Below are 144,179 nucleotides of genomic sequence, written 5' to 3'. Positions count from 1 at the left end.
ATTAAGTTTAAAATACATCAATAACAGGTTTACTTGTTACAATGAAATAGCTTCTTTACACAGATATTTTTTCATCAGTTTAACTTAATGCAGAATAAGTCTGTTCAGCTTCCATCTGTAAAAAGGTGCTAATCATTCTTTTAACCTGTTTAAAAAAAATAGGTTCTGCTCTTCAGACTTGCTGTCATTTAAACAAGTATGGCTTGCTTGTTTAAAAGCTAATATTAAATAGTTTTTAATCCTTCCATAAGCTTTTTCTTATCTTTAAGGATGATTTAGGAGTAGCCACCCTAAGCAGTATGAACCTCATTACATCATTGTGGAATCAGACTGCAAGTTGACATTGATCTATATGTTTTAATTACATCAGTCTCGCAAATGAAGTATTTGCAATGTGAATGATGTGATATCCATGTCACCAAACCTGAACAAATTTCAACTAGCTACAAGGATCCTGCCCATCCATTTACTGGCTATCGTGCTGAAATAGAACTTGACATCCCATCATAAATATTTGATTTAGAAATCACCCTTTTAACTTCCCTTTTATCTTCCAGACCAAATCAAGCCACCTGAAACAGTGACATCAAAGTTTTCAGTCCAGAATGAATTCTTTCAAGAAACTATGCACAGTAATACATTCTGCAGAATACAAAGTTCAGTTCCTTGAAAATGGACTGCTCTCAAACGACTTTCTTGTGGCACATCTCTCTGCACAGGGGTGGGAGGGGGCAGAACCATTGACACTTTGCACAGTGACTGCAACATACCCACTAGTACCCTTTTTCCAGTACTTGTCTAAGAAGATGGTGTCTTATCACTGTCCTTGAGTTGGAATAAAATGAATAAGGCAGTCTAGCTTTGTAAGATTATAGACTTAATAGTTGAAGCTACTGAGTTTTGTCATTTACCTTTGAGGTAGTAGGTGTGGGGGCCTAAATATTTCAGTGAGATGTGCTCGCACCTTTCAGCATCACTAAATAAATATGAATAATTTGTCTCTCTTTTTTCCCTAGTGGTGCATTACAAGAGAAGCATTATGACTATGAAAGAACCTAGATTTCTTTTTGCTTAAGTGGAGTCTCCCACGGAATATATTAATACACAACAATACAGAAAGAAAGGCATTGAACATAAGCAGCTTTACAAAAGGGAAAGCTGAGTGACACATGGAATTGCCAGCACCTTTCACCTCTGTCAGGGGACTCAGTTTAATTGTCTTCTTGCTACCAAGATAATTATACTGTAAGGACTAATTACATCTGAAATTTCTGTTGTTGTTTTTTTTTTTTTTTTTTAAGGGAAAGTGAGAAGATGATGCAGCCCTTAGGTGCCCAGTGAGCATTTGTTTGTGGAAGAGGCTGCAGAGTGCTGGTCGTAATTTTGTAGGCATTATTCCATTATGAATGAGATTGAAGCCACAAACTAGTGCAACATATTAAGTGAGCAAAAAATGACAGACCTGCAGTAAGTCTGGCCCCTGCTGCAGCAAATGTTCAGCCTGGCAGGACAAAGCAATGAATATTCCAAGTTCTTATTTCTTATTCTTTTAAAAATAAACTGTGCCCATTTTGCTCTTCAGACCATATGGCATGAATCATTTCAGTGAAGCATTCATCACATCATGATTTACACTGACATTAGTTCTTAGAAGTTAAGTGGAGGGGCTTCACTGGGGGCAGCTTCATGTATTACAGCCATTCTTGTCGCTTTCACTTGTTTCACTGAAAGTAATTTCATTAATCTCAGCTCAAAACTGGAGTTATGGGAGTAAAACCCAAGCACAAAGTGTTCCTGCTTTTAAGTTTTCTGGTTGAAATTTAATTTACTCATAAATGTACACAAGCTCATATATGATGTAGTCATAGGTGCCTGATTGCTACTTTGTTTTCATTTTAAGTACAACACAGAAAAGTCTGCTGATAGTTATAGCAGATACATATTTAATTAGAAAATGCTGAATATTTAAATGGCAAAGAAAGTATGTGATCAGGAGTGTGAGTTACCTGAGAGGGATTCCCTGAGGTCAGAAACCTGCTACCAAGTTCTGGCAGCCTGTGTCAGTAACACCATAAGGCTGCAGGGCTGTCCAGGAAAGCCTGTGAACAAAGGCAGCACAGACACTGTGCAGCATCCATAGGGAAACTGAGGATGTAGATTTGCAGCAGCTCCCTCTTTCAGCTCTTAATTCTCTTTTATCACTACCTGGGGTTTTTTTTTGTTTGTTTGTTTGGTTTTTTTTTCCCATGGATTTCCCACAATTAAATGAATTTTCTGTGGGGTTTTTCCCCCTATTCACCCCTGCTGATAGACCAGGGAAAGGAAGAACTTCTGCATATAGTAAGACAAAATTATTTCTCTGCTAGTCATGTACACAGTGTGACCCTAGGAAATCACTTAAAACTCTGTACTTCAGGTGTAACAGCACAGTGTTATCTGAGTAGTAAAGATGGTAGACCAGAATTTAATAAATAGAAGAAATAATAATCATCATCATACTGTCCTTGATTGATAAAATGTAAAGTATCACACTATCTGTCCTAGTTAAAATAAAAGACAGGAAACATGGAATATTATTAAATGATGGGAATAGTTTACTTCTAAAAAAAATCTCTGAATCAAAACATAAAGTGGAAAATGTTGGGTCTTAAATGTAAGGCTGAGACTTTCAGAATATGAGGCATCCATTCCACTGGGGCTTGACTCACAAGTCATACTTCACAATTTATAGCAAAACTGGATTCTTAACATATTGGAATAAAGATTTTTAACAAGCTTCCATCTGTTAAACCAGCGAATTGGCTTGGTCTGATCATGCTTGCTGTTTTAATAAATAATTTTTCAAACCACAGCTTTCAAATTAGTTTGGAGCATTTCAACTCACACTAGCTGTGGCCAGTTGTGAAAGATTGACATTGCCTGTAGCTTTGGAGGAGCCTGCACCACACAGAGGGCCTCCCATCCTGGTGGCTTGGAATAAAGGCATACCAGTGCCATTTAGGAAGGGTGGGCTGAGAAGTGACCTCAGGATAGCCACTTCCTTGACTAATGGTATTGCAAATGAGACATAATTGGTCTCAAACAGGAAGGGAGTGAACCACTAAAGTCCGAAAGCAACTCCCTGTCTGGAAGGTGTGTTTGCCACAGCAAAAAAAAGCTACTCTGTTTGCATGGGAAAATGAACTGAGGGCATATTTGCCTTTTTGCTGGGTTTTTCTTTTTCAACAGCACAAATGAAAATGTCAACAAAGAAGTGTGCATGGAATTAAATTCTTGCTTTTCTCTCTCTACCACAAGACATTTAGGGTGTATCTATATTTTTCAATCATTTTATATATTAGTATTAAAGATTAAAGCAAAGCGTCAGTAAAGTTAAAATGAATGTTTATGGTCCAGAATAAAGCAGTCAAAAAGCCATCAAAAAGAAGTCATAATGGGAGAGGTGGTTAAAAAAAAGTGGGATTAAAAGCATGACTATTAGCAGCTAAAAAGATACACTAGCATGAAAGGCTGAGCATGCTTGTGTTATGCAACATGCTTCTCAAGTCCTGAGTGATAGGAGTATCCCAAACAGGAAGTGATGAAAATTTGGATGCTGACCACCAATCTATAGTGTCAGAGTTTTTCTTACCAGACAACAGAAATATGAATTATGCAGTTCATAGTTTCTTCTCCGTCTTCTCTATTTCTATATCCACGCTCATCAGTTTCTCACTAATGCTTTTGTGGGGTGTTTGATCCAAACTTTTTTTCCTCTCTATCTCAATCTCATCCTTGTCCCAGTTCCCCTTATAAACTTCAAGAGACTGCAAATCACAGGAAATGACAAAGGTTCAGAGAAATGGTGCTTAAATAATCTAATCTATGTGAGGTGGTTAAGGTGACATAGCTGAAATAATAAAAAAATAGTAAATTAAAGGAATGTGAAGCAATTGAGCCCAAAATATTGAAATCTGACAGCACTAGAAGCAAATGAAAAAAGTATGATGTGGCCTTTAACGAATGGAGTCTTCCTCTCATGGAAAAATTCAATACAAACTCATATTTGCACACATCCATACATATACATATGCATATATAAAAGCAGATCCTTAACTTATATTTCAGGCTGGGGGAGGTTTTTGTTCTTAGTCTGTCTTTTTCAAATGATTCACCGAGGTACTGCTTTTGTGAAAACTACTTAGCATAATTCTATTGGATTCTCCTAGGAAAAGAAATAAGGTGTTTTTGGAAAGCTTATTTTCCTTTCCCTTGAACTGTAGGCCTTTTTTTTTTTTTAATAGTAACTCATCCTTTTGGTTTTCTTTCACCCCTTTCACCCCCTCTATTGCTATTCCTTGAGAACTGTGGGTGTCTGATGAAGTGGTGAACATCACATGATGTCACTTAGCAACCTGATGTTCATAAATAGCAACAATCATTTTTCTAATGGCTATTTTCCCCATCAGAAAAAATGTTTAGACCCTTTCCATTCTGACAGTGCTGAATTCTTCATCTGACTTCCAGTATATTTGTTGCTTATGCTTTCCTTTCTGGGGGTCCAATTTCACATGATTATATCATGGCTGATGCTATTAGGATGCTTCTACATTTTTCTGAGCTTCCTGGTTACATGTAATGACAGTAATTGTTAGCACCATTGAAGATCTTTAAGAATAGTCTCCTCTCCATTTTCCTAAATGCCTGCATTGCTTAAGTCTCAGATGCTCTCAACATACTGTTGGTGAGATGAAATCAGAAGGGTCATCCACAAACCATTTTTTAATTTTTAAATGCCTTTGGGGAATGCTCAGGAAGGTCAGAGATTTATCAATTCTTTCAGAAAGAATCTGGTAGGATTTGTGTGTATCCTCTTAATATGAGTATAATCATTTAAAATATTGGTTTTGCTGTGAAGGACTGTCTCTGTTGAATGACAGATTTTTGCAAACAGCTTACCTTTGCAAGAGTATTAAGATGGAAACCAGAAGATAAGATTATAAACTATGGAAAGTAGAATTGTGCAAGCCCCTGAAAAGGATCTTGCAAAATATCATTTAGGAAATACAGTGAAATCATACAGCCACCTAAGCCCAGCTTGTCCTCAAGGAGTTCTCTGAGAGCACAGAAGAAAAACCAGCCCCAAATCCTGTCCGAGCAGCATCAGTTCCCCTCTCCCTAACCATATGGCTGCTCCTCAGAAAGCTGGGGCTCTGTAACTGAGAAGAGGGAGTAACGTGGGTGAAACCAAGAGACTGTCATCGTGTGTGCATGACCGCTTCCACAAATCCTCCAGCTACTCTGTAAATACTCCTTCCCTCTCACTATTTGCATTGGTAATTCATACACCAAGTAAGCAATGACACAGAATGACACAGATAGGGAAAAATATCTGGTTTTCTTGCTCTCTTTATTGCTTTTTTTTACTTGATATAAAAAATAATTATACTACAGAACAGAGAAATAAGGAAGACTGTAGTTCCTTTCTATTTCCCAGACATCTTTGTCATTCATACCTTCTTTCTGTGGATATGCATTTCAGTTCTATAAAACTGGGGGGGGGAACCCTCTGATAGGAACACTTATGATGCCCCAGAGCTCTCTGCTGCTCTCACATAGCTGCCGTATCTCACATCAGCAAACTATTGCTATCTGAGCTACTTCAGGCACAGCGGCTCATGTCTGGAGGGTGACAGCAATGAAATCGCTACAAGCAGTCTGGAAATTCAACTTCACTGTGGTGAAGTCAGAAGAATAAAAACTGCAAAATAAACTGCTTTCTCTTGTTGAGGAAAGTGAGGACAGAGGTACCTAATCAACAGCTCTCAGTCTACTAAAACCTTTAAACTTAGTTTAACAGGAGAGGCAGATAAAGCAATATGTCTAATATATGACTTTCTAGGTTTTCCTCTGGCAAGCAAGCAAAATTAAGACTACTGTAATGAAAGATTAATTAATCCAAGCTGGGATTTGATGTAAATTACACAGACTGAGAAAATTAAAGAAAGATTATGGCCTCTGCAAATGCATTTTTATCCTCTGCCAATACAAGGTGTTTTGTTTTTTTTTTTTAAATTCACATTTTTAGTACAATATATATGATGGGATTATTCACAGAAATCATCAAATTCAGGATGTGCTCACTGGAGACATAGGAAGTCATAGAAAGAAGATTACTTCCCAATATATTTTTATTTGCCTCATAATCCTTTTGTATTTTACAGTGTGAATTAGAGTTGGAAGACATATCTAAATCAAAGACAGGTTGTGGGGTGTAGCAAAACTAAAATCTCAAAACAGTTATGAGCTGAAATGAAGATGATTTAGGAAGGAAGAGTATTTCATGCTCATTGTATGTCAGTAGATGGTGCTCTGTATACTATCTACACACAGAACGTATATGCATAGAATGGTTTTATAGATGGTGATTGTTATGTTGCCTTCCCTTGGTGAAATGGAAAGAACTTCTGGGGGAAAAAACCTATATATCAAATTCAAGCTATTCACAATTCTAGTTACATTTACTTGAAAAGATACGTTTTTCCCCTTATTTTCTAACTCATCTTTGAGTTCAGGTGTGTTCATAGAGGGGCTTGCTTCAGTAGATCTAGCTTCTGCAGCAAAATATCATGTAGCAAGTAAAAACAAACTAGCAAATTTGTTTGCTTCACAGCTTAACTGAATTTCATTGTAAGCCCCATACACAGAGCTATTTGTTGCATTTAAATCCATTTAGGTACTTATCTGGGAATGATATTCCTTAATAGTCTTTTAAAACCCCATTTAACAATAAACTTACTTTCAATACATTTTATGTTAACTCTTGATGCTGACCTTCCCAAATTATAATTCTCCTTATTTGTTCTGAACATTAGGGGACTCCTCTAACACATTAGTATTATTTAGAACTTCTTTTGTAGGAGCTCTTGCTCATCCTTTTTTTATTTTTTTGCAATATAGGCACCTATTCAGACACCAGTAGATTTCCAGTCTTAACCAGAAGATTTCCAGTCATAACTAGAAATAAAAAATAAGTAGTGCTGAGACATGACCAAACTTTAATGTATGCTGTTTCCTATTTCTTTTACTAAATGAAGAGTTCAGCATCTTGCAAGACAGGAAGCTCTCTGTTTGTTACAAATCACAGTACATACAAAGCATGTAATGGCCCAGTTGTGGCAATGAAAAAGTTCCTTTAAGACAATTTGAGTACACCTGTAGGCACCCAGGGATCTTTTCTCCACTCCTTTCTAACACAGGACTAGTGCTCCTTGCTCTCTATTAAAACATAGAGATAGTGAAAAAGTATTTTTAGATGGAAGAAGTTGGTTTAGTTGGTGATTCCACTGAGACACTGCTATGTTTCAAGAAGAAAAATATGGTGGACAGAAGGAAGGAGTCAGGATAACATGCTGGAGCAGTTTCTAGGCCAGTTTTCAGCTCTATCGGTTTTCTTGAAGACAAGTTAATGGAGGGGCCCAAGTCTTCCCCTTGGTTTTGCGTGCTACCAGCTGCAATGCCGTGATGTCAAAACCCAGCCTATCTTTCTTAAAGCATGAAAAATCTTGGATGTGGAAGGGTAAAGCTCATAAATCTGATTGATCTGAGCAAGAGATAGGTTAGTTATCCACTGGGAAATACCAATGGACAGGCAAGGGTCCAAGGGTTGCTGTTGTTCTAATTACCATTCAAATTGTGTTTCTTAATCACTAAGAAAAGAGGGTTGGAGGTTGTATATTCTAACTGACTATTTCTGCATTTTCTATATTGTGAGAGATCCAGATTTGAACTTCTGCTGTGCAGCCTTTGGTCACGCCCCTCAGGTCATGCTCCCACACCTGTCTGCCAAGTCCCCATCAGTCCATCATGTGTTACCCTATCCCGCCCACTCTCCCTGCTCCATGTCCCCAGCCATGGCCCCCATCACATTCTTGTCCCCATCCCACCAGGCTGGAGGCTGAGGCTTTCTCAGGCAAGCCTTCTTCTTGAAGACTGTCAGTTATGAATAAATTTCATTCACTGAGAAGTTTCACTGAGAAGTTTCTAGAATTAAGTCCGCCCCTACTTGGAAATGTGCCTTGGAAATGTGCCTTTTTGACACAGAAAATATGTGTTCTATAGAAAGCACACTGCACTAAAGAAATTTTTCAGAGAGCCTGGTGGATGGAACCAGAGTACCTGGTGGTACTCACTTAGGAGTACTGACACCAGCAGTGCTGGAGTCCAAGCCTGGCACTCTAAGCCCAAGGGGTTACTCAGTCAGGCTGAACTACTGGGACTAATTCACACGCCCTCCTTTCTGGAGAATTTTAGTTAGTAAATCAAGAATCATAGATAACTTATGAGGAACTTCTGTTTTGTGAATCCTGACAGATCCCTGGGGCTGGGCTGCCAAGCAACTTGCTGTTTGATATGATTGCACCTGTATGTCCAGCCAATACATAACCTCACACATGAAATACTAGGCACTGAGTGATTTCAGGTGCTTTTTAGTGTGGAGTAGATAAGGCAACTGAATGTGTCTGTAAGTGCCTACAGAAACACCTGAGGAAAATAGTCCTTACTCTGAATTTAGCTCACAATCCCTATGAGATACAGTTGGCTGTCCATGAAAAGGGAACACCTCTTGGAAGTATTGCAAAGGAAACCACTTGGTAACAGTGAGAAGTGTAGAGGCAGTACAACTCTACAGAAAGGGGGCAGGTTAATGCACTTGACAGAATAAGACACTGCCTTGAAATACAGATTTCAGCTGGAAAAAAATACATTTTCAAACCAAAATGTTAAGTAAGTTTCTTCCTAGATTCTACAACTGTAGTAAACATTCATATAGAGATGACCAATTTGAGAATCAAAAGGAAGATTAACAGCTTTAGTTTTATATGCTAGCAGCCAAATTAATTTCTCACTTTGTGGAATTCATCCAGGCTTCTACTCTCTAACTTTAGTGAGTTATTCCAGATTTAAACCAGTGTAAGCAAGGGCAAGTTAAAAATACTTGTGCCACAATTGGCCCTGAAAATACATTTCTCCATGACAGACATTAAACCGACTGCTGAGGCAGACAGCATGTCTTGCCCATAATAATTTTGTATTTGCTTCTTTTTCTCAGTCCTTAAAATGAGTTCATAACTTCATGACTCTAAGAGTAAATGCATTACATAATGAATACACTTTTTATTCAATATTTGGGGGAAATTAAAGTAAATGTTGTGTGTAATAATACTGCCTGGAAAAAGCAGTGATAATAATTCTGATGAGGGAGTCAATAGGAAGGCATTTAGTTAATCCTGTGGTCTGAGGTAAATGGCAGACAATCATGTAAACCTAATTAACATCATAAAACAAATACAAACAGCATTAGCCCATCCGTTCTTAGCTAATCTCTTATTTTCTTCAGAATACCATTGCATGAAAAGGTTAGGGCTTAGATACTCAAATCTAATTCCATAAATAATTTGTCATGCTTTATCCAAAATTGACCGAATCTACACTCTTGCAAGCAGATCTTACAGAGATGGACCTTTGGTAACAAGCTTTGCCTAATGGCATTTCCTCCCTATTATTCTGGTATCTGAGCATTGCACAGAGAGAGGGGGAATAGTGAGAAAGAGAAAAACCACACAACTGTTGCAATAATTATGTTATAAAATTTCAGTGCACACAGTTAAGTGAAAGACACCTTGCTGAAGTATCAGCATCTGGGAAAAGCTCCTGGGAATGAGTACATTTACTTTGGATTATATTTTTGGTTTGGGAGAAGAATTTATGACATTTTCTTTGGGGTTTTATAAAGCAAATATTCATAATGTATCAGTAAATTTGATTTCTGGTCATTCTGTTGTTTCCTTCTGCTCTTCATTATTCCTGGAGGATTCTATATCATTTTTAGATACTTTCCATGAATATGGCACTGTGGCTAAATATCGTAAGATGTACTTTGGATGTCTCAAAGGCCATTTCTTCATACCTTTATACACAGACTTGAACAGAATATCAGAGGATGGACAATACGAGACTTTAAAAAAAAACAAATCTACATGAATTAACTTAGAATTGAGTAAATGGGAATCTCAGATGAATTTTTGAAAAGTGAGTATTCTTTATTTACCTGAGTTATCTGAGATAAACTAAATTTCAGCTCTCAGATGAGGGTGATTACCAGATTAAAATATCCACCTGAATGATGAACTAGCATATTCTACCAAGGGAAAAGGGTAACACAGTATTTTCTTTTTTCTTTTTTATTTTTGTTTTCTTTTTTTTTTTTTGATTATGTAGTACATATATGTTGCTTAAGAATGAACAGTATTGTTATTTCAATATGTCAGCTGTTAAAGGGTAAAATGCTAAAATCAGGTGCCAGCTCTGAATTCTTGTCCCTGTTCAGTCCTGACCTGGCAGTTGTCCATCCCCAGGAAAAGTCAGTGGGGATTTTCCTGTGTATATTAGGAATGACAGGAAATACACATAGAAGAGAAATTGTCCATCTGCTGCAAATCTCTATTATGTTGTTCTGCTCAATTTTACCTACATATCTTCATCTCCAAAAGGAAGAGGAAAAAGGACTACCGGAATAGAGTAGCTTTTCTACTTTAAACTCAGAATTTGTGCAAAATATTGGGTGCTTTGTCCATGATTCATGAAATTCGATGAGCATTAGCTATAAACAGAACTTTTTGTAATGCGCAGATATCACTTTGATAGACTTTGAAGAATCTTTCTATGCATTTTGTATTGTCATATTTTTTAAACTGTATTGCCCTTTTCCTGTTGCCCTTCTTGTTGTATTTTTTCTAACGACAAAGCAGATTCTAATTAGATTTGTAAAAAAATGTACCCAACTATTAGTCTTTATTGAGAACTAATAGAGTAAAGAACTCACTGTTAAGAAATAAAAAAAAAAAAAAATAAGAGGGATACGTGCATGTAGTAAAGAGGTGTCATGGAATGACAGGAAAAGGGCAGCACCTTTAAATTAAGAAAGGAAAATGATGTAATAATGATTAAACCACAAAACAGAACTCCAACACAGTGAATGAGCAATGAAAATAAGGTAATAAAAAGGAGTACTGAACTAGCTCATGAGACGTGTTATTACAGTGAACATTATGCTAGGACTGTTTATTTTGCTTAGCATTATGGCCACCTTCAAGGTTGCTATGACAAATGTGTGAGCATTTAATGGAAAATGAACCTTTTTTTTTTTTAACTAAAAAGGCATCTACCAGCTCTCTGCCTACTCAATTTCCTAAATTACGTGCCACATAAATTTAACTTCATTGGCACTAAACAAATGTTAATGTTAACCACTTATGGGTTAAAGCAATTTTTGAAATATTCATTGTGTTTCTCTGTTGACATTCCTCATTCCATAAATTGTAATCCATGCAGTTTTACTTTACTTAAAACATAAGGCACAATAACAGCACCTAAATAATAAGTTCTACTAGCTAAAGTTTAAAAATGAATATATACAACTACTACTAGATTTAAGGGATATTAAAGTTGTTTCGTAACTGGCCTTTCAATGACTTTTTTTTTCCCTGGCACTGAAAGAGTCTTATTCATGTGTGACTAAGTGACACTAAAATTTATGCAAGGTCCTTACAGCAGAGGGAGTAAGGGAGGGAAAGCACAACAGGGTTTCTCCATGCAACTTACAAAAACATTATCAATGTGGTTCATTCATTGAGCAATGACAAACTTAGAGGCCTGTTACCAGCTGGAATAGAGGTACTGGACCAAACAAAGAGGGAAAGTGGAATTTGGACAACCACAGTCTGAAAGTGAGCTAAAACCAGAGCACAACAAGGTCATTGGAACCCAATGCACAGGAGGGTCGCACATGTATAGGGCTGTTCTCCAGGTTGTAATCCAATGTCTAAAGATTAAGATTAACTTCTAAAGATTAGGTGTTTGGGATGTTTGGTGGCATAGGAAGCAGCTAAGGGGTTCCCACCTGGCCTGTCAGGATGTGTAAGGGGAGTGGTAGAAAGCTAGATTAGCCTTGCAGCATTTGAAGCTGTGCAGGTAGTGCTTATTAATGTATTTAAATAATGAAAATACTAAATGGTGAGTGGGGTCACAATGGAAGTTCTGAGATAAGAAGCAAAGATGTTGTAAAAAGAAGAATATAAGATCAGGGAGCCAAACTAATCACATTTCAGCATTTCAAAAGACATAGATCAGTTTCCTCTGTTGGGACCTCAAGCTGAAGGTACATTGGCCTCTAACCTGACAACTAATGATATTATGTGTGATAATATTGATGGAAACCTTGTTATACGCTCTTTGTTTCCTGAAACATTTTTTAGGAGTAGCTTTTTAGGCAAGTTTTTTGCTGTTTGCTCCTGGGGGATGATTGGAAGAAAGCTATCATGGTTTCTACATCTTAGCACAAGATTTGCAATTTCATCATAGAGGTGAATGGTGATGAGATGAGGCGTAACTCTGTCACTATCAGATTAACAGAAAGCATCAGGAGGCTTCAAGTCACAGCACAGGAACCTCTAAGATTACAAGTGATACTGATCATGTTCTTGCCTGATGTTTGCTGTTGAAGATTCAGGCTTATAACAGATCTCCTAAAGAGCTGTCCATGACACTGTCAAAAGAACTCTAGAGCAGCAGAAGTGCATATTGATGAGGCACTTCTACAAATGTTCCCAAAGCTGATGCTCTTCTAAAGCCACAGGCAGCCAGGAGCATAAAAACCTAAATTTGCTGCTCAGGGAACAATGTATGTAAGGAAACAAGTGACTGAGAACAAGAGAGAAAAAACCACAAAACAACCCAAAACACTTTTCTAGGATTTATTTGCTGGTGGGAGAGAAGCAAAATCTCCTGGCTGTGGAGATTTTGCTTGAGACACCACAATTTGTTTACCTGGCTATGGAGATTTTGCTTAAGATACCACAATTTGCTTCAACATCAGGCTAGGTATATTTGCCATTCCTTGGGAAATGCTGTGGTTCACTAAGTTCTGCTCAGCTGAAAAGAAACTTTTCATGCCATGCCTCTGCAGAGTGCTGCATGCGATGTTTGTGTTGGTAGAAGAGCTGAAATGACTGTGTTTGAGTTAAACAGATGAGCAGAACTAATGCAGCAGTTGAGCAAGGCTGAATACCAAGCTGCTAAAGTAAACCCCAGCTCAGCTTTCTCATTCTGGTCAGTTTCTGCTTGAAAACATTGAAATGAACTTATACAGATTACGTGTAGCATCAGCCATCAATAACTCCTCTGGAGCTATTTCACCTGAAGAGGACTGTCAATAAACCACTGTAAGACATTATTTACATGTTATCTAGCTGATTGATTAACTGCTGCTTGCTCACTGACATACGTGCTGGATGGACGTAAAAGGCTTCAGCAAGCACAAGTTTTTGGATAAAACCAAGAGTGTACACTCAGCAATTCTTGGCATTCACCACATTGTATATGAGCCCAGTTAAGATTTTAAGCAATTTTATATTCTGAATGCCTGAGATCTATGATCACTGTAAGTTCCTATATTCAAACATATAATTGACCTGGAGGATACTACGAAAAAAAAACACATTAGGGAAAGATCGTTGCTTCAGTCCTGATTTGACATCAGAAATTACTGTCAGCTGTGATTTAAGTCAGTGTCAGTATCAAAAGACAAAGGTAAGTTTTCAGTTATTGTGCTGATCGACATGATGACATGGCAGGCTTTTGAATCACTCTGCTTAACATAGCTAGACTATGCCTACTGACACTAAGCAGCACCTGTTGATATCTACCTCTTTACTAGCTTTCTCCACTTTTTAAGAAATCAAGGTAAGAGTGAACTGACAATCTTTCAAGATCTTTAAAACTGTTGCTGTAGATGTGTTACTGACAAGTTACTTACTGTCCAAAAAAGGAAGAAAAGAACTCACTGAAAATTTGATTATTGTATTGCTACCAGCCACATTTCAGGAGTTGTGTGAAGTCTAGTAAGTGACTATCCAAGCATGTCAGTAGCTGGTGAGAGTACTGCAAGTAGAATTGATCTTCAAAGTCAGAGATATAATTAAGCATTTACCGGACCATGTCATGGAAATAGGGAAGAAAAGACCATTGCAAGGCGACTGCAGCTGATGAGGTGCCATCCATGTAAATATGTAACCTGAAATTCCTCTTGGGCTGCATCACAGATGTCAAAGTTCCACCAAGTCCTGGCAGTGTGTTCACCAAATGCTTTGACAGCCAAGACTTTCATCTCAAGTGATGTTGTGATAGTATGTCAATTGCTGTGTTTTTGCAGACATGAGTCATTAATGATGTCAGCCTTTCCTAAATGACCTTTGCAACACATGGGAGCAGTTCCATTTAAATGTTCTTACGTTCAGTTGCCACACACACAGTTTTAAACTGGGCATGCTTGAAGATCTTTTCTGCAGTACAATTATTCATTACACAAGGTGAGATTTTTTCACCTACCCAAAATTTTTAGAAGGCAAACAATCCCAGAAGAGGTCTACACACATAGCAGGACCTAGTTTGTCCATTTAGAAATCTGTATCACTTTGATGTCTTGCAAAGGACAGTTCTTTAGCCAACAACCTGATAAGGAAGCCTACATTTTTTAAAGGTCATTTGAGGATAAACAACAGTAACACAACCCATCACTGAGTTAGTACATGCATCTGAGTTTGTATCAATCAAGGAGCAAGCCCAGGTGGTGTTCTGTCCAGGTCTACTAAAAGACTACGCTGTATAACCTTATTATTGCCTGCTTTATGAAGGGGAAGGCTTCTATATCTTCCTCAGGAGATTAAAAGCAGATTCCCAAGTGTAAGCCCTTAGGAAAAGAGTAAAAAAATGTCCGAACCAAGGGAGCAAGGACTTCAAATAAGCTTTCCCAGTGCAGGCAGCTTTGCACTCCAGATGTAACTGAAGCCTATCCCCAGGGGTAGGTATGGTTAAAGGTAACTTCTGTCTTATTCTTCAGCAGATATATAGCCAATTAGGAATACCTGCACTGGGCAAAGCACATTGTAAAAGTTAGTTTGGAAGAAACTATGCTATGTCATCTAGAAATGTAGAAATCAACTGGTTGAGCATTTTCTAAATTATTCCAAGTAATAGCAACTGTCCTAATAAACTGTTACAATACAGATCTGCTAATGTTCTCACCCTACTTTTCCCTCTAAATGTAAATGTTTATGTTAAAGAAATTCAGAGGGAATGGAGATAACTGCTGCAGTGAAGGAGTTTCAGTAGATACATCTGGGCCACACATTCAGGGTGTGAAGTCAAAGTGAGTCTTACAGCTCCACTGCCTTACACTCCTAACTCTGATGCCAAAGGTATATTACTGCAAGGTTGAGGAGTGATAGCATGGAAAAGTACAACCAACATAATCACTCCCACCCTCCCTTAGTTTACTTCCCACCTTATGGGAGGAGTAGGGGATTTTTCATTTGATCATGGGGCAAAATCATTCTATTTTCCTTACACTACTGTAAAGCACATTTACCAAGAAATTCACATTCACAGCAGCATTTACCAAGAAATTATATTTACGATTAATAAACATTGGAGGAAAATACTGTCAGTAGTGAGAATTGTCACCACACTCATGAATGTGAGCCTGTTCAGAGGTATAAGGCTGAACAAATGAGGACTGAGGGGAAAGCAAAGATGTGACTGGTCTAAAGGGAAGAGAAACCTTAGGCAATAATTGAGCATTTTTGGAGACACTGGTAGATTAATAGAGAGAAAAGCTACAGTGAGCATGAAGTCAGCAAGGATAGTGCAGTAAGGACTTGAGTCATGATCAGCATGTTATTGAGTAAGTTGATGAGCCAGACTTACCACCTCACTGCGGGCTGGAGGTAAATTAGCAGGAATCCATTGGCAACAAGACACCCAACAAGCAAACGATGCAGTTCAGGTACTTTTGAATTTTCCAGAAACACGAAAAGGGCCAAAGTTTTTAGCATATTTCATTTTTCTAAACTTCATAAAAGAGAAACAGGACAAAGAAATGTGAACTGGCAATTACATAGTTAAAATCTATTCTAGTAACCACTTGAGAAAAATGTCTGACTAAAAACAGGATGAATGTTTGTATGCTTTACTTACTTGTGTGCATTACTTTGATTTTTTTAGTAGTGGCATGAAGTGGAATGACTCAAGTCTTCTCAAGTCCCCACCCATCCTCTGGCTCTGGCTACTAAGAACAGTTTAAATTTTGTAGTAGAAACAGGGTCCCAGATTCACTGACTAGCTGCCAGCTCTGCCTGTACTTACCCACGTCCAGTGTCACCCTGCTGCTGATGCTTCAGCCTGAGCAGATGTGTGTGCCTTCCAAATATACTGTGCACAGGCATTTTTACCTAGCTTGGCTCAGGCCCCAGATTCCAGCCAGGCTTTAGAGATGCTTTTAAGATAGATTAGTAATCTGGAAAAGGTTTGGAGGTCCTGAATTTTTTTTTTTTTTAACTAAACTATCCTGAAGTTAGCAACTCTGTGAAAACATTTTTTGTGCCAAAAGAGCATGTGAAGCAGCTGTTCAGTACTTATGCAAACACCTGTGAATATTTTTAAGCTTACTAACACTTAGCTTTCCCCCTCACCTCAATACCATGCTAATACCTATTACTTATATTGAAAAGCCTTTGTTCATTAAATATATTCATATTTTAATAATTCTGACAGTGAAAAACATTGAGTTATAATGATGACATGACTAAAATGACAATTCTTTGATCGTAACTTGAAATATTCAAGCATTAATGGTAGGATTTGCCTTAAAATTAGAGATCAGATTTAGCAGGCACAAAATCACATCACTTATTCTGAAACTATCTTGCTTCTTCAAAATTCATAATTTTCTTGAAAAACCACAGAATTGCTGATGCAGTAAGTGAATTCTGGAGATCACCTAGTCCAACCTCAAATGCCCAAAGCAGGGTCAGCTTGAGCAGATTAGTCAGGGACCTGCCTCGGTGAACTCTGAATGTCTCAGAGGATGGAGACTCATCACTTCTTTGACCAACCAGCTCCAAATGCACTAAAGCCTTCAGAACTATGACTTTAGAAATATAAGTTTACTAATGTGGCTAACTCAGAGAAATCTGTGCAAGTCTGCCACAAACTAGAGTTAATCAGAAGCCTGGATAGCAGCACTATTTAGAACAGCATTGTTAATTGAAATGTCTGGACTGCAGTCAACCTTCAATACCAGTCTATTCATCTGCACAAATCTCAGATATGCACCATGTACAAAGCGGAGTGTTCTGGACTAAGACTTGGCAGATTTCTGAAACACTCCCTGTTATGGAAGACCCAGGACCTTGACTGTATCAGATTTTACTTATTAATTTAGGTGCACAAAAAGGCTTAAAGGCTCTGGGGAAGTCAGAAACTGCATAGCTGTATTTAGAATGTTTGAAATTTCTTGTGAATGCAGCATCACTTGTCAACACATCCTGAAGAGATTAATTTTGTGAGCAGGACCCAGATGATGCTCCTCTTCCTCTTCTCCCCCTCTCTAATCCTATGATTCCATAGAGGTAATTTAACCTCTGTCCCACAGTGTACCTCTTCGCCTTGCAGGGATCACTATTCTCACTTCTCACGCCTCCACCAATTTCCAGGCTTCCAAGAACTAACAGAAGATCACTAAGCCCAAGGAAGCAGGAAAAATCATTCACCATTCTCATGAGAGAAGTAGCCCTGAAAGAAAAAGAGTTCCTTCGTTTATAAGCAGCATTTTTAACACTTAGCTGTATAGTCAAGGAAAACAAGAACAGTGGTTCCTGCACAGCTGGTGACTCAAGTGTCTCTTGTACTCCTGAAGGCCAACAGTGACAACCTTCCCAAATTAATTTGTTCCAACTTGTTGGTTTCAACATAGTTCCAACAACTGTTAAAATTATTTAATTCTATTACCAATGTGATTGTTAGGCACGAGAGCAAACCAGCCGTTGTTTAGAGCTTCAGTGTTTTAGTTTTTCTGCTCCCCTTGAAAAGAGTCTCCCAATGTTTTGCAGAAGCCAGCCCATTGCCCATCTTATAAACAGTTAAATGCAAATAGGTAAGCTACAAAAGAAAACTTAGGTAAAACCATATCAGACTTGGAAAACAGTTCTTTGGATTGGTCAGTCTGTGGCTGAATGGCCACCTAATGGAGACAACTTCTCAGCATTACTATATTCAAGAGTGATGCAGTATTTCAAACTCTTTTAAGGCTTGCAATACAACTTTTAAATAATGGGCATTTAGCAATCAGCAGCTATCATCATCAGATGCACACACAGACTGCAAAAACTCTATATACTGGCAGAGAAAGCTGAAGACAACTTCAGAACACACTGAAAGAAAAAGGGAACAAGTTATGGAAAAAAGACAGGAAAGATCAAGTCACTGTAACACTTCCCTCACAGGCAATATAAGCAACAACAGAAAAGCACCTAAGAACATTGTCAGGTGCAAAGAGACAGCCAGCTCCAGCAAAGGACACTGATAGCTGCTGACAGCAGCAATATGCTTGCACAATCCCTTTCTACTTCAAAAACAATATTTTCATATTTTCAGTTTGAAAGAAGTAGTTCACTACACCATTTGCTGTTTACACGGGATACAAAATGGCAAGTTACTTACACAGAGAGCTAGGAGGTGTCAGGTGTAAAAAGATCTGCATCGTACAAATGGTAGTACTGAAGGAGAGAGCCCATACAGGAATGGTTTGGCAGGTTGCAATATTGGAGTAAGGAAGATTAGCCCATAAGTCAAAGCCAGTTTTACATGCAACAGTATGTTTAATCATCTTAACAGGCTTTCTTATAGCTACTTTTAGCACTGACCACAGAAACAGATTTGATTGATCAGTACTGGGTCTGCATTTAGATGGGTGTGTTCTCTTTCAAACAGTTATTATTTGGTCAGCTTACTTACCCTGATTCATATTACTCAAAATCAGAATGCAGAAGAGGTTTTAGCTGGTGGTTTAAAAAATAAAATAGCAGCAAATGCCAAACATGAAATAATTGATCCTGTGCATTACCTTGAACTGACACAGATAATTGCATATTGCTAAAAACATTATATTTAATTTGGTGGGTACTGAGATGTGCTTGGAGTCTGCCAAACCACTACTCAGCTGAAATCACAATTAATATGAGAAGCTTATTCTGTCAAAGACGTTATATTCTCAAATATTCCCAAACCCCTCAAGTCAGGGCATGGATATCTAGAGATACAAGTTTCTTGAAGAACTGACTTACCTCTTTGTTCCTTTTTCTTCTAGGTAAAACCAAACATTGTAAGTGATTCACAGTACATACTACTCAAAGCACAAATAAAAGTCAGATCCCATTGTGTGTGTACACACAGTGTTCAATCTCAAAGGTATAAAATGTGGATTATTTTTCATTGTGATTAATTTACTTGTTATGTCTGTTTCCAAACTTTAAAATTACAGCTCAGTGTTCTCAAATTATGGAATTGATGATACAGTCCTACAGATTGAAGTATTTCTGTTCTGGCACAGGACCCCATAGTGATCCATGACAGTAAGCCAAAAGGTTCAGGAAACAGTGATACAAAAGGCCGAGTTTTAATTGCTAAATGACTTTGGATATTTTTGTAAATTCTTTTTAGAAACTGGCCACCAGCTCTGTGAACTCCAGCAACTGTGTTTGACTCAGCTGTAAAGAAAAAAAACAAGGAAAAAATAGAATAAGAAACAAAAAAAACCCACAAAACCCACCACCACCACAACCACCCCCCCCCCCAAAACCAAACCAAGAAGAAAAAAGAGAAAAATAAAGTCAACAAGAAAAATAAAATAACAAGAACCCCTTACCTATCCTTTTTTCTTGTTCAAACCCAGAAGATTGTGCATTAATTATTACATTACATTTGTCTGAGATGTAACACTAGGTTTCTGAATTGTATGAAACCATATTTAATGCTGGGCTGCTTTCTCATATGTGTTTTTCACATAGTTCTATGGTTTTCTCTACTAGCTCCTCACCTTATTTGTCATTCAATTTATTTGTATATTTCATTTCTCTGGTAGAGGTGAATTTTCACATCATCAGTTAAAAGTTCAAGTATCTACACTTAATAGTCCATGTAAAATTTACACCTAGCAATAAAAATTCTTCAAGTTCGCAACTGATCAAATGAACAGGGAGAATTACTTTATCGGCTGTAACCAATAAGAAAGCATTTGTAAAACCTAGAGGCAAATACAAATAAATTTAAAATAATCTATCCTAAACCTTGACCACTGAACTTTCAAATTATGGTCTCACAGATTTCTACTTGTTTATTTTCCTTCATGGACTGATTAGTTTTTCTTCCTTGTCTGGTGTATATCTTATTCTGTAACTTACACAAAACTTAGAATTATATTCAGAGATACACATTTTTCTGGTGGGGTAAATTGGGAACTCAGATATATATGTTTTATGTAAAGGAATCTTGACCTCCCCAGCATGCTGTGCATACAAAGCAAACTGGTATAAGCCCATTTTTCTTTAAAACATTATAGCAACTCTTAAAAATGGTTCCTACAATGAAAGATGCTGGAGTTTGAAGGTAATACCTGTATTTACTTCTTTTTATTCTGTTCTTGAGCTGCAACATTTCATTTCATGTGCACTGTTCTGAGCAATCCCAACACAGAATGGAAAAACATATTTTTTTCAATTCAAGATAGTTTTAATCTGGTAATTACAGGAAAAACATTGAAACAGTTTTTATGGTATTATCTACTTCATCAGCTTATAAGGATATGATGTAACAAACCAGTTACAAACTTAAAAGACATATTTACATTATATACTCAAAGTAACAAGCTATATTCATAGTCTTTACACAAACACCTATGGGATGAGTTAATTAAATTATACATCATTTAGTAGACAGAAATAGCAGTTGAGGTTTAATGGAAACAATATACATGCGAGGCACTTTGAGGTCATTAGGGTGAAAAGCAAATGGCACCAAGCAAAAGAAGGAAAACCATGTACAGCTTATACCACAGCTTTGGACATGAAGGCTGCTTTTTCACCAAATGCTTTGATTTCTTTAACAAACCACAACTTTTGCAATTAAGGGACACTTTCAGAAGAAAAAAAAAAAACCAACAAAATGAAAACCCAACAGCCCCCTCAACCCTTCTTTATATTTGTAAATGCACCAAAGTAAACAAGTTTTATCCACCCAGCTGCTGGACTAATAGTACCATAAGGCATCTTTTAAAAGTTCTTGTTTTTGTTGCCAGCCAGTGATCCTGATCTTCATTTTACTAATATTGAATGTATAGCTGTACTGGATGCACATTGTGCCATAAGCTTGGAAAAGATTTAAAGTCTAATTTAAACTTGGGCATTATTTACGTAAGTGTTCAAGATTATCCTCCAGGTACACACAAACTTATCATTCTGAGGAGAACTCATTCAGAATGGGAATGTTATATTCCAGCATGAACAATTAAGGCATTCTTCAAAATACATTTGCTTCTCTAGAGGAAACTGCATTGGTTAAGACTGTTTGAAACATCCCTTCTATAAGCTCTCGAAGAGTTTTATGACATCATGCTGTTTACTAAACAGTTACCATAATAATTGTAGATTATCATTAGATATTGCTTTAACCATGCACACAGCTGTAGATGTATCCTTCACAGCTACTGAATTTCACGTGTGAGAGCACACACCCATCTGTGCATACTCACAATTTGATCTGTATCTGTATCACAAAAGGCCAAATTCCCTCTGCATGAGCATCAAAACTCCATCACTTTGTTGTGGGAAGAACTTCGAGAGGGGAAATAAATAAAATAATCATAATATTAAAAAAATAATAAAACCCCTTTCTTAGAAGTCCAGTGACACAATCAAAAGAATTTTAATTTCATTCCTGGTTCTCATGCTCCTGTAACAGGCCATCACAACAATTTTAAACCTAACAAAATAGATGGTTAAAGGATTTTTACTTCATTAATAATGAAACTTAAGAGGCATGGTGAGCTAAAGCATTCCAGTCAGATTGCAAATGAGTATTCTGTAAATTCATGGCTAAAGCATCCCCTAATCGTGTACCTTAAGCCGTGCAGGGATAGCCGGTTAACTGCGATGTCATCAAGAGCCGTGCCTGAAGGCCGCCGAGCTTTCCCCCAGTAGATGGTGCCCAAGCGCCGCGCTCCCTTAACTTCCCCACTTTCAAGGGGAAACAATTTTCACGGTGACTGAGGCTTTCAATGAGCGAGGGACTTAATATTCAGTGACGGTTTCCAAAGGCTCAGGTCCCCTCCAAGCAACACAAAGCTCTGCTACTACATGCCTGGCAAACTACAGCTCCGATGTTAAGGGCAAGGATTACGGACTGGGGAAGAAACTTCTCTATTTCCAAATGCTCAAGGAAGTATTTCAGAAGAGATGGAATGAATGTTATGTGCTGCCAAAACCAGAAGATGTATGGATGCAACAAGCTGTTCTGGAATGGGTTTGCTGTATGTATACCTTCCACTGCTCATCTCTTAAATGTAACAGTGGGTAAAATCCCTAGCACCAGAGAAAAAGTACATGTGCATGCTACTAAAACCAATCCTTATGCAACCTCGGATCTTTGCATTTGTTTGGTCTCTCAAACCAGGCAAGCTGGCTGACACTTGCTGCACAACAGGAAAAAGCAAGCATAGGCCCTTTCAGTAACCGTTTTTAGATGATACAAGTCTTTCAAGAGAAAAGCAAAAGGTGAAAACATTTTAGCAGCAAAGTGGTTAAATGCAAGGTGAAAATATTAATGCACACATTTAATAAAAATATTAAAGTATATGTGTCATATAAAATACAGTACAGGACGAGGAGTTTCACCATGTTGTATAGTGCTCAGAGGAAATTGCTAAAACTAATTTCTTTCTGAAGTATATATACAATATGATTATATAGCATTTTCTTATACAGCCAGCAAGTTCTTTTCTTAGGTTGTTCATACCTCTCCACCTTGAATTAGGAAGCTAGCACTTAGAAATATTAATTTCCTCTCATTCACTAGAAAAACATCAGCATTTTTAAATGAGAGTTGTTTTTAAAGTTAACAGTCTATTCTAGGCAACCAAGTCTAGCTGAAAATGTGTGAAGCATGAAAACCAACCAGAGTAGCAGCTTTCAAATACATAAACAGTAAAAACCCAAGACTGCTGCTACCGTGTCATATTCTTGGATTTCAGCCATCCAATCAACTCTTAATACAAAACTAGAAGCTCTTCCATAACTTCTATAGTTATCAAGATATTTGTCATCTTTTTCAATGTGAAATAATACTTTGAGATGATCTATGTACACAAGGTGGTCAAGTCAAGCTGTAATATAAATATAAATGTTTTCTTTTAAAAAGTATTTTACAGACAGATAGTTATATACATTTGCTCATTTTACTTCTGGGCTTCAAAGGAAAATTAAGGGGTCAGATACATGCAGAAAAAAATTACACAAAATATACTGAAGAAATGCATGTAAGTGATAAAAGTAATGCATTTTTAAAATAAAATTATTTGGTTCTGTGTTTAAGAACAAGGATATACTAAAGACAATCTGTCCCACTCCAGCCAAGGTGTCAAACTGGCACCTTTGCTAATGAATTATGACTGTTTTTAGTGTTTTACATGTTTTTAATAGGAAGTAAATGATTCTTATCTCATAACACAGCACAACATGTAATGCTTTTAAAAATTCTCTGTGGGTTGATTGATTAATTCTTACCTGAAAGTTAGACTTACCAAGTACAAAACCATAAGAAATACCATACACAATATACCAGCACTCATACACATACATACACACACTCTCTCACTCTCCAGCCTCCCTCCCCAGCCCTGCCTTCAAATTTCCCCAATTAAGAAGTTCACTCAGTTTTGCCTGGGCTGTAATTTATTTCTCAAGCTAAGTCTTTTGTTGTTCTTTTTGAACAAAACACACAGTACTTTTGTTCTTGCCCATTCAAATTAGAAAAAGTTGTGGTTCAAAATAATGAAAACAATTTCACTTTTGTTATTAATCTTTTGTTTTAATCATAGTACTTGATAAACAGCTGAACAGGATCCTAGTTTAACAGAAGGATAAACAAGAACACTGGTGACAATTTGTTACAACTGCCTTAATGTACCTTTTGCTTAATGAACATTTGAATATGCAAGAAAGTATTTTTGGAGGACACCCCAAAAGAAAACAACTTGCTGGTTGAACAACAGAAACAACGTCCTTTTTGCCATTATGTTGAAATCAAAGTAATTTATATATAAAAATAAATGTTATGTTCTAACAAGAACATTTTAGACAATTACATCTGTGCTTAACAAAAAAAATATTGGTCACTCAAGACTAGAATAATTAATATTTTAAAGGTTTTTAGATTATCAGAATGCATGGATACAACTCAACACAAACTGTAGCTGAAGGGAACCAGGACTGAAAATATCAATTTGTCCATCTGGAATAAAAATGTAACTAAATTAACTATTCAAAATACTACCATGGAATGTGACAGTAGATATGGTCCATACCTACTATATCGCAGGGAAGGAAAGTTTAACAAGTAATAATTCGTACCTTACACATTTAGTTAAATATAAACATTTGTTATTTATACATAAAGTTGCTTCCAAAAAACTATTAATAAGTGATTTAGTTGCACTTAAAATCAGTTTCATTTCTCATTTGCTGAGTATTAACTTTTCTTAATCTTAAATCAACTGTCACTAGTGCACTTTTAGTTAAAATTTCCCCTCAGATAAGTTTTAATCCTTTTAAAAGAGCCCCCTCACCTAAACCATGAATGTACAAAGTGGCAAAAGTTAATCCCTTTTAGTATAATCATAGTTTATATACTCATTTTATAGCCAATAATAAGAACAGGCTTTCCTTCGCAAAATCTCCTTCACAACTCGCAACAGATGCCACGCACTCAAAGGAAATAGTTAGGCGTGGCTAGCACTTGTAAAATGCCAAGGTCTGACAAGTCTTGTTGCTTCCTCCACATCAAGCATCTCTTACGTGAAAGAAGATTCCCTTCAGCTTGCCAAAAAGCTTCCACAAATCCAAGTTAGATGCTTCCTGGAAACAAAGATTTTTCAGCTCTGTTTGGCACAAGACTGATTCATCCCGCAGCTTTATGCTTTCCTCCACAGCACCCACACACCTCACCACAGTGATGGCATGCTCTCAAGGGGAGGTAGCAGCACATACATGGAGCAATGAACGAGAGTGCCACCAGTGCTAACCAACGTAAGCAGAACTTGTCATCACTAGTGTCACACGAGCAAGGATCAGAGAAATCTCCTTCAGAGTCTGACATGCAGTGATACAGCATGCTCTCTGCGCAAAGCATGCAACTAACTTGGTAGATACATCTTTTAATAGGATCTGGCGCATCTTGACATTTTCCTCTGCCATTATCTTCATGATTAAACCTTTCCTGGCAGTATATACAGCGGGAACGCTCACCATCCTCTTTTCTTCTTTTTGAGTTTTTAAATTTTGATGAGGAAGGCTGAGTTTTAAATACCACAGAACTCTTTGAGTCTTTTAGGGAATTCAACTTAGTTCCATCTCCACATGGGTATAAATAGTCAGATTTTTTATTGTCTGATTTAGAAAATGGTATATTTGAGTCCGCATCATCCCTCTCCAGGTCATTCTTCCACATGTCAGGATGCCTGTAGTCTGCATAACGACGTATCAAAATGTCACGAGGGTTTATTCTGACAATTTCATCTTCGTCCTGAAAACTAACGTGTCTGATTGACTTCAGTGGGACCTGAAATGGCAAAGTAAGAGAAGTTTACTATGATGAAGTGCCAAATTTATGTCCATGTACAATGCAAAACTTAGATTAGAAAACTAAAGAACAATACTTTTTTCTTTTGCTGCCTAAGGATAAAAAAATTCAGATTACTTTCTCACTACTAAAATTTACAAACATCCCCACAATAATGAATTTTCTGCAGGGTATTAGGTCTGTGAGCTTCAGTATTCTTTCCTGACTTTTTAGTGTCTCGTAAGACCTTTGAGTATTTTGGTATCTGCATAAAACTTGATGCTACTCTGTGAATTATGCTCAAAATCAGAGTGTTAACATCTTAAAGTGGAAACTAATTCCACAGATTGATTATGCCTTATGTGCTGATTTCATGTGATGATCTGCTGCTTTAGGACTAACTCCCTGCTCTATTCACTATTGTGTTATCCAGGAGAAGCTTTCCTTAAGTCCTGCTCTAAGTTTTCAAAGTCTCTCCAATTCATAACAAGAGTACTGAATACTGGTAACTTATTATCAAGGCTGTGTTCTAGATGAAGATTCGCAGTATGAAGAACAACATTCAGTATGACGATCAATGAATAACAGCATCTTCTGAATGTGTCTCTCCTTAGATAATATACAGTGCTTAAATTGATTAGTTTAGGACTCCATCAGGCAAAGACCCAAGTACTTCTTAAATTCTCAGTTTGTAATGAACTGACCATAATTTAAGACCTTTTACTTCAAAAGGCAAGTAATAAGGAATGTGCTAAACATGTACAAAACCAGCAGAGAAATAAGGTAAGAGTTCTTGTTTATTCTGCCTTACAATGAAAGGGCATGGAAACATGAAAAAGTTGACACAGAACGATGAAAAAATTCAGAGAATCATCCAAACTGAAATACTGCAGGCCTTAGATATGTAAGTATAAGATAGTGGATTGCCACTAAATGTTACTGAAATCACATTAGAAGTGACTTGCAAGAAAAGGTACAAATAATGACAGGATAAAAATTTAGCACACGTGTATAAAAGTAGCTCCTGAAAATAGCAGGCAGTGCAGCAAAAAAGCAAGGGTCTCACTATGTCCCAGTATTTCTACCTTACAGGCAAGCAATTATTTTCCTACACTGTAGGGCTATTATAATCAGAGCCAGATTATGAGTGGGCTTCAAGTCAAATTCTGCCTTTTTCTCTGTCTAGTGCACAGCCTGTAAACCATCTCTCAGAAATGACAAAATACCCCTCCCCTCCCTAACCTATTAGTCTTACAAATTCTTCAGAATCATGAATTACTTGGGAATAATCTTTGGCATCAGTATTGTTGCTTTGAGAGGGTTTATCTTATTAGTACTCAAATTAATGAGAATTAATGTGTCACCATTCCATAGTCAAGTACAACAATTGAACTGCATGTTCTTAATCTGTTGCAGTGTGTGAAACTACTGAAGATGATGTTTTAGGTTAAAACACTTCTATGTCACTTTGCACGCATCTATACTCCTACTGTGCTGAAGTCTGCATGTCCTGATTTTGGGGTAGGAGACAGAGAAGGGAAAAGGGAAGGCAGCTGGAAAAGAGGAAGGAAGAGCTTCTTAAAATATGCTATCTTCTGATTATGTAAGAATATCTGTAGCCTGCTCTAACCATCACTTCCCTGCTCAAAAATCCTTGTGTGATGAGTACAGAACTGTAATTAGAGATGCTTTGCCCTGGGACTTTCAACTGGAGTATGGTAACAAGAACATTTGTTTTTTCTTGGCTCCAAGCCACATAGTTGAACTTCCACAAGGTTTCAAGGATACAGGGAGAAGAGAGGTTATACCCTATTCAGCTAACATTGTTTCTCTTCCCTATGTCCCCAGGCTCCTATGCAAGCAGTTAGGCTTCCCCTTTGCTTATAAAAGCAGATTGCTTCTCAGCCCTATTCTGTTTTCAAACAAGAGGAAGAATCTATTGCTTAGCAAAAATAACTAACTATGGCTAATGGGCTTATTTGAACATTTTACAGCGTAAACTTATTTAAGAAAAAAAGCCACAAAAGTTATTAGAATTCCATATGTTACAGGCATAAAGGATCCTTACCCCACTGTCCAAATAGAATATTATGCATGCACTTAAGACAGTAAATAAAACCCATTATTTGAAAAGAAAAAAACCCTAAAACCTCAATACAAAAATGCACCCTCAAACTCCCATTGCCCAGACAGCTAACAGTCATTAAAGATCACTACAAATACTAACAACTGTAGAATTTGACCTCTCCTTAGCCTTTGAAGGCTTTTTATTAGTTTGAGCAGAACACACCACATACATAGAACTCATTTATTTTTTTCAAGTCTTGAGTCCAACACCTAAAAATGCTTAACTGGCATGTTACAAATAAGACACCACTACATTCTTTAAGGGACTGATATTAAGAAATATTTTTTGCGCAGAACATGCTGAAAAATAAGAAAACTCAAGAAATGCTGGCAAGAACTTACTCATTGGGTATTTTAAATGGAACCTATGTGAATGCATGAAGTACATAAAACTTATGAACAATTCACAACCCAAATCCACATAGGTACAAATAGCAGCAAAATTTAATGAGAATAATGCATTCAGTCCTCTAAATAGTCAAAACTAAAACTCAGTACAAATGTCATCTATGTGAAGCTGAAGCATGAAGCTGAAGGAAGAATGTTAGAGCAAACTGAAATTCCACACATGATTCTGAACATGATTAGCCATCTGGAAATTAGGCAGAAAATTTTTGTTGATGCAACTGAACCCACAAGTATAGCACCTTACTTGAAAGGGTGCACCTTTAAACACGGCACAATCATTTCCTTGGTACAGCAGCCTTTGCTGCTTCTCCTCAAAGAATTACACCTGACTTTACTCATCTTGCAGCTTCTCAGTATGAAGACACCAGCAGCTGCCTACATCATTGCAAAGTACTAAGTTTTACACACTTCCATGTATCAGAAGCTGGAAAGCTGAAGGACTTGAGTATTTTTTTACTAACAGTCAAAATATTACAGGTAAAATCTGAATTGTCATTAATAATTTCTTCAGTTGGAGCATGTACTTCTTGAGCTATTCAACTTATGAGCACACTCTTAAGTAACAGTGTTCAAACTTATTTACACAAAATTGAAATAAACCCAGTAATTACCTCAAGATCTGCAGTGCCACCTGGTCACATGCAAGCAGTTTAGCAGAGCCAGTGCACATATAGAATGTGAAGTTTTGGTGACCTGCCTATATTCTAAATGTGTGTACCACAAGACCACGCAAAAAGCAGAGAGTGTTTGTTGCTTGCAGGTGGTGCTACAATATGAGAAGAATATTTAAAAGAATATCTACTTAAATTTTCATGGAATCCCCAGTAACTTCACTTTTGTTAGAACAGAATTCTAACATTGTCATTTGAAAGAAATTTCTATGTAATTTCTATCAGACAGACACAGACTAATCAGTTTAACACAACCTAAATTATCATTTTCTCAGTAGTCGATTTTATACATGCTTTTAAAACATACAGGCATTTCAAGCTACTGCAGTTTTCTTTAGTGCAAGGAAGACTAACAGGATATACATCACTGGTTACTATAGCCATTAAATTTTAGCATCAATAACCTAATCACCAATCCATTCTATTCTAAAAAATATTTACAATTCTCTTTGCAGGTAAATGGGAAGAGGGAAAAATATGTAAAATGAAAATATGAGGTGACTTATACAAAAAGATAATTGGAGTAGATCAATGATTAAAGATAAAAAATTAATAATTTCAAGCTTCTTAGTCATCCAGACAGCACTGCTTGCTTCCTTTGCCCAATAAAGCAGATTAAGAGTATCTGATATAAGACTTAAGTACATTCCTATTTTTCTCTGCAAAAATAACAACTGAAGGTACTAAAAACCTTTATTGCAAGCAGCAGAATTATTTTTTGGTAAGTCTTCAGAACTACTTGAACTTGCATTCTGCTTTGACATCTGTTATTCAGCATATTCTAAAAGCTTCCCAGGTCTTTGGTTCTAGACGTAAAACCATCAAATTAATTGTAATCCAACATACTAAGATTACTTCTACAGTCTACAAAAACTGTCAGTTTTTTTAGCTTTAAAAAAAAAGAAAGGTATATAGTGCTATATAGCTGTTCCAATGGCTGAATACTTTTCATACATAACTGATGTATATTTTTTCCTTTCTGTACTAAAACTGAGTACTTTAGTTTAAATAGGCATTTAGAAAGCATAAGCAATATTTCAATAAAATATTTAGCAGAAGTGCCCTACTGTACAATGCATCCAAGACATCAACTTTAAAGATACTTTGCAATATTTCTAAGCAAAACAGTATTAATATACATATAACTAATATTGAGCTAATGTCCAATTAACATTTTCTGAAAAAAAAAAGCTGCTTTTTAAGGCTGCAGATACTGAAGTCTGCAATACAAAAACAGACTTCAAAGAAATTAAATATTTGTTCATGTAGTCTGATGCACTGCAATGATAGGTAAATACCTTCACAAAGCTTTATCTCTGCCATAATAATGCTATAATATTTCAGCTGCAAAGTTTATATTTCAAGAAGTATACATTTCAAGAAGTTGAAAGTACATGGACTTGGAATGCAGTGATTTATTGTCAGAAACTACATACTGTGCCATTAATACAGAAAGCAAAGTAAGGACTGCTTCTTTTATTGGTATTCTTACCTGGTTAGGTTGGCTAGGAAAACAGGCTCTCCTGGTGTTGAAATCCTCAAATGTTGAAGGCCTTAAATTTGCACTGTTGTAAGTTTCACTGGTTACTACAGTTTCGTGTTGAAAAAGGTGATCTTTCATTAGTGAACCTGATGTATTTTCTTGAGCAGTCTAGAACACATAAGAACTTCCTTGAAGTGATTTTTGCATTTATATAAAAACACCACCAAACCAAACAAGTTCATACATAAATGTGTTAATATGCCACATAATGTGTTAGAGGTATCTATAAACACCAGTATTCTTAAACACAATTTTTTTAAAGCATTTAGAAGTAGGCAAGTATTTTCTTTATTTTGAGTCAGCCTTGGTAAATACAGAATTTCTCTGCAGACAGTACACAACTTGGGCACTAGAGATACATGCCTTTGAAATACAGTTGCAAAATCAGACTTTTTTAAGGAAATACAGATTAACCTGTCTCTGAGATGATGTTTTCTCTAACTACCCATGAGGCTGCCAGTATTTACAAAAATACAATTGGAGGAAAAAAAATTCTGAGACTATTTAATAAGACAAAAGCTAGTCAGATCTTTTAATAAATTAAAAACAAAATCAGCTGTAAGAAAAAATAATTTTTAACCTATACTGGCCCAATTAAAATATCTAATTGCAGAAAGTGTGCATTAAACATGAATGACTGTCATTTTACAATTAAAGTTGTATCAGGCAATTTGATACAAAAGTGAGACTATGAAGCAATGCATGATGAGATAGCTGCAGGACCTGTGCCATTCAAAAGAAGAAAGAGGAAGTGTGTTTGGGTGGAATACTGGCTTGTAAGATGATCCAGTTTCTGAAATGAATTGAAAAATGAACAGTTCTCATTCTTTAGGCTTGACTAACTGGGACATACTTAGGATACAGCAAAGCATTTTGATACAAATTTCTTTGAGCTGCTAAAAATGTACTGTATGTTTTGTTTGCATTGAGGGATGCTGTAAAGTTAACTGGCTGTCATCATGGATAGCACTGAGAAAATTCTGGCATTATCCATCTTCCAGCAATGAGAATGTTTCAGCTTTATTGTAAGGATTTGTATGCATCAAGAAAACATCTAGAGGAAAATAATATACAACAGAAAAATACTGAGGCAGAGGCAAACCTAAAGTTTTGGCAGGTTAAATATTAACTCAGAATCATTCGTTTTCACTTATCAAAGTACTTAAGGAACTTATGCTAGGATTACATTAGTAACTCACATACATAAAAGCCTAATGTATCAAGTTCTAAGAGATCTAGTTTGAAGTAGCTGGTCTGTAGCTGATTTTGTAGGAGAAAGAAAATCATCACATCACTAAATTTATATATATATTGTTTCAGAAGCACCATGAGGGAAAACATTAAATTTAACAATTAATTCATGATCAGCGTAATTAATACTAGAGAGCATACACCCAAGAAAGACAAAAGCTCACTCAATCAGGATAAAGTTTCCCTGAAAAATTTTGAAGACAGACAAAACACCAAAAAGAAGTACTCTTGGCAGATCCTTGAGCATGACACCACCACAAAGTAATTGACCCTGTTATTGTCAAAATTAAATTTTCTGGTCAAACATTGTTGGGAAATGAGTATAAAAGAAATATTGGAATGACTAAAAACAATTAGACTTCATATATATATACTTATTTTAAGAGCAAAAAGCATCACATATTAGTGGAATAGCAAACATCTTCATAGCAGGAGGTACTTCTGCAGATACATTGCCCAATGACACAACAAGCCACAAAACAGTGGCTCAAACTACAGAAGAGCTGTATTCAAAATGAGGAAGAAATGCCTACAACCATTTTTGGTCTGAGCAATGCTAAAAACGACTACAAGCATCTAAGCTCACAGCTAGAAGCCATTTTACAGAAACCACAGTGATAAGCATCCGCTTTCCCATTCCTCTGGCTATTATAAATTTGAGTGATCTAGGGAGAAGGGACCAAGCTGCAAAAACTTCCACTCCTTCCTTCCCAGGATAAAAACAAATACTACCCACAAGCCAATTTTCATCCCTGGGTGAGATTTGCAGCGGCCTGCTTTATTTCCTGTCCCTGCAGGTGATTCACACCTTTCTTCTTTAAAAATAAACTATCTACACTATAGAGCAAAAAGGACACATGCACATGCTCACATAGGCACACACAAGTACTCCCCTTGGCAGTCAAGGAGGGCTCCAACTAATGAAGGATACAGGCACAGATGACCTCTTACTGTGCTAACTAGCAGTGCCAGATGATGCACAAAACCCAAACCTTAATCTTAAAACAAACCTTGGTGCCCTATACACAGCAATTATCAAAGAATGCTTTTAGAAAATTCCAACACAGATACCACAATTCAAACTAATTGACTTCAAGGACAAATTTCAGGGTGGCAGCAGACAGAGAAAAGCATGTGACCTTTTGTAAGGCAAGAAGAACTCGCCAGACAGCATTTCTGAAAGCACAATGCTCAGCTTACCATCCTATACACTACAGGTAAGAGGACACAGACTAACTTCTGATATTAAAATGAAAAGCATTCATGTCAGTCCTTTAGCCAATAAATATTCACTATGTCAAAATACAGAAATGCCAGATGAACATGCTGAACTCTCTGCTTTTAATTAAACTGCAGTTTTGATACAGTGAAACCATGCTTATCAGTATCCAAAAACCTTTTCCTTGGATAATTTCCTGCTCCAATATGATGTTTTATTACATAAACATCTGAAAACCCACATTTATAATGGAAACACTAACAATCTGAAGTAGGAAGCCCTAGAAACAAAAATGGTATTGTGCTGAAAATGCATTTAAGTAAGAAGCAAACATATAAAGTTTTCCACAAGAACATATACAGAACAAATATACAGAGTATCACACACTAACACAGATGCACACATTCTCCTTTTCTACTGTCCAAAGCAATTACACCGCCCACATTCAATATTCTTTAACCACAGCCTGCAAAGTACAGTACTGGCATAGGTTATTCAGTATCATCTGTAAAGTAACCTACGCCAGTTTTTAATGCACAACGGAAATCTGGTTTGCTCCCAGCTGCTGGTATAATAATTACTGTCCTATGGTTGCTAAGAGATACTCTGAATTTTTTTCCAAGACTACTAAAACATTTCTGTGCACACAAGCAAAAGGATGCTGGGTAAAGCAATAAAATGACTCCAGCTGTAGCTCTCCAGCAGAATTCAAAGCCAGATGACAGCTGTAGAGAAAATGAAAACCAGACTGAGCTTCTCTTGTTCTTCAGATTTTCTCTCCTTACTTCTCCCAGTTTGCCAGAGTTAAGTCTGGGAGAGAATTCAACATTGTTCTGCAAACATTGTTAAAAACGTTCTCCTCTAAGTAAGTTTAATGATTACACGGAAGGATGGATGAGAGACCACATTTCCGCTGCATCCCAGCTCTTGCATTTACTTCCCATGAGGCCTGAAAATCTGCTGTTTGATGCTAACAACACAAGAAACATTTAAATGATTTTCCTTAATTTTTCAATTCTGAATAAATTATACAGGTTTCAAAAACATCTGAATTACTTCCTTCTGCTTTGGCTATTTCTGAGACTGATGGAGCAATATTCTTGGCAAAGAAACTCTATTATTTTCAGGTATGCGTTTCTGACATAGGCTAAAATATTACCTAGATTACTCTGAATATTTCATACAGTTTAAACTAAAATATAAGACATTTGACATGTCTCTTTCTTCAAAGGCTTTCCCACCTGAATATATAGAGAACACTACATATAAAGAGGCTGCTAGGAATACTGGTGAGGGGGAAAAAAATCCTTCTGTTATTTTATACAACTCTAAGAAAAAAAGCTTAATAAACCAAAATGGTTTAGCACAATATATAAATAGATTTATTTGAAATTGATAATATGAATTAGTATTACTTTTACTTCTAAGAACTGGACCTAAGCAATTTATAAACTGCACTAAATATTTCTAATCTTTAGTATTTACCATGTAGTATTGTCTGATCCATAAAACAATAGTGCATCAAGGGTAAATTATTTCACATTTCCTTAAAAGTCATAATGTTATTTTTATAAAATAAAACTTCTGTGAACATTTTGTTAGAGACAAAATAAATTGAGTGGTCATTGAAGGCCCTTATGAAGAGGTCACAAAATAGTGCATTTACAGAGTGGCACATGAACAATTAATGTCTTCCCTGCCTGCACCAAAACCACTTAAAATGCATGTAAGTTTCAGGCCTTTTCCCCTTACTATTAACAAAAAGTCCAGTGTATTTACTTCTGAAAGAACAAGCCAAACTTTTTATATTCTGCTTACAATTTATCAGTCTACAGTTTTCTTCTGCCAGCAGTAAGAAACTCAAAAGTATAAGTGATCCAATTCTTATTACTTCAAACCGTTAAAATTTAGCCTATAAATAACACCAATATGGCTGAATCAACAAAAACTGAAAGAAATTAAAGCTCAACTACTCTGTGTTTCAGTTCACAAAAGCAAGAGTTATGCATTACAGGATCCAAAACCCCACAAAAATAATTTTAAATGCATGAGCTCTAGATTTCCTTTAGACTTACTTCAAGGAAAAAGAATTATATTTTTGGGTTTTTTTTCAGTTAAGCTAGGTGAGTTTTAGATCAATAAGTTTATATTTGGTAGAGGAAAATAACCCGAGCCAATATTTTAACAAACAAGCAAGCTGACTTACACAAGCTATTCCTACATTCAAAATGCAAGGTTTTGTACCAAAACCATCTAAACTTCCTAACAGAACAAATTCCCAATGTATATTTCCATGTAAGCACATATGCTTTTCAAGGTTCCATTTACCAACATTATAGGAAGTCAGATAGCTCTGCCTTAACGCATTTGTGTATTTCTGTTTGAAATGAATCTGGTAACACTAGGGCTTATTTGATGATATGAACAATTTTCATCTAATAAGTTAATTAAAAACTAAAAATAATTGCAATAATTTAACCAACCATGAAAACCCTTAAGTGATCATATTCTTTTAGTACTAGTATTTTAACATTATTTGTAAACAACAGATAGGCTAAAGAAACTATAATGAAGCTATGTCTTCTTAAAATGATACATTTCATCTTCAGCAAAAAGAATGCTTTCTCTGGGAGATTTTATTTACAAAATGTAAATTAAAAAAATAAAAAATTTAGTGAACCAAGGTATAACATAGCAAGCCAATTGCTAGAAGGCACAAGACAAGAGTTCAGTTTTTGGATTTACATTTAAGATATGTACATACAATTATTTTTGCTAACTACTTCTATAAAATGTAATAATACTTATTACAAGGAAGCACTGAGATTTCACACTGAGATGATAACTTTTTATCTTCTTTGGATTATTTTATTTGCTCCCTGTAGCACCAAATATAACCAGCCAGTAAAATAATTTATGAAACACATTTAGTTTTCTTCATCATCTAGTCATCTTCATTTAAAGAAACCAAACAACAAAAACAAGCCACTGTTAATGAAATTTATGTACAAACCAAATACTATACTTATAATTCAAATGTACACTAAATATAGGACTCCTGCTGTGTAAGATTACTAGAACAGTATAGGAAAAACTACTCTTTAATATTCTATCCACACTCAAAAATGCCCTTGCATAGATATACTCCCAAACATACTCAAAAATACTAATGGAGACTTTGGAAAACAGTTTATAAAATAAACAGGTAAACAAAAAAACTACATAGAAGTGGCAAAAAGTGGGGGACAAGTCAACATGACTCTTCAAATACTCAATACATTCTCTTCAAAGAATGATGTCCATATGCATCAAGTTAAAAAGACTCTGGGGTATCCAGTTTCACTTATCAGAGTACCAATCTTGGAAGGGGAAGGAATTAATAATTTGAAAGAGAATGTAGACTATTTGGTATTTCAGTGGTATTCTTGGAGACTAGACCTGCTGCCTGTAACTAAAATTGTGTAGCTTTTCTACACTCACATTCATAAGCCTGCAATTACAGCTTCGTTACTGATACAAAAACCCGGTTTCGATGAAGCATAGCTAAATCAGGGTGGATTCAGTTTTCTCTCCATTTCTTGTTTTTTTCCTTCCTTCTGATAAATGCTAGTATCAGTATCACTTATTTTACTTTGGTGTGCAGAGATATGGTAAGAGATATTGGCTAGCTTTTTTATTTTTAGAAAACAGGACATCTATCCACAGTTAAACAATGTCTATTGTGATGAAGTCATGAAGTATGTTTTCCTGTCTAGAATGTAAAAGATAGTTTGGCCAGCAGTTTGTACCACACAAGATTGTATCTACCTGTAATATATAAATAGTATGTGAGTATTTACATATATAAAATCTGTTTTACAGACATTTAAAAAAATATATATTTATTTTTTAAAACAGAATCTAAAACAAGCCTAAATTTACATATGTAAATAGGTGGTATATTGATATTCACATGTAGAGTAGATGTTGTAAATACACTTTTCTCCACTTTCCCAATAACAAATTTATAACCATAATGAATCTCAGACATTTTCCTCAATTTTGGCATCCTTATACAGAAACGTAATAACTAGGCAGCAAAATCAGAGGTAAGTGATTTGTTCTAATCTCATTAGGCCCACAGAAACTGTTCAATTATTAATCCTTGCAACAAAGCATGTTTAAGCAAGTCTTTTAAGAGCTAATTAAGGACTGCATTAAGTTAGGCATATATTTCCTTCACCCTGTCAAAATCGAATTTCTTTTTTAAATCTGAAATATCTAATATTCATAGCAATTTTACTTTCAAGTGTGTTAAAAAAAAAGCACTGCAAGTGAAGAACAACAGGTGGTTACACAGCCAACACAAAGAAATACATTTCTTCTACCATAAAATGAAAAGATATCAGGACACTTCTGTATTGCCACTGCATTGCAGTATCCTTTCTAAATACTTGACTCTCAGTCTCATATCTTCAAAGTGAGCTGCTAATTTTCTTGATTTTGTTTCTAGAGGTTCTACACTGGATCTATTTACACTGATACAGCATTTATTATTGCATAAGTGACAAGACTCCTTCCCAGAAGAAATCACTTAGCAACACTATCAGTTTTCTGAATAGTCACTAAGACCCCTGAGTCAACTTGTTTCTTTACCATCTTCACATTAATTTAAATTTCTGCACTCTGAAAACTGAATATACGTGTGAATGAAGACACGGCTTTCCCTAAAACCATAAATAAGAAGGGAAAAATGACAAGCATACATAGACGCAAATAGGACTTACTCACTTATAATATAGTTATTTACTCTGCGTGTGTATATGTATCCATAATATTTTTTTATACTGGCTTTTTACTTCTATGATTCTTGGATATTACCAGGCAGTGCTATGCATCAGTGTTACAGTACTTATGGTATATGGTATGGTATACAAGTAAAGCACTGTAACTCTGAAGCACGGTTGGCAAAAATTTTTATCTCTTAAGCCATTATGACCTACAGAAATTGAATAAGGATCAATAAAAACTTGAATCTCAACAAGTGTCTACTTTATCTTCAGTGTGTTTTTAAAAATTGTCTGAACTTCTGTCTTTCTTTGGATTAGATCCTCTCAACCATTGCCTCAGCATCTTTTCAACTCTAACCATTTGATGTTAGAAGAGTTTTATCACTGCAAAGGGAAATCTAAGGAAACAAATAGGATGTACAAGTAAAAAGATTCTTCATCCCTCTTTTTTTCTGTTTCCCAGGAGAATATTTCTTATTTCAATAAGATCAAAGAGGACATATATCTTGAACAGACTGAACTTAAAAATTAAACTCAGGACACTTAATGATCCTATGGATTAAATAATAACTACTTTTTTTAGGATGCGTAATATTATAAGTCTTCTAGATAATTCTTCTGGAACTTATTTCATTAAATTCAGTTTTGCTATTGCTCTTATTTTGCTTACTCTCAGTAATGAGAGCAAAATCTGTTCAGTACATTTGTAAAAGAAAAAATGCACAATTAATTTAAAAATTTACTCACTTGAAAGCAGTCTTCTGCCACTTCAACATCATTTTGGGAGGGTGGATAACCTTTATTTAAAAAAAAAAAAACAGACAAGGTTATTTTCTTTGTATTTACCACTTACTGCTTCCAGTAATCCACATCCTCTCTCAATATCTGATGATGATTATATAAATATTCTTGTTTACTGTTTTAACCTATAGATCACTGCATTTCAAGTTGATTTAGTAAGCATCATTCCTTTCTACACTGCATTTTCTATATTGAGTATTCCTAGCCACACTCCTCTCTCTTCCTTATAAAAGCATTTGCGAAGTGTCATCAGCAGTCAGAAGCAAGAGAGAATATTCCTTTTAATGTAGCATTTTGAAAATTAAAGGCAGACACATTTGGTTGGCATGAACGCACACTGTGTTGTATTTTGCCATAAATCAGCAGAAATTGAAAGTGTGAGACCCTAAGGGAAAAAAATCATTCTCATGTTATCTAAATATTTGTCTTGAAGGGATATGGATCATGCCAACAAAATTCCAAAGCAGTCATTAGAGTATGTCAAAAAGCGTTTCCCTCCAGAAACATGCTCCTCCCTTCATTAGTAGGATAACACACATAAAATCCCTGAAGTTACTTTTTACAAGCCTGAAAGACATGTTCTTTCAATTCAATAGACACGAGTTCTCTTCCCTCCCTGACTCAACCCAGCAATACATTTATCATATTTTCAGCTCAGAATCTAGGCTTGATGATACCAGTTTGCTCACTGGTTTCCATTAATTCAGTGAAGCTCTGGAACCAGTTGGCCATATTGCTATCTGAGTAAATTCTTCCTCTGTTCCTAAAAAAACCTGTCCTCAGAACCACACTGAATGCAGAACCAGTACTAACTCAGCTGTTAGTAAAAAATAAAACTATTAACTGAAAGTATGTGCAGATAAAAAGAGAACTCAATAGGTCAGAAGTCATTCAACTTCCCAGCTTATCCTACAAGAACACAGGAGCTACAAAAAGCTTCTAAGATCCAAGTGAGAGAATATTACAATCCAGCTTCCTCCATTTCTTCATGTCTAAAAGAAAGAGGCAATGCTTTATTATATAGGGATGTTTCAGGAAATTACCTTATTGGTGTTTGTGAAGCAATTTAAGACACTTGAATGAATGGCACTTTAGAAATGCCAGAAGTACTATTTCAAAAACTATTAAAATCCCAATATACTATAGTTTAATCCACATCCTTAAATACTGTCAACGTAAATGTTATGCAAAGTGCTTTGACATCTTTTTTAGCAAACACTCGATATTCATCCACTCCACCACCATTTCACCTGAAATATGTACCTTGAGAAATATCCTCTACTGCTCTCCGAATACCTCTATCAAATGCTCTTGCATCAGCAGGACTCTGAAATGTGAGGCCAAACTTTTTGTCATCAATCTTCCAGTGGTAAAAAGTAGGAGTAACTTTGTTGTAAACAAGGTCTTTCTTTAATGTGCATTCCAAGACCACCTTTCAGAAAGAAAACAGAAGGAAAAGATATCAATGACCAATATATCAAATTTGAGAACAAAAGGTAGTCTTTGTGAACTACCGAAAATATACATCATAGAGGTCTCTTTTTAAACTTCTTGCTACAAGGATGTAATTTTAACTTCATTTCCATTATGGCCAAATTATTCACTATCAGTTGCTGATAAATGGTATGGGTTGAAGAAAATTTGTTTACTGAGTCAACCTTCCTACTCAAAAATCTCATATGCATAAAAGTATCTCATACCTGCAACAAGCAGTACAGACTTGGTAGATGTTCAGCAAATGAAATAGGTCACATCCCCCCAAAAAGCATTATGTGTGCTGGTGTCAAATTTTACTGTATCACTGGGATCTACAAAATCTTTTAGCACTAGAATAACTTCATGCTGCTTTCAGGCAGATTTTCAGATTTCTCTCAGAAAGGCTACTAGACAAGTGAAAGTAATACAAGAGAATTGTTTAAAAAATGAAATTAATAAAACCTAAAATCTTTATGAGCGTACAACTGCCTGCACCTAGATAAAAATACATTTGTGGCTCATGTTCAACTACAAAAAAAACCCAGTAACTGTGAATAATTACCAGAATTATTTGGCTACAAAATCATTAGATTAGGTATACATGTACATTCAGTTCTAAAGCAGAGTCACGGTCTTCACATAGAATCGTAAAATGGTTTGAGTTGAAAGAAACCTCAAGTTTCAGTTCCAACCCCCCTGACATAGGCAGGGACACCTTCCACTAGACAAGGTTGCTCACAGCTCCATCCAAAATGGCCTTCAATGCTTCCAGGAATGGAGCATTCACCACTTTTCTGGGCCACCTGTTCCAGTGCCTTACACCCTCATAATAAAGAATTTTTTCCTAGTATCTAATCTAAATCCACCCTCTTTAAATTTGAAGCCATTCTGCCTTGTCTTGACACTATATTCTCTGTTAAATAATCCCTATCCAGCTTTTTTTGCAGGCTCCCTTCAGGTACTGGAAAGCCTTATCATTTCCCATTTAAATAGCCTGGTTTTAAAAAGGTATTTGCATATTTACTTTACTGGCAAAAATGATTTTAAGCAACATTGTTACACTGAGTGTTTATTGATTAAAAAAAAATCCAATGTGAACAAGAAAGTATGGAGGGAGATGCATTGATCTGCTCTCACAGCAGTATAATAGTATAATAAAGCTCCCAGCAAGACAACATTGTCTCTGTATCGGTATTTGCTGGTGAAGGCCTACACTGACTGAGAGATGAATGAGGAATTTCAAAATTCTATCATTTCATTGATACACTTTTAGAATTTCTTTATTTCTTGTTTTGTGGCATATGTGACAAGTATAAACAATGGAGAAAAACCCTCAAACTTAAAAAAAAATAAATATATATCTATATTTGGGTTATTCTTACATATTCTTTGTGTTCCTCTTCTCCTTTCATTGTCTAATCATTACATAGGCAAATAAGAGTTTTTTCTCTTACTCTTTATTATTTATTTCCCCTACAACCCCCTAGTAATCATTTCCTCTCAACTTTTACTGCCTTTTACCTCTGCCTCTTGAAGGATAATATTCTATCTGCACATATAAATTCTTTCAGCATTAACGTAATTTTTTGTTTCTCTACTCGTATCTCCCTAAATGGTCAACAATATGTAGGTAAAACTGCCTAGAAGAAAACATAAAAAAAGAATCTGTTTGCTGTAGGTCTGTGGGAAAAGCTGTTGCAGGAAGAAAAAACTGATTGTTTTGCAGTTCTAAGGTGCATCAAATAGTTGTTCGTTGTTCCTCTGGATGATTTTAAACTTGCTTACTCTTTCAAAGAGCAGTTAAAAAGGAAGGCTTCTCACATCACTGCCTTTTCTAGGTCAAGAGCTCTTTAGGGGGAACCTCTAATACATTAACACCAACTATTTTCACAGTCTATTTCGTATGCAGTGTCACCCAAAACATCAACAAAAAGTACTGCAAGCCTGATTTTATAGCATCACAATGAATTTTTGGTGCTCAAGGGATTAATCCAGATTTTCATTCTGAAAATTCATACCCAGTAATAATTTTACCACTAGAGATAAAAACTGGATTAAAACTTCACTGAGTAGAAGCTATGGTTTTCAAAGACACACAAACCAAACTAGAAAATCACCAAACCAACTCTCTCCAGCCCAAAAAGCAACACTCACCCCACTTTCAACCCTCACGTATTATATAATAAGCTTTGATTAACAAAACAAGTAAACATCCCATCCAACACTGTAATTGTTTTCAACTTGATTCAAGGAAACAACACCTTTGAGGGGGTGACACAGATTTTTCCCATCTAAACCTATATGAAAACAGACCGCTTAACACAGAAGATATAAGTGAAAGGGCATTGAAAAGGGAAAAATATGTCGCATCAAAATCGTATGTGTTATCAGATACAGGAATTTATACAAGCAAGACTTGATGCCTACCCTACCTGAGAGAAAACTGAAAAGCTATAGATCTCAGTCAGCAGTGGGACACAAATTTATAAACATCAAGCCCTTCAACAGTATTTGTTACATTCAGAAATACAAAAAAATCCAAATCAAATTAAAAAACATACCAACCATCCCGGGAAGCATTTTTCTCTCCCTGAAACACTTCTATGCTTTGCAGCAATAGTAAATTTTTAAATTGTAAAACTTAATTTTGCCAAAGGCTACCTTATGCTCAAGCATGTGAACTATCATCAGGGCTGGGGAGGAAGTATCCTCATACATATATTCTCCAAGGCCTGGAAATGGAAACCAAGCTTTTTCAATGCAGATATATTTCAAAACTCCAATTATTTTTAGTGCAATTTGCTATGGTTCAGAACTCTCCACATCACAGGTGAAGGTCATATACTCTTCCACATGGTTACCCAAAATATGCACTCCCAAACCTTTTTAGGCAGACCTTTCCCAAGATCTCTAGGGATAAGCACAGCAAAGGCCTGAAAAATTGTAAATAAAATGCCTAGAGCTTAACTAAGTTTCATTTCAGAAAACACCCCATGGGTTACTATTCTGAAAGTTTTCTTCATTTGGAGACTTAAATATAAGACTTCCATGCCAATATGAAACATATCTGCATAACGGAAAATGTTGCAGAATCATCAGACTCAAGAGAGAAGAAAATCAGATCCACATGACCAAAATTTAAATTCTCAGAGCATAAATATAGACCCCTATTTATGCTCTATATGTCCTGTTATTTAATGAAAAGCTCCTTTTAATATCTAGATGTCATTAAATGCAACACTAATGAATTCATTGCTACTCAAAAATACTTCTTTGCCTAATGTTTCTTTTCTCATCTCTAAAAACTAAATCTTTAAAGACAATAAAATCTATTTGGCTTATGTAGACAAGATCACTCTCCAGAGTCAGAAATTTTCTACTTCAGCACTTAAAACCCAAATATTCTTAAACAGAAATTAAATGAGGACTGAAGATATGACATCATTATTTAGAGCTTATTTCAGAAAAAAACAAAAAAATTTTGCATTTGATACAAATTTCTGTCTTGGTAACAGACCCAATAATTGAATATTTTGGGATCCTGGATACTATTTTACTGGTTTCTAGCTGTACTTTCAAAGCTTATAAGAGCACATGTAAGATAGACAGCTTCACTGTTTCTCATTCCCAACTCAAATCTACAAACATATAAGCACATAGTTTTTCAATGCCTTTTCTGCTTTACTCCTGGAAACAAGCAGCACGACCTGAGGATATTCATGCTGCAGAGTATACGAACCCAGTGCCACAGTAACCATATGAGCATAATTATTCTATGCATACTTTTGATTCCGTTCAAAAAGATGATGATGTACTGGGCCGTACTACAGCCCATCAGAATCAACCTCCCCTCAAACTTTAAAGACAATTTAAAAAGTAAATATTTGTAAACAGCAGATTTATAGAAGAGAAAGGTGTTTCTATTCAGTTTTAGCTTTGTGTCTCTGCCTTTACACAATTAGTTCTTATTCAAAGGAAAGATTTTAAACTTTGTTACCCCTGATTAATGATCTAAAAGATACTACTAATATTTTTCTCCTTTGATAAAAACTTGCATGGCAAAAGTCTGGAGAAGACAATAAACCAGAGAAGTCTATTAGACTTTTCATTCAAGAAGGTAAAATTCACCAAAGCCTAAAAACCAGTAAGTTTGAACCTAATATGTGCTTAGCTATTGAGATAGAAGAGAGCTACTATAAACACAGAGAACAGCAGACCTGACCAGGTTATGAGGGAGTGCAATTGTTCCAAGCAGACTATCTGGAGCCTGACCTAGGAAGGTGATTATAATAAAGGGGGAAATGTGCAATTATGGGAAAAGTCTTCATGAAATACCCTTACTTTCCAACACAAATCTAAACAACCTGAGCAAACTAGCAGGAAGCATTCTCTCTCAGATTAACTCAATGGAGCCACCACTTTGATTTTCTTCTCAGATAACTAGAATGCTTTTTGTGAATGCCACAAGATGTTTTAAATAGCTGTGCACTGCACAAAAATTTTGGAAGTTCTACATGTACTCTGAAGCTGGTTCATAGAAGGGCTAACAGCAACCTGCCTCTCATGTCTAAAAATAAACAAGACAAGCCCTCTCCAACAAGGATCTTCAATATTTTGATGTTCATTCCAGAGTATTTAATTTATACAGCTGACTTACAGACTGAGATCTGTAGTTATAATTAAATGCCTGCAGAGCCTATAAAATACATGAAAAGATCTGGCACACCGGGATGGACTGCAATGTCGTGTCAGAAGCAGCAACTAAAGCTAATTCCTCTTCAGTGTAACCATTTAAGAGGCATCTGGAAGATACCTCCATCAAATACCTCACCTATGGATTTCAAGCTGGTTTGGAGATAATTTCACCTTTCTACTGACACATTGGTTAAACAGCTATACTGGCATTATGATTCCCATTTATATTAGGTAAAAACTGTAGATCTGAACTCCATTTACTTTCTAACCTAAGATATTTCAAAACCTATGCTTCCCCATGTCACAGAGAAGTGTTCCAAGTTCCACACTCTAGGTTTCCAGGATAAGGGAATTTCTGTGCCTTTTCTGGAAGGTAAGCCAGTTCACAAAAGAGACTTATTGGCCAGAGAAAATCAAGACATAATCTTGATTAGAAAGGTATTTTAGCAACGTGTAATGTGACTTTAGAGAATGTGGGGAAGTTGATTTGTAAAAACTATTTCTCCTTTAATCCATAAAAGTATTTTCAGAAACAGCTGTGTGCACCTTGCAAAAATGTTAGTGAACTGGAAACCATGGTCCATGTGACTTGTAGGTGTTACAGTAGATTATTAATTAAACATTCCTGAAGACACATGCACTCAAAGTCTGAATCTATGTTAGAAAGCTATTTAGGAAGTTTTTTAAAAAAATATTGTAACACTCTTTTCAAATACAATGGCAGAGCAACCAACTAAACAGCATACTACTAACTTCAAAGATTATTCAGGCATTGAGATTTACCAAGGGCATTCTAAAACAAGACTAAAGGGAAGTTGGTGCACAGAAACAGTAGATTCTGCATAACACTTCCACAAAATCTGAAGATAATCAAAATATTTGGTCTCAACCCAATAGCAAATACAGTGGCTTCCACTTTTACTTTACTTTTAAATAAAAAATAAAATATATAATTATGATGAAATATAATAGTCACCTGTCATTTCTATTTGGACTAAAGCCCCAATTGTTTGGCTTCATTAAAGAAAACGTTAAAATTTGAGCTTGAACAGTGAATCCACAGGAATATCCTAAGAACGAATGTAAAACCATTAACCATATTGAAAGCATAATGATCAGAACAGTTTTAGAATCAGTGATGTGATCTCTTCAGATCTCTTTCAGTGCCTGCTATCTTCTGCCCTTCTAAATAAGTGTCATGACCTAATTTTGTCATGACATTTCTTGGTGTAGGACCTTGTTTCTTCTGTGCCAAGTGGGATCTTGTTGTTGCATTCCATACAACTTGGTTGTTAATCCATTACACATTAGCTGTTGCTTATAATTGCATTATCTGAAGTCTGTAGAAATACATGAATACACAGTGACTTTCATTCAGTTATCAATTAATTACTGGTTCTCCAGTGTTCTTCTCCAAACCCTAAATCTATATTTGTTAGTTCCCTGACCTTTATTCAATATACACAGGAGAGATGTTCATCCTAGCTGCACTTCTTCCACCTTTTATCCCACGTTTTTGAGGGGCTGACTTCCAACAGCAACTTCCCATAACTGCAGCAAGGTTACAATCTTGTTAGGTCACATTTTGGGGGCAAGTACAAGGAAGACAGATGGACACAGGATAGGGCACACAAAAAAAAAAACAAAACCAAAACAAACTGTTCAAGACAATAAAGGTTTGGAAAATATATTCATGCTAACATGAGCTTGATTTTAGACAGGAAAAGGAGGAGAAACATTTAAAACCTTCTACCAGAAGTGGAAACAAAACAAGTCTTGTCTACAGGAAATGGGAGAGGGGACAGTGCAAACAGATCAGGACACTGATGACCGGACATTTTTATATGCATGCAGGCAAATCATTAAACCAGTTTTTACTTTGGAGCATTTTATTATTCTTAAGGCAAGCTGTAATATTCCAAGTATTAAGAAAAAATTATCAAGTATCTCTAAATGCAATTAAGCTTCTCAAAAAGAGCCTCAACAAGGCTAAAAAAAGTTCTAAAGGGAACTACTGCAAAGTGAGGAAGGAACTGCAGGTGCACGTAGCTGTGCGGGAACACAGGGTACTCTGCTAATAGCGCTATGCCTCACTGAAACAACTGAGTCAGCAGAATTTCTATTTATATGCTCTCTTCCTACAATAGTCACCGTCAAGGCATAAAACTCAGCAGTCCTGCCTCAGGGGAGAAACTGGTGTGCTTGAGGAAGGGTCAGCAGTACAGTATAAGAAATAATTCTATCTTTTAAGCTTACAGAGAAGTCAATGTTCATTTGCAGAAAATAATAAATTATTGAAAAAAGTCACTAAGACGAAGCTTTTGTGCCTTCTCTACTTCTCTTTGTTTCCACAGTAAAACACAGCCCCATTCAGAAATCTGTTTGCCATACAAGTAACCAAGCAATCCTTAGTAAGCCCATTTTGTCTTCATTAGGTCTGCATGTAGAAATGGCTGCGATCCTGCACCAGTTTTCCTTTTGTGAGGCTGATTTTCATGATGCCTCTTAAGAGACGTTTATTACTGGTATTTTATGTAAGGTAGCTGATAAGTGAATACTGTCTACATACTCATCAAACCAGGTCAATTCTTGGACCTGTCAGCTTCATGCTGTCTTTCAATACAAAGTTGTTCTCATGCACAATGGTTTCTTTTTGTCATATTCCACAGCTAACCAAATCACTACTGAGCAATTCCACCTGGTTTCATGCTTTTATTAAAATTCTCATTTCCAACACTCCTCCTAAATGCAGTATCACTGGTATAGAAACAAGATTTAACTCTAATCTTTCATTGGAAAAAAATTAATAGCAAAAATTTTCCCAAAATGGATGGAGAGTTCCTAAAAAAAAAAAAAAAACCAATGTGCTTGATTCTAAAAAAAGCAGAATCAAAAACAAATAACTGGCTCTTTTGGTACACAAACACTGAGATAGAGAAGTTCAGCACCAGCAATAGACTGAGACTATAAATTTACATTGTAGTCTATAGGCAATAATAAGCAAGCATCAACAACTATGTCCCATATAGTTTTAGTATCATCATTAAATAGATAAAAATTGTTACCGTTTTATCCCTGAGTCGTTCTCCATGGATAAGAAAATCAGCACAGCTATTCTCTTCCTGGGGAATGACTTTGAAGACTGTGACACAGCTTAGTCCACCCCCTCCAAGTGGTAACCATCCACCACTTGAGTCATCCCGGGTCATCACCACAGCTCGCACTCGTGCATAACTATTACTGAAAGAGAAGCAAAAGAAGAAATTAGTTTTCCATAAACATAAACAACCTAAGTCTAGTAAAAAACAAAACAAAATCAACAAACCCACAACCAAGATCACAATAATTAGCACTGTCTTTCCACAAACATCACCTAAAAGAAAACAATTTAAGACCACCCTCTAAAAATGTTCCTTTGTATTTTTGTGCCTTCATTAAGACTTCTCAGAGGTCATGATCTTTTGTAAAGAGGCTTAACCAGAGAACATAGTTGCCAAATCAAAACTAATATTCTTCCAAAAACTTTACACTCAATAATCTAGCTAGAGGGTCAAAAAGAGAATACAAATCAACTCCTGATTTATCTTAGACTAATCATGAAGCCACTCAGCCACCATGAAATTGCACAGAAAAGAGAACAAGAAAACAGAAAGAGGTCAGGCCTTCTGTCACTGAAATCTAAACAAGAACAGGTTTCTAGCCAGACGCTCTGCTTCCTTTCATCCATCCCTCCTCCCCATGCATATAACTCGTTCTTTGCAAGGGTAGGTCAGGACATGCACTGTGGGGTTTGAAAACAGAACCAGTTACAACTACTTAAAATCCATATTTGCAGTGTCTACTTGCCACTTCTCTCCTGTATTTGCACCATGTGTAAAATTACTTTAATTTTACAATCTAACATATTTTTCCATCATTTAGTGATTTTATAAAATAAACAAATTATTACCATGTCATTACTTAAAAGCCAAAGTCCAGAGTATTGGAAAAAGAGGTTTTGGCCATTTCCCTCTCTCTCTGCTCTTAGTTTTTTCTTTTAAATTAAATGAAAACTTTTAGTTTTGGTTATGAATTTGCCAGCACATCACTTGGAAAAGCCCATGGTTTGCCAAGGATGCTACATTTGAAGTACAGTTTACTGGAAGAATGTAGCAGTTGATGATTGAACATTTCAACACCTTAAAATATGGTGTTATCTTTTTGCAACATATTCCTGAGGGTTTAAGTATTTATGCCGCTTAGCACCAGTGATGTCAAATTTAAAGGCTGAAGAAGAAGCATTAGAAGAGATCAAAGTTGTTCCTTCCATATTTGAGATAACACTGTTGCACTTTTAAAAGATCACTGCTTTATTTCTAACACCCCCCTGAAAATCCCAAAAATAACAAAGGTAGGCTTTTTTGCATAATTAATATATTACATTCTCACACACGTATGATTCATAAATATGATTCACTTGTGTGTATATATATATACACACAAACACACACATATATAAGAATTTTGCTGCAAGCATGTAAAGCCTAAGTACATAATGTTTTGTAAAATGGAAAATTTTACAAGACTATAAATTTTTAGCTTATAGGCAGCTGTATTTAGTTTGCTGCCTCTGAGCAAAGCCCGCTCCTCTCTCTAAATCTCATCATTAAAATGACGGTTCAGTCATTGTTGCTCACCATTTCTTTACCAACATCTTTTAGTTAAGTACTCAAACACAGCAGACAAATATAATAAAGAAAAATCCAATCCTTCATGGTATGCATCTATCACAAATCGACTATCTGCAAATACAACTGGCTACATCTCAATGCTGAATAACATTACTGAAAGTTGAATCATTCATTCACTGGTCTCTATCACTGTGTTTCACTCAGAGCTAAGATCAGACTGTAGTTGTGCACTTCATACACAACTTTCAACTCAGTCCTCTCAGAAGAGCCTCTTCTGACAGAAACTGAGGACACCAGGACTCTCCTGTAAACCAATAAGAAATAGGATGCAACGACTGGTTAAGCCTAAAAACTGTCTTTGCTATTCTCAATTTAAGTAAGCCACGGATTTAGCTTTTAAGTTTTTCACTCTATAAATCTGGTTGAATATTAGAGCTTTTATTTGTATATCAACCAACTGCAGCAAGAATTTAGTTAAAGAGAACTTCCCTTAGGCTACATGAGAAAAACCTACAACATTAATTTTTTCTTAAAATGGAAGTTCACACTCCACATACATTTTCTTTCCAAGAACTGCTAACAAGAAGCAAAGACAGAGGCTTAAGCTACTTCCATTCAATAGAGTTCTCTGTCAGTGTTGGGGTTTTTCCCCCTATCCTATAGTGAGATGCTTAATCTGGTCTATTTAACAATCTTGTGATTTGCTTTTCATCTATTCCAAATGAATGCTTTAAACGTTCATCCTTTCAAATATTTTAGAAACTACTATCAAATCCACTGCATTAGTGCAAAACTAAAATTCCCCAAAAGGTAATATTTAATGAACAATCTTTTAAATTTAAACAAGCCAGTTTTTCCATATAACCACCCTGTAGATTAACTAGACAAATACTGTACTTGTAAAAATGCCTAAGTCTACAAAGAGATTTTTAGTTTTATGTTTCCGTTGGTTGTTATTTTTTAATGTTTTTTATATTTGAATGGAACTCACAATTGGTAACAGTAGCTATTTTTAGCAACAACACAAGCTGGTTTGCAATTAACCAGAATGCAGCGGCAGGACCTATAGATGATTCCCATTTCCAAAATCCTCTGCAAACAAAACAGGATCTGCCTGTCACACTACTGGCACTACAAAAGCACTTGGAAGTCTTGTATCTGTAAGCATTACAGCCCCATCTACTCTTGGAAACTTCAGCACAAATTGTTAAACTGCTGGTGCACCTTAGCAGTGGGAAAAAGGGCAGACAAGGCTCTAGTGTTTTCCTAACACAGCCTAGGGTTTTTACCTACTCTTGCATGTTTGGCAGCTCTATCAGGAATACCTGAACAAAAGAAAAACCAAACAAACAGGGCGATCAGTTGAGCATTGCTCTTACAAAGCCTTTTACCAGAGCTACCACAAGAGTGTGAAATGGAGCATGAAGGCAGCATTGCAACAGCAGGTCCACAGCTACTGTACTGAAGCCAACGTTTCCTGAGACTCCCTGGTTTTAGTTGTGGCCACTGGAAATTCTTAAGGCAGAGCAAGGTTTAAAGGAGATGGTATTCTGGACAAAGGAGCATGCTGCTTTCTTGAAGTCAGTACTGAGGATCAGTAAGACTGGGGACAACAATTACACTGGAATCCAAGATCTTTTACTTTTTAATAAAAGATCTCCTTACTTTTTAATAAGTAAGGAAACAGATCTCTCTAGCAACTGAGTGCCTCAGGTAGGAGATAAGAGCATGGTATTCTAATGTGATTAAAGGGAATTATAAATTGGAATAAAGGAGAAAGAGAAAAAAAAAAGGTATCTACACTGTTTTTTCCCCCCCAGCAGTGAAGACTTACTGAGGAGTATAGCATGTGTCTGAGTGCTATAACTAGTAAACTTGAAACAAAGCAATTTTAAAATAGCATAATAAATATGTTGTGTGAAGTTTCATTCTAAAAATATAATCAAATGAAGATTATTCAAAATCAAAATCTGAAGTGGGGTGAATTAAGCAGTCTAAGAAAGCATTAAGGGCAAAATCAAAAGGTTATAAACCGTAAGTGGACAGTAAAGATATGACCAACAGTCCTTGTGTGTTTATATCACTGCAATGCTCTTGGGCCCAAACTGACTTATAAGCTGGATGACCAAACTGTTGTGCAAGTGCAGGAGGCAAATCACTGGCCAAGAAAGGCTGGGACCTTCAGCTCAACAACTAAGGAACAAATCTGCTTTTGGTGGCTGGGGAAGGAACACAATTGTAATTTAATCACTTTTTTTTTTTTTTTTTTGGTGCAAAATAAACTGCTTTGATAAATTTGGGGTATTTCTTACATTTAATATCAAGACCGTAAAGATAACATGTTATTGCATTTGTCCTTTATTCCATTAGCCAAGAAAAAGAGAATGAATATTTAGATTTTTCTGCCAAAATACTTTTCCCAGAGAAAAAGAGGAAGAGATGTTGGGGATAGAGGGGAAGCAGCCATCTTGTTGCTTTACATATATTTTAACCTAGTTTCAACAGTATGCAAATCTTCTCTCCTAATTCATATTAAGCCTTGACATTCTTCTTACTTGTACTGCATTTTGCACATTTCTATTTTAATATAGGACTGAAAAACAATAGTGATTTCAGAAATGTTGTTTAAAGCGATTGTATTGTAATTGCAAATTCTTTTTTTAGTACTATACAGCTACTACCATTACCATCAAGAAACCTGAATCTGCAAGTGGAATTATAAATGAACTATAAGAGAAACTGACTCTTTCAGCTTTGGTAAAAATATTTAGAATTATAATTTCTTTCAAAGCTGGAAAGCAGATTTGAAGAAAAGGACCTTGAGTTTCATATGGACACCAAGCTTAACACAAGCCAAAACATACCCTTGGGACAAAGCAGGCCAACAATTTCACCAGCAGGTCACAGAGGCCAATCCTCTGTCTCTATTCAGCCCTACTGATGCCACAGAGCTTTGTCTAGTTTTCGGCTTTCCAGTACACAAGAGACGTAGAACTCCTGGAGTGGGTCCAGCAAAGTGCAACAAAAATGATTAAGAGACTGAAGGAGGGAAGGCTGAGAGAGCTGGGACTGCTTAGCTGGAAGAAGAAAAGACTCGTGGGTATTTTCTTAGTGTATACAAATAGCTCAAGGGAGGCTGCAAAGAGGATAGACAGAAGCTTTTCTCAGTGGTGCCCAGTGACAGCACCAGAGACAATGGACACAAACTGAAACACAGGATGTTCCATTTGAACATCAGCAACCACTTCTTCACTGTGAGGGTACCTGAGTACTGACACAGGTTATCCAGAGAAATTGTGGAGTCTCCATCCTTGAAGAGTTCCAAAATCCATCTGGACACAGTCCTGGGTAAGATGATTTAGGTAACCCTTCCTTGAGTAGCAGATGACAACCAGAGATGCCCTCCAATCTCAATTATTCTTTCTTTTCTTTAATATCATATTTCAAAGCATAGCAATTTCAATAAAATACAACTTCATAAATATAATCCATAAATATATGGGTTAATTTAGAAGAATTCAGGATACTTTGAAGCAAGAGTTGTCACTGTGCAAACTGCTATTTAAACACTTCTGACAAGGCTAAGGGGAAAAAAAAGGCATTCTGAAAAATCATGACACACTCTGCTATGAAATTACACTATCTTTGCTGGCACCCATGTAACAGCCCCAGGCTGGTCTCCAAATGTGAAATGGTCATGGACCAAGGCTCTTTACCTTTGACTGGCATTTCACACACATACTTTATTCCCTCCAGCTTCTGAGGGCATACCTGAGCACACTTGGCTTTTTATGGTTCTTATTATCCAAACAGTTTAGCAGAAGACTTCATGATTCCCAGCTAGAGAAGTGCTCATGAGTACATACATGTCCACATACCAAAAGGTACTGTCAGAACACTAAGCTAAAGTCTGTTTTACTTGCAGGTAGCATTTTTTGAGTATCGACGCAATATAGAAAGAAAAATAATGTCACCAATACCAGATGACCTTATCGGTACACCACTGATGTTATAAACCCTTCATTACTAAAGGTTTAGAGAATGAGTGCCACTGGCACAAAATATTAAAGACTTATCTAAAACAGAAGGAGATGCAAATGTAGCACAAGTGCTAAAGAAGACATCGTTTACATCAAGAAAATTTATGACAGCATATGTTCTTATTTTTTAATGAAGAGGATATTGCCATAATAACAGCTACTAAATGAGGCTTTGCTTAATATGTCTGTTACCTTTCTCCCCTCAAAATTATATCAACAAATCAGAATATACACCAAACTCTTACACTGGTAGAATGCAAGACTTGTCAGATTTTTCTCCTTTAAAAAGAGGCAAGAGGTATTCCTCATAATAAACAGCAAATGTGCACAGCTACTATGCCTAGGAAGTTTATTTCTGTGAGGAGTTTAGCAAGGAAAGACATGGATTTCTAGAAGGAACTACAGACAAATGCTATTACATTTAGGATATCGGTAACCACACTGATTTACAGAAGAGCTTTGGATTTTGTCAAAAAAGCTGAATGGAACATTTCTGCTCAAATAACAAACCCCCAAAAACCAGTAAAACAAAACAAAACAACAAGAAGAAACTCTATTTACAGACACCTGAGCTACCAAGCAAAATAGCTTGAACCCAAAATGGCAAAAGGAAAAAGCTACATGGGAAACAGTATTATGTAAGGAAGGGATAACTGGTATCCTGAAAGAGCCAAAAATACACTATTACAATTATTATTTAGTAGAAGAGGCTCATAAAACAAGCTGTTTAACAGCACACATACAATTCAAAAAGGAAAATGAGACACAAATGAATAAGTGTCAAAATACTATATTGCTCTCATGAAGTGTTCTCTTGGACATAATATCGAATAATTAAAAAAAAATAAAGTAGGAATGGGGTTATAGTGCTCCTATTTGAATACAGATAATTTAAGAATGATGTCCATGTAAAGTAATCAATGCTGCAAGGAAGAATGGCTGTAAGAGCTGTAAGCTCTTTTGCAAAGAACAAGAACATATGAAGAATGGAGAAGCTGTTAAGATTTGAAACCCATCAAAATTACATATAAAGTACATATTTGACATTTGTATGAAAAACATTTTAGCCCCGTTCCCCAGCATTTTCTCTTCTTTGACAACTGTAGCTCGTTTCTCTTACTTCTGTATTATCATCCATGAAGGTTGGTTAAATGAAGTAATATTTTATCACACGAAAGATCACAACACATACTTGGATTCTACCCCTTTTAAAGAAACTGCCTTCTGAAGGCCTAAATTTTCATAATAGAAAGAGTTCTGTAACATCATCTGGTCAAGGCACATTACTCAGAAAATGGCATCTAATACAAAATGCACAATCAAATAAAAAACCCAAACAAACTTATTTTTCTTTCTACCCTTCCCCACAAAAATTAGAAATAATCAAGGTAGCACTCGAAGACAGCTCTACAGGTTTTGGACATATGTAGCAGAACTAAATAAATAGTATATAATATGTAATTCCCCTTTGTAGTGGTTTATGAGACAAGCTGGACATGGAAGATGCTTTTTGACCACTTCTACAGCTGCCTGTTCACAGCAGAGGACTGCTGGTACCAAGGACTTCTGGATTAAATTCCATCCAGTTTAAGGCAGATGGGTAACATAATTTGAGTGGTCAGATCCTGTACCCTCCAAGTTTAATGGGTTTTCTTCCAAAAAATCCTAAATTTGTCTAATTTTTAAATGCTGACAGCCGTAACTCCAGAAATATCCACTCTCTATTCTAGCCTGTCTTCCCTTCCCTCCATATATTCTCATAGTTTTTACTTTTTCCTTACCTCAGAACTTCTGAAGATCCACAGGAATCTCTTCATTCCATTTATAGCACAGAACTGTCTGTACCCTTTTCTAAGTCTGTGAAATTATTACTTGCTTCTTACCAAGCTACTGGGTACTGATGCCATGTATTAATTCTGATTTGCTTAACATGGAAACATGTAGAGAAAGATGGAAGAGCCCACAAATGCAACAAGAGAAAAAGGCTTCGTTTGGGTGTTCTTAGTGAGTAAAGTTACAATTTCTTTCCAACCTTGCAAAAACAAAGAAACATCTAAAGAAATGATGGAACACAAGGTTTTCATTTTCTTGAGCTCCTTAGCAAACAAGCACGAGTCTGCAGCCTAAGGCAGATTCCACTGAAACTAAGACAACTTGACACTTCCAGTAAATTTCATCAGAAAACACCATCCAGTCTAGATTTTTTTTTTTTTTTTAAGTGAAGCTTGCAAATTCAGTTGCGCTTTTCATTTTCCTGGGAATACTACAATTTAGGACAACAATTTATGGAAATATTTTAGGTAATATTTGTATCTGAACAGGTGAGAATTCTCTCTTCTCTCACAGTCATTGTCTCCAGTCTTATAAGCTCACAAAGTCCAAGTATGAATTATGCAAGTGCAATTAGATCACTCTCATTGTCAAAGCTGGTCATCTAGCCACAGAGGTTATGGATTTCAGGACTGGAAACCCTGTTAACAGATGTGACTACATTAATCAACAAGCCATTTTGTCATAAAGTTCTAGACCACTAAAATAAGATGAAGGTAACTAACACATTCCTTATAAACAATTTTAGCTACCCAAAGGTACAACAGACTGTACTAAGTATATTATTTTCAAACAAGCACCCATGTACTTTTTATTCCACTGCTTGTTGTGTTTAGGAATAGTACTCCACAAATGCTCAGATAGCTATTATATTCCTCCACCTAAGAACTTATATAGCAAAAATAAAGGACAAAGCTGTTATACTTTCTCAAACAGGTCAGAAAACATAATTACAGATTTTTTTCTATTTACTCTGCCTGAATTTCTGTAAGGTCATCCTGGACTACAGACCCTTTGGGCCAGAGAGCATCTGTAATGAGCATAAGCCAATGAAGCTCAGAGCTGTCTGCTGGTGTATAGAGCTCAGATGGTGAGCTGCTACATACTCTTGAACTTTTGGCAGTGCATTATGGAAGAAAAAAAATTATCAGACCTACTGAGCTTACTCACCTAAAATAACACTTGATATTAGGTAGGCAAGCACAAAATCTAAATTTTATTCTTATCACATTAAAAGAAATTTATAAAAGGTACAGGTCATTTCTGACATGTATTTCCCACTCAGCCTGCACAGAAAAGGAAAAGAACCTGGAAGCAAATAAAGCATATCCACACTTAAAAAATACTCAAAAAATACTCAGCCTTGCTGAGTTGTGAGATTGCTAATGAATGTTATATACAAAAAACATTCACGTGTTTAAACCCCTGTGAATTGAAACTGTAGCATCACTCATTGATACTGTTATCTAAAGCTTGTCTTGACATTTACATGGCTTTTCAAGGACTTTAACCACATGGTATGAAAGGGATCTTGCAAAGTAAATTATATTCTAAGAAAATCCCTAATGCTAAATTTCTCTTTTAACATAATAAAAAACCAGTAAACATCTAAAAGGATGTTTTGAACATACACAAATGGACAAATCATTAATGTCTACACTAACAAAACAGAAAGACTACAAACCAAACTGCAAAATGCTTAACAACACCAAAACCAAAATAAAAAAGAAAGTCCGAATGAGCCTTAAGAAAGAAGCTTGTGAACTTACAGAACTTTTTTAAAGGTGGTTCACTGACCAAAAAGAGAAGTTACCATTCCCTCGCTACACAGCACATTTCATGGCTTGAATCAGTCTTTTTTGTAGTTTTAACAAACCATGAATATTTCAGAGACAGGAAGTAAATGGAAATAAACAAATAAAAAACAAATGCAAATACTTCTATTAAAATAGTCCATCAAACCAGAAAAAAACAAAATATTAATAAGATTATACAAAAAGTTTCAACGGTATGCCCTTTATATTTGTCATACATCAGCATGAATCATGTAACTTACACAGCTATTATATAATTGTGTTATTATGTTTGATAATCTCAGTAATAATTAGCAGCCTAACCAGCAGTCTAAGCATAGAAATAGCTGACCCATGGGCACTAAGGTCAGAACATAGGAATTTTAACAGCACATCACAAAAAAAGTGTAGCTAAGCCTTGATTTTACTACATTCCCCATTCCAACTACTGCTAAAGTATTATTCTTCACAAGTTTCTACAGAAAGCTGTATGTAATGAATACATGGGTCGTGTATGAACATAACACAGAGACAAGCAATTATAAGGCACTGCAAGGCCTCTGAGTTTAAAATGAAGATTATTTAAGTTCCATTATTTGCTGCTTTTGCAGAAGAAAAGTTTAGAAACTTGTAAGCAACAGCACAGAAAAAGAATAAGGAATACATGTGCATTCCCCTTCCTCACCAAAGATGTAATAAACCAAAATAAGAACAAATTCACGCTTTATAAATGATAGTCATGAGAACTCCTACAATAATCACTGGATCTCTGTCTATTCAACTTAAAAGGGATCCAACAGATACATTTTCTTTGTTTTGGCAACAACACAACCCTAAACAAAGGGTTACAACAGAGATGATGAGATAATGAGATAATTTAGTGTTATAATCACATCTCCTTGTTTCCTTTTTGGACTTTTAAAACCATTAATACCATTAGAAGGGTAATGGTCTTAAACTGATGAAGGATACTCTTAGATGGTAGAGAGAAGTTCTTTACTGTGAGTGTGGTGAAGCACTGGAACAGGTTTCCAGCAAAAGTGGTGAATGCTCCATTTCTGGAAGTGTTCAAGGGTGTCTTGGATGGGGCTTTGAGCAACCTGGTCTAGTGGAAGAACCCCCTGCCCAAATCTTCCACTAGACAACCTCTGGGCTCCCTTTGAATGTGAATCATTCTATGATAAATTATGGTTTAGGCTGGAATTTCACCCTAAGGAGGAAATTCTGAAAAAGGTGATGGAGACAGCTAGGTCAAACTGCACAAAATATATGATTAGACTACCAAGAAAGCAAGCGCAACATTGTGCAATGCAAGCTCAAAACAGTTTTTAGACAGTAGAATCCAAGCAAGGAGTGAAACAACCACCTTTCAGCTGCAGTCAATGAGACAAAAATGTCACATAGGAGCAGCTAAACAGATTTTTTTTTCTTTTTGGGTGCAGCTCTGACATCAGTGTTGCACAGCTTTACTAGACAAAGCTGATTGCTATCCATTGTAAAAATGTTTTAAGTAGTATTTTCCCCTTTTGTTATACAAAATAAAGTGTAATAGTTTATAAAATATCGGCTAAAGTACAAAACTAAAAAAACCTTACTAAATTAATGAGCTATACATGAAGCCATTCCAAAAATATTTGTGTCTTTGTATTTAGCAGTACTGGAAATGAATCATAGCTGCATAATTGAAGAAATACAACCAGAAAATTAAATATCTCTGCTTAAAGAGACAGAAGACATCATATATTCAATAAAAATAAGGAGAAATTAAACTGGTAGAACAGACAAACAGGTGTAGATGGAGAAGATCAAACTCAAGGATTTCAATTTGGCTCTTTCATTAGTACCCATGTGTTTTGTTACAGATCTTTGTTCTTACTGCAGCAACAGGACCTTCTATATTTAAACTCCAAGGATAGGGTCTACTATCAGAACAGTGAGGATTACAAATAATTTTCCTTTATTATAAGTAACAATGAATTTTCAGTATTTTTATCTGCAAGGATACTGTCCAAGTAATTAAAATAAGGCAGGAGAAGTAATTAACTGTTTTATTAGCTGAAGAAAAGCAATCAGCATTTTGTTATGCATGCTGAAAAGCAAAGTCAAAAGACCAACAGCATATTACAAGTAACTGCTTTGGTGGTGTTAACAAATCTCTAAATTTTGAGGTAAAATGTTCACTGTTTAGGAATTTAAGCCTCAAGTATCAGCTGCATCACACATGTTCATCTGACAGAATTCTGTACATTTTGCTCAAAACCCAACATTGGGAATGCATTTATCACATACGAGCTTTACATACAGGATGTAAAATACTGTTTTTGAGGGCTCTGCTTCTTAAACTTGGTTGCTCAAATATAAAGAAATTAAATTGAGTTGGAAGAGAAAAAAGAATCTTCTCTAGTCATGCAGCAATTCATAGGCAGATTCACTTGCCTATAAGTTCAATAATATTGGGAGGAATGGATAAAAGACTTTTTAGTCAATAAGTTTTTAGAAATAGTAATACTTACAGAGAGAAGCGATTATTTGAGTAGAAGAATTTAAGAACTGTCACTGCACTTTTAGATACCATTAGGTAGCTAAATCCTTGTAGCTCATCCTTGTTTTCTTCACCCCTGTGTTGACTGGAAAGTGTTGTGTGCCCAGAACTCAATACAATCATCTGTATGAGGCATTTTCACAGAAGACTGAGTAAAAACCTAATATTGCCTATTCTACATAAAAAGATGATAAAAAAACCAAACAAAAAACAGTTGACACAGCTGTTTCTTTAGGAAGCACAAAAAAAAATTGTCTAAGTGTTATTTAAGGGGAAAAAGAGGGAGCTAAAATGCCAGAACTCAAGTAAGCAAAGTGAAGTAATAGATGTTTCAAAAGTCAGTGACATTAAAAGATCGGGCAGAAAAATATGGTTTACATAAATTGTCTGCTGTCAAATAAATAATAGTAGTAGAGAGGAAAAAAAAAAAGGAGAGAAAAAAAAAGAAAAAGGACAGGGGGAAAAAAAAGGAGGAGAGGAAACAAAAAAATAAAATTAGTGATGCAGAAGAAGTAGGAAAGAGAAAGGAAACAGTATCTCCTTTTCCCAAATGAGAAGCAGACACATGAGGAAAAACTAGGTGCCCTTCATCAATGACAAGCATAATTACAATGCACATCATCATTTGACATGCAATTGTTATGCTATGGCTTTCTATAATACACAGATTTTTTTTTCCTGGATTAAAAGGGCAATATAAAATCTTGCAGCCAAATTTAAGTTAGGAAAAATTGGTTAGATTGGTTCTAATTAAAAAACCCAGAGTAAGATAGAATTTTTTGATTTTAAATTGTATATCAAAATCTATACCATAACAGGTGGAAAACTGGTAAGCATCATGAAGAAGTGGAAAGAATGGTTTTAAGAAGCATTTCCAATGAGTAAGCAGAGATAGCTGAAAATGCAGAGCAATTAGATTTCTTTTAATCTTTCCTTAAACTACTCTCTGCAGCCATGATCTCCAGAGGTCCTTTAACAGAGACTTGTGAGAGAACATAAAGCTACTGACAGTTCTACACTATCTCCTGCTAATAAATCCAAGGCAACTTGCATACCTACACTACAATTATTGTTCTAAGCACTTTAAAGTAATGTGATCTGGCACTGTTGCCAGAAGCACTCTCCATCCTTCTCTTGCCCTGATCATTTATTTCTACATGCACTTTCTCCACTGCTTCTGCAGCTTTGCAGTTATCAACACTGGGAAAGCTGATGTGAATCAAGAATAATCCAGAAGAAAAAGCAACTTCAATCCAGAACAATTATCCAACCTTGATCAGTAAATTACAGCCCAGTTGGAGCTTGCCTGCTTATCTACATTACATATGTATTTTGAGATTAGGACACAACTAACAGTATGAACACCCAGGATTTAAGTCACAAAGTTTGGCACATGTGACCTTTTTCTGCAGGATAAACATAAAGAGAAAATCTAATTATCAAGTTTTTTGGCTTCCTATGTGAGCAACTTTGAGGATCAAACATGTAAAAAAAAAAAAAGGAAAAAAAACATTCTTCCTCCCAAGAAACATATATTTTCTTTCTCTGAATTCTTACAGTGAGAGGTTTTGGCCCTCCTTGTGTTAGTTAAGCCCAGTTTACAGGCTAACATTGCAAACCATTTCCTTTATGTAATGATTGAATACACAAAAGGAAAGCACTCTTGATTCCAGAAGGTGCAAAGGGATTAACTCTGGTAGCACAGAAAATAGGTATTCTGAACATTAAAAAGTTCATCCCTTAATGTAGTGAGAGAAACAACAATTTTCAAGAAATACAATTGAAAATACATCACAAGAAGAGGATCAATTATAAGCACATATAACCTTGCATGTAGCTTTAAATCACTCTATCATTAATCCATGCAAAACCTAATATTTTCATTGCAGATATAAAAGATAAGTACTACCTTTCTACACATTAAAACATTGATACAGCATATATGGCCAAACCTTTATACTAATAAGTCAATAATTTTACAATAAATTAGCACTAAAGATAATAGTCATACTGTATGAATTTAGAAGTCTGAACGCAAGCTACTATAAGTCTCAGGAAGGGTTAGGAGTATTCAGTCTGGATCTTTTTACTGGAAAGGAATTATAGCAGCCTCTGTTTAGAAGAAGTTTAATATACAGCAAATAAATGTGATTTGCCTGAAGTGATTCATCACCTCATCTTCACTGATGCATAGTTACCAACACTCAAGGAAATATCACCCAGAAAAGGTTTTACAACAGAAAAGTAGCTTTTAAAAATAACCTAGAAAAATTCACTTGGCAACTGAACCTTTTCTGCCACAAAATATTTATTTACAATAAAGAAAAACAAAAACTGACGAAGTGACCATGCTGCTAACTAACTACTTGTTAAGGAGATACTTTAAATTGAGATTAGTCAATTTATTGGTAAAACACATTTCCCAACCACAGTACTACTGGCATCATGAACCACTGTTGCTTGTAAACATTTTTCCCCCCTCTTGCTCATGCTCCTGCATTATTATGCCAAGCACATAAGGGAGAGGAAATACAAATCTCCTCTTTACAAAAGAGGAAGAAAGGAAAAAAAAGAAAAAAAAGCCCCAAACATGAAAACTCTACAAGTTTTGCAGCTATTCATCCTTTAATAAGGATCATTATTTATAAAAAGTTATTCAGCATTTGCTGAGAATGCAAGGAAATAATTCAAAATCCATGGATTTGAAACTTTAACATTGGGTTCCAGTAAACTGGCACTCAAAAGAAAAGACTGCACTCATGTAAGCATTTTGACACAGACAGACGATGCATCTCCAGGAGACAAATGAAAGGGTGATGCTCCGTTGAACAGCTATGAGACAGGAGTACACTGTACTATGCATAGCACATAAATGCTACGTAAAGTTCTCATTTTTTGAATTCCTTATTAATTGCAAGATGTTATTCATAGGAGATGTCTGAGCAGCCAAAGATTCAGAGCTCTATCAGTGATTCAGCATCTGTAGGTCTGCAGCAAAAATTATTTGCTTTTATGGGATAATGGGAAAGCAGCTAAACCTCTGTGCCTAAATCCAGCCTGAATTCCTACCCCTTTCTTCTCCAGTCTTGGGGTACAATTCTCCTACCTCCTTTGTGTTAACTTAAATCAGTATACAACTGTAAAGAGAACTAGTTGTGCAACCAAAACAGAAAACCCATCCTCCCCAAAAGATTGTTCTGATGGATCAGTGCCCCAACTTACTTAAGTCAGGTGCCCCTTATGCCTATGGCCAAGTCTGTGAATGTCAACTATGCCTTTCACTGGCAGCTCAAAACTATATTTTATCATTAGTAATGCAGGTTTGCATAGGTTTTTAAAGACTTATCTAAAATATTCATTTTGAGGGACACAGGTATGTATAAAATAATTTTTTTATCCACAGGAAAGCCATAAAAGTTTCCCTATAGTCTACACAATTTTGAAAATTCTAAATAGACTAACTGCTTACTACTTTAACTCAGTAAAGAAGTAAGGATTTAAATCAGACTGAAACTGATAATCAATATCCTAGCCATTTGTCAAACAAAAATTCGTTTTTCTTCCTGCACACTCTGGGAACAAATAACATTACCCCTTTGCTTTAAGGGACCCAGAAACCAAGAAAAAAATTTCTGTTGCATTTGGCATATTTCAATCACTTTCAATCTATTTATACACATACTTCCTAGGTGTGAACCCTAGGAAAATCTCATTCAGTCAGGATACTGCTACAGCAGTGTTTTCTAGATAAAGCCAGTAGTGCATATATTCAGTTGAATGTAGAGTTTGAAAAAAATGGAAGTTCAAAACAAAAAAAATCAAGCCATTATTAACTTCACCCATCTAGAAGCTGAGAGCACCGCAGCCTTGTTTCAGATATGAAATAAACACTTCTATGATTTTAAATTGAAATGATCCCTTTAAGTCTATTTATGCATTTACTCTTCATACTCATATTCCAGCTTCCTCAGCAGCATACACACAGTTAAAATCCGACGCTTATTAGAATAGACTTCTGGTGGGAAGTGCTAAGAATTCACCCCACTGCCTACCAATCTATCCAGAAATCTGTTCTCACTCCTACTTCCTCCTGTCTGTTCCTTTCTGAAACAGCAGTAGGGGGGTTGGGAGTTTGCCTTTCCTCTACTGGATCACAGTTGTGTACATGAACTGTACCAGACCATATGGCAATCTCTCTCAATTCGCAAGAGGCAAAACAAGCTTCCTACCAAGCCAATATGAAGAGAAACCCTCCTGTAAGAGGGAGAGACTACAGATACCAGTGTCCACATGCCTATGTTCACAGAGACCAGTACTATATCTATGCCTAATGTAACAAGTAGGAAGTACAGAAAATGTTACTCAAGGACAAGAGCAGCCCTGTCCATACTCACAGAAGCATGCTCCAGCTTCTATCTAGCTGCCTACATGCACCTTCAAGTGGTCCGGAGAAAAAACAAGGACTCGGATGTACTGTTTACCACGCAGGAAGGCTTTGACATAAAGAAAATTACTGCACTGAAGAAAAAAACAGTGCCTGTTTGATAAGCAATGCATGCAGAGGATAAACTCATTGCTGGAGAGTGAGACTAGAGAGAAAGGTTAGAATCTGAAACCTCCATGGCTGCCTGGAAGCTGCCAGACAAAACCAGGCCAATCAGAAACATAGTGAAGATGGATTTTTCCTTTCATGAAGGGAAAGCATTAAAGTTTTATTGAATACCAAACTGCAAAAATCCAGTAGGACAACCACTCTAAGACACAGCACATGAGGAGATATTCCATTACTCTCAGTGAAGAGCTGATAGGATTCCCAAAAGGGCCCAGCCTTTACATCCATGAAACCTGTGTTTAACTCTGGTAAAAATAGAATTTTCTGATCAAATACACTGAAATAGGATCTTGCTCATGTTCTTTTCTGGGAAGCTACAAATTATTTTTACAGAGATTTTATTTTCAATCTAATAAATTAATAATTGCATTTTACAACAGCTTTTAGCCGAGCAACCAAGTTTTTGTGCAAAACAGTACAACATTTTGTCAACATTTTTACACTAGGTTTTACAGTATACAACATACATGAACATGCAACAAGTGACTAGACAGAAAATAGTTCCCTCAGCCAGAGCTATGTAATTTTTACTATTTAGTTTAATTCAACTAGAACACAGTCATCTAATTTTCCAATTTAACTTTTCTGCTCGCTGCTATGTTTTTAAATTCTTTACTACCACATAGACAGCTTACTGAGAACAACAAGAAGAGGCTTTACTTGAGGGAATAGGGAGCAAAACTGAAGTGGCAGAAGGTGTTGCCAATTACCTGCCCTAAATAAACATGAAAACCACCAGAGACAAAGAACTGTTAAATAGCTGGAGATACATCCAGGATCTGCCTATACTGAAACATTACTGCAATAAGGACCAAAACTAAACCACAGTTTTCCATTGCATCATTTCTTCATCAATACCCTACACAACGTGGAAATAGACATGGGTCACTCAGCATAGGAATTGCACAATAGTCTGCCTTTAACTCATAGGTGTTAATGCACCTGTAACCTGCAACCAATGATCTATGACATTTGATACACTAATACCAGAAGTGTTATTGCAAAAAAACATTCAGTCTTCATGGTTAGGTTAAATATGCATCCCTCTCAATTTAAGAGATTGTACATTTCCCTCTGTCCACATTACATTAAAAAAAAGTACATAAACAATTAAAGAAATAAGGGATTTTAACAAAATCCCTAAGCACCAAACTAAGAAGAAGCCTGACCACATATGTATTTCTCTCAGAGAGGGAGTAATCCTCTATTGAAACACTGCTCTAGATATGATGGAAGAGTCACACTTCCACAATACAAAAGAAAAATAATTTTCTTTTCATTGATAAGCAGCTAGGAAAAGATTGCACCTTTTTATTTTCTTGGTTGTGCTTTAGGTCATAATTTCACATTATGAAGATTAAACATCCAAAAATCTTAAGGGTTCAAATGTTAAAGTAAAAAAGTTGAAGGATTATAACTTTCCCTCACTTAAAATTAAAAATGAATATTGACTGGCAAGAGAATGTCAGAGATGCCACAAGCCTATCACATTTTCAACCTGTACAGACAGCTGTAAAAAATAAAAATCCAAATAACCCAAAAAAAAAAAAAAAAAAAAAAAAAAAAAAATCACAACCTCCTCCTCCCCACAATGCCATCTTTGATAGAAACTTAAAAATCTGTGTTTAACAGCAATGAGTTTAAATACTATATCTTAGAAGTCCTATAGGGTAATATAGATTTGAGAAATCTCATGGAACCTCTTTAGGAATGAGGTTCTCTAATTCACACTACAATAATTTGAGAAATTTGAGTTTCAGTTAGCATCAAATATCATTATTTCTTATAAGTTTTTCCCAGACAGATTATATGTCAAATAAAATTAACCCCAGAGATGTAACATGATCCTATAATAGTTTGACTAAATTACAAGTTTTAAAGTAGACAGCCATCAAAGTAAGGAGAACAGGCAATCATGAATTCAGGAAATGTACATTGCCCATAGTCAGCTAATGGCAACTTTAATAGGATGTGATGGATTTTTCTCCATCAGGAGAAAATACTGCCTGCATTTTTGCTTCAACAACCCACGCCAGCTGACTAATGGAGTTATATTTTTGTCTCGTATGAGGATGGTTACTTGCCCATCCTCTAGCAGTTGCAGAATGAAACATTAACAACAGCTGTGGGGTGAAGAGAAAAGCTGCTCTATTTGGTAGCCAAGATCCAAAGTACAGGCCTTTCCTCTCAAACAGTGGAGCTCATTTTCTGTCACAGGGTGACAAAAAGACACAGCATAGAATAAAGCCAGTTTTAGGGCCTGAAGTAGCTAACTGAAGGTATTTTTAAGGAGTAATACATCTTCATAGTAAAAAAAAGTAAAGGATTCACAGAAATTAAAAATAGGGTACTTGGATAGATAAGAGCTCTTGGGAGCTTAGAAGTTGTTGCTGAAAAGAAATACCAGTGGATCCAGACAGGTTTCTTTAAACAACTCTTATCAAATACTATTAAATATAAAACTCTTTAGCTCGACACACTAACAATCCTAATCATAGCAGGCCAATCCCAAACACTCCTGCCACACTACTGAATAATCAGCATATGTCTGCAACTAGAAACATCTTTTTATGCAAACACTTGGGCTTCAGTCCTGCAAAAATTTAAATATATCACTCTGAGTAGACCTACAGATCTCTGTGGAAGTCTGTAGAGTTTATCACACACATATAAGTTCACACATATTTATAAGTCTTGCAAGATAATTGCTTTTGGCAGAATATAAATAACATTGCTCTAATGTGTTTCAGCATCATGGTCTCCTGCTTTAAGAGCCAGACATTCTGGTGAAGCCTGTCATTCTTCATATAAAGAGTGGCAGCTGTATAGCCCACAGAGCCATTTAAACCTCTCTTTGCATTTTCTTTAAAGTTTTAGAATAGTGTTTGGGCATTCTTTTAAAGTATCAAGAAAGCTAACAAGTAAAGCCGATAAAAATTGCCTAAAAATGCTTTCTTACTAGTGCCATGGATACCACTGGTAGGACTGGAAGCAATTCTTAGACAAACTATCTATAGCTTCCAACACTGCCAAACAGAACATGAATTAGGCTGTGGAGTTTACTAGGTATTTTTCCAGAACTCAATGCACTGGGCAACAGGGCAGTAATTCAAAAGGAGAAGCAGTCTTAATAAAGGACTCTAATGTTCACTGTACTATATACTTCAATGAAAAACCTTAAAAATCTGCTACAGCGAGAGTTTTCAAATAGCAAGACAGGCATCTGAAATAATTTTAGAAATTTAATGCCAGCAGTTTGCCTAATTGATTTCTAGATGCATACCTAAAACTAGGCCCCAGATTTCTGTCCTTGTCAATATTTTTTTTTTTCTTTCAGCATTGTCATACTACCTCTATTGCCTTCCATTTCAACTTCTAACAAGGATAGTCAGGGGCAAAGAAAAGTAGCTACAGGTTCCATCAATGCCACTGAGAATTAAAAGAATGGTATATATCACCTACTGCAAGCCCCAGCTGGAACAGCAGACCTGTCTTGGCAGAAGGTCCAGCTCTAATTAGGGGAAAGGAATTACTATATTTTGCAGACATAGGTAGCCCTTACAGCAGCTTTACTTTTGCCCTTCCATGCTCCTGCCCTTATTTTCATTTCATACTTTCATCTCTCTAATACCATCTTCGAAAAAGATTTTACAGTTGAGGAAGTGTTGCATGCAACAAAACCAGACCTGGTATAATTTAACTCTAGTTCAACAACACAAAAAATGTAATTTAAAACACTCAGCAGCTCTCTCAAATCCATATGAATTCACATTTGCAGTCAGTATTGCCTTGGCCCAAATAACCAGTTAGAATTTCCTTGAATTCAATTGATTTCCATTAAGCATATTTTGTTTTGTGTACAAAAATGACACATCTACAGTTAAGTGAAACACAGGCAAATTTTGAAGTACCTAACCTGTAATCAATAAATTCTTTGTTTGTGCCTCAATTGTATCTAGTGTAAAGCAGCATCTTAAAAAAAAACCCAACCAACCAAAAACCACACAGAAAACCCAACAAAGCAAACAAACAAGAAACCCACCCGGTTTCCAAGCATTAATGAATGAACCTTGACTGAATTAAAGCAACAAAGGCAATCTCCCTCCTACTTCATGAGGTTCTTGCTCAAGGACAAAACCCAAGAGCACCAGCACCTCCCAATCCCTTTCTCTGCTAAAATACCACCTTAACATCAGAAAGAAGGCAGTTGACACTGACGTGACTATAAATTCAATGAATTTCTTAAAAAACTGAATTGCTAAGTTCTTCCCTAGAACATCATGCTTACCATTTTCCCTCAACACCTTATTGACATGGTTCTTGTGAGACAAATGGTTTCAAGAAAAGAAATATCCATGTAATACACACATACTGAAATACTTCATTTAGATAAGACTAATTCCAAGTTCTACCATCAACCATGAACAGCCAGTTATATCAAAAGATTAAAACTCCATAAGCTGGCATAGCAATTTCAGTTCTCTTAAACTGAAAAACACAACACTTCAATTAGGAACAGATAAACCACCCAAACCTAACTTTCTGCTAAGGTCAAATGAAGCCCTACCAAACAACCACATGGTAAAGTTTCCCACCAAAGAATCTGGAAAGAAATAAAATATTTCAGCTCAAACCTCCTGATGAGGAAACAGATGCATTTGGAATTTAACCAAGTTCCATAGCAAATAGAAAAGTCAGAGAAAGGATGTCAACAAAAATTTTTGCCAGATCCTCTATGGAAACTCTTATGTTTTTATGTAAAGCATGATAATCTTCAGGTAACAGCAGCATTAAGAAGTTAAAATAACAAAATAAAGTAGTAAATCATTATTCATTTGTGATGCTCTTGGAATACTGTCCAGATATGAATGGCATCTCTGAGCATCTTCAATGTCTATTGAGTTTCTCAGACATTTTCAAAGAGACATTTCCAATCTCTCAGAAAGGAGAAACTGTAGCTGACCCCTCTGTAGTCTTTCAACAGTTCTGAAACATCATCTGCCTTGTCACAACTTCCCCAAACCATTTCAAACCACAGATCTGTTTTACCATTAAAAAGCAAACAAGTGAGCATTTAAGTTCAGTAGATTTTAAATAAATCTACTCCCACTCTCTCTCATTAACTGATTTCAACTGTAAATTTGCTTTAGTTGCTTTGAGAGGACTATTAACTATATAGAGACAATGTTATTTTGTGTGTCAAAATGACAGCACCAGTACTCTTGTATTTAGTGAAACTGGATTTGTCAGTATTGATTAAACACAGTGCATTAATGGAATTCTCTTTTATTCCTATTTTAAATTGCTTGTGTACTTATACAATTGTAGTTTATTCTGAAATATTTCATAGGCTAACAGAAAGGGTCTGAAAAAAAACCCAAACCAAACCTTTAAACCTATCCTGAAGAGTTAAGTATTTCAAATAATGTAGGATATCAGAAACCTTTACAACAAACCCATTGATAGCACATATCAGATATATCATTACAAATCTTCATACTGCTTGGGAGAGGGGGCATTTACATACATCTCTTAAAAACACCTATAGATTTATGAAGATCTGCTTGTGAGTACCCTTTTCTGTGTATTTTTACAAAGGAGCAGCAACTTCAAGACCCTTCAGAGCCACAGATAAATAATTTTGTGCAATCTCAAGGAATATGATTAACACTGAATTCAACTTCACTCCTGTGGATCTTGGAACCTCACTTGGTAGCAGCCAAGACTGAGAAACTGCAGTGCAAGTCTAATATTGGAATGAATAAAGCACACACACATTTTCCTTTGTGAAGAAAATGGTACATAATGGAGCTTGAGAGACTGAAGGTTAATGAACCTAAGTTTATCATTAGGAAAAATCAAAACTTCAAAAAGAGATAGAAAGAAGGAATACATAAACCTCCCTACTAGCACTGCCAGATGCTACAGCAATTTCTCATCATACTGTCATGGAAATGAAAGGAATACAAATAGTAGCTGGCTATTTAAATTGTGAAAACTATTGATCTGAGCTTCTTGTGACCTACTGGAATATTGCATGAAGAAAAGGTTAGACCAAAGATTTTCCTACTTTTTGTCCAGCATTGTTATTGACAAAGGGCAAATCCAAAAGACAAACAAGAATACATCCTGACCAAATTATTTGCTGTGTTATAGTAAGAACTCATTGCAGAGGAAAGTAAGACCCTCCTTTGGAGAACACCATTTCCCAGTGTAAATAAAGCTAACAGAAATTATATCCTACTGAAAACGTGATACAACCAATTTTTTTTTTTTTTTTGGTTAATGATAAAAGATTGAACAGCATCTTTAATTTCAACTATTAAGACTGAATTCAACAGGAATCAAATGTACTGTTATATTCTTTAGACAAAATAAGGGAAGCCAAGCAGTAACAACACTGAAAAAAATCCTCTCACCAAATACACCCTAGATCACAGACATTAATGCTGTAACTGACAGTTATGTTTTCTACACTGTAAAATACATAGGTATACGTGAAGAAACAAAAAATGCAGAAAGCAAATAATTTCTCCTGTAGGATACTACAGTTTCTGTACTATCTGACTGTAATTGCCTCTAAAACAAACTGTGAAGCAATCTTAGAAAAGCTGACCAAAATAACTCTTGCCCTTGAGAAGTGTCACTTGATCCTTCCTCCTTCGCCATGTGAAATACAATTAGGATCTCTCTTGCAACTTCCCTACTGAAATGATATTTTACTGAAGTACATGGCAGAGATTTGGATCATCATGCTTTATTTGGGATGCTAAGTTGATCCAAGCTCATATTGAAAGGAGCATGAGGATCTTAAAACTAACTAGAAGCTCTTACTTCATCCACTGAGATTCAGTTGTGGAGCTCAAGCTCAAGCAGTATAGATTTGCCAAATGGTAGAAAAGCCAATCCTATATCTGCCAAGAGCCCTCAGGCCTAAAACACCAGCTGAAATAACAGACTTAGTAAAATTATTTCTAGTTACTCCTCAAGTCTAATCCATACATTTTGGTTTTGGTCTGAAAAGGAGCTACACATCTAACTGCAGTTCTACTTCAGAAAGATTTGTTTGCAAATATCAAAAAAGTTGAATTTTCTGTAGCAGAGAAGTGATTCAACATTGATTTTCAACATTTTTGTAATGTCGTCTTCGTTCACTGATGAAAAGAAGATGAACTTGTAGCCTCTGGGAAGCATTCTCTCCTTCTACAGCAAAAGAAACACATGTTTTTATTTGGGTTATGTTTTTATTGTTCCAAAGTGGTAAAAGACAAGCTTCTTGCTAGCATTGCTCAAGGGTAAAACCCTGGTATTAAGACCTGTAAGGATGCTCAATGGACCAGTGAAACATCTCCAAGAGACACTAAACAGTGGCTTACTTTCCAGACAAGCTTTTCAGGATAACCTGTATGAAAACACTAATAGAGAAATAGTCAGAAAAAAATGCTTCCTAAAACTACTATAAACAAGCCAAAATCTATGAGGATGGTGAGAAACCCACACACTTCAAAACCAATACATTCAAAACATGGAAAAGATAAATCACTTTCAGCAGTAACAAAACAATCAAATGAAAAACAAACAAAAAACCACAAAGAAACAAAATAAACAAAATAATTAATGCAAAAAACCTATACTTTTTAAAATGCACAGCAAAGAAGGAAAGAAGGGAGAACCTGAAAAAGCTCCTCTAATTAACCAACTAAGGTTTTCCCCTAGTTTTCCCCTAGTTAACCACAACTTACTCCAGAACAAGGAAAATAAAAGGCCTCCACAGGAAATTACACTATACTAATGTACAGCACTCTAAATTCATGTGTTCTGGAATAGCTTCCTTGAATAGACCTGTTCTTCATCCAGAATTCAACTAATAGATGAAAAAGAGCTCATGTTTTCTACCTTGCTTCAGGGGAATGAATGTGGACATGTTCTCCTTGTGCAGGATTTGCAGGCAGCCATAGCTGAGAAATGAAAGCTCGTGAATTCATGCATCATCAGCCCAGGTAGTTTGAAGAAAAGAAAAATGAGGTTTGTGTCAGTGACAAACACACATTTGCCCAAGCATCTCATTTACGCTATGCAGAACACTCTAAGTATATGATAGAAGATACTTAAAAGTATATGATAAGGGAAGACTACTTCACCTTCTGAAACCATTACCGAAATGTCATCTTCACCCCTCAGACAACCTGAAAACAGGGAAGCAGGTAATCCCATAACAAGATCCCCTCAGCCTGCCTGCAGCCAAGAGGCTGGGGTACAGGTATGGTCACAGATTCAGTTTTCCATGCCCCAGGCAGATGCTTAACTGATTTCTGCAAATCCTCCATTACCTAACACGGGTTGTTAACATGCACGATTCTTCTGCATCACCATAGTAACAAAGCACGTACATTTTAAGGTGCATATGGGGGCTCTTCTAGAGGATGTGTCAAGTTGAATACACCTAAGACAATATAAGATATTTTAAGCTAGCCTCGTTCAGTACAAATACAGAAAGCATGAAAGTACTGTGCTAGAGATTATCACAAGACTGTTCAAGCAGTGGTTACACATCCATTAAAAACTTTTTGGGAGCCTGAAAGAAGTAGAAGCTGAAGAAGATTCTGTCGAGACACTTATGGGTCTTAATGCATTTAAACAACTGTGTAATTAATAATGGCTTGATTTACACAAACTAACTTCTTTGGGAACCACAAAGCACAACACAGTAAAAGATTTTATGAACGCAGTTTACCTACAAGTTTCCCCACCCACCCCAACCCCCCAAAAGAGAAAAAAAGATCCAGATAGAAAACATACTTTTTTTTTTTTTTTCTCATTAAGAAATGACAAGCAACTGGTATTTTCATGTCAATGAGAGCAGCAAGTACCTTGCACTTACAGGCCCGAACTATAACACCATTCCTACAGGATACATGAGGGACACCACAGAAAACCCAGGCTTAATGGCATCCCTTACATTGGGTAGCTCCACAGCAAATAAGCCCATACATTGTTAACAGTCTCACTGGCACTCTGTGATTTGCCACATTGTGATGCATGTGTCTAGCATGCATGACTTCTCATATCAGATGCCATTACTGCCTTAGAAGAACCAAACCAAAATAAAGTTCAACATAGCAATTGTATTATTTGCTCAAATAAAATTCTCATAAAACTAGAGAGAGGTTCTGAACTGGTGGGGAAAAAACCCCCAACACTAAAACCCCAACTTTCAGATAATGATTAAGAAAATCACATTAGCGGAAAGAATGTAAGAAACAGCATGCTACAAGTCTGGATACAATTACAGCGATGCAATTACCAACATTTGAAATGCTCACATAGTTGAAATCTGCAGATTAAAAACTAAAATCAGACTCAAGAAACAAATCAAACAAAAAGTCCCTAACAAATCTGTTTTATTTTTCAATATTAGTATTTATAGAATTTTAACACTTACTAAGACACAGTCTTCAATTACACAGAACCACCTGTGCATGACCAGAAGACACAATCATCCTCTGGCACAGAAGTAAATGAGGCAAGGGGTTTAAAAAAAAGAAAATTGGCCATTTCCTAATATTGAAGGTTTGAGAGCAGAACCCAGGCAATCTGATTACAGCTATGTATCTGTCTGATTACCAAAATCATCAAAATTCATACATCCTGGCCACATGGATTTTATTTGCACAAAAAAATCTCAGTTCTCAAACCCAAAAATTCTCAAACATTTAATTTTACAATTTTGCATTCCCCTGGCACGCTCATTATGTACAATTGGTACCAGCAATTTCTTCTTAAAAATCTAAAATTAGAGACAGCAATGCCAGAAGTTTTTTGCATCATCAGTAGCACAGTCATACATCAGTAGCACAGATCAGTATCATTTGAATCACAAATGGAACTTGTAATGAGATAGTTAACTACCCCCTGAAGAGGGCACAAATATAGCTATCTAAAGTCTATCCTACTATAAAACTTCCAAATTACTGTTGGCCCTAAAGCAAGCAAAGACCAGTGATTATCAACAACAACTAGTGCTTACAAACATATAGCTTTGTTACATAAGGTCAGCTCCATACATAGATTAAAAAAACCCTCAGGATTTCCCATTTTAAATGTACTAATCTCATCTCGAAATCCTGAATTAGCTTCTTTACATCTTTTAAAAATGTATTCCTGTTCAAGGTTCAACATATATCAGCCTCAATCACAGGCCTCATATTAAGACATGCTGTACTGGGATCCAGAATAAGCATACCATGCACAGAAAGGAATACCCAGGGCTCATAATACTTTATCACATCTGAGAGGTTAGAAAGTTTCTAAGAAGCTACATAAAAATTCCTAAATCAGAGCAGGCACTGTACTCCCACCTTTCACTACCCTTACTTAATCCTTTCAAAAAAGGCTAAGGAGAGAGAAATCTCTTCTGCCCTCAAGGTTTATACCACTTTACCAAAACAGTTCTGCACAATTTCTGAAGGAATAAAAATGCCAGGCAGGAATCCTCACTGACAGCCACATCTTACCAGTTCTGGGGTTATTTAGAGAAGACACTCAGTCTCAGTAACAATTTTTAATAAACTTGGCACTAGACTTCAGTAATTACTTGTTTCATTAATGAAATTTTTGATGCTTCTTGTTGTTATATATGCTTGTTGACAACATTTGACTTTACTTAAAACTGAAATAAATCAGTTTCATTTTTGCTTTGACAAACTTCAGTATCTCAACTAACCAGCAGGAGTCAAAGAAAAAGAGTGATTGTTGAGAGCTGTCAGATCATCTTGGAGAAAGCTTATTCATTTATTACTATTTTCTGGAGTTTTTAAAAAAAACTCAAAAATACCCCAACCCTTCCGTAGACTTTAATGACACCTGGTCTTGCAAACCATTCCGGTCAAAAACTGGCTCACAAAACCATTCAAGCCAAGCATTTGGGACACAGAATTCCTTCTGGCATTCTGAATAGGTGAGTGTTAAAACTTGCTTTAGCAGAATTAGACTTCCTTACATAATTAAACCATTATGAATAGCAGTAGTCAAAACACAGGAATGAATACATCTGGGGAGGGAAAGAAGAAACAGATGCCATACCACCTAATTTTTAAGATGGTTTAGATGTTTCAATTATACACATTTGGTGATTTTTTGCATAGTGTACACATAAATGTTTCCTTCTGAATGGAAGTTTGGTACCACATAGCAGTGCAGAATGGAACACATTAACTGATGAAGTTTCTATGGCCTGTTTTCCCTGTTTGAATTATTTATTGTCATATGACATTGAGTTCTTACAGAGAAAAATGCTTGTGAGTAGTTTCCTCTAAGAGATAGATTAATTTACTGTCATTATATTGGGACAAAATTAATAATAGTAATAATAATAATAGTATCATCATCTGTTTTCCCCACCTTAATTGGAGCATTGGGAGTTAGGGCCTGTGTGTAGCAAGTGAATTGTTATTTAATCAGAACCACATTTATGAACAAATTCTAGCACTCAGAGCACTTAAATGCAAATTTTTTGTCCCTCAGCATATCTAAAGACTTGTAGGTTGCTTGGATCTTCTTCCTTTTCTTGTTCCTATGTAGGAGAGAAATTAAAATAAAGCAATGAATATAGACAAATTAATATCTATTTAAAAAAAAATTGATACCACAGATATCAGCATGAACATTATTGTAAAGATAAGCTTGAAAAGATTAGAAAACACATGCACTTAAAATGTCTGCTTACTTTATATAAGTGTAAGTGCTGTTCAATATCACAGCAGTCTTATAGATTGATTCCTATTACAACTTTCAGGAAGGAGAGGTGCTGTGCTTAAGCTAGTATGACATACCATAAAATTTTTTACCATATACAAAATGTTATCATTTTATGAATGAGAAAAACCACAGGAAATAGTGACAGCCAAAAGATTTTACTAGAGCATAGTCTTAAGAATTAACAAAAAAACCTCCAAACTTCACTTACAGAGTACAAAAAACCAAGCACAACAGAAGTATATATTGCTATTGTCTTAAGTCTAGAAATATATGGCAATACACAAGAGCATTCAGTCCTCTTCCTTTCACCAAGAAATAAGCATTGCTGAAGATAGGAGACACACCTAATGAAGTATTAGAAAGTATAAAAAAAGTTGCAAATGTGTTTATATCTTATTGAATTTTAATTTGGAAACTTTGTAGCACATTAGTTGCCCATAATTAAATAGATACAAAACAATGGAAAATGCTTTCAGAAAGAGGTATGAATATTTTCAAGGGAGAAGGGAGGAACAAACTTTATATTTTTAGGGAACATTAAATTTTTGTTTGCAATCAATTCCAGCCATTCAATAACTGTGCAAACTGCTAGTTTAAATTTACTTGCTGAAGTGTTGTTGCACACCAGAATGGAAAGGAAAAAAAGAGAGACATTTCCTTCTCAAAGCAGCCATAAAGAAACTGGGATCCTGAACAATAAGACAACTTCCAGACATCTTTCAAATTCTTTAGAGTAACGTGTGACATGTAACTGAGGAAGAAGAGTAAAAGGGAGAAAGCAAACATTTAACATTTGAACAACAGCATTTAAGACAACATACACTCTATGTCATATCATAGTCACTCGTTTGGAATCAGCGGAGTAAAAACCAAAAAACCAAAATTATTTCCTTTGTCTCCTTTTCAAACTTGTGTTAATATTCTGAAGAGTATTTTTTACTTCTGGTGTTCATCGTAATCCCACAAATACACACAATTTCTCCAGATATACACAAGAATGGCTAAATAACAAACAAAATTACCAGCATTTTCTCCCAAATGCACCAGGATTGCCCTCAGCTTTAATCCTGTGACTTCTGATCCTGTCAAGATATATTCTTTTCAAGAACCATCTTTTCTTTTAAAAATCACGCTGATGTCCGCACAGTTACTTTAACACATCAAGAGCATTACATTTTAAATTAACAAACAAGGGAAACACTCGGCATTCTTGAATTGAAATATTACTGCTGGCTCCACTTACAGTGAAACATCCAAAAGCATTTTTCTGCAATATCACAGTAATCAAGGACTGTTGCTAGGGTGAACCTTTCTTTGAAAGAAAAAGGTAAAAATACCCATCCCCCCCCTCCAACTGACTCTGAGATTATGTAACATGCAAATTCAGTTTCACCTTCAAAAGAGTCTCATACAACATAAAAGCTAAACAGACAGCAAGAATCAGTTCATAAAACTGGAAAAGCCTCCCAAGGACTCTATAAGCGACTTTCCCTCAAATGAAAGTATATTAGAATTGCAATGATTTAATATAATCAATTGGGTTAGAAAATCCTATCCTTTAAAAAAATATATAGTTCTATTTACAAATTCCTTTCATTAAGAGATTAAGAATTTCAGAGTCAATATAAACTGCAGAAAGAAATTTAGCCTGCTGGAAAGTGTTAAAATCCTCCCAGAACGAATAAACCCAAACTAACAGGCATTATTACTTTCTGTGGTACAATTTCACATTCATCTTTCAGTATCTGGGCTTGTAAGACAAATTTAATACAATTTTGAAGTACAAACAGTATTTTCATATATATTAAAGGAAGACATTAATAAATACCTTATTTAAAAATTTAGTTCACCTTTACTTTTTCAAATCAACACTTGAGGATGTTCATAGCATCATAACCTGAGGTTGTTAAGCACACAGCATTAGAATATACTGTGTTTAATTTACAATCTCTTTAATTAAATTATCTAGGAAAATGCATATAGTTATGTGGTAAAACAGTCAGCATGTGACAGTCTGAATCTGTAAGAAATACAATATGTAAAAACAACTCTGAATACGATTCAAGAGCAGTAGCATTCCCTGAAATAAAAAGCGGCCACCTGCAATACAGAGGAAAGTAAACAAGCCAGTAAAGCAGTGCTCCTACTTTTCTATTGCAGCAACTACGACTCCATCTTAAGCCTGTCATCATTCACCCCTACGGAATGAGGACTACACAGCACAACATCTATTCTGTTTTCCCTAACACTGAAATTCAGTCACATTTCTAGACAGCAATTAAAACCTGCCACCAAAACAGGAATTTGGTATAGTGCTCAATGACATGACTCCTTTAACATTATTATATTCAGTTTCATGAGTAGCAAATTGACCCGTGAGTTCAAAAGTTCTATTAATTCCCTCATTTAAAAACGGATTGGTTTTGGGAATATATTGTGTTGATGCTGACCACCCTGACTGCAAAACATCACTGAGGAAGAAAAGAATAAAATTAACTGAAGGTATAGAAATACTTTCATTTAACTAATACCTAACTGACAAATACAGTAACATCTTTACAAGAACAATGTAAAAATCACCAATGAAGACTCATCTGTAGCAATCAGAATTGTATAAGGCTGCCTTCCATATATTCATGATCGAGAAGAAACCTATGATAGTAGTAGTCCTTAATAGTAGCTTCTTAATTAATGTTTCCTACCACCACTGAGAATTTATTATTAACTGAGGTCAAACTCCAGACACCACAAATATTTATATCTGACTCTGTAAAATGAAGTTTTATAAACAAAGAATAATGCTCAATTACCAGAATATTCTGGTAGCTACAATGACACAAAATGCATTGCAAAGTACCCGTATTCACTCTTATATGCTGAAAGATCTGTTAATGAACTCAAGGCCATTGATGCCATCAATTCTACTGATAAAATTAAACATGGTGAACTTCTAATATATGAATTTCAATTTGTAGATCTGTCTTATTTTCACTAACAGTTTATCTAGCATTTCAATCATATTTCCCAGCCATTTGAAGTGACACACTTGTGCTATATGCAAAAGCAGCCAGAGAGAAATTATGACTCTTGCTGCACCAAAAATGCTGTCAAAAAAAGCAAAGCAACCAAGAAACATTTTTCTTATTTTATTTCTGATATTTAAATACACAAAGTAAAAAACAAAACAAAACAAAACCCATTTATTCTTTAAGAAAAAGCATCGTTTATAGTTCTTTGTAAGGGAATTTATATAAGAACATTTTTTTTTTTTCTATAGCACCACTGAATAAACTCAAAGCAAATACTGTATATGAACTTTCTTTTATTAAATAAAGATTTGTAATATTTCAGGTATTCTCTTAGGCTGTACTAACAACAAGCCTCCTCCACCCCATGGATATATAATTAAGGATCACCTCTGTGTAATTTGTTAAGATAATGAAAAATTGTACTCATAAGCAATGAACATCATTTTAACACTGGCAACCACAAAACAATTGCATCAAAAAATACACTGTCTGCTCTTGGGATCCTTCATCAGTAAATTTCACTGTGGGTTTTTTTAATTTTCAATAAATTTAAATTCAAAGGTAATGCACTGCCCTCTAAACAATTTACGCCATATTAAAAACATTCCTAGTATTCTGATATTTCAGAGGTCTCTTTAGCCATGGCATAGGTTAAGAAGAAACTACGATTGTTATTCTGCTGTAAAATTCTCGGAGTAAACAGACAGAAAAATGAATCACAATGTTGATTTCTATCAATTTAGTTGTCTTCACTGTCACCTGTATAATAGGCAACATTTTCAGATGCCTCATTAGGTATGACTGACTTCCTTCTGCACCATGTTGATCTCTTGAAGATGTAAGGCTGTACTGTTCAATAAAATGTAAGTTACTCCAAATGGATTAATACACTGTCTTGAAAATACATTCATAATAATGAATTCAATTTTCAGTATCCTATTTTTGACTCAGTATTCCTGAAGGGGAAAATATTTCAACATTTTCTGAATAAAACTCTTCCTAGTTTAAATGTAAGATGATACAGCGAGAAGGTACTTCTGAATTCATGCTCCTTTATAGGAAAAAGATAAACATAAACCATAAAAATAAGCCTTTCTGGTCCCTCCACATCTCCCTTTACAGTGACTTCCCATGCTCGCAGCCATAAGCTCTCTTTCTGCTGCCCTCTCCGATAAACCTGCCGGCCTGGCTGCCTCTCCCTTCCCATGCAGGTCTGATCTGCGAGGCTGCTGAATGCAGACACTGTACTGCACTGTGAATGGACAGCCAGGTATTTTATGAATGGAGCTGATCACGTGCTCCCAGCACCTCCCCGAGCTGATATTTCCCACATAACTGTGTCAACAAGCAGTGAACAGTACATATTAATACAGCAGGTCCTGGAGACCTTCTGCCGCCGGCCGCGGGCCGCAGGCCGGCCCGCAGCCCGGGAGCAGCCACTTCGTGCGCTCCGCAGGGCAGGTTCCGCCGCAGGTCAGCAGTGGTGACAGCAATTCTTTTTCGCAATTTTTTTTTTTTTTTTTTTTTTTTTTTTTTTTATGAATGGAGATTGTGGTATGCAAATGAGAGCGATTCACAAAAAAAGGAAACATGGCGGCGGCGGCCCCGGCTGCCGGCCCCGCGGGCGCCGCGGCGGCTCCCCCCGGCCCGGCTCTCCCCGGCCCGCTCAACGCTGCGGGCGGCAGCGCCCGAGCCCCGCGTCCCGCCGGGCTCCGCTCCCCGCGGGGCCCGGCCCGCGCCGCTCCCCGGGGACCCGAACGCCGCGTTTGGGGAGCGCAGGGGAAGGTGCGCAGGCTTTGCTCAGAAGAAGGCAGTGAAATGGGAAATCCATCTTTCCTGCCGGAGGAGCCCCGTCGGTACCCTGCCTGTCAGCTCGGCTGCTCCCCGGCCGCTCACCGCTACCTACAGATACAATGGGCGCAGCGCTCCCTCCCCACCGCCATGGCCGCGGCCGTCACCGCATCATTCATAAAACGAGACCGAGCAAACACCGACATCGCAAATCGTAACGCTACGGCTCAGAGACCGCAGCAATCAACTTTAAACTTCCCGATCACAAGAAAAGTTTCAAAATACTTTATATTCCTGGTTCAACGCCATAAAGAACTCGGATGTTTTCCAACAAGCATTTACCGCCTCCGACCCAAATGTATTTCAAAGACTGATTACATGCAGGAGAATACAGCCGCACACACACACACACACAATCTCCTCTGGATTTCCTCCAAACCAGTCACAGCAAAAATTTTAAGAGATCCTTGAACTATCCCTTTCCTCTCAGGGGGGTGGGGAGGGTGAAGGGAAGGGGGGGAAAAGTCCCAAGCGCTCATTAAAAGAAAGGAAAAAAAAAAAAAAGAAAAAGAAAAAAGAAAGGAAAAAAAGGGCTTTAGGGTAGGTTTAAACTGTATTTACACTGACTGACTCATCCAATTAAAATTCAGGAGCAGTTTCCTGCAGGATGAAGCTCCCACACACTAGTTTCCATGTGAAATATCTACAAGTAATAGGATTTTATCAGAGGTAGTAAGTGCCGACACCTCTCTGGGCATTTCAGACCTATCCTCCCCCTCCAAGACACCATCGTTACCTGCACCGTTTTCTACCGGGCTTTAACTAAATCAGGCTTTTCTGGCCGGCGGCTCGTAGCCCTTCCAAACCAAGCTCCTTCACAAAGAGGGAGCTTCTGGGCTTCCATGTACGCGAGCAGAAATGCGCAGTCCGCGCAGGGGGAGGACAGCACACGTACGTGCGCGGGCAAAGGCCCCGCGGGGCGCGGAGCCGAAGGGACGCGTCGAGCCCCATCCCCATTCCGATCCCGGGGCGCAGGGGAGGGGGAGCACCGCCACTTACTCGTTAGAAGTCGCCGTCTCTTCGCTCATTTTCTCCTCACCACGATCCGACAGGCACACGGAGCAGCACCGATGCAGCCAGGGCGCAGCCAGAACTCACCAGAAACTTCACCATTGTTACCCCCGGTCTGCCGCCCCCGGCCAGGGCACGGGCCGTGCGGTGAGTAAGGGAGGGGGGGCGGGGAAGGAATAGGAGAGCGGTCTTTATCCTGGAAACCCGAAATCCTGATGTCCGGCGGTGCAGCGTATTTCCCCTGTCTTTGGAGACGATGAAGACGGTGGTGATGGTGAAGCAAACAGAAACAAAACTCACGGATCTTCTAATATTGAGCTGCTCCCAGTTAGAGGGGAATAGAGTTGTGGAGACAAGGGAGGGCTCCCCGCCGCAAAGAGCTGCACCGCACCGTCCTCCCGCTGCAGCTCATCTCCCGCTGCAGCCGCCTTCGCTGCTGCCCTCCTCCTCCTCCTCCTCCTCCTCCTTCTCCTCCTCCTGCTGCTGCTCGGCCGCCTCCCTCCCTGCCCGCCCGCGCACAGCCGGGGCAGGCGGCGGCAGAAATTCCTCCAGACACCGGAGCCGCCACAGGCCGGGGCAGGCGGGGAGGGAAGGGGGAAAGGGGGGCAGAGAGGCTCGGCGAGGATCTCCCACCCCCTCCAAAGCGACGCCGAGCACTGCGGAGGGAGGACGCGCCGGCCCGAAGGAGAAGGCTGGCGACGGGGGGAGGGAGGCGTTTTAAACCAGCCTGGGGGTGGGAAGGGGGGGGGACGGCGGAGAGCGAGGATGCGTCACGGCTGTTTGTGTGAGGAGAGGCGCGGGGAGGGAGGGGGAGCAGAACTCCCAGGGCTAGAGATGAGCCCCCGGCTGCAGGATGAGGGGGAGAGGAGGGAGAAAGCCCGCGGGGAAGTTCAGCGGCGGCGCTTCCCCCCCGGCAACAACTCCATTAGCGGCCACTGCCGCCGCCTCGGCTCCTCGCGGCCGCCCCCGCCTCCTCCACACAGGAAAACTGGGCGGAAGCGTTGACTTCAGGCTCCTTCCGCCGCCACAGCTTGATCCAAAATAACCACGGGGGAAAGGGAGGCGGGAGAGGAGGGAAGAGCGAGGGGAGGAAAGTAATCCCCTTGACCCGCGCCCGCCACCGGACGGGCTCGCGCCGCCGCCCTCCCCGCGGCGCCCGGCGCTGCCCGACGCTCGAGTTTCCTGAAAGTAGTTCCCTCCCCCTGGCGCTGCCTCACGCGCTTCCCGGGGAGCCGCCGCCGCACACGCACGCACGGCGCCGCGGAGGGATACGCGGGCTGCCCGCTGCCGCGCTCCTTCCTGCTCCGAGGGCGCGGGGCCGCCGCTCCCGGGCCCGGCCGGCCCCGGCGCGCCGCCCGGTCGCTGCTCGAAGCGGGTCCGGGCAGACCCCCGGGGTCGCTGCCGCGGGCCGGGGAGGGCGTCCCGGGAGTGGTGGGAGGAAGCCGGTGGCGAAGGGCCCGGCTCAGGCGCCTGCAGCGGCTGGGGGCTCGGGGCAGGCGCGGCTAAGCGCCGGAGTCTCCGCCTGCGGGCCGGGCTCCCACTCTTTTGCTACTTTTTTAAGCCGGAGTGAATGTAGCCGCGAAAGCGCGGCCGTCTCTGGGGAGCGCGGGGGGCTTGGTGAAGCGGGTCCCCCTGCCCGAAAGCTGCTCCGGGCGGCTCCTCCCGGCGCGGCCGCCCTCAGCCCCCCGGGCCCCGCTGGGACGCGGCGTGGAGCGGCTGCACTGGCGAGCCGAGGAGAGCGGTCCGGCAGCCCGGGCTGCGCTGCTTCGAGCGGTGCCGTGTGAGACGGTGCCAGTGTGCTCTCCGGAGACGTGGAGAGCGGGGCCCTTTTTGTAATTATTTCCGTAAATGCGGTTCTAAGGGAGTGACGGCACGAGAGGGTTTGTGTAAGTTTGAGTCGTCCCTTTTTCTAAATGCACGCTGAAATGGAAGCATTTGTAGTTGATTTAGGTAAAGCAGTGAAATCAAGAAGCAGCAGCAACCAAATCCCTTTTCAGGAACTTACATGGTAAATGTGCTGCTTGATCTGATGAAAAAGTGGAGAATAGCTGCAAACCCGGAGGACTCAAAAATCATGAGTCAGACAGACCATCAAGTAAATTAAGTTATAATAAAAGATTATATTGTGGTTTTGTCTTTCGGTTGGATTTTTATTTCTTCCTTCTTAGTCTTTGCATGCATGCTTGCCAAGTGATATATTTCATTGTCCAAGCTTCATGGAGAACCCAAAACATAGTGGTGCTGCTGCTGTAAGACGTCACTTTCCCAATGCACATTCCATTATACCAGGCTTCCTGTGTTCTTCCTCACTTTTTCACAGCTACTCTCTAAGAACCTTCTCTGTCAACTGTGATCCCATTTCATTTTTTCCTGTAACTGTGAGATTTTTTTTCCCCTGCTCTGGTGGTACAATAGGAGTGGCAATGACCTGTTCTCTCTGAAAAAGATGGGGCAAGCTCCACTGGCAATAATAATGTGTCTCATTCCCACACTACTGTTGACTGACTTTTTCCCAAGAGGGAGAGACAGGAACATGGGAAATCAGGAGAAGGAATTTTCACCATTTCAAGGGAATCTGGAGTGCCTCACATCACTGAAGGCCAGATTATAAACTTGCATTATTTGTTTGAATGCCCAGGGCAGTATTGCATTTATGTAGCATTTTTGTTAAGGAAATAGTTCCTTTTCACTAAGCAGATACAGTTTTAGTCAGATTTTTATTTTGTGGAGTGGTTACTTAGAGCATTGTAAACAAAATATATTTTTATTTTACCTAAAAGGCAAGGAAAGGCATGTTTCATTTCTAGATAGTTTATGTTGCAATATTCCCAGGGATCGAAATTCCATGGTTCTATAAAAGGGTTCTACCATAAACTTAATGGTACAATTACAGTAAACTGTTATCATGCTTTATCTGATAAAGACACTAACATGTTTCAAGCAGCACATATCTCAAACCTGCAGTATTAAAGTTTGCTTCTTTATCTAGAAGGCTTTGAGGGGAAAATTTCCAGTTGTTTTGTAAACGTATTTTTTTTTCAGAAAAGTACATTCAAAAATGGAACAGTTATTCATGGCATAACCTCAGCCAGATACTAAACATTACAAGCACACTTTTATATAATTTTACAATTCACATGAAAAGTGTTTAAAACTTGGCTATGGCCACAATATAATATTCTACTTAGCAGTAAGAATACTTTCAGACAACTTCCTGTCTTGTGACTGGCAAGTTAATGTGACTTCCTGCTAATTTATTTCCCATTTTCTTTTGGCTTTAAAGTCAAATTATTTAACATTCTGTAAGTTGTTGTTTTGATTAAGATAAGTCAATTTACATGAATCTGTACAAGAATGCTCAAGAATAATTCAGTTTGTCTGGTGGTATAGCTCTATTCATTGCATCTGAAGAATGAGAAACAATGCTGATAAGATAATTAATCTAGGTGTGTGGTTTTTATGCTAATTCCTTAAATATATTTAATATAAAAATATTTTCATAGCGACAATTCAATAAAATGAACTGGTTTTTAATATACCACAAATAATTTCAAATAATTTCAGTCTCCTTAAAGGTTTCATGAGCTTCTTTGTTAAGAATAAAATGTGTATTCAGTTGTCAACTGAAAAATGTGAGACTTATCCTGGGCTTCTATTTTTCTGTGTGGAGGTAGTAAGGGGAGAAGGACCCACTGCTTCTTCACCTGTGGTAGGTCCTTCGATTTCTGCAAGCAGTCTCATGCAGCAGTGTGTGAAGCAGAGATCTTGCAGTCAGTTTCCCTCCCTTTACCTGAATATCCTAAAGAGGACAGAAAATCTGCTCTGATTTGCGTCTCGATTCTGAAATCCTGTTTGTTTGTGTTCCTCTGTCCAGGCTAGAAAGCTGGAAGAACACAGTCCTGGAGTACTGGTATTATTTTGCTGAGCAGCAGCTGGTTTCACGGCTTTCCATGTTTGATTCTTTTGAGCAGAATTAAGTGAACAGGTGTTTTCAGTGCAAATAGTTTATTTCTGTAGTATGTGTGAGTCCTGCCTGTGCAAACAAGGCAGAGGCAAGTTAGGCATATATGTCACCATTCAGACACCTCAGACAACTTACTACATTTTGTTCCCACCACCACATGTTTTGGGGCCTTGTCTTTGTAAATTCTGTGCCTCTTTGCTTTCTGTTGTTAGAATCTGGACCATTTAAGTGTTCTGAGTTGAAATTTGGCCACCTTCGCTATGACTTGGAAAAGTTACCTCTAAAAAGGAAAGCTTCTATTACTCTATTCACTAGAGCTGCTGAAATGTACTTACTTTTTGGTGTGGGTACAGAGGTGACTCCTTAGCTAGAGACAAGATATGCTCAGTATGGAAAAGGGCAAGTGAGGTTAAAAATCATTATTTCTTACATTGCGTTTGATGTTTTCCTATATCAAATACCTCTTAAGTTGCACTTCACAAAAACTAATTTATATGTCAATGCCATTGCTCTGCTGTAACATTTTGATAGCTGTGGGACTTTTGAAATGAGAACTGGGTAGGCAACCGTTACTGCTAAAGCAAAATGAAGGTAATGTATATTATTAGGAAACCAGATAGCATACAAGAAGAAATCTGTGTGAGTGTAGTGGACTGACCCTGGCTGGACACCAGGCATCCACCAGAGCATCCCTGTCACTCCCCTCTGCAATTGGACTGGGGAGGGAAAACATAACTAAAGGTTTGTGGATTGTGATAAGGTCAGAGAGATCACTCACCAAATACCATAATGGGCAAAATATGTACAAAACATATACATTTGGCCCAGTCTTCTTATTCACCATTCCTTGAAACAGTTCCACATGTGTCTGTGACACCTCTGATGAAAGAGGTGGTCAGGAGTGGCCACGGAGTAAGCAGGACTCTGAGTGTGTGGCAGAAGAATTATATATGGATGTATTATGGAGGTTAGGTTGCATAATTCTGATCTGCATGGCATTCACATCTTAAAATCCATAATAGGATCAGTGGAAGTTAAGTAATGCAATCCAGATTAGTCAGTCATTGCAGAACTTAAGTGACCAATTAATAGCTCTAAGTCCTAAATATTAAAGTTTTGAACTCTGCCTCCACAAAACACCGTGATGCTTATGTTTGTATACAGATGCTAATGATACTTTTACAAAAAATGAAAGTCAGATGGATGTTCTGCCATTTTGAGGAAAATTATTAGATCATTTGGGAATTTCTTCTGCAGTAGCTTTCATTCACAATCCTAGTGTGAGATAAAACACTGGGTGGTCATTACACACATCTTAATAAGGATTTAGCTAAACCGAGCTGATTAAATCTATATTAGTATATCAGCAAAGTCAGATTTTGTTAAGTTCTAAGCAGGAATCCTGTTACCGCACATGGGATAAAAAAATCATTTGTTCTACTTGATGCTACTGGCTCAAAAATTGTTTTCTGGCAAGATACAAAACAATGTTAGAGTTAAATCCTTATCAATTCTAATATATTAAAGATGGATCTAACTCATCAGAATATCAAAGTTTCATAAATTACTCCAGTTTATGATTTGCAATAACCCAGAACTATCTGGATAGAAATTACTGCTACGTGTTGGAAAGATGGAGACCCAGGTGGGAGAATGGGGAACACATCTTGTGATGTTGATATGGCAGATGTGGTTGATGTGCACAGCAGTTGCAGTGGTGATCTGTGGTATCAGTTCAGGAAGTTTATTCTATCCTTTTGGAGCATGCTCACAGGGTGCTTTGGGATTAGTATATGTTTGATTTTGGTGATATTTTACATGCTTTAAGGTAAGGCCAGTTAGGACAGCATTGCTACTAAAACAACCCCACCTTCCTCCTCCTCTGTTCCCTTCCCTATCTGGCACCTTAGGTGGACCAAATATCTGTGTGTTGGGCAATGTACTTCACTGGGATGTTCACTTAGATTACAACTAGCGTGGGAAAACCACCCTGATTAGTCTTTCAGTATTTCCAGCTAACCACGTGACTAGATAAACACTCACACTCGCCCAAGAATGGATAACATGGAGAAGGGAGCAAGAAGATGGTGACAGTGCAAAACTGCTTTTTATGGAGGCAGTGGTGAGTTGTGCTAGCCTAAAGTGTAGCTTGGTACAAAATTTGGGTAAATCCAAGGAAGAAAACAGACTATTTAAGTGCATTAAAAAGGCTGCAATCTCATTTGTTCACAAATGGTTATGCTAAGAAGTAATTTTTCTGTGAAGAACATGCTAAAATCTTACTTAGAATATTGTTCTTAATTTAATATAAGCTTTCATGTGTTTCTTTTTTTTTTTTTTTCTGCTTTTTGACTTGTTATGATCAATAGTCACCTAGAAAATCAGTTCTCAGGATCTGAAAACTGATCCTGGGAATCAGGATCCAAAGGGAAAAGGGAACCAAAGGGAAAGCCCCAAATATATTCAGAAATTACACTGGTACCTGCTGGCCAGCAGCTGGGGACAGATTAATTGCAGTCATTTCAGGCCATATGAAATAGAAATAGGAGACACATTTCTATACCATATGCAGAAATGCCCTGTCTAGGGGAAACTGTGGCCTAATGGACTGAACACAGAATCACCCATCAGCAGTCCTGGTTCTTCTCCCAGCCCTGCAACCCTGTTTTGTGCAGTCTTCAGCAATTCATTTAGAATATTTCCAGGGTTTGGTGTGATGGAACAAGAGTTTGCAATGTTGTTGAAGAGATTGCAGCTGAGATGCTGTGGTCAGTTTTATGCAGACTTTTAATTCATTTCAGGGCACAGATGGGTAAGTTTCAACTTACCACTGCAGGGAGTTCAAGCAGACCTTTTTTTTTCAGTAAAATGATCAAGGAGCATTTGCACAACCATTTAGTATGTTCAGTCATGAGGAAGTAAGTTCCTACATCACTTGACTTCCATGGGAGGATAATTCTTATTCCACCCTGATTTCTCTCACTTCTAGAAATGAGAATGGAAATATCCACTCTATTTTTAAGGGTACCTCAGATATGCAAACAGATACATAACTCTCTCAAGCTCTTCTGATCCGATAGAAGCAGAAAGAAATCAGGAATGGATAAACAAGGTCTGAATGGAGTGTTAACTCAAGTGCAAGTGAATATTGCACATAGTCCTTGCTTTAGAAAATAGACTGCACAGTGACAGGATAGCAAAGGGGGAACTTGCCTTGTACCACTTCAGGTGCCCAGTTACTCCAATATCTTCTTCCACCATGCTTATTTTTGCCATTTCATCAAAATAATTTAGTTTAAAAGAATGTTAAACCCAGAGACTTTCTGCACTGTACTTATTTTCCTACAAATAGTCTTGTGCTGCAAAGCAATATGATGACTACTCTATGTGCCCTTATTTCCAGAAGCCACATAGAGTTGTGCTATATTAACTAATGACATGATTGTGCGATCAAACAAATTAAATTTAATCATTATACATGCATGCTGCCTCTTGGAGAAAAGCTTTAACTTGGAGAAGTATAGCAAAAATCTAAAACACCAATACAAACTTATTTAAGAACCAAACATCCTGTATAGATGAGTTTTTTGGTACGTATACTGCATGTTTCCATTCCTATGTTGTTACTGCAACATAGGAATGTTCCATTCTTACTTCTTTACTATGGAGCAAATTCATCCTTTTATTTAAAAAAAAAAAAAACGTATTTAATCTAGAGTAGTGGAGATTATGAATATTATTTTAGAATTGTAGTCTGCTTCAGGTCTGGGCTATTTTTAATTTAATTTGCCTAAGACTTTTTTTTTTTTTTTTTTTTTTTTTCCCAAGAAGAACTTGAAGTCCTATTGCTTACTTCCCCAATTCAAGCTCATCATGTGTAACCCTAAAAATTCACTGCTTCTAGTTATCAGCACTGGAATGTATTTCTGGTTTAGTGACTAGCTTAGAGCAGACACTCGCCTTTTAGATGGCCAAACAAACTCTACTTAAGAGTACTTTCTATATTGTAAAAGATGATCAGGCTGGCAAATTGGTATAATACTCTAGGGTCTCTCAGATCCTCAATTGCTCTGATGTCTCTCAGTTGAGAAATAAAACAAGGTCTTGATTAGCAGTGTTTATTAAAAGCCCTGTGGCACTTTTTGCCCAAGCTGACTATAGATGGGTAATCACATCGAGGGTTACATAACGAAGATAAACATTTCATGGCATTATAAACTCTCCTGCTGTGAAGCACAAGCCACCCACCAACTGCCTGATTTTAGGAAGAACCCTCTCTATTACATAAGTGTTCAGTATGGGGGTTTCTTGCACCTGCCTCTGAAGCATCTGGTACTTGTCACCTTCAAAAACAGGATTCAAGACTCAATGGACAACTAATCTGAGCCAATCTGGCAATTTTTATGTAAGCAAAGGCTCTTTGTGACAAGGGGACATGTCACAGTTCTCACTGATATATGTGCTGAGTTCCCAGGGCTATTTAAAATGTGTATTGTATGTTCTTCCTTAAAAGTTCATTTTTAGGCTACTTGATACAAGGTAATATAGGAATCGCTGTACAAATGTGTGAGTGGGACTGTATTCATATGTGTGATTGTGGGTGACTTTAAAGTACATTTCTGTTCATGAAGAAGCAATGAATTGCTAGCAGAGAAAGTGGGAGTACTATTACATAAGTTGGAGTTATTCAGGATATCTTTAACTCATTCTCATATGCTTGTGCATTTTTCTTCTCCTTGCAGAAAGTGCAGAACAGGTGTAACTATTTAACATCGTCTGTATCTCACCCTAGATTCAACTCCTCCCTAGAGTGTTAGCGTGGATTCCTGATTGCTCTCACAAGCAGATCACACAAATGTTACCAAAATGCTTGTGAAAGAATTTACACAATAAATTTGTACCAAGGGACTTTATCATTTACAACAAGAAAAATTTTAGATATCTTTTACTGAAGTAACATTTTTTATTTCAAAGCAATCTGCAAAATATGAATGGGAAACATTATTTATTAAGAAGATGTATTGGGCTCTGGGATGGCACATGATCATAATAAAATCAACTGATTTTCTGTCTAGGCCATATTTAAATTTCACTGATGTTTCTAGGAGTTAAGCTCATGCATACCTCTTTGCAGTTTTAAGATAGTGTAACTTGCTATTAAAACATGTCTAAGCATTTCCTAAATAATAGTCTTGTAGTGCACAGCAACACTGACACATTTTATTGTGGGGTATTAACAAAACTGTATCTAATTGAAACATAATAATCTTTAAAAAAAAAGAGGCAGCATTAGATGCCGTATACATGTTCCTTAGTAATGATATTTAATATTTTAAACATCAGTTTAATCTGAAACTCTCCAACCAATAGACTTCTTGGAAAGCTCTCCAAACATTTTCATCCATTGCTGTGGATTCCAAATGTATTGGCTCTTTGTCTTTTTCCCGGTTGCACTGATTGCAACTGTCACTGAGTCACACAGCTTGCTTTGGGCCTGCAGCCAAGTTGATTACAACAACAACTTGTAAACCATAAAAAGGTAGTCTTGGATCTCAGAGAGATATAGAGAAACTCTCAGAGAGTTATAGAGAAAAAGGACACAATCCTTCCGAAAAAAGACCGGACTCCATAAATACTTTTGCATTGTTTTCTCTACTTTCTCAAGAATAATTGAGTTATCAATGGTGAAATTAATTCTTTTGAGACATCACAGTCAGCTACAAATGGAAAGATGTTGAAGCTGTCTGTAGTCTGTCAGATGTTAAGGCAGTACCTGTTAGTGAACAGATCACAGATACACAAGTTTAGGGACAAATGTGCCAAAAAAATGTATTAGTTCTTTTCAACATATTTCAGTGTTACATGCATATGACAGTAAAATGCCTGCTCAACAGCTCTCTAGGAATATTTGACTTCTCCAGGGTTTAAGCAATACAACTAACAAATTTCTTTTTATAGTAACGTTTTATACAATGGATGGTAAACATACCAAATAGGAAGGAATTAAACTGTTGGCCTTTGGGAAACCCTGGAAAACACTGTATTTAAAATAATATCACAACCTTTTTGGACGGCTGAGTCCCCATCTTACACAGCACAGCATGGCACACATGAATCATTTGAGCAAAAATAGTTGACTTCCAGTATTTTAACCCATGTATTTTATTTGATTAATTCAGTGGGGTTGGGTATGTAGATAAAGGATTAATGGGTTCAGTTACTCTGCTGAAATATCACTTTAATTCAAAAATGAAGTTTTGCATAGATAGCTAAAAGAATTCTATAAAGTAATAAGGACAGAAAAACATTAAGTTAATTTACATGACTCTGCTCACATGAGCACCTAGGTTAGATAATTTCTCTGTTGTACTGACCTGTTAGTGTTAGAACAAACTCTTGTGTTAGAACACCCAATGTGTTTCTCCTCCCTAGTTAGTGGGAAGATGGTCTCTCTCTTCATTCCCTAATTAAGAGAAAACATCATAATATCCAGCCTAAATCTGTTCATTCAATCTATTCAGATTATACCCAAGTGTTCTTGTGACAACACTGTCTGCTACCTTAAATAGTTATTTCCCCCCTTGATATATTTAGTCCATCATGACATCAGTCCCCATATTCTAGATGAACCAGACCACAATCTTCTATTGTCTTCTCATATGCCTGGCTCTCCATTTCCAACACCAGTTGAACAGTCCATCTCTGCAACTACTTTAGCTTGAATTCTTTCTTCTTGAACATAGAATTTTGCAGAACAGTTCATATGGGTGATTGCCGGGGTTCTACACTAGTGGTACTAATCCTTCCCTATCCCTGATATAGCCTATTAATGTATTTCTCTTTTTCTTTGGTTATGGCAGATTGATAGCTCAAATACTTTTGTATCCAGTTGATGTTTACATGTCCTCCTCCTGGGTGTCCTCTAGCTAAAAAGCTTGGATTTTACTGTAGAACTTTTGTTCTTAGTTTAAAAATGCTTGGTTTTAATGTTTGAATTTCATTTCTGCTACTCCAGTCCCCAGAGTTACCCAGTTTTTCTGGTGCAATATCTCCCTTTGTTGCCATTATTTTGCTTTGTTAGTCCATCTCATAAGCGCAGCTGTTTTCAGTGACATCTACATCCATCCAGATGCAAACAGGACTAATCCAAGAGCAGTGCTTTGGGAACTCTACTTGCTGCCTTTTTGCAGCTTGATGATTTCCTTTCAACAATTGATGAGAAACACATCTGCAGTTTGTAAGGTGGCATGGAGACCACTGTTCCTGCATATATTTTTAAATGAGTTTTGAAGCGGCATTTTGTAAACAGAAGAAGTAGAGACAGGATAACTGGTTGGTTTTTTGGTTTTTTTTTGGTTTTTTTTTTTCTCCCAAAGATATTAGAATTATCATTCAAGGCCTTAAAGCTATTTTTGTCCACCAAATTTCCCTCTGCTACCTCAGTCTGCTAACATTTGCAGGCAATTCACTAGTTTATATGAGAGCATTTTAACAACTTCAGAACAATTAAGGGCAAATAAACAGTATTAATATTCAGATTAAGTACAAAGAAATGTGATCTGATTTTGAAGCCTCATCTGATTTAGAATTCTGATTAGAAGGCACCAGAAAACCTTCAGCATGTCTCCCCTTTCATCTAAGGTTGATTAAAAAACTGTGGAAGTAAAACTAAATGCCTTTGTGAGAAAGAAGGTTGTCAGGTTCATTCAGATCCAGACATTCAAATGTGTCTTGGAACAGTACGGCAGAAACCATAGTTAGTTTCAGTTTAATCTGCAAACCACAGAGCTACATCAGAACTAGCAACAATTTATATAATTCTTTACAGTTTCATTATACAAGGCAAGACATAAAGAGTAACAACCCCTATCTGCTTTCTCTCATTCCTTAGGTTGTAAACTGTTTGAGGTAGGGCTTGTTTTAAGATTATTCTGTTTCCATAGTGCTTAGAAAAATGGGCTCCTTTTCTTAGTTGGCACTATTGTAAGAAACACCATTTCTGAAGAAGTATGGACAAAAACTGCCCTGTTGTCAATGAATCATGGATAATAGTAATGCTTTACATATTTCCTCTTAGCCTCCACATTCTGTAAGGATAAAAAAAATCTCCCACTGTAAATAACAAAGTACATGTATTTGCTGTACAAAGAACAGTGTTCAGTTAATTTAATGACTAAATCCAATTCACAAGTAAATGAAAAAAATAGTATGGTTTTAGAAACTATTTTTAATTATTTCCATTGCACATACAGCTGCAACATATATGATATGACATTCCTATATCTTTGATCTTCCCTGAGAAGGGAATTTTAAACCCTATTCTTGATTTTCTGAGATTGATTAAAATGCTTCAGCACAGCTGAATTGTGCAGGTGTAAATTGTCTGTGTGTGGGAGGAAGAGACAGAATTGCTTCTCTTCAGCCTGATCTGACTTACACTACAGCAAACAGCCTTTTCTCCTTTATGAAATGTGTGGTAGTTAAGAAGCATCCTGCTCCTCTTGTGATCTGGTGTACTGACAGAGTGTTTCCAGTTATTCATTCTAGATGGAAATGCAGACAAGTACAATGAAGAGCACATGGCTGGAAATGTGCTCTGGGTTTTTGGTTGAATTCTTCTATTGCTAAATCAATCTTCTAAATGCTTGTGAAGTACCCTCATTTTTAAAATGTCTTTCATACACACACACCCACACACACACACACACACTCATTCATGGACACACATGCATGTATAGCCATGCACACATACACAAGTGTGTGCACAGATACACATACATATATATATGAACACATATCTCGTACATGAATCACAATGAGTCAGGTTGGAAGGGACCACAGTGGGTCATCTGGTCCAACCTCCATGTCATCCTAGAGCACATGGCACAGGATTGTGTCCAGACAATTCTTGAATATCTCCAGTGAGAAAGACTCCTGTTCCAGTGCTCAGTCACCCACACAGTAAAGAAGTTCTTCCTCATAATTAAATGGAACTCCTGTGCATCAGTTTCTGCCCATTGCCTCTTGTCCTATTCCTCAGTCAGCACTGAGAAGAATCTGGTTCCGTCCTCTTGACCACCTCCCTTCACACAAGGTTGCTTCTCAGTTGTCTCTTCTTGAGGCAGCCTATCCTCAGAAGAGGATGTTCCAGCTGTTTCTGGAAATTTATATCTCAATTGTTCTTGAAAAATGAAGCAGTTCAAAATTAATAAACATTTCCAGCAATTTTTCTTCCATGACGTTATACCTGCCTGCTAGGCTCTCATGCTGCTGTCTCCGGTTCTCAAAATCTGGGCTTCATTGCACTGCCATTGAATGAGCATGTACAGAATAATCCAATGAGGAGTGGAAGTCCAATCATGTTTGCAGACAGAAATGGGAGACACCTATTATCTGTCTATTGCCTGGAATTGGCTAGGGAGACTAGATTGTGAGTGAGACACCTAAGTCATCAGAGGCCCAAGGATTATGTGTTGTATATTTTTTTTCTGCTATGATTAGCCCAAGGTTGTACTGAATCTTTGTGGTAAGAGCATGAATTGATTCTAGGTCTCTTGATTTCACTCTGATATGTTAACTGCACGTTATTCTGCTGTTACTAGAAACTGTGTACCTGAAAATTCTGCGTATCTGAGATTGCTGGGAACTGTTATTTAGCTTGACTGGCTATGCATCAATTTAGAACAGTAAGAGTGGGCATGCTAAAAGTGGATTGGTAAAGCATTTTGGGAAATTAAAAATATAAACCTCAAGAGAGCATCAAAGAGTAAAACTTTCTTTAAAGTCAATGGAGAAAGCCGCTGACTGACAAATATTTTATACAGAAATCCACCTAGTGTGCAAAAGCAAATGTTAATGTAAAAGCAAATAACTTTTTTTTTCAGTCATTGGACTAGAAATATGCTGTGCTGAGGACACAGACTCCTGGTGAGCTGCAAAAGGCCATCCAGTGAAAAATACTCTTTGAGCATGTTCTTTGGACTCTTGTCTTTTAGATTACCAGCAATGAAGTCTTGAGATACTATCTCTTTGCTGTTATACCCTCCTGAATCAGCATAGTAATTACCTCTCTTAAAATAAAAATACCATCTGAAAAGCACTTCTATAAACATTGTTCAAAACAGATAAAGAAAGTAAGTTTATCTACAGGAATGAGAAGGAGTCAAGCAAAACAGTCATTCAGCACATTTGTTTATTTTTTTGTCTCTGATCTCCTAAAACCATCAGAAAAATTTTGCTTCATATTAATAATGATCTGGTAGGATAAATGATTTTTGTTAAAATTTTTTAAAGTGCAGGAATAGACAAAATGGGACAAAGATAGTGCAATAATCAAGGAGGCCATTTTTCTTGATCTGGTGCTAAATTTCTTACTACTTATAAACTTTCAAAATATTGCTGAATTTTGAGGTGGAGAACTTGATTGCAATATGTAGCAATAAGCTTTTTCTAGCTTTTATTACTTTAGCATTTATGTAGCTCACATTGACTGCAGCAGTTAACTGGAACTTTCAGGCTATCTTTCTTTATGGCCTATTGTTCCTGTATATATTTTCAAGTTCTACGACTCATATGCGCCTATTGTTGGGAATTTTCTGTGCTTCACTTTATTACTGATCTAACAAATATTACAAACTTCCAAATATGCATATGTTTACCTATACAGTTTCAGTTTTTGCTTTTAGAAATGCTGCTGTATGGCTTATAGAAGGTTTGGGATTAAATTTCTGCCTGGTGTGAGAATGTAAAATTATATTATTGAGAAATATAAGCTTATGGCAGCCATTAATATATATGACATGTAAAGAAATCATATTCTTCTAGATTACAGGAAACAGTCTCTTTGATATCTGTCAACCCAGCAGTACAAGGGATGTCTCCAAAGGAAAGACACTGTTACTGAGAATAGATAGTTTTGCAATAATTTGCTAAGTAACATTCTCTAGATCTCATGATTTAGATACATGGCAGTCCTGAAGCAGTCTGACGTTGGGACCAACAACTTGAAGATTTTGAGAATGCAAAAGGAGCTGCCTCTTGCCACTACTAATCATCTGAACATTTCAGCTGCATTCAGCTGGGTTCAGCTAAATCGGGATGTCTGTCCTTTAATCTTTCCGCATCGCATTTTCCTTTCTTTAACCATGTCAATGCTTTTATTTGATTTTCCATTAGAAATAGAGTTTTAATCAATGGCTTTCAAGACTGGGGAGTGGCTGATATTTGCTTTGGGATTACCTCAAACTGTGAGACCATTACGATCTCCTATGTTGGCCACGAGCATATTTCACTGATCATATATGCTAGCTACTGTATAGTGATTGCTTCTATTAAATGAAACACATAGAAGAAACTTTGCCAGCATCTTAATGAATCTTCTGAGAATGATTCTCTTGTGGTTCAACTGCCTTGCTAAAGCTCCCAGATCTTTCATTTTCAAATCTGCCACTTACATTTCCATAAACTTTTGTCATTAGCTCGCAGAGTAAGGTAATGAAATATGAAGCCCAAAGTTTGGTGCATGCTTTTGCTTTCCAAATAACACAAAGATTCTTCAAACACTATAGACCACAGAAAATTTATTATGCAAGTCAAGCTATTTTAAATGAAAAAAAAATCAGATAAAAAAAGGCTGTTGTACAATTATATATATTTATGTTTCAAATGTTCTCATGGAATTCAGAAACACAGAATAGATGCTGCTCTCAAATTACTCACAGGATTGCTATAGAAGTCATCCTGCTATTCTTAGAAACAGTTCTGAGAACATTTCTTTTGCTGCACCATCACGAATAAATCCTACTTCATCTCAAAACCCACAGAGACTCAGAAGCTCTTTCTGTGCCACCTTCAGATGGATCAGGATACCCCATTCCATCATTGGATGAATCACTTGGTCTTTCCAAGCAAGATTGTTACTAACACATAACTACCACCCAGGTAAAAGAAATGGTGCTCTCTCCTCTTACTGCTGAGCAGATAATAACCAGCTGGAAAAAGCAGTAGCAGGTATCAGGCAATACACAAAAGGCTAGAAAGTCAATATTAATCAGCCAATGTGATGAAGAGCTGAGCTGGAATAGTTTTCTCTAGCTTCAAATAATTCTCTTTAATATTACGTAGGAGTCTCTTTACATAAATCATGGTTCTCAGGCTGCACCTCACAAATATGATCAGCATTTAAAATAAAATCCCTTTCAATCTGACTGCAAATAATATTTTAAGGAGAGATCCCCTATAGAAGATCAGACTAATTCTACTCCTATTTGTATCTATTTGAAAGCTTTATTTTTAGATTTTATACTGTCCCTGATTTGGCTTCACACTTTTCTGATTTTGTGTTCTCTTTTGCCACCCATTTACCAGTTTTAGATATTTCTCTCCCTTCTTTTTCTGCCCTTTTCTTCTGTGAGTCATTCTTCTATGTATACTACACATCCTTTTTCTCAAATGCATGTGTCTGGTAACTCATATATGGAAACTAGAATTGGTGAAAATTGCAGTAATGCACCTGAAAAGGCTACAAAATATTAAGATTTTCATAGTGGTATCACTGAAAATTTTATTTTCTACTTTCAGTAGACTTCCTCTGCAATGCATTAGTGATCTAGTATATTTAGCATGATATATGAATCTCTCAGGTTTTGTAATGCAAAAATACATGAGTAAACAAGTTTTAAGGACCAGGAAGAGGAATTATATCTTCACAGAGAACAGAAATGTTCACTAAGACTGGCAGGTTCATATTGATCTATTGGACTATCTGCATGAGAAAGCCTTCCCTAGTAAAACCCTGCAATCATACAGCACAGAATATTCCTATGAGGCATCTGCTTGGGGTTTATTTTACCACTTCCATGTTGTGCTATTTTGGCATGACCATCATTAGGCTTTTGAGGTCTGAAACAAACCTACAATAAAATGCTATTTTTTCAGTATAGTTATAAAACACTCACAGCTTGAAATCCATCACTGCCTCCTCATACACCACAAGTTAGGAAATAGTGTGGGATCACATTTGCCTGTTGCTATTTTCTTAATGTAATTTGATTTTTTCAGCTTTTTTAAAACTTTATTTTTTTATCTATTTATTTTTTATTTCTATGTATTTCTATGTGTTTTACTAATACAATCCTTGTATTTTTAATAGAGGAGAATTAGCTACCAGAAATTAACACGCAAAGAACTCTTCAAGATATATGAAGATAAGGCAAAAAAAGAGAGAAGTCTGAGGAGAAGAGTGTTACATTCTTTGAGAAGACAGTAGGGAAACCTACTGGCAAAATGTAGTGCTTGTGCCCATTTCTCTTACTCTCATTTGAAAGAGATGCAGTATTAGATGCTATCTGATATTAGAAAACACACAAACACAGATCTACATATGCAACTAATTTAGTCAAAGGGATGGGAGGGTGACTGGAACATATCAAATGCCAAAACCAGACTTTGCCACAAGAAAAAGTGGAACTGGGAATGGAGTGGGTAAGAAATTTAGTCCATATGGTTTCATTATTGATGTTCAATGTCTTTGTCATCTGCTAAACACAGGGAGATGCAACTTGAAGTATGGTGTCCTGGTTGAACTGTTTGATGGCTCCTTTCCCCATATTTTTCTTTAAAGAACAATAAATCACCAAGGGCTACTGCATAACCACATTTCCTTATTATTCAAGTAGAGGCTGTACTTCCCGTCACATCCAAATGTAGCTTGATATAGAGCAAATGGAGAGTAGGACGAGAAAGCAAGGAGTGTTTCTTACTGTGGAGTAAGATTGGCTGTGGCACTCAGGGGAAGGCTTTAAGCAACATCATCTTTCTTTTGATCCTGAAAAAGATTCAGCAGTAAAACCACATTGTTGTTGCAGGTATCCTTGGATCAGGGTAAGCGTCCTGCAGATGGGACACGTGCACGACACTGTGCTGAGCTTGTCCAGGGAACGTAGTAGGAATTGACACGTTTAGGGAACTGGGTCACGCAAGTTCTAGGAAATGGACCTTGCAGTTATGCAGATGAGATATTTTCCCACTGACCAGAAGTGTTTTCTATATCCCAGATTCTCTTGGATTATAAAATAAGGATATTGGAAGACAGGGACAGACCCTTTGTTGCAGTTCCTCTTGGATCAGGATGGAAAAATTAGCAGGAAGTACAAAACAATATAGAATTCATGTTTTTAGCATTCAAATAGTGCTTTAATAGTTAATACCATTGCCATTAGTTCTCATCGGCTAGAACTTTAGCTTGGAAGTCATGCAGCACAGCAACATTACCAGCAGTCTTTTAGTTGGGATTCAATTTGGCACAGGATTGCAGGACATAGGATGGAGGGGCCATGGGGCCTGGCTGGTGCACTACAGCACAGGTGTACAGTGAAGAGCACAGAGCTCATGCTCCAGGTTGTCTCATTGTTATTCTAGTGCTTTATCACAGTGGGACATGCTTTTCCCCACTATGAGAAATAAATTTAAGTCACAGTACTCTTATTACTCAAGTGGGATGAGGTATACATGTTTAATATTAGTGCCAGCATTTTTGGAAAGCATTGTAGATTGTGTTTCCTGCTGTGTTCAGAATTCTTATCTGTTCAGTAAAAGAGTTTCTACCCCTGTCCACTCCCCTAGGCAATCCCAATTGCCAATTTACCAGCCAAAATACTCCAGATCTTTTGAGCATCTTCCCCTTAGAAAAAGGCATATCAGATTTAGTGCCAAGCTTCTGCTTGATCCAGTCACACATTTTGATCAGACTTTCAGAATTGAGTAAAGAATTAAGTACATTTCTTCTAGTATTCATTTTTAGTGAATTATTCAGTAAGTCTAAAGGAGTGCGCCTTGTGAAAGATAACCTCCCCCTCTGCTGAACCACATGTATTAATATTGAAGGAGCCATCTAAGTTAGACTCAGGCAGATATGATTATTATACAGGTTTTTTTTCAGGTACACCAATAGCGAATATCTCCACTTATGGGCAAGAACATTTTAATGCACAAAAGGATTAAACCTCCAATTGATGTTTACATGAATTTTACCAGCAAATTTAACAAGATCAAGATTAGGTCTCAAACAAGCCATTTAAAATCTAAGCAAATGCTTTTTTACTGCCCAGATTTTTATCATGTCTATGTTATTGGTTGCAAGTAAGTTCAAGTCAATGAAAGAGCAAGTATCTGTCATTTAGCTCTCTAAGAAAGGTGCTTGTATATAAGCTGCAATTTGCACTGCCTCACTTCAGTAAAATCTATATGAGTAGCTCTCATCAAGTGGAGCTATACTGTGCTCCAGAGTGGTCTGATCAATTGCCAACTTTAATTTCCAAATCAAAACTGTTTATTAGACATTCAAGAGCAAATCTATATGCACGCAAAAGCCTGATTTTTAAAGGAACTCAAATGACTTAGAAATAACCCTGGTTATTAGGAACAAAAATAAACAAGCCCCCCAAACCTGAAGTAGAACGTATGTTCCCAGGCTGAAATTATTCTAAGTTTGGAGAGAAATTTAAATATTGCCTATAATTTCATGCAAAGTGGTTAGAGTATTACCATTACAGTTCCAAATGTTTGTCATATCTCTGCATGAGTGTAATGACAGTCAGGTCTCAACTGCTCAGAATAATTAAATTTTATGGTGATAATACAGTAAATAAACATTACAAGCAAAATCATATAATTTCTTTCATTAACTCTGTGCAGCATATTCTCTGGCAGAGTTTAAGAATGTCAACAAAATGCATAACACAGCACCTTATCATGCAAATATTACACATGTAAATGAACTGAAACATGATCATTTAATTAACAATTATCTTGCTGTATAAAATACTTTAAATGCATTTGAGTATATTAAAATATACAGTAAATATTTCCTAAATTTTAAATCCACATTTCATTCAGCAGGAAGGGAACAACCCTGTGTGTCATATTACTATCCTGGAATGTCTGCTTCCTAGCAAAGATCAGTGAGATTGGTTGTACTGGTAAGAGTGAAGTGTTATGGATTTGGAAAACCCTTTGTGGATTGGATATTTATGTGTGCTTTTGAGTTTTCATCTTAATGTATATGTGTCTTTCTGTACTCACATATACACATATAGAATAGAAGATGGAGAAGAATGTTGTAAAGTAGCTTGTAAATGAGTAACTTGACAAGACACCTGCATACAAAGAGAATGTTACCTACCTTAAGTGCGAGGCAAAAGCCATCCCTCTATGTATCTATAGGTGGATCTACAGCTTTGCCATAATGGAGAAGGCTGTGGTGACTGTGGCTTTTACAATGAGGATAGCAATGTTCAAATAAGCCCCCTTAAGGTAGATTTGTGCAAGCTCATTAAGGCAGTTTGTGTGCTGTAACACAGTTGCAAAGGGTTTCAGGAAGTTCTTAGTTTTGGTTAAATGATGGAAAATAGATTAATTTGTTTTATTAATGAATGAAAATAATTTTGGGCTGGTAATATATCCAAAAACTTCCAAAATCCATTTCAGAGTTTCATAGTACAAACAGTCATATTTTATAACTTAACATGAATGTATTTTGAACTAATGCCTGACCAGTTCTGTATTTCTAAAATGGAGCTTTACAATCACATTGCACCTCATGTGTTAGCACTTCTCTTAATATTATTTTAAAGCATTCAAGAAATGCATCCTCCAGAAGCCGCTTCTGGTAGGAGGCTTAGCTCTAAATGAAAAGTTGAAACAGTCATTTGCTCCAACAAAAATCAGAGAACCAAGCTAAGTTTTGATAGTGCTTTAATCACAGTAACCTATGGACATCCATGCTGCTGAAACTCAGTACAGCTTAGTTTTTGTCCAGTAACCCAACTTTTGTCCGGTCTGAGATCATGGACATTTGGGTTTCCTTGGTGCCCAGAAACTGGTGTTTTGCATATGAAGGAAATAATAATATATACCACTATCACTATCACAACTACTGAAATAGACAAATGTAAAACATACATTTATGACAAAGGATTCCCAGCACTGAAAATAGTTCCAGAGATGAATAGAGTAACAAGTCTGCAAAGACTGGAAGTTTGAATCCAGCCAATCTTGTCTCAGCACTTTCCTTGCTGTTTTTCTTGCTGACTTTCAGATGCAAGGTACTTTTCAAATTATTTTCTTCTCAGGCCTGGCTGTTTTGATGATGATGATGATGATGAACAGTGAACCTAATATCTTATAGAGCTCTTTCTGTACCCCTGAGCCCACATTATTATCAGTATTTCATGCTAGGGTTGTGAGATTTAGCTTTAAATATTTGTACAGTCCCTTGGGGATTTTATGCAAAAGGCATAGTGGAGATAGAAGTTACTTTCAATAATGAATCTTTTATGAAGATCCTTTGATACTGCAAAACATGATTTAATTCTTCCTATTTTATAAGTCAATTAAAAATAAGGAACTAAGTTCTGACTTATGTAATGCCTACCAGAAGCACTTATAAGTCAGATATTATGCTACTAATACAAAATTAATGAAGTGAACATGTTCAAATTTTTTTCAAAACAAACTCTTTCTAAAGCAAAGTTAGCACTAGTAACTGGTTTGAAATAAGATACTTTTTTATATAATCATAATGTTATTTCTAAACCCTAATAATAGAATCTTTGGCCCACAGCAGCATGATAAATAATTAAGCTGAAAAATATATAACAGTATAACCCCTTTTTTTTTCCTGTGTGTGAATTTCTATGTTTTATTCTATAGAGCATGTGATAGCATAGAATATTTTGTGCCCTGGATTTTCTTCTTCAGGTTCTGTTTGCCATTAGTCTTTATTTATCGTGAGTAATATTTGTACTGGAACTAACTGAGTGCAGAGAGTACAAAGGAACATCTCCACATTTAGGAGCATTTTATACCCAGTTTAGGCTGCATTTGTGCAATTGCTATGCAAGAAAAAAGAGTGAAGCCCTTCAACTGTAAAAATGGATGATTCAGCAAACTATTGCTTATATTGCTTTCTTTGCTGAGCAGATTTTTGATCTTAATAACTGTCTACACCAGTATTCTGAAGAAAAGTTGTAAGTGAAGTAACTCTGACCCATTGGACCCCTGCTTTGTAGGCAAAAACTACATATTATCTATAGTCAGCTTGTCTAGATCTAGCTGGCAGTTTATAAACTGGGTATGTTCAAATTCAGGTTTGTTTGGCTACAAGATGAGCCGTACTTTCATATTTGTTGTCCACATACATAAGCCCAGCACTGGCAAATAAATCTGTAGCACAGAATGATTTTATTTAGCTAATCACTAATATATCACTGGGACAACCAACCAATTTCAGCAGTTAAGCTGGTGGCCTAACCTTTGCATAGAAATCCCAGGTGAAGGACTTGTTTTGCATCTCATGCATGAAAGTATGAAAGGCCAGGAAAGCCAAAAGAAAACAGTCAGAAATTGCTTTAAATGTTTTTTAAGGGTCAGATTTAACTCTTTAGTTGCAGAAACACATTCTATGGTTGTTGTATTTGTAAAATGCTTTTTGGAATGATCTCTATGTAAATTAAATTCCCAAATCAATTGTTGTCTCCCTATGAGCAAAACTCATCAAATTATGATTTTTTTTTTTTTTTTTTCCCCTCAAATAGCAGTTTTCTATGCAGGTCATAAAAAGTTCAGTCCCAAATGAGAAACTTTTCAAAGGTTGTGTCCAATTACAAACCAGCAATTTAGGTCAGCATGAGTATGTGGCCAATTTGTAAGGCAAGATGATGCAAGGCCTGGGTAACTGAATTTACTGCAAAAGTGGTATTTTTTTTAAGTAAACCTAACCTTCCAAGGTTGATTACTTCTACATTTGTTGAATTATTTATCCTAGTAAAGGGCACTTTCCAATCTGAAATTCTCTAATTTCTTATCTACCCTATTTACATAATTGGCAATGACCTGCATGTGCAAAGCAGTAAAAGATTCATTGCTGTCCTGTATTGAGAAGTGCCTGCCAGAAATGCATGTTGTCTTTTAGAAGCAGTGTTGCCGCGTGCCATTGGGGGCGTGCTGGGCGGCGAAAGCAGGCAACGCGACCATCCGCCTGCGAGCTCTGCAATTCCCAGTAATCGCTGGTCCGGCGCAGGGACAGATAACGATGACACAGGTCTTTGGGGTAAAAGCTGGATGAGTTTATTAGGTGGAAAAAACTAAAACCAAAGACCAAAGACAAAGCTGGGGGGTGAACAGAAGTTTTTACACAGTAACTCAGGAGGAGGGGTGTAGGAACATTAACCAATGAAGGTAAAGCTGGGGAGTGGTCTAAGGTGGGACTAAACTATTGTAAACCTATCAGGGGAAATAGGGGAGTAGAACAACACAAAGTAACAAATAGGGTGTCAAGTGTAACAAAACAGACAGGGAACACTCTGGAAGGAGGGGTTGGGACAAGGAGGATTGGCAGGGAGAGTTCTGGAAGAGGGGGCAGGGATGGGGAGGATTGACAACTTGGAAGGGAGGAAGTTAGGGATGGGCTTGGGAAGATTGACAACGGGGGAGAGGAGGGATTAGGGAAAGGAACAGGGAACAAACACAAATTTAATGCAAAAACACACCACCACAAAGTGGTGGTACTTTTTGGTTAAATAATGCTTTCCCTAGCAAATTCCAGTCTTAATATTACCAAGATGCACATCAAATGTGGAAAACTTTTAAATCATCTGACTTTCCATTTATATGCCAGATCACAAACTAAAGGTGGACAAGGGTATCAATTTTACTGGGAGTCCTCAGGTCGATACTTTGTGCTATACATAACCTAGTAACTGTGTCTGTCCCTCACAAATGGATAATTACTTGGAGAGCAGCAACTGCAGTCCAGTCACTTTTGATATCCAGAAAAATGTTTTGGTTTTGTACCTGTGATGAATGGCACAGAAATCTTTTGCTTATGGTCATTGCAATCTTTAGGGTTCTGATCACAATCGCTATAATAAAACTCCAGAACTCAGAAATATTTCCCCAGTTTATCTTATAATACCTTACAAAGAAGTACAGTTTAACACCATTTTATAGCTGGAGAAATTGTGTGAGAAAGATAAAGTGACAAGACTGAGGCCATGAAAGCAACTAAGTACATACAGAAAGCAATTGATGCTGTCTATATTGTACTTTGGCCACATTCATGAAGGATTTATATAATTTTGGATAGAAGAGATTCAAATATTGGGCTCTGCTCTGAGTTTTGGAATTTTGAGTTGTGATCTCAGCTGGGATCAGTCTCCAGCTGATTTATGGTTATTTAATACTAGGCTATTCTTGGAAGAATTAAAATATACACATTTTGCCTTATATATTGGCAAATACTGAAGCGTGCTTGAAATCACAAAGAGAGCCTCTCTTAAGATGGATGTGAGCATAGCTAAAGAAATTCTTTCTGTTTACTGAATTTGGGGGCTAAATAAATCCAGTCTCACCAGAAGGTGACAGATCATGTTCTCCTTTAAGTGAACTCATTCTGAAAAAGAACAAAGAGTGAACAAAGAAAAAACTTTTCATTCAGAGAAGTTAAAGGACGCTGCCTAAACTCCACATTTCAGGCAGAGATGAATCTGAGAGGAACACACCTGCTTTCTCCCAGAGAGCTGTTCATGCCAAGTCTTTGGAAAAGGGAAAGCCATTCTGTAGCCACTGAAACTACAGAAGGAAAGTGAAAAGAATAATCTTTCTATGAAGCCTATCAGTAGTTAAAACTGTTTTGTCTCACTGGAGCAGAGCTGCTAAGCTGGCCTGTAGGTCAGTGTCTTCATATTACAGATGAGAAATTCAGAGACTACTCAAACTTTACATCAAGTAAAGAAACTTGATTTGTGGCCTTCATAAATCCAGTCTTCTGTTTAAACAAGAAAAAGGCTTTTGGATTGATTAACCATGCCAAGAAGGGATTTGGAAATACCAGAGTAGAAACCTCTAGCATTGCTCTAGTTCAAAAAGATAATTGTTAAGTAAACAGAACTTTCAAAGCAAGAGCTTTGCTCTGCATAGCAAATAAGCACTTAATCAGGCATGTAAATGGAAGAGAGGCATCTCAGGTATTTTCTGAAGGTAATTTAGGGGCACTTAGGACTGCTGTTATGCACTTGAGTTGGTAGCCTGACTAGATTTATAAAAGTGGTCAAAAGAGATTTTGATAAACTAGATAAAGGTTCTTCACAGCTACACAGAAGACTGAACATCATCATAGAAATGCAAAAATTGCTAGGAAGCACTTCAGATTTGGTTTTTTTGTTAATGTTTTCTAGTCCCACATTTGAGAAATATGGAGAGAATCATGCTAAAACTGAAAAAGGATAGGAAAAATCACAGAAGAAGCTGTGTAATACAGAATTGAATTATGCATGCATATATTTGAAGTTCTATATTGAGAAGAAAAGACGCAATGAGGAACATGAGGAAGTACTGGAAAGAGGATGCAAATGTTCTGAGGGGAATTGCTGTTCATTTCCTCAGCTGGTTGGTCTGCCTTCGGGTGAATTACTGAGAAGATGCATCACAAGTTCTGTCTCTGTGGCTGCAAGGGTTGTGATTAAAGTGGACTTCATGCATGCAATTTGCTCAGGTCTGTTGCCAGAGTAGGGCTGGTTGGGAGGGAGGGGTTGCTAGCTGGGCAGGAAGCGTGGCAGCAGGGGACAGCAGTGCTGCTGGAGGGGAGCTCTGCGCGCTGGCTGCTCCTCTCTGCCCCCCACACTGCTGCCCAGGCGTTGCTCTTGTAGCCAGCTGACACAGGACCACCTTTGCCAGTGGACTCCATGGGCTTTTGGGAACTTTATGAGAGAAGGGAGCAGTGTGAATGTTCTCCATGGAAAGGACTTAGTGCACTTGTTGTCTACTAGTTCTCTAGTTTATGCACACAGCATAAATTCATTTATGTGCAGCTGAGGTGTGACTTCTGGAAGCTGCTGCATCACTGCTGCATCATGTTCTGTCCCTTGCCTTGTGTTTCCTGTTTGTTAAGGTCACCACCAGTTTCCAGGAATATTTAACAGGATACAGTTAGATATTTTTTCCTCTATACATCGAAAATATTTAGACTAAACACATAAGTGATTTTCCTCAGCCTGTTTTTTTTTTTTCAGTGTTGTGGAGGAATGTAATCTCATCTGCAAAATGGGACAAAATTTGTCAAATGTGAATTTTTTCAATTTTGACTTATGCATCCATAAAAAGAAATTATCAGATGCTAACAGAATTTTCCTGTTAAATTTTCACATTTCCAAATGGAAATAAATTGCTTTTAGAGTCTCTCCCCCAAATAAGTAGCCAAATCCAGTGGATAGATTGAATGATATATTACACATTCCTTGGAGCAAAATATCTTTTATGAAAAAAATTAATAATGAATATTGAAAAAAAAAAGCATTTAGAAGCCAGGCTGAGACTTCAGCCCATACAATAAAGGCATGTACCACCAATGTAGGATAATTCTGTGGTTCTTAAAATTACAGTCTATTATATTGTGCCAATCATTTGCTAAATCTGCCATCAAAACCACATAACTCAGTAAGAGAGTTTTTTTTACAGGCAGCAAACCTGTTATTTTCCTGACTTAAAGCCATATGGTCTCTCTCAGACTTTCCTTTGCAGCACAAATTTGCTTGTAATATTGAGATTAATTCTCTGTTCAGTAAATGCTTGTGAATCACACCTTTACCCACCTGTCATCCTGTGTCAAAAAAGGTGGCACTCCTGTATCTACAAACATTTCATTCACCTTGGGTTTTGTGTGATGCTCTGAGACTACAATATCCACAGATTTTATTTTGATTGATTCTTCAGTTTCATGTCTGTCTGTCTTATGTTCAGTCTCTTGTTGTGAATGCACTGAAATGTGATTGTAATGGGTGAAGTCACCAGACTGCTGACCTGATTCAAGGTAGATTTTCTGAAAATAGGCCAAATGATCCCATTTTAATGGACTATAGATCAGAAACTGTCCTGCACAGAGGCTCCTTACAGCGTCATTATGTGGTTGTGTTTTGAATATATAAATATTGCTTTAGATTTTGTAATTAACTTTATTCTGACAAAAACTGATTTTCTGTCCACGTGACAATAATGTCCTTAGGTTGTTTGTAAAATAGTTTATCAAAGACAGTTCTGTGTTGATTTCTTTCTTATTTTTAGAGTGTATTTTGGCAGTGGTATGTTACATTTCTAATCTCACACTGAGAGAAATAAGTAAGATTGCTATTTAAGGAGAAGACATTCTTTTTCTTTACATGTGTACACAGGGCTTTCCATAGCCCTTGGTGATACCAGTCCTTTGCTGGAGCTTGTAAAGCCAACTGTACAATGAGAGTAATATGACATTGGGAGGAGATTAAGGAACATAAATCAGCAGTGTTTTATGTTCTTGCTGACTTCTATTTTTTAATAGATGCAAGTTGGAACTAATTTGGCACCACACTTAAAATATTCCAAGACCTGCTCTTGTTCCTGTTTTCGGAGGTCTTGACAGTGTTATGATAGAAGTACAAATCACTGGCTTTACTTCCCATCCTTTTTTTTTTTTTTTTTTCTTTTTTCTATGTAAAAGCTGCTGACATTTCAAATGACAAATCTAGTTTACTCCAGTTCTCAAAAGAGGAAGCCTGGCTTCAGTGAACATGTGAATCAGAAACTACTGCCAAATGGAAAAATGGAAATGGTGCCTTTTCGGGTTAAAGCTTCAAAGAAGGGATCCTGTATTATTAGTGCTGGGCTTACTACATAAGTAAGATAAAGCCAGACAATGACCTTCAAATCTGAATATGCAGAAGGTACCTTTCCTAGCAGGTGTCCCAACTCCCACAATAAAAGAGGATTTGTCAGCTAAACTAAGGAAGTTCTGTCACTTCCATGTCCATTAGACAAGAAAAAGCTCAGAGAGGTAAAAAAAGGGCAATGTAAGTGGGTGGCAAGGTGGGGTGAATATTATTTTTACCCATCCTTTTATGTTCTGAGAGGAATAACTGGGTAGGTAAATTAAGTAGCAAGCCACAGGGATCATTTCGTAACTCTTTTTACTTTGCTAAACCTAAAGTGGCAGGGAATCAGGACTTCAGCATGTTTGTGAATTTTTAGAGATAAGGTCACCCATTAGGTTCACAGATAAAGCCTCTTGGTATCTGAAGAGGGAAAAATTCTTTTGTTCTAGTGAAACAGCCTTCACTGTTTCTCTGTATTTCCCTCTACAGGGTTCTCTTTTTTTGCAAGCTTTACTACGATTGGAATGCAAATTAAAAGACTGGGTGGGGAAACATAAATTATGACCTATGACAGAACAGTTTAAATTAGAGTGAAATCTAAATGTGGGTGTAAATAATAATAATAAAAAAAAGCAGTATACATAAATGTCGAGGTCATATCTACTCAGTATAGTCATGTTGTTTTTATTGTGGGAGTGACAAGGGATTCCAACAGAAGCACAGATTTCAACTGTGCTCATTGCTGCTCAAAGACAGCATATAACAGGTATCTGCTTCTAAGTACAGCCTAATTTTGTTCAGCATCTTTACTGAAGAACATGTTCTAAAAGAATGTCGTATGTCTGAAAGAGGGAAGACACCATAGAATATACATACTGTCACAAAAGGAGTTGTGTCAGAAATGCTTTCACTGATGCCAGTGCAAAGAAAAAAGTTTATTTCTTTATACCGTTTTTAATCTCTTTAGAGGTCATATTATTTGTAGTCCTCACTGTCTTTTTTAACCCCCTTTTGATAAAAACATGTATAATGAAAGAATAGTACTGATTGGCATTAAAGTGTGTTCTGAAAGGCATCATATAATATTTAGGAGATTTTATCTCTATATGAATCACCTTTATTATCACAGAAGGAAGCATTCAATTAGAAACAGACGTGAAATTTTGAGTGACAACACAGTAGACGACAGAGAGTGGTAACATGAGAAAAAGCATAATGACACCCTTGTGCTGGGCTGGTATAATGTTGAGTACCAGGGCAACTGGGAGTCAGAAAAATGTTAGTTGCCAAATAGTTTTTTCGCTTTAGTGGATAGAGTTACAACTAACATTGAATGTCAATCTTGGCATATAAATGGTTAGCAGATATTCATTCCAGAATTTAGGCAGCTGTCTGGTGAAATATGATATATTTTGTAAGTAGTTTTTCCATATAAAATGTCTCACAGAAGGCTTTACAGCTAATCGTCCTTTGTATAGGCACACACAGGAGGATACCAGTTGCAATGTAATCCATATTTGGCACATAGAGACATAGTATAGGCAGAGGCAAATGAATTAGGATCTACAGTAGAAGCAGACACTCATAAACAGCAGCTAATTAAGAGTTTATCAGCATGTCACTATGCATAAGAAGCCCTAGAATTTCACTAAGGCATGGTGGTGTGTGCAAGCTCGGCTGTCATGTCTTGTCAGATTGGAGGCTTATGTGAGGTGAGGCCGTGACACTGCACACAGCACTGTGCTGTGTGTGGGAGTAGCAGGATGCAGGATGACAGGATGGTTCTTCTGTAAATTCACATCACTGCTTACAGTTTTCAGAATGAAACCCTTACAAAACTGCCTACTCTATATGACATTCTACCTTTAGTAAGGTAAGACATTCAAAGAGGCAGCTGAACAAAGGAACAGTGTCTTTAACTGCTGCTGGACATTCCACAATCTGCATGTGCTGAGATTGTACAAACTATGTGAGCTCATGACTCTTTCAGTGGCAGAAATATGACAGAACTACAGTACTTACTATGGCAGTGTGAAAAATATTCTTGTTTCCTTCCATTTTCTGTTAGTGCTACAGAACTTACATTTTTTTTCTCAGCACAAAGATGCAAAGACTGCCCAGCAATTATATGAAACAGATACTTTCTAAAACTTCAACTTGTGATCCATCCATCATGATCACTAATTGTGCAGCTTAGAGTTCACTCTGAGTCTCACAGCTTTGGAATTTTGCTTAGAAGTCATCTGGGACAGAGTCAAAGTATCCTGAATGATCAGGCTTCAGTTGGCAGCTGTGAATCTCTAATTATTACAAAAAGTCTGGTTTCCAGGTTTCCTTATCTGTTTTCTCAGGATTGGAAGAGGATTCTTTACTCATGCTTGAAATCTTTCAAGTACCTTTTGCCTGGGTTCTGGATTGCCAAGGGCTTTAGACAGAAAGTGCTGCTGAAATCCAGAAACTCTGAGAGAATTGGAAAAGCCTTTGATCTGGTAAACTCTCCTAAAAAAAAGGGAAAAAAAATTCCTTTTTGTCAATGCAGAGAGTAGGCATGATAAAGACATTTGCTTTTTGAAAAGGGGAAATGTGATTCTGAGCTACATCAGAAACACACTGACTGTAATTTTTACAGTTCTAACATTTATTAACATGGACCAACTTCTCACAGTCTTTATCAAATGCAAGTAGTGACCGTCAAATTAAGCTATTGGAAGTAAAATTCAAAGGAGGAGGGGTAGGAGGCTTGTGAAACTTATTGCCAAAGGACATTGTGGATTTTGGCAATTTACAGCATTTCGGGGAAAGGTTATCTAATTGGGAGAGAGACCTGGATTACTGCACAAATGGTTATCAGAATTAGGAAGTCTTCAAATCTGAAAGAATCAAGAGACTAGGAAAAGTGTATATTTAACCCACTTTTACTGGGTTTTATGCATCTAATTATGGATATTTTTGGTGATAGAATATGGGGCTAGACAAACCCAAGGCTCTTACATAAAGAAATTTCTGGATTCCAAACTGTTGGTCATCAGGATCTTCCAAATACCAGGGAAGATTATATAGTCTTCCTGTTCTTTACTCTTCTGCAAGTCCCTGCTCTTCACCAGTGCTGGGGCCAGGACGGGGTCCTTCAGATCTAGTACAGCTCTTGTTATGCTCAAGAGTAGCAATTCAGGGTATGATTCAGAATACCACTCTTCCGGTCACTCTTTTATCAAGACTTTTCAGGGGCATCTTCTGGCATGTGCTTCTACTTTTTATCTGTCCAGTAGTCTCCGTGGTTCATTCCAGAAAAAGGAAGTAAAAACAAAGCAATTAAGAGAATGACTGTGATCATGACTTGGTTCCACAGCTACAAAGCTTTGAACCCTCCCACTATTCACAGTCTCACAGAACATAAGACCATTAGAATTGGTCTCAAAATTTTTCAGAACGGTTGTTTATATAAACAACTCTTTTATCTTCCAAAAAATCCTTTTTTGGTGTAAATACTGCACCTACGATTACAAATTTCTGCTTATGATGTGGCTTAAAATAAATAAACAAATGACAATAGAAAAATTGCAGTAGGCATTTTTGCTTAATTTCCTGAAAATACAGAAGTGGCTTCTTGGTGGGACTTTCCAGACGTATGTACTTAAGTCCGTTTTCTCTGAAACCACAAAAATGTCTCAGAGTTTATGCCTGTTTGTAATTGTACATTTTAGAATTTTTTATTTTTTTTTAATGCTAAAGCTAACAAAGGATGATCAAAAAAAAATCCAAGTCAGGCATCTAAGATCTTTTTCAACAGTGACTTTTCCATTCAGAAACCCAAGTTACAGTGAAAATTAGTCATGTATTCATGAAATGTTTAATCAAGAAAACAAAGATTTTTAGTAATCAACTAGTCTGTTGTCACACTTTATGAAATGTAAAGTGTCATCCAAGGTAACAAACTAAACTTGTTGGAAAGTTCTTTTTTCTGCTCATATTAGTACCACGTGTAAAATATATGTGGCAAAATATATAGAAAAGGTCTACAAAAATTACCAGAATGGGAATCTAAAACACAGTTTTAATAATGTCAGAAGAGAGACTTATTTTTTTCGCCATCTTCTACATTATGAAATTTATTAACATCTATGCTTAAAAACACAGTGAATGCAAGAAAAGGTTTCTGAAGGTCCATAGTGACTTTTAATAACTACAGAACAACAAGGTAGCAAATGTCCAATTTCAGCACACTCTGCATATCATGCTTTCATTTTAAACTGAGTCATGGTGGAATGTGGCAGTTCCCTTATCCAATGAGGTCTATGCATTTTTCATGTTGTCCACAAACATGTTGCAAGTAAGCTGTGGCCACATTTTTCTGGTTTCGTGTCAGACACTGGAAATCTAATATGCGAGTGACAAATTTTGTCCTCAACACATAAAAACCTGTTCTATATCCTCAAAACTGCAAGTATTCTTCAATGTAGCCACTTCCATTAGTCATATGCACCTATTATTTCATTGAAGGAATGTAAAGATTTTGCAAGGAGGCACAATCATAAGGTCATACAGTGGTTTGGGTGGGAGGGTACCTTAAAGAGAATCCAGTTCCAACCCCCTGCCATGACCAGGGACACCTTTCACTAGATCAGGTTGCTCAAAGTAGCATCCAACCTGGCCTTGAACATTTCCAGGGTGGGTCATGTAATTTTACCAAAGAGGCTGCTAGATTAAGTGGCAGGGATTTATTATACTAAATGTAAAATGCTCATTAGCTTGCTCCTGTAGTTTGAGTGCATACTTTCTAGAAATTCTTTTCATATTGACCCACTGAAAGGAGTTCCTGGATTCCTTTAACAAAATGATATTAGACTATGAAAAAATCTAGATTTGAATGGGAAAATGGAAGAATGTAGGTAAAACTTTAGAACCATGTAGCTACTGTGGAAGAACATAACAAGTGGCAGTCTAGGGAACATTAATATCTATTAATCTAAGAAAGTCTGCATCTGATTTGATACATAAATTATGGAATGACCAAGTGTCTAGTTTTCAAGAGGATCACACAGAATATAATTTCTCAGTAAAGGCAGAAAGAAAGGAAGGAACTATGAGCCAGGAAGGAGAGTCATTAATGCGTTTTTTTTTTTGCAGGGGGGATTTGGTGGGGTTTTTTTGCTTGGGATTTTTTTTTGGGGGGGGGGTTGGTTGTTTTTTGGGGGGGGTGGGTGGTTTTTCTTTTTGTTTCTCTAAATAGCACAAGGGAAATAGCAGCTGAGAGAATTAAGTCTTAGAAGCTTTCAGGAATTAGCATGGAAATTGATCAGTTGTGAGTGAATGTACCTCTCAGTTTTGGGTACAATTTAATGGCAGAAGAGGCAAAAGCACAGTCATTTATGATTCTAATAATATAGAAATGCCTACATTCATTTTGCTGTGTAAGGACATAGAGGTATTAGAGAGTTTCCAAAGGAGGGCTGTGAAGCTGCTGAAGGTTCTAGAGAGGAAGACATATGTGGAGCATCTGAACATCTTGGCTAGTTCAGCCTGGAGAAAAAGAGGCTCTGGGGAGACTTCATGGCTCTCTACGACTTCCTCATGAGGAAAAGTGAGGAGGCAGACACTGATTTCTTCTCACTGGTGACCAGTGACGGGACCAAAGGGATAACATGAGAGTGTCAGGAGAGACTTAGGTTGGATATCATGAAAAAGTTCTTCACCCAGAGGGCGGCTGGGCACTGGAACAGGCTCCCCAGGGAAGTGGTCACAGCACCAGCCTGACAGAGTTCAAGAAGTGTTTGGACAACGCTCTCAGGCACAGCGTGTGACTCTTGGGGTGTCCAGTGTAGGGCCAGGAGCTGCCTCGGTGATCCTTGTGGGTCTCCCAAATCAGGATATTCTATGATTTTATGATCTTAGCTCTTGCTAGTAACCTCTAATTGTTGATGAAATTACAAGCAAAGCATGAACAGAAGGTCAGGTCTCTGGCTAGAAAACTTGAACCATATTTATAGGTTATCATTTCAGTCATGTTTCTAAGCATTTCAGAACAAATGGCTCTGATTTTTGGCTATTTTACAAATATCTTGAGAGTATCTTGTACAGAAACTGTCTAATTCATCTGATATATGAAAGACAAAAGAAAGTTTATTTTGAAATTCAGGATGTCTTACAGCTCTATTCATTGAAAAAGCATTTGAAGTAATTAAGAAACAGATAATCTGCATTCAGAAAAATACAATACAAATTGGTGTTTCTAAAACAAAAAAGGAAATATTTTCTTGAATTTGCAAAACAACCTTTATTCAAATCTATAAATTTTTCCTAGGTGTCTTGATAGAAATCTGCTTACAGGGTGTTGATATTAGATTTTGGCCTCTACATGCTCATTTAGGCCAGGAAGCAAGTAGACTGAAAATGGATATATATTTGAATAGCAAAGACAGAGCTGATTCTTAAATACAAACTGAAAATATTAAAAGTGGACTTAGGAAGACTTTACTCAGGGTGTGATAGAAGGGAAGCTTCTGCAGCCAAACTAAGGCAGCTTCTAACAGACCATTCGTACAAATGAGTCTGAATTTGTAGCTATCCAGTCCTGTAGACTGTACAAATCAAATGGAAAGAGACAATCTGTAAAGAAAAAATGTTGTGTGCACTTGCACCCGTCTTTATCACCGTGCTGCTGAGCTTCTTGGTAGCAGCTGCAGAGGAGGCTTCAAGGAATATTATGCTTCTTCTGGGTCTTGTCTTTCTATTACTTTGTTTTGGTTTTGGTTTTTTTTGTTTTTGTTTTTTTTTTTTAATAGAGAAATCCAGAGAGGATTGTGATTCAGAGAACAGCTGCTTCTTTTATTCGCCTCTTCCTGTTCTCACTCCATGGCTGCTGTACGTAAGCAGAAGGGCATCGGCGGGGTCGCAGGCAGGGAGGGGTGGAAGCCATGCCCGGAAATAAGGAATGCTTTCCTCAAGACACGGGTGGAGAGACACTTAAGGATACCTGCTTCTTTCTGCATTCAACTCCAAGAGGAATTTGGCTTGCATTTTCTGAATAAAGGCTTTTGGACATTGAGTAATTTCCCCATTTCAATGTAAGGAAGCAAGAGGAAATAGTGTCAATTTTCTAATGACTTCTACATTTTAAAATGTCTATGAAAATTCTCAACACAGTTAGTAAGGAAACACACATTAATTGTTCAGAATTAGAAATCATCTAAAAATCTTAACAAAAATCAGGATTGGAATTTATATCTCACTCAAAATATGATTCCACTGTGTTCCAATACCTGGAATTTAGTCTGCGTTTGACTACTAGCAGTAGGCAGAATTGTTTAATTTAGTTTTCTATATACAGCCTGTAGGTTAGGAGAAGTGGACAGTACTCTGCAATTTTAGTGATTGTTGTCTGTTTACCATAATTACAGAGATATTTTAAACTTCCACATTTTGTTGTAGACATAATATTAGGTAGGGAATAGCAGCAGAACATTTTGAGTAATCTGTTATTGTGGACACATCCTGAGGACAGGCTGATGCTATATTTAGTCACTATGTGGTTAACTGTGACTAGAGTAAGGATGTTATTTTATGATTTGTGTTTGAAGTTGCAAATGTTGATTTTTTTCAGTCTCAAATTGCTCAGTTGAAGAAATAATAATAGTTTTAATTCAAAGCTGTGCATATGCACACACAGAGATATTTCCTTTTGCTTTCTAGCAGCTAGTTTATATGTAGTTCAATTGAATTTAGAGAAGCATTCAACTCTTGAAGCAAGCTACCTGAACAATATAAAATATATAAATTCACAACCAACTCCAATGTAAAATTTATAAGGGATATATCCTTAATAATTTTTTAAAATGTTTGTATGTGTATATTTAAATGTGTATGTGTCCAGATCCTGTATTCTGATCTTGTTCCCTCTAAATAGAATCAAAGAGTGAACACTGTAAAGGAACAGAAGTTTAAAAAAACCACACAGAAGTTATTGATCAGGTACATTTAAGATTATAATTCTCTAAAAAAGAGCTGTACAACTTAAAAAAAAAAAACCCAACAACTTTTTTGAAGTGGTAATATTCCTAACTGAAAAGACCTGATTTAGCATTTTAAGTGGCATAATCTCCACTTAGTTTTGTGCTTACAGTAAGTATCAGCAGCAAATGCAGACTCTGTTCAGAGAAGTTCAGGAATTTTTTGAGCAGGGTCAGGAACCCAAAGACGTGGAGGAATAAGGGAGGAAGCTGTGTTATGCTGTTTCCTCTGTGCAGGACAATACAGTTAGCAAATTACAAACACAGTTAGTAAATCACAGACATTACTTGCAAAAAGCATAGGTAATCTGTGAAACAATTTTTATTGATTTTGGGCTAAGGGTAAAGTTCTGTTTATAGCAGAGATTCCATTTATTGCACTGAAGCCACAAATGTACCCTGAAATTTTGCAGCTAAGGTTTACAGAGATGTGTGATTAATGAGTGTTTATATAATTTTATTATATATGCGGACTCTAAATCTTTATGATTTCTTAATACGCAGAACCTAAACCTTTATAATGTCTTATGGTTCAATGGTAATATTTTTGATAATCTGCATTGTTGCTTTTAGGTGATGTACAATATGTGCCTTTCTTAGGACACAAAGGATCACCCAAAAAATCCTCTGGATTTCAAAAACAAAATGCAACATCACAAAACTTAGAGAAATACTAATTTGACAGCTATCAGTCAGCTTGTCCAGTTATTAAAAGTCCCATTTTTCATGACCTTTCTGCAAGAAATTTCCCTTGCTGCTTCTCTGCTAGTAGAATTGTTCTCAGTCCGCAATAGATGAAACCAGGAGGTAAATTCAAGTATCAGCTAAAGGAGTCTGCCTGTTTGTAATGCTGTGAGTTAGGGAGTACTCCAAGGACCAGCCATCTTGAAAACAAGAGAAGAAATATACTTGGAGATTTAAAATTTAAGTGACAGCACAAGAATTGCAAATTTCTCCTGCATTTTTTCAGAAGAGTTCTTCTGCTTTTTAGGTCATGTAGGTACGCCTAAAAATTTTACCCTTTGTTAGTAGGAAATAATTAATGTTTCTAGGAGATCCAAGCATGTTAGTTATTAAAAAATCCTAGATATTTCAGGAGCATACCCTGTGTTTTCTAGCTTATAGTAGGTACACAAATCAAGTGACCATTCTAGAGATAGTCTGAAATAGCATCCCTTACATACAGCACATAGCATTTAAAATCCTCAGAACCAGTTGTTTTAGTCTCCATACCCATTCTCCTTTTTGTTTTTTCATGGTCCATCTCATTTATTGCAAGTGGCCAGCAAGCCAATGTCTACCAGCTGCCAGCTGTTAAAAGAAAATAAAGTCAAGAAGAATCCATACTGAAGTGTTTCTCTGTCTTTCATGAAAACAGTTTGCATTCTACACAAAAAATTCTTTCGTGGTGTAAGGGAATTGACGTCAGTACTGTTACACCCAGGATGATTTTGGCCCTGCATATCTATTATGCAATGCTTTTAGATGCACAGTTCTATGATGAACAAATCACTGCCAGATGTGAGAGTAGTATTTTCCCTTTTTTTTTTTTTTTTGAGATCCGTGAACAAATTCTCATATGTGGACTGCGAACCACCTTAGTGTATGTATGTGTATGTACTCTAAGAACAATTCCATAGAAAATATTTGAAATGACAACAGGAGAAAGAATAACAAAAGAAGCCCTACATTTATTGCTCTAGAAAAAAAAAAAAGCTCTCATAATTATCTTTCATTCATGTGATACAGGCTTCTCCTTCCTTCCTGCCAGGCAGAAACTGGTAACGTCTACCAAAATATTGGCCACATTGCTTTGGGAGAGAAGCCCCTGGAAGGAAGAAAAGATACAATTGATAATTTGGCCTTCTCCCAAAGTCATGATAGAAAGCTTTATAAAGACACCTGTAGTTAAAGATGGTCAGGGTCACAGGATGTGTGGAACAATCCAGTGGCTTGGAGCCATCTGTTGGCTTTCCAAGCATATCCACAATTTTTTTCAATTAACCATAGTAAAAAAGATTAAGTTTTCAAAACTGTATTTCAGCATTTGAACATGTAAGGACCTAAAACCTCTGTATATTCATTGTTCCAATGGATTTAATCTTGATTTCATGAGAATAGGTAACTGTGATTATATGCTTTGGAAGGATACTGCACCAAATACTGGTTTGCTTCCCTCATGTGTTTTTCCACCCTTTATGATAAACATCTTGAATTGCTGGTTCTTCTTGGAAAGATCTTCCCACCTAAATAGCTTACTTTTCAACTGCTTCTTTTGCCTACTGCCTATGATCCTAGTACTACTGTTACTACAACTAGAAGTTTACTGCAGAAAATAAACAGCTCAGGTGAGGAAAAAAGTTCCTTCCAGATCATGTTTCCCCAGAATTTTGTTCTTCTATAAATGTGGGTGATAAGTAGAGAACTTTTATTGCTTTATCCTTTCCTCTAGTTTAGTTAGTTCTTTGTGCTTGTATTTATTTGGTTTGTGTGGCAAGGTTTTAGTAGCAGAGGTCTACTGGGATGGCTTCTATGAGAAGCTGCTGTAAGTTTCCCCCGTGTTCAACAGAGCCAATGCCGGGTAGCTCCAGCGCGTACCCACTGCTGGCCAAGGCTGAGCTCAGCAGCAATGGTGTTAGCACCTCAAGCCTTACAGAATAAGAACTGCTGCACAACACCAGCAGCACTCAGGAGAAAGGAGTGAGACTATGTGAGAGGAACAATTTTGCTGACACTAAGATCAGTGAAGAAGGAAGCGGAGGAGGTACCAGAGCAGAGATTCCCCTGCAGCCCATGGAGAAGACCATGGTGAGGCAGCTTTGTCCCTGCAGCCCATGGAAGCCACAGTGGAGCACGTATCCACCTGCAGTATGTGGAGAACACTATAATGGTGCAGGTGGATGCCTGAAGGGGATTGTGATCCTGTGGGAAGTCCATGCTGGAGAAATTCTGCAGCATGGTTTGTAAAGGACTGCAGCCTGGAGGAAGGACTCACATTAGAGAAGATTTTGGAGAACTGTCTCCTGGAGGAAGGACCCCATGGTGAAGTAGGGGAAGCATATCAGGAGTCCCCTCTGTGGAGTAAGAAGTGGCAGAGGCAATATGTGATGAACTGACTGCAGCCTCCATTTCCCATTCCCTGTGCTTCTTGTGGGAAGGAGTTAGAGAATTTGGAAGTTAAGCCCTGGAAGAAGGGAGGGGTGGAGGGAACATGGTTTAAGACTTGGTTTTATATCTCACTACCCTACTCTCATTTGCTTATTAATAAATCTAATTAATTTCCCCCAGCTGAATCTGCTTTGCCTATGACAGAAATTGATGAGTGTTCTCTCTCTGTCCTTATCTCAACCCATGAGACTTTCACTGTATTTTCTCTTCCCTATCCAGCTGAGGAGGTGAATGACAGAGTGGCTTTGGTGGGCACCCCAAGACAATGCCAACCCCTCCCGAATGCCAAATGCATTGGACTCTTAATATTTAGGTCTGGGACTGAAGTATCACTTATGACATTTATTCTGTTCTGAAGAAAATGAATGCAAAATCAACACATTTTTACATGACTTGGGTTCTTGTTGCAGTGCGTCCAGCACGTGAAGCTGAGTCAGTCTCCTGCACAGAATATCTGTACTCTAAATGACAACAGTTTAGGCTGACCATGAGTACTGCCTGATGTTAGTAGTTAGAAGGATGGGTGGACCTGGTGTCAGCTGTATGCAAAAAGCAAATGCGATGCATCTAAGAACTTCAAGATTTTGACCAAGGAGTCCTTTGAACAAGAAAGAGGGGTGGGATTGGCAGAGATTTCACCTTTTTGATTTCACAGGTCTTTACCTGTTGAAAATAAGCCTATTTGGTTCGTGATACTCCTGAGTGGTAGGCTTCCTTCTTTGGGTTAATCTCAGGTTTCTGTCTTCCATCTCCAGTAAAGCTAGGAAAAATTGTAAAAGCTCATAGGAAATAAGTGAAACAGGTGAAACTTTAAAGGGCCACCTCAGAAGGATAGAGAAACTTGGGTCTGATACACGGAGTCACAGTTGCTGCTGCGTGTATATTTTCAGACACAATGTATCTTAAATAAAACACCGTTTCCATGTGAATGAGGATTCACTATTTGTTTCTCCACCTTTTGGCTACAGACAGAAATGAACACTTTCTGACAGACAGGAGGCAATGAAGAAGAATTCATCTCGTTGTCATGCCCAAACACAAATGGGGATGGTGGGGAGTACAGACTGTTGGAGAGCAACAAAGTCTTTTCCCTGGCAATAAGAGACTTAGCTTGGGAGAACCAAAGCAGCAGAGTCAACAGGAAGGAAGGGTGCACAGAACAGAATTGCAGAAGCAGAAACAGTCCCTAGTGTAGAATCACTTTTGGGTGGCTCAGCCCATTTTATTTTTAACCTTACAAACAGAGGACTGAAAAGCATGGAAAAACAGAAAAGCTCTGACAAAAGGCCAAGATGCCTGGAGTGGAAACAATCTTGAGATCTGTTTCTACTCAGTGCTGCACATCTGTATGCCTAACAAAAGCACTACCCTGCTCATCACAAAATTTACAGCATAAAGTGATCCAAACTGAGAGCAGCAGAGGAATTGTGAAGGCAGAGCACTCGAGCTGGGAGAGCTGGGGAGTTGTGTAACACCTGCTTGCAATACTGTTGGCGCTAGCTACCGCTCCGGGTCTGTCACTTTCCAAGTTTTCTGAAATAGTATAATATAAAAACCTTAAGACAAAAGGACTGGTGTTTCTGCAGAATTCCCTCTCTCTTATTCACAGCCATCATATACCAACCAATTTCTGAGATGATGTATTCAGTATCCTATGGAACTCTAATGAACTCAATGAAGTTATTTAGGGTATAAATCAGACTCAGTTTTGCTCTGTTTCCTTGATATTTCATATGCTTATTACCCTCAAAACTAGCTGGTCCCTCCTCCTTTTATTTCTGCAACTCATTTCCCACAGCTGTAGTATTTATTCAAAATCCTTGGCTCTTGTTTTGCCTCTCATTCTGCTGCCTGAATAATTTGATCCTCTAGAGTATACTACTTTAAAACTGTTGTACACACCAGATGAGAGATATTTTTGCACCTCTTTTCCAAGGCCAGATTAGAAATGAGATTATTTATGTTTAGTTAGCTAAGGACTGAACTCTCTCTCTTTTTTTTTTTTTTTTTTTTTTTTTTTTTTTTTTTTTTTTTTCTTGAGCATGGATCTTTCTTTTTCAGTACACATATTGAAACACAGTCTCTGCCATAATTTTTAGGACTGCAAGCAGGGAGTTGAATGGGAGCCAGGGTATTATTTATAAAGACAGTCTGGGCAGTCAGTGAGGTAAAAGCAAGTAATTTGTTTTGTATATAATGCCCCTTGATGTTATTTCTGTTTGTCACGCTAATATTGTTCTAGATCTCTGCTGTGTCAAGAGCAGACAGGAAGCTAGTCAAGAGTGGTGTGCTCTTGACAAAAAGTACATTTAGAAACAATAAAAAATATTTGAACGTTCAGTAAGAGCATTAATTGTTAATTTCTGAGGTCCTTGTGGAGATAGCTGTTTTTAGAATGACTAGCATTGAAATAAAATTAACTAACAACAGTTTCTTGTACCTCTGTTTAAATTCTGGAAGGAAAATGTCCAAGATTCAGGGAGCAGACAAGCTTTCATTTCAAACAGAATCATAGAATAATTGAACAAGACAATAGTTTGGGTTGGAAGGGCTCTTAAAATCATCTCATTCATTCCAAGCCCCCTGCCATGGGCAGGGATGCCACCCACTTAGATGCTTAGAGCCCCATCCAACCTGCCACAAAACACTTCCAGGGATGGGACACTCACAATCCCTCCAGGCAACCTGTTCACCATCCTCTGAGTAAGGAATTTCTTTCTAACACCTAATCTAAATTTGCCCTCTTCAAGTTTAAAACCCTTTCACTGTCACTATTTGCCTGTATAAAAAGTCTCTCCACTTTTTATAATCCCTCTTTAGGTACTAGAAGGTGCTGTAAAGTCTCCTTGAAATCTTCTCCAGGCTGAGCAACCCCAGCTCCCTCAGCCTGGAGAGGTGCTCCAGGCCTTTGGTCATCTTCGTGGCCCTCATCTGGACTCTCTGCAACAGGTCCACATCATTCTTATGCTGAAGACCTCAGAGCTGGATGCAGCACTCCAGGTAGGACATTCTGCACTCTTACAATGGCAGAGTAGAGGTGCAGAATCCCCTCCCTTGCCCTGGCCAGCTGGCCACACTGCTTTTGGGGCAGGCTGGGATGTGACTGGTCTTCTGGGCTGTGAGCACACACTGTTGGCTTATGTCCAACTTTTCTTCAGACAGTAATATAATAACAAAACAAATATTCAGCTTTAAACATAAGGATTGAAATCTCTGTCCTTTCATCTTTTCAACCACATTTCATCAAAACAACTTTGTAGGATAACTTCTGATATTTTTCCTCTGAACTTATTATTTTTATATATTACAGAATCACAGAATCATTTAGGTTGGAAAAGACTAAGATCATCAAGTCCAACCTTTGACCAGTCACCAACTTGTCAACTAGACAACAGCACTAAGTGCCATGTCCAGTTGTTTCTTGAACACTTCCAGGGATGGTGGCTCCACCTTCATGAAGGATTTCTTCCTGCCTGATGTCCATCCTGAACCTCCCCTGGCACAGTTGGAGACTATGTCATCTTGTCCTGTCACTCAGAAGAGGCTGACTCCCACTTCACTACAACCTCCTTTCAGGGAGCTGTAGAGAGCAATGGGGTTTCCCCTGAGTCTTCTTTTCTGCAGGCTAAACAATCTCAGCTCTCCCATTTGCTCCTCATAGCCCGGACTCTCTAGATCCTTCACTAGCTTCATTGCCCTTCTCTGGACATGTTTCTTGAAGCAAGAGGCCCAGAACTGGACACAGCAATGCTTCGAGTTCCAGATGGAAGTTCAAACTGGTGTTTGCTTTCTAATTGGTGTTAATAGTTTGGCTTGATATATGTTTGCCTGGTTTCTGAAAATATGTTTCAGTTAAAGAGTGACCTATAAGTTAAGTTAAGTTAAGCTACGTTCAGAACTAAGACTTGGAATGCAGTTTGCCAAAATAAAAGCTGGAAATGACAGGTGTCAATTTTTGTCCATACATCTTTTTATTTATCAATAATATCTATATATTGACATTGAAATATTTTACACACAAATGTATACAAACATGCATATACATTTAGGAGGCATAACAATGTACAATTTGTTGCTAACTGTACCCATTATTTGGCATTGCAGAGATCTGGCTTAGTCCAGAACAGAAAGGTCAGTAACAGTTTTCTTCTCTGCTACCAGAAAGATTCTCACATTCTCTTGTAAGATACTAAAATTTGCTATCAGTTTGACCCCTTCTGTGGTGCCTGGTGAAATCTGACAGCAATCAATTGCTGTTAGTTATTGGCCAATTTTTAAACTGTAGCAGTGGTGTAAGATGCCTTAGGGCATACTTTGATCTCATGTGCTTTAGCAAAAATGGAACATCAGGCAGTACAAACAATAAAGATATCCCCTTTAACTTCCTAAAGAGCATCTTTTAAATTTGGAACAAAGATTCACACTAAATATATCTCATTACCATTGTCAATACAAAGCTAATTTTGAAGACAATGGTTAGAACATTAATCATGTAGAGAGTGGAGGAAATGTCCTAGATAAACTGAGTAAGCGGAGGCATTCTGGAGAGTGTTTGCTCTAGGAGTTAGTCACTCTTCCACAGTCACAGAGCTGGCTTCTACTAACACAGAGGTAGTTGGCTGTGGGGTTGACTATTTTTAGTAGGAATACATAAAGATGACTAACACTGCATCATGCCTTGGAGTGAACACGTAGCATTTGTCAGAAATACATGTTCAACAGAGTTTAAGAAATACCATGAGTGACTGTATCTATGTCTAATGAATTTCTCATAGACAGGAAGTGATTGAGCACACAAGGCAACATCTCCATACAAAGAAATAATGAATTTTGTGACCACAGAGGAAGAAATGCATCTCTCTTAAAATGATCATCAAGGAAAAGAAAGTAATGGAATAAGCCAGAAAGATCATCATATTCCAAACAGTCCTGCTATCTATCATGATGCTTGTGAAGTCCAGTGGAAATGAGTGTATATATGAGATCAACCAAATCTCTGTGGGAAGGACAGGATATGAGAACTGTGCACTTTGTTTTAAGTATTTGAAAGACGTAAAACATGTAAGGCTCTAAGATGAGGTGTGAAGGAGATGTCAAATACATTTTTCATGCTATTATATTTTTTATCACATAGAAGAAATACGATTGTGACAACAGTCAGTGGATGCATAAAACTGGAAAAAGGAAGAGAAAACAAGGACAAATAGGAAGGAAGCCCCATAATTGTTCCTCCTCCATGTATACACACCATACATCTTTTCAACAGTCAACAGGGGTATTGAAGTTCAGCTTCTAGTGCACAAAGATGTATAGCAAGTACTCAGTCCACTTGCATAAATGCCAGAATTTACCACAGTAAAGCACTCAGCCAACTTGTAGGACAACTTGAAGAGAAAAAAGAGAGGAATAAAAGGAGTGAGCTAATTCAGAGCAAGAAGACTCTGTCAAGCAAATGGAAGTATTCTTTCTTGTTTCGTGTGTAAATCATCTGCAGATTTCTTTCTATTGCTGCAGTGTGTTCACTTATTTCTTTTATTATTTTAGGAGGAATAATTTATCACCAACAAGTACTATCTACATAAATGAACTTGTCCTCCACACCCTGGAATACTGCACTGTGGGTAGTGCAGTACATGAGAATCCATGATGATATGACGACCTTTGCATTTTCTGGCAGCTTGCTTGAAACTGATTTGGTTGAGCTACTATTGAAATAATAAAACACAAGCAACAGAAAAGAAAGACACAGATACACAAGAGCCATATGTGGCTTCCATACAGTGAGGGCTCTGGTTAGAAACTGAAGCTGGCTAAATAACATTTGTTGAAAGGTCTGGACAGAAATTCTGCCACAGGTTGTATTCCATGACATTCAGTGACTTTTGTACCCTGATAAAAGTAGATACTAGAGGGAATGTAGCCCGTAAAATCCACAGTACAATCATGTAAATTTTGATATTTTCCATTTACTGTGAAGGGTCCTGAAAAGGTCCTAAATATTAATCTTATTTTCTTTTTTTTTTTTCCCAGAAACAGCATCAGCTGTCCTCTCTATATGCAAGAGTATAGTTATTCATATTAAATCAAGAATGCTTCTGTTTGAAATTACATAAATAGGCTATCTTCAAAATCAAAAAAAAGAAAAGATGAGATACCGATTGTCACAGATGTGCATGGATAACGGAGGTCTTCTCATAAGAATCATGGAATTGTTAAGGTTGGACAAGACCTAAGATCATCAAGTCCAACTTAAACGAACACTGTTGTATTCACCATTAAACGACATCCCCAAGTGCCACATGTACATGCCTTTTGAACACTGCCAGGGATGGTGATTCTACCACTTCCCTGGGTAGCCTGTTCCAATGCATGACTACCCTTTCAGGGCAGAATTTTTTTGTAATATTTGATCTAAACCTCCCCAGTATAACTTCCATTAATTTCCATTTTCCATTGCTTTTTACCTGGGAGAAGAGACTGACCCCTGCCTTGTTACAACCTTTAGAATCATAAATTAAGGTTGGAAAAGACCTCTATGATAATCAAATCCAACTGGTAACCCAGCACTGCCTTGTTCACCACTAAACCATATCCCAAAGTGCCACATTAGTGGCCTTGAGAGACACATAGGAAGCACAGGATAGTTTATTGTAGAGTTGAACCTACTCTATGTGTTACAGACCATGTGTGGAAGAGCAGACAGTCAATGAAATGTCACTGTAGGTTTTCCAGCTGTCTGACATGGGTCCACTGGAAAAATAAGGGGAAGGGATATATTTTACAATTGTTTCATCTTTGCGGCGGGCTATGTCTCAGCTACTGCACATAAAGTGGGGCTTAGGAGACCAGATATGCCATCTTCCCACGCAGGAGAAAGATGACCAAACACAACAGAAACTGAAAATATAGCTCAGGCAATGAGTCACTCATTTGTGACATTCTCTGCTATGGTATGGGAAGAAACTTCAGCATATTCTTTTCCTGTAATGTTCAGCTGTGGAGCTAATTTCAAATGAAGCCACACACAGATCTGACACACCCAAACCCATACTTCATTATGAGGGATGTCCTATGTTTTAGACCCAAATTGGCATCAGTCATGTAAGGGCACAGTGTCCTCATTTCAGTTATAGTAAATTACTGCTGAGAAACACTGAATCATGAAGTTCAGATTTAAAGCCTTTATAGTTAATTTTTATCCCCTTGCCCTCTTTTTCTGTATATTCATTTTAGGATTTTGACTATGTCATCAGGCTTTATTGCAAAACCTCCCTAAGCCTTATTGGGAATAACTCTTTCCTTTATAGAATTTAAATCAGTAAATAAAATATTCTGTAAGCAACATTCTGTAAAGGCCTTGTCTCAGAAAATAATTTTTTTTTTAATATTTTGTAATCAGTAGGAAGTGATAGCATATGAACTCACTCTTCAATTATCAAAGAAAGTTCTACAAATACCAGGAAAGCACAAATATTTTTTTAAGAAGCATTCTAGGGCACAGTATTCTACTTTTGAAGAAAAATAAATCTACTGACTATTTGTTACTTACAAATAAGCAATTCTTTTGTTTGTTTCTTAGTTTCTTTGTCTTCTGTTTTCTGAAGAAATATTTTTATATTCATGTTTTCTGAAGAAATATTTTTATATTTCTGTTTTGTAATGTTTATATCCTCTTTTGGAAGGGCTTAGACACTTTGTATCTATCACTTACATCTCTCACTTCAGTACAGCCATCTCTGAGGGGCAATACAGAAACCATTTTAGTAGCAAAAATATTCACTAATGGATTAAATAACAACTCCTCTTTTATTACTTCTGCCCTAATAACATATTAGTTGTTTAGATGATTCCATACTGAGAAACATCTGTCAGCACTGTTTTTTAGTAAGTCAAAATCTGTAAACGTAGCTGGTCTCATCTTGCTATAAATACTATTTGTCAAATTTATCATCTTTCCATAAATCTCTGAATGTCCAACTTATGAAGAGATCACTATAAACTTGAATAGCTGTGATTTTCTAAGAAACGGATGAACTGGAGAATGTAGGAGAGAAGAGATTATTTTCCCAAGCTGTGCACATTCTTAATATGCATTTATAATTTTGGGCCCTGCTTCTTGCTTCTTTTTGTTTTAAACAAGTCTTTGTTCCTGTTTCCACACTAAAACTATGTCAGATGCAAGGAGGGGGCCAAGCTGACAAATTCAGGTACCATCATCTTAGTAACTCAGAGAAATACAGTAAAAATGGTTCTACACTGCCTGCTAACTCTCCTTTAACCCCATTAGAAAAACACTGAAGTGTTTCAAACAGGGCCAAAGAGATGAACAGGGAAAGCAGAAAGGAGCTTGATTATCTTGTTCTTACTGTCTTTAGCAGTAAATATATATTGAAGAATTTGAATTGTAATTTTTTGATGTATTGAATTCATTTGCTGTCATCCTTTGTCTCAGTGAATAATACAGAGCTGCGCAGATTCAGGTATATTGTAAAATCAAAGAAAAAGCATCAGCTGAAATACAATCACATTTTTGCCTTAAACACATATGGTTGACACTACTAAACATAATGCATCACTGAGTCATACAGAATGGCAAAACACATTTATTTTTCTCTATATTTTATATTTGTTTATGTTCGCTTTTGACAGCATTTTTGCTGCTTCTCATATAAAGTCTGTCCCCCCTGTTGCTTTGTGGATCTTTCAGACAGCACAAAGGATCTTAAGGACAGAGTTCTGAGTCATACTCCAGCTTGAAATATCCTAATTTTCTTTTTAAAGATCTGAGATTTCAATAATTCTGATACTTTATGTAACAAATAGTAACTCTGAATGCACATAAGCTACTAGAATGATACACTGTATATGGCTTTTGCTTATTCTCATTCTACTAAATCAATTTACATAATCAAAGCCTTATATAAACATGTACCATCTTGAATGCTCACCTGTGAAATCAGTCATTATTGCTCTTCCTTTCTCCCACCATAGGAGAATAAAGGTCAAGAAATATCTTCATATTCAAACCTACGACATATTTAATTAAATTCTCAGACTTAGGAAAATTCTCTAAATTTTAGGCCCTTTTACAAGTGTATTACAATACTGAATTTCTTACAGAGCCCATTAATTTTTTTTTCCTCATTTAAATGACCTGGGGAGTTCAGATATTCTTCCCATTCCCCCTTCCCAACAATGACCTGACCAGGATGTAGCCTACTACAGAGACCAGATTTATTTTAAAAGCCAGTTTCCATCAGGAATCCTTTTAACTACAGAGAAGCAATCAAATACAAATTAAACTGTCCTACCTGTTACCTGGAAAAAAAGCAGAATTTGAAGTTTACTTCTCAAAGTAATTACCAGGATCTAACAGGCAGGACTTGGACTAAATCTTGCCTGGGACAGGCTTTCTGACACAATAATTAGCCCAAAGGAAAAGAAAACAACAAATCTAATATGTGTGTGATCAGGTAATGGAAGCTGAAACTAGAGGGGAAAGAAAAGAGTTCTCAGGATTTTCCCATCTCAAGTGGACTAATTTTACTGTGGCCCCTGCATTCAGCAGCAGTGCTCTGTGCCACAGATTGGTGGTGACGCTCCTATCAGCCTTGAACTTTTAATCTAATTCTTTCTACTGGAGAGAAATTCACTCACTTCATGGAAGCTGGGATCTGTTTACATGAATCTAACAAAGAGAGAAAAAAATCCCCTTCAAATTATTAATATCAGATGGAAAAACAGGAAGAAACTTTGTACAGTCTTAAGTTAATGTATATGCAATACTGAGGAGAAAGGAGTGTGGATCTTTAACTGATGCCTGAAGGTGTTGAAATTATTCAGATAAGATTGATAAAAAACAGCTGTCCATGACTTTTTTGACAGCTTTTTTTGGCTGGTGAGATTTTGATTTTTTTACTATAGTACTTCTGTGCTTGTAAGCTTTGAAGACATGTGAAGCAAATAACATCAGGTGAAGATAAAGATGATATTTCTTTTGATGATGTGTACAGAAGCTGTCCAAAACTCAGTAAAACCATAATGCCTGTGACTGATATCCGATTTGTTTGTGACCCTCAGTTGAAAGGGAGCGGTATTCTCTACATCCATGTATTTGTTTCAGTCTTTCTCCCATAATTTCACTTTATTATAAAATTCAGAGTACTCCACGGACAGTAACATCGATTTCTTGCTCAGACCAAAGTAGACAGATGCTGGCAATCCCTATGATTAAGGAGGTATAACTGCTTCAAAAGATAAAAAATCCTTTGGGTGCTCCATTTGCTGGACTCCATGGAGGTACAAGAAGAATTAAGACAACTTTGCAGCACTGCATCATATTTCACAGGCTGCTACAGTACAAATTTCAGTTAACTGACTATGTGTACTCCAATTTATGGCAGGAATTGTAATACACTTTAGGTATTAAAGTTTGGAGTGTTGCCATCCTTTCATGCTCCAGCACATATGGCACAGGCTGAACTTCAGAATATTACTGAAAAAGGTGCTTAGGCAGAAGTGTATTCTAAAATGTTAAATACAATAAAAAAATGGGTGAGATTTTGAATACAAGAACTCTCTACAGATGAAAATAACCATTCTGTGCTGCTAAGGAAGACACACTAATTTGGCAGCCAGAAGAGCCTTACTTCAAACTGCCACCGTAGCTGCATAAACTACTTGAAAAAATAGTTTGTTAAGCTTTTCCATTTACAAGTGAGAATGATGATACTGTTCTAATTTCACAAGCATAAAGAGACAACAAATTTTTAAGTTTTTATAAAATACTTTCTTCATCTAACTATCATGTCTGATGAGAAACAGATACTACACAACTTTTAATGCAACAAAGTACTTAAACAATTGCCATGTTTAAACATGTAATGTTATGTTGATGAAGGCCTAGTGTACAAAGCTGCTAGATGCTTTGGGTGTCTAAATAATATCAATATTTTCTGGGAATTATACAAACAGATAATTATTGTAAACTGGTTTTATTACACTGTCACAACAGTCACAAAATGACTTATTTATGTCTCTGTTTACTTATAAATTCAGCCAATTCAGTGCTGTAAAATAACTTGGTTGAGTTTTACACAGTGAGACTAGAGTAACCTTTTTTTCCTGTCTGGTGGTTCTGTGGTAATTCAGTATCACCACATCTCACCCACCCTGCTTTGTTAGTGGATGATTACAGAATTGCCACAAAGAGGAGAGAGAGAGGTAGATTAAAAAACCCTCAGGCTGAGAATGACATTAGCTCTCCATCTCCCATGTCCTAAATAATGTCACTAACCGTTATCCCAAACACAACCAACAGCAAGTCAACTCCTGTTTTCTGTGTAAGAACAAATATGGGATAATCTCTTTTATACAACGGTCATGGTTCTGGAGTGCTAATGGGCAGAGACTGAATTTTAACACGGTGAATTTTAACACGGACTCTTACTGCATATTCTAAAGAGAAACAAGGTTTCTGGAAGTTTGAGAAACAGAACCAATATAATAGGAAAACATTGAGAACATGGCAGTCTGAACACTTAGATTTGTAGCTCATTTTAAATCTTCTGCATGTAGCAAGAAATAAATATTCACAAATCTTTGCATAGCAAAACCATCAAGTTTCACCTGTCCTAAAGCTGCTTAAGGAATTTGAGGTGAATCTAAGTCCATGGCTAGCATTTGCTGCTGCATTTAATTTTAATAAGACACAGAGAGTAAAAATATACTAAAAATATGCTCTTTCTTTTTTTTTTTCCTTTTTTTTTTTTGTTAGACAAAAGATACAGCATAGACAGAAGATACAGCATTCCCCATGAGGTTTCAACTGTTACAAATGCCATAGTCATATAAACATATGGCATTGCTTTAAGTTACCTGAAGATTTACATTTCTTTTAAGATATCTGAAGGTATCTTTTAAAGCTGCCCCTAAACAAATTATGTGGGAACAGAAGTTGTAGGCATTATTTCCTTGATTGGTCATTAGACTCTACAAATTAAGCTGTCCTTCATGGGTAAAAGATAAAAGCAAACGCTAGTCAGACAAGTAACAGAAACTCTCTGAACCCCATTAAGTGAAAATATTGCCCATTTTTTTTTCAGTAAGTTACCATGGAGCACATGATTATGATTATTTTAAAGCCATGCTTCATTTAGATAAGTAATCAACGCAATGGGATTGTCTTTATAGAACTGCTGAACTAAATCTAGTCACACATGTAAGCTTTATTAAATGAGAAAACATCTGCTACACACTGATGCACCAACATAAAGAATAATTATGAATTTTACATACCATGGATATGCAAATTAAAATTACAGCAGCTGGAAATCTTTAAAATAAAAAAAGAAATTGAGCAGGTAGTAAGGAAATGTCAAATTAAGGAAGTATAAATTACTTCAACTTTTAACAGCAACTTGTTAGATTAGTTGTCCAGTTAAAAAAGCCTCATAAATTCGATCCTTAATTAAATGTTGATACTAGTAATTCAGACTATGTTAGGGTACACAGATATTTTAGTTTTTAAGTTTTTTACAACTTTACAAGTATTAACAACTGTTAAATACTTTTTCTGCACAGAGGTTATGGTTAACCCTGAATGATATATAGACATGGCTGCCAAAAGCAGCTACTGAAAGGTATAAAGACTTAAATTCCTTGTAAAGTCTGAATTTCACAGTCTAAATCAATTTGGAAACTGTAGACAAACATGAAGCAAATTAAAATTCTGATTTGATATTTTCATAGCAAGGAATAAATATAGGTACTTGCACTGGACAAGTGTAGCCCTTGTTGTTATCAAAATAAATGCTAATGATATTCAGAAAGTATAGGATTTGCAATCACACCAGCATTTTCCCCTTCAGTAAGTGTATCTTTAACTAGATTTCAGATGTTTCTATAATTCATCCTGTATAATCCAGTAATTACCAACAACAAAGACCAGAAGACAAAAGCAATTGACACGGCAGCTTTAGAGTTAAGGACAAACAACATGTGGTATCAAGAACACAGAACTGAAAACCAGGCTCTGGCTGAGTTCTCCTTTTGTGGTTTCTGCTTGTTGTGTTGCCTCCTTGCTTGCCACAGCCTGACATGAGCCTTCCCAGCCAAGGTTTCTATCAGCACATACTGGCTGAGTACCAACCAACAGACACAGTCAGGGAAGGTGCATTCCCATCGATGCTGCACAGGCAAAACATGTCTGAGCTGAAATTGTCACTGGATGAGTGCAGCTGTGCTCTGCTTCATCAAATGGTGACAAGAATCAAAATGGCCATCTGCAAGACCTTTTCTTTTGTCTCCTCAAGTCTTTATTTTAGTGGTGCAGGGATTGGCTTCTGCTGGAATAATTCTGTGGGAATGATTTAGCCAACAAATTGCAAGACCATAGCTTCTGCCCTGAAACTGGGGACTCAGCAGGCTTGTACTGAGAAGCTTTAGGTAACATTGAACTAATTTCATTAAACTCAGACTTCTGTCTTCTCATGAATTAACAGAAGATATTTTAGATTGAAATGTGTAACTTTGGAACCAAGAAAAATGTCTCCCATCATTATAAATACTCAGAGAAATGTGTATGGAAGTCTCTGCAGACTCCAAAAAACAAGAAATCAGCAATTTAACAGATTTGGAATTATCTTATGGTTGTGGTGTTTTGGTTGTTTTTCTTACAGAGAAAAGAGACAGAGAACAAGTATAAAAGAAAGAGAAAATAACTGGTAAAAATGTTATCTAAGTTTTATTTAATGCTCCGTAGTGATGAAATCAAGCACTGTAATGTAGTCTAAAAAAGATGGAGTTGAAAAGGGTAATGTAGAATGAATTGCAAAAGAGCTCCACTAGTCACAAACTGATAGGTGTCTTTATTTACCAATTATCTAAAATTTTTAAGGGATTCTCATAGTGCTAAAGTCAACCTGTGCTCAAAATTTTGAATATCTTGCTCAATAAAAATGAAAATTCAAAGGATTTTGTGTCCCTGTGTGTGGGGGTTTAAGTTGACTTCTGTAAGAGATGTTTTGGTCTGACATTATTACAGCAATGTGTTACAAGAAAATGAATATAGGACATTATTGCATTGATCTTATTTTTAATGTGGGTGAGTATCCTTCATTTATACCTTTACCACTTTATCACAGAATGGATAACGGAAACCTTATTATTTTCTATTTTTACTTTAAGGGTTCCATGAAGAAAACAGAAGTGTCTGTTTTAAGTCATGTAAACTACCCAAAAGCATCCTGCCAAACATGAATAAAATAAGGCTGCTCTTCTTGGTGTAGTCAATCACAACATTAGCCATGGGAATTCAGCTTGTCAGAAATACAGCTCTTTGGTGTTAAAAAAGAATGAAAAGATGGCATTTTGCTGCTGTGGAATAGTAATGATATGCACAATGGAATCTCAAGTCCCTCTTCTTGGGTAAGTTCTGCTTCAGGAGAACTTGAAAATTACCTGACAAGAACAAATAATGGTAAACATGAAGTGCTTTTCAGTGAAGCTGGCAGTACTTTGAAAGAAATCTTTTTTGATACATGAAAGTAGGGGCACAAGTGAAAGAATTTCAATCCTATATTCAGAAGTTCACTCAGAGCCGTTTTCAAAACTAGTGCCATAGTGCTAGTACTATTTATGTAGATAATCTTCAGAAAATTCATGATAGCTTTTCTGGTAATCATTGCAGAATTTTCCAGGAACACAATGGAAGGGAAAGGAAAGGAAAGGAAAGGAAAGGAAAGGAAAGGAAAGGAAAGGAAAGGAAAGGAAAGGAAAGGAAAGGAAAGGAAAGGAAAGGAAAGGAAAGGAAAGGAAAGGAAAGGAAAGGAAAGGAAAGGAAAGGAAAGGAAAGGAAAGGAAAGGAAAGGAAAGGAAAGGAAAGGAAAGGAAAGGAAAGGAAAGGAAAGGAAAGGAAAGGAAAGGAAAGGAAAGGAAAGGAAAGGAAAGGAAAGGAAAGGAAAGGAAAGGAAAGGAAAGGAAAGGAAAGGAAAGGAAAGGAAAGGAAAGGAAAGGAAAAGAAAAAGCTATAAGTGAGATGCACTAGGTCTCAAATATTTAAGCTAGGAACGTTACTGGGTTTCTAGACAGAAACTGTTTTGAATGAAAAAACCAAAATTAACTCAACAACAGTTCAGTAGGTACTGCTTGTGATCAATGGACATTCTATATTTTGTTTTAAACACCTCATCCAAGATATCTAAAGAATAGCCTTGTGGATGCTGTTTCTCTGATCAGAAGATCGACTAGACCCTAAAACAAGACAAGTTTTTAGTGATCTACTCCTTCTCCCTGTCAAAGCCATGTTAGCAAGCAACGTCAAACACAAGTGAGTAAAAGTACTTCCACTTAAAAGGTTCGTTTGTTATGAATCTCAATTCTATTACAAAGTGGCCATTTATAATTTGCATAAGCAAAAAATCACAGCAGGATGTGGCTTATTGCGAGATAACCACATGCCCAGTGGCTTTGCTTTTATACCCATAAATATTAATTGAAGTTGGTGACAAAACATGCACTCCATTCAGTGGGAAAAGACTCAGGCCTGAAACATAAAATGCTGTCTTTTTCTGGTTCTGGAAGCCTCATGGAAGCCTATGGGATTCTTGAGCAAACTTGGGACCAAAGTCTGCAGAATGAAGTAATTTAGTTTCTACCAGTAGGATGATCTGAATGAAAATCAGACCGTCATATGTTTGAGACAATAATATCGTTAATACATCCTTTCATCTTAGAGTGAAACTAGAGCTGAAATTCCTATTTATTGTGTTGTGTTATTTTGAAAAATTCCAGTGCAGAAATAAGGAAATACTTAATTTCAGCATTTTCACAATGAAATATTTTCATATGGCCAAACTGAAGTCTTTCACTTAATAAACGGGTCATGTGTCTTTGATGAAGTATCATCCATCTCACTGGAAAAGAGTTTGACCAAGAAACACTATCCTGCAAGAGGGAATATGTATAAGAGATGTATAGCAAAGCAGCTGCAGAGGGATATTGATTTCAGTATGTGCTGACTTCAAATGAAACATTTCAGATTAGTTCAGCAAACCAGAATATATGGTTTCATATTCATTCAACTGGAAAGAATATTTTTCTTGATTTTCCTAATGGGAAAGGGAAGGGATTCTACACAAAGGCTTTTCTCCTGTAGGAAAAAAAAAAAAAAAAGGGATATAACAACACTATGTTTTCTATAAGGTTAAAAAAATGCCCAAAACATTTTGATATAAAGTATTCCACTAGCTCTGAGGTATATGAAACCCCATGACAATTCTGCAGGCCAGACCTATCATTAATGAAACACAAAAGAAATTGCTTCTTGATTGCTTTTTCAAAATTTTAACCAGGCTACCAAAGATACCAATTTGATTTTATTTCATGGCTTCTTGCTGTGTGACCAAGATGATATTTGCCAGGAAGTTTCTAGTATTAAATATATTGATAGATAACCTGAAAGGTCAGAAGAGAATAAAACAGAATGTATGGACTTTTCATTAGGTTATGCTCTATATCTTGGTGAAATATGGAAGACTAATTCCTTGCCATTTGCAGCTGCTTAGGCCATTTAAGAAATCTTTGCTACAGTAGCATCATATTGGTTGCATTATTTGGTTTCCTAAATTTTATATGTATTTTAGTTCTTTTTTTTCTTATTCAAACTCTGTTCACCTTCCTAGACCTCTTCAGTACAAAAACCTAAACCAAATTGTGTTCATCATTCAAAAATACGAGGGAAGAAGGAAAAAAAGTCAGAACACTCAGCTTTGCAGGCAACAAAATTTGCAGGCACTTGTATAGCTGGAAAGCACTGCCTCTATTCAATTCCACTACAAATTCACTGACATCCTACAAGTGTAAGGCTGCTGTATCACCAGGATTTTTTTAGCAGAAACTTTTAATATATGAATTTTGTTTGGATACTTGTGTGACAGACTGCTGCTTAAGAGCAGTGTAGGTGTGTGACTTAAAAGTGCAGGCTGGAAAAATTATATTTCAGGAATGAAAATCCAAATATATTTGTGTATGTGTTTATGTCAAAATACAGGAAACAGGAGTATTACGATTAAATAATGCAAAATACGTCACACCTCCATGGGCTGTATTCTTCAACTGCTTTCTCTGGAATTTATCTTCATTCTTCTGGTGTTGCATCCTGGGTTTGGGTTCAGATTAGGGGTTCTGATCTTTGTTAATTTTGCTAGTTCTGTGTGCCCTCGTGCATCCCCCGGGTTCCCCTCCCCTGCAGTAACTAGCTCCACGCTTCCTGCCATTGGAGTTTCCCTCTGTCACTCTTGTAACCACTCCCTGCCAACTCTTGAGAATTCCATGCTTGTCACCCCATTCCCACGATCCCACTGGCCCTGAAGCCCCGTGTCCGCCCCCGTCATGTTCCCATTGGTCGTTGTGGCAACGTCACTGCCACGGCGTCTGTGTTCATTGGGCGGAGAGCTCCCGTCCTCCCCTGTCCCAGCCCTATATCCTTTCACAGCTCCCCAGCCTCGTGGCCAGATTCATCCAAGCGAGGTTGGGAGCGGGCTGCAGCTTCTCCATCGCGGCTCCCACGACCAGTAAAGCATCCAGCCACCACACGGACGGATTTGGACGAACTCCTGCCTCTTTGTTTCCTCCCTCGCGCCGACGGCAACACATGGCCAGCCCACCCTGGAGCGCGACAGCAGAAGCGCCCAGAAGTAGCGGCGAACACCAACCCCAATGAGAAGCTGAGGCGCCTAAGCCGGGCGCTCGGGAGCTGACCAGGGCCAGGAAAAGTAATGCACAGCCGCTTTCTGGAAGCTGTTCTTAAGGGTTTAAAAACTGATCACTCAAATAAATTCATGCAAATGACCAACCCATTTCAATTACAGATGAGGACCATTTATTTTCCTATAGTGAATGCAAGAAATACAATAAAAATAAATCAAAAGGCAGGCAATATCACTGCTCAAGATTATTCTCCAGTTTCTGACTGGAATCCTGACAGAATTGTTCCACAAATCCTTATTCACACAACTATAGGACTTCCTAATATAAGAGAATATTGCCAGGTAAGATGTAACAGCATTCTGCCTCGTTTGCTGTAGTGTAAATAACTCCTTTAGTAACAACACTCTTAATAAATCTATCCCTGTCACTTAGTCTAAGGATAAGTATACAACAACTTAGGTTAAAAAGTGCTGGGAAAAATACTTGCCAACAGTCCAGGAATCTTTCTGTGCAATTATGTGCCAGCTAGTTTTCACACTCAATTCAAATTGCTTTATTTTTGAAAAATGCTGCTGGACAAAACATATTTGGTCAGTAAAAAACCTAGGGACATTATTGTGTGGGAAGGGCTAGACCAGCTTATCTAAAATAAAATTAACATGAAATTCAAACCAACAGGGAGTGTATCTAATATCTTAAAATTTTTTTGTAAGCTATTGCAAAGTTATGTCTTGGCACTTCTCTGTTTCAGCCAGAACTGAAATCGGAAACACCAAAATACTGTTCTTGAACTACAGCTGTCCTGAATGAAACAAGGAAGCACTACAAAGTCACAGGACAGGCTGTTTTTAGGAAATTGCCATCTCATTTCCCAGCTGGAGAAGTTTGGATGAGATCAGGTAAACTCTGGAAACTGCTAAACTTCCGAATGTATATCTGAACAGAACTACCAATCCTTTGTGACTCATCTGTTACTGAAAGAAGGAAACACAAAATTTTACACAAATCAGAGGTTTGCCTGCATTAGCCCTCAAATTAGAACTGCACTGTACATTCAATTGTACTGATCATAGTGATTTAAATAAGGGATACATCTACGAAGTCACTGGAGATAAACTGGTTTATCTGAGAGAAGAATTCTGCCGTATCTGTTCATTACATGCAGAAGTAAACTGCAGACATACCGGGCCTTATTCATCCAGGATGTAAACTTCCATTGCTTCGATGTTATTTCATTAGGAATAAAGTTGATCAACTAACCGTAGCTTGGTTATCTTTCCCTTTAATCACTGGTTTTTGATGTTGTACTGACACAGTTCATAATGGTGACTGTTGAAATGGTGCTTATAGTCACGGTGGTTTAGCCTCTTTCAACCATATCTGTTGTTTATCTATGAAGAAGAAGCTACCCTGCAAATTTAGTATGGGTACTATGTAATTCAGGGATTCAAAATGAGAGTTGTGACCTGTTTTTTCTCTTTAAAAAACAGATGTGCTGAAGATTGTTATGCACTCTTGCTAAAAAGTGTTAAACTTTTTATGAAGCTTTAACAATTTTTTTTGTACTTTTCATCAGCTTGATGTTTGAAAATGAACCAACACTATGAATAATGTGTTCCTTTCTCTTTAGACACTTAGTTTATAATTTAATCTTAGTCGGATTATTTAAATCAGCAACTGCCTCTATATTCATTTTCTTAAGCAAAATGGTAAACTAATTTCTTTTATGTGCATAACCTAGGAAGATGGGAAAATACATCACTTAATTACTTAGTTTACAAAGTTACAAGGGGTGGGAACTTTCAAGGGACTGGATTGAAATGACATAAAAGTCAGGAAATGACCCCTGCGATGGGATTCCAGAGGTGGCAGATTACAGACAATGTCCTCTGACAGCTTCTCTAACTTTGGAACATACCATCCCAGAACACAGTTGGGGTAGGGGAACCAGCCACCTGAGCTCCAATGAGAAATAGTTTTGTGAAGTATGGTCCCAAAGAATATATCTGTATGCAAAGAGTGGGGAAACAAAAGCGAGTCACAGCTGTCTTTCAGCACTAACGCCAGTGCTGAAAAGGAAGTCTTCATCCCACTGGACTAATTCAGGATGCCAAACGGGTGTCCTTGGGGAGTTTTGTTCAGCAGTGAGTCCTGTGTCGGTCAAATAGCGTGCTCCAGCCAAGCTTGCCGTGGCCAGAGAGCGGTGCGGAAGGGAAACTGCTCTCCATGCTGAATGGCGCCTTTGTTCGCCCTGCTGCAGCAGTTACATTCTGCAGGCCCTGCAGATACAACAGTGGCTGTATGAGAGCGGAATGGAAATGAGATCTTGGCTCCCCCCAAAAAGTTCTGCTTCTTTCCATTAAAACTGCAAAGGAATTCTGGCAACTGAAAAATAACCCTTCCTATCAAGCAATATTTTCCTGCCTCTAAAAGCCAAAGAAGGCAAAAGTGAAAAAAACTTCATAAAGTGAAGCTAAAATATGGCCTAGATGGGCATATTATAGGTTCAACATTTTATAGGTTGGTTACTTTCCAAAACAGAACCAAGGCTTGCTGGTAAATTAAAGATAAAAATCATACAGTGGCTGCAAACCACCTGTAAATCTGTACATTCCCCTAAACCCCTAAAAACAGTACAACTGCAATGCACTCAGGATTGATCTGTTTGCTAAACAGGCTCTTTAGTATGTACTGCTTGTAAAGGTAGATAGTTCAGCCCTTGACCTGTGCACCTTTTTCAGTCTTTTTCTGGGCCAAAATCCCTGTCTGTTAAGAAAGAAGGCCATTTTAAAATGACCATAGATTGAGTTCTTCCATGTAGGGGTAAACTGCCAGCAAGCTAGGGGATGTCATGTTATCTTTTCTAACCAGAGGAAGGAAGTCTCCTTGTTTGGCTGCTGTCTAGTGGGAATCATCCTATTAATAGACAACTCTCTACTCTGTTTTCATAATTAATTTTAGAAAAGCAACACTGAGAGCTTTTTTCCTTAATTGTCTGCTTCCATTCAAACCTTGCTTATATCTAAAGCTTATATAAAAGTATAAAAATATCTATATCTATATCTATATTTATACATATCAAATATCAGCATTTCTTTAAAATAAGGCTGTGGGATAGTCTTCTCAGAGAAAGTAGAGCTGTATAGCAGATGTGAAGCAGGAACTGTATAATATATTACAATTGAACTATGTTACTACTTGTGGCCTAATTTGCATTTCTATCCAATTTTATGAAATGAAAGGGCAGTTTGTTTGCAGTAGCAGAACTATTTGCTATTGTGATCACTGGTTTGCTTACCATATAGCTGTGATTTGCTCAATTCTAATGAATTCTAAAGTTCTAAGACTCCCAGTAGTTTTTTTGATTCACAGTAGGTCCTACAGCCTGTATGATTTCTTTTCTAATTCTGTTAGTTAACAGAACTCATGAAAGAAAAATCCTTACAGTCATGTGGAAAGTCTTACAATTTAATTTTGGAAATGCTTCTGTTACCAGCTCTTTTTCAAACAAGAAGTCCTATTGGTGTAAATAAATACAGGATGTAGGACAGATAGAACTTTTTGTTTGTAACAGCTCACTCATATGCTTCATCTGTGGTTTTTTTCAGGGAAATAAAGGCAAAATAAGAACCTCTTAAGGTTCATACCTCGCTGGCATGTCTTAAGTATTTCATGAGAGCAAGCACAACTACAGGAAGAGTTCATCTTTGCAACCTTTAAGTAGCATGTTGATAAAAGCAATGGCATTTATCACCTTCAAGGAGGTGCTCAGCTGCTGAAAAGATCAGGTCATAAATATTTAACTGTTCGTAAGCACAAAATAACCAAAACTATACTATTATGTACCTTCAGGAAATACTATTAAAATGAATGCTCTCAGTTAGGGGTGGATGGGGTGCTCGAAAGGAAATTTTTCTGCCCACTAGATATCAGCATTGTCAGTGAATGTGAATGAAGAATTTGAACCAGGGATGGCATTTCCAATGAGGTTTTGTGAAGGCTTAAAGCTATAATTGAAAAGAGAGCTTATTCAAACATAACTGCTGTGCTAGATGCTGAGCCTTGAAAATCTGTAACACAGCAATCACAAAAGTATGTTGAACCAAATCCTCTGAGGTAGTGATCAACCAACTACAGTTTCAGGACATTTGTTCATACCCATCCTTAGGAAGTATTAACATCCTGAGCTACATAAATATTGTGGCTATACACAGATAGCATTTCAGTTGAACTGAAATGAAAAAATAGAGAAATGATAAATATGCATTTTTAAGAGTACATCTAGTCATTCTTTCAACTTAAGTTAAAAGTTAAACATTTGTAGCTCTCAAAGATACATAAAGATAAAATATAACCTGATAGAATAAAACAAAGCATTCTTCTTAAACTGGTGCAATCAGTAACACATTCAAGATAACATCTGCTACAGTATCTAAGACAGATAATTTTTTAAAAGTTAAAAGCTTTATTTGCTTATTAACTTGTGGGTGCTTTTCTACACTTGTTATTTACCTAGAGGCTAGAAAAGTAGAACAAAGCCGAGCCTTTATTTGCTTAACAACCTATCGAGCAATTGCACAGAATTATTTTCAAGTAGGTCCAATGGCAGCTCTTTTGAATTGCGTGTTGAGTTTTTGTTTACCTTGCTGTTACAGCAATAATAGCAAGGTGGGGTCATACTCGCCCAGTAGGTAGGACCCTAAAATTCTGAATACTTCATTGTTTACCAAGTCACCAGACACATGAGTGCTGGGTTGGCCCATGTTTACCCAAATCCTGGTCCACTGACAACTAGGTGTGGCTTTATTGGACTGTTACTCATACAGCTTTAACAGAGAAGCTCAGCTTCTTAGCTGCAGTGCTTTAAGGAAATTATGGAGACAAGCAGGGGTGAATTAATAAATTTATGACAATACACATTAATTGGGAATGTTTTGATTATAGTAACACAATGACCAAGGGCCAGAAATTAACATTCTGTTAAAAAAAAAAAAAAAAAAAAATATATATATATATATATATATATATATATATATATATATATTTGCGTTAACTTTGCGGGCAACAATTAAGTAAAGGGAACGTCTGCTTATCAAAGGCAATGTGCTGCTTCTAATTAAGCCATCATCTTGCTTGATGCTAAATTTGTAACTAGGGATGCAGATCACACCCTTAAACAGACAAACTTTAAGGCTTCTCTCTCCAGTCTGCTATATTGTCAGACAAAAAACCCCAAAATTTCCTGTGTCATATTTTGAATAGTTTTGTCTCATAATTACACTTGTAAGACTGAGAGAGACATTATGTAATGCAGTTCTTGCTGCAATGTACATTTAAAATTGCAGCTTAATAACTTAAGGGAAAATTTGATTGAGTAGGAGTTTAGCTGCTGTGAACTTTAACCAAGGAAAGTTGTCATATTATTTACAATGACAAGAATTTTCAAATATTTTGAGGAATAATGAACAATTTGAAGTACCATAAGTATTAATTATGATCATAAGGCCTGAGTCTTGGAAGTAAGTTATTACAGCTCTTAGTGTCTCATGTCTTTCATCTAAAATACTTTCATTGCAAGCTGGTCTATTCCAAAGGAATTATGAAACTTACAAGAAAAAGGAAAATTTGTCTTTAATAATCATAATTTAAAGCAAGAAATCATGACATAATTTTTTTTTTTTTTAAATTTCCATTGTGCTTATTCATAGTGAAGGGAAAAAAAGGAATCTCTGCTCTGTTTCTTAGCAGACAGGTATGAGGTTTGAAAAGATTTTAGAAGGAATGTTTTGGCAAAT

At 37.1% G+C, this 144,179-nt stretch overlaps 1 protein-coding gene and 1 long non-coding RNA gene across 3 annotated transcripts; one reads left to right on the top strand and one right to left on the bottom strand.

The window, feature by feature from the left end:
• Positions 1-23,988: 23,988 nt before the first annotated feature.
• Positions 23,989-83,030, bottom strand: SPRED1 (sprouty related EVH1 domain containing 1). Of its 2 annotated transcripts, none has more exons than XM_053979876.1 (6): positions 81,848-83,030; positions 47,790-47,964; positions 39,817-39,985; positions 38,500-38,549; positions 30,463-30,621; positions 23,989-25,764 (listed from the first exon to the last, which is right to left on the bottom strand). In XM_053979876.1, the coding sequence occupies exons 1-6, from the start codon at positions 81,874-81,876 to the stop codon at positions 25,105-25,107; spliced, it is 1,242 nt and encodes a 413-aa protein (XP_053835851.1). In that variant the 5' UTR covers positions 81,877-83,030; the 3' UTR covers positions 23,989-25,104. The 2 variants fall into 2 exon arrangements, with proteins under 2 accessions (XP_053835851.1, XP_053835852.1); XM_053979877.1 differs by lacking the exon at positions 81,848-83,030 and adding an exon at positions 75,612-75,660.
• LOC128808584 (uncharacterized) lies at positions 81,921-124,582 on the top strand. Its single transcript, XR_008437497.1, has 3 exons — positions 81,921-82,006; positions 123,496-123,675; positions 123,986-124,582. It is a non-coding gene; the product is annotated as an uncharacterized LOC128808584 (long non-coding RNA).
• The last annotated feature ends 19,597 nt before the right edge of the window (positions 124,583-144,179 follow it).

The sequence above is a fragment of the Vidua macroura genome, chromosome 6 (assembly GCF_024509145.1).
Source record: "Vidua macroura isolate BioBank_ID:100142 chromosome 6, ASM2450914v1, whole genome shotgun sequence".
NCBI lineage: Eukaryota > Metazoa > Chordata > Aves > Passeriformes > Viduidae > Vidua > Vidua macroura.
The sequence above is the reverse complement of the archived record's forward strand: the minus strand, read 5'-3'. Positions and strand labels throughout refer to the sequence as shown.

What these genes read in the sequence shown, in the direction of transcription:
- SPRED1 (XM_053979876.1), bottom strand. Translation starts at nt 81,876, where the DNA reads ATGAGCGAAGAGACGGCGACTTCTAACGA. An exon ending in TGGCAGAAGACTGCTTTCAA is followed by an intron (nt 30,622 to 38,499) that starts GTGAGTAAATTT and finishes TATGTGTTCTAG; the next exon opens with ACTGCTCAAGAAAATACATC. An exon ending in TTCCTAGCCAACCTAACCAG is followed by an intron (nt 25,765 to 30,462) that starts GTAAGAATACCA and finishes TTGCCATTTCAG; the next exon opens with GTCCCACTGAAGTCAATCAG.